Source organism: Ovis canadensis, chromosome 1 (assembly GCF_042477335.2).
Source record: "Ovis canadensis isolate MfBH-ARS-UI-01 breed Bighorn chromosome 1, ARS-UI_OviCan_v2, whole genome shotgun sequence".
Lineage (NCBI taxonomy): Eukaryota > Metazoa > Chordata > Mammalia > Artiodactyla > Bovidae > Ovis > Ovis canadensis.
Window position 1 is genome coordinate 272,882,272 of NC_091245.1, and position 144,179 is coordinate 273,026,450.

The window sequence follows — 144,179 nt, forward strand, 5'->3', positions numbered from 1 at the left end:
AGTTCAAATAGTTTTTGAATAGAGCTTTTGTCCACTGGCACCCACATTCATAAACACTTTCTGAATATCCCAAAGATACCGACTTCGACCTAAATACAACAGCAAAGGGGGGGGGGAGTAAGAAAACTTAGGGAGAGAGAAACAGGAATGTTGCTTGGAAACTTCAAAACTTAGGCTTTTAAATAAAGTCATAAATAATTTTAAAATTATAGAGTATCATGAGAAATAGACATTTCAGAGCCTTCGTTTGGTTAAACTGTTAAGAGAAAATTGTGCTTTAGAAATAGGCTGAACTTTTTAGATACAGTGGCTGGAATTAAAATATTTGGGAACATAAGATACTAAACTAAATCGATGGAACTAGAACTGGAGAATGAGGGAAACAGCAAAAGAGAGGGTTGGATGGAAGAAGGGGATGGGGAAAGAGACATTTCCTTCCCACGGACCTAGAGTGTCTATGTGTTGGACCAAACCAGGCCAGAAGCCCATGTTTTGAAGAGATTGAAAAGCAATGACCTGACCTTACAAGGATTGCAAGGGTGTTAATCCAAAAGAGTATAGTTTGCCCATGGGACATCCAGAAACATAAACAATTTTATTAGTTACATAAAACTGACATAAACAGGTGATCTTCTAGTCGGAAAGCATGTTGGGGTGGGTGGCAATGAGAATCTGAGGGTCTCAGCAGCCCTTGGGGAGGTCATGCTTCCAGCTGAGTCTCTCTTTTCTCCAGATTGGGGTCAGCTGTGGCAAGTTGTAACCCTTTCGCCTAAAGTTCTTATCTGGCTGATGATACGGCCATGCTTTTATGGGAAAGGGACTCAAATATGCCACTGGACAGATCAAAATATTAAGTTGAGGGTGATCCTCATTCATTATGAATATTGAAGGATTACAATAGGCTTATTTATTTCAATAATGCTGGATTTCCTATGGAAATAAACAAGGGACTGAGTGATCGGAGACTGGATATGGTGGAAGAGAATGCATAGAAACTGTAGAGTCATCTTTGCTGGACTGTCAATGAAAAACACCTTTCAATACTTGCTACTTAGAAAATTCAGTCTTAATGAGCTTCTTTCAGTTCCAAATCTTAACAGTTGACACAAAATACACTGTTAAACTGTGTTAGCAACAATTGTAGAAAAATAGACATGTTTGATAAGGACATTCTAATAAAAGGTTCTTCTGGAGCATCATCATTTAAAGATTCAGAGGCTCACATTACAAAAACGAGATTTGGTTTGTGTTCCGTCTCCAACTACATTGACACCAAAGACAGTGAGAAAAGGGGAAAGACCTCATACCTGGGTGTCCTGTCACAGATACAGAACTGACACGTGTCTGCCCAAAGAGTTGCTAAGGCTCTTTGCTCAATTGTGCGCAAGGGGCCCCACCCCAACCAGACAACAGTCTGTGTTTTGTCCTTCAAGCCTTAGTAAAGCGTTTGGAAAGGCCCACTGAGTCTCCAGGAGCTACGTTAGCAGACGTTTTGCAGCCCCAGCTGGCCTTGCTTTGTGCTGCCATGCCTTTCCCTGCAACTCCAGTGATGCTGCAGGGTTAGCGTCCCCAAGGCAAGAGTGCCCTTTCTAAGGCTACGTTGAGGTAAGGCCACAGTGCCTCCCTACAGCCTGGCAAGAAACACACGGGGCTCCCTCCTCCTCAACTGCAACCTCCTTTTTGGAGTGTGTGGAATGAAAAAAACTAACACATGATCAATGCAAAAAGTGAAATGTTGGCAGGGAGGCAAGAGCTACGGCCAGCAGTTTTGTTTTCCATATGATCAGTGCCAAGTCGCAACTGTCTGGATACAAGGTGTCACAAGTGGGAGAAGAGAGACACCCTCCCTCCCCCGCCACATCAAATTTAGGAGTTACTTTCCTTATCTCTGGGACATGCTTTTTAGTACATGAGGTCCCCAAACTACAGTGAAGGCCTGTGCTATCTGGTTAGGGAAGGCCAGGGCAACAGGGAAGGGCAGCTAGTTTGAGCTCTGCAATCTCCACGGTGCAAAGCCTCAAACTGAGCACAGCTGTAGGAGCTGAAAATGAACTTGGATCCAGTCAATGAATATCTGTGATGGATGGTTGTGTTAGGGAACACACAGTTTATAAATGCAAAATCAACATGAAAGATCTGTTTCAGTGCAAAATCTCCACCTGCCCTTGAGGTTTTGTCTAAGATTCTCTTCTTTCTCTTATTTTTTCATTTGAAACATTTTTCATTTTTGAAAATTAGATTTTCAGCACAAAATATTGTTCCTTCCTTCCCTCCTTCTCTCCTCTCTTCTTTCTTTCTTTTTTCATTTGCCTTTGCAGATTAAAATGAATTAAGACTGTCATTTTTTGGTCATTTTCTTTGACTGGGAGATTCTTTCAATTTATAGTTTCTAACCTGTGGCATACTCTAAAGTGATTCTTTATTAGACGATCACCAAGACTGTTGATCTAATCATTGAATACTGAGCTCTGGTAATTTCATAATAATAATAATAATAAATAACAATGCAATGAATTCTGACGGCTAAGCCCCTAGGTACAGGAAGAGTGTCAGATGGAGTCAAAGGGTATGAGAACATTGATTATAGTATACTTTGCCCACTACATGCCATCGTGAATTTCATGACTTTAGACCCAAACCATCTTTTATGAACTTACCATGTCTCATCTTTAAACTGTGATTATAGAGTGGAAACAGAGGGAGAGTCAGTGGTTTTTTAGAAGAAAAAGTTCTCAAACTACGGTTCTACAAAGGGTGAAACTCACTGGAAAAGCATCAACACATCATTGATGGGAATTCCCTGGTGGTCCTGTGGTTAGGACTTGGCACTCCTCCCCCTGCCAGCGCTCCAGGTACAATCCCTGGTCAGGGAACGAAGATTTCACAAGCTTCGCAGAGCAGTCACCCCTACCCCTCCACCCCACCCCCCCAAAAAAAAGAAGGAAGAAAAACACACACACACAAGAAACAAAAAAAGTGCACGTCATTGGTGGCATGCCAGAGCATGTTCTCCTCCTGAAATTCTGCCCCAAGCTAGTCAGTGAGGTCCTTGTTGTCTTAAAGAGGAGACCTCAGTTTTGTAAACATTTCACAGTATATCAGCATATTGGTGATGGGTTTTGCCATCTACTGGACCTCCAAACTTCCCCCAGACCTATGGCTTATTAGAGTCAACGAAGGGAACAGTGAGGTACCCAAATGGCTGCCAATCTGGGACACAGAACAAAGGCCATGCACTAAAGGGCCAGCGGTCGATGGGATCAAAGAAATCCAGAAAAGAGACATCAGAACAGAAATGCCTACTGTACTTTGGGGATCATTTTTTAAAAATCTTATTTCTAAAGTTATATATCTAAACCTACATTGATCTTACACCTATGTACAGTATTTAGCAGTTGTGTTCTACAGCACTTTTGTACATGCTGGGTTTCGTTACTAACTGCAAAAGAAGATAATTACATAAGGCATATATATGTACAGGGTTTTGTCTTCACCTCACCTGGGTCCTGTAACCGCAACGCCCACAGAGGGCAAGCACCTCGCCCCGTGGATGAAATTTATTGAGATGTGTAAAACGGAGGGCTCGACTCCATGTCTCACTGCGTGAATGAATAGGCACCAGAGACCTTCCTCGTCACATCCCAGGGAAACTCTTTGATGCACCCTTTTGAGCGATCTGCTATTTTACAACACATGCAAGGGAGTAGTGTAAATCTCTAGTCAGATGTGCTCTATCCCGGGAGGAGACCAGGCTGGGACCACAGAAGAGGGCATGTGACACCTTAACCCAATCTGCAAGCTACCTCGTCAATCTGAACTAACTGAGAGGGCAGGTAGATATTTTACACCTTGAAGATTTGTTTCCTGGTAATGCCAAACTGAAATATAAGGAAAGAACAGAGTAACAGACAGACAAGAAAGAGAATGAGAGACAAGGGACGGTTGTGGGGGTGGGGGGTGGGGGTTGGAGAGGAGAAGGGGCGGCCCCGGGCCCGGGGACTAAACTTTGGATTCGTTCTCTAGGTTTGCCACGTCACCATTTCTCTCCGTCTGCTCCTCAGGGTTCTTTTCCTCCTCCTCAGTCTCCAGTTCTGCGTGTTGGTTGAGTTTGCTGGAGACAGACCAGCTCAGGGGCAGCTCGGCCCTGCTGGCTAACTCGGCCAGCTCTTTGGCGCTGAGAGATGGGGTGCTGGTCTCGTAGGTCTCATGGAAGCTGTTGTAGTCAACTTCGTAGAACCCGTCCTCCAGCGTCAGGACAGGCGTGAATCGGTACCCCCAGAGGATCTCACTGGTAATGTAGGAGCTTCGAGCTTGGCACGTCATCCCTGCAGAGAGGAGAGTAGAAGGATTAGTGCGTGTGTGTGTGTGTGTGTGTGTGCACACGTGCGCACGTGCAGGCTTCCCACTGACCAGGGGGCTCAGGGACCTGGGCAGTACTGCTGCGTGTAATGTTGAGACTGTGACCTGTATAGGCTGTTGTAACAGGGAGGAACAGATCTGACTCCATATTTTATCTGCTTCCTTTAACCTTTGCACTCTGTTGCTTTTGCTGCAACTTACGAATGTTGCCGATAGCCTGAAATATACAGGAGACCCCATTTTCAAAGTTCTGACCTTTGAAGGTATAACATTGTCCTATTGGTACCGAGATAAAAAGCTGCAGAACAGAGAATAGCATTTGTCTTGCTGGAGTTTACAGGAAGGTCATGACCTGAACTATGTGGACAGTTGCAAGAAGGAAGGATTTCCCCTCTGAGAAGTTTGATGTTTTCGAACTGTGGTGCTGGAGAAGACTCTTGAGAGTCCCTTGGACTGCAAGGAGATCCAATCAGTCCACTCTAAAGGAAATCAGTCCTTAATATTCATTGGAAGGACAGATGCTGAAGCTGAAGCTCCAATACTTTCACCATCTGATGCAAAGAGCAGATTCATTGGAAAAGACCCCGTTGCTGGGAAGGATTGAAGGCAGGAGGAGAAAGGGATGACAGAGGATGAGATGGTTGGATGGCATCATCGGCTCAATGGACATGAGTCTGAGCAAACTCCAGGAGGTAGTGTAAGACAGGGAAGCTGGGGTTCCCTGCTGCAGTCCATGGGGTCCCAAGGAGTCAGACATAAGTGAGCAACTGAGCAATGACAACCATACATCCTCCCCTTTTAATATAAAAGGAGCCTGAATTCTAAGTCAGGTAAGATGGTTCTTTGGGACACTAGTCCACCATCTTCTTGGTTTGCTGGCTTTCCAAATAAAGACTTCTTTCTCGATTTACTGGCCTGTTGAGCAGTTCAAGCTTGGACTCGGTAACAGCGCCGCAACTAGGGAGGTGTGCTTCTCGTCACAGACGGCTAGCGTGCTACCATATGCGTGTGCTCTCTTGCGGAGTCCTAGGGAGCGAGGTGGCAGTGCTGGCCCACAGCAGGCAAAGCTTGCCTGCGAGGTCACAGGACATCATGTGTGCACACGCACACGGGTACACACTCATGTGGCTGTGCCTTGTCCACGTTTTGTTCCAGATTCACCTGAGGTCATAACCGGGATCTGACATTGCTTTCAGAGGCTTTGCCTGAGCCCCACTGGGATTTGAGTGCAGCAGCCACAGACTTAGAAAGAAAGTTGACTTATGAGCTACACTTACATGCCCTTAAGCTGGAGGCCTACGTCCCTGACACATAGGCCATGACAGTGGTTCCCCAAATAAGGCTGGAAAGGAAACCCACCGGAGTTTGTACTTTCCCTAGGACTAGTGGACATGTCTTTCAGCTCATGCAATAATATAACAAAGTCACTCCCCACCTCACCCGCTCTTCCTGCTTATAGACAAGAAAACTTTTTCTAATTTGCACAAAAATGCCATGTGAGCTACTGGCAGCCCAGGAGTTAGGAGTGGCTTCCTTTTACAAGTGAAAAGGCAGAACAAGGGAAATCCCACCTGTTACCTTAAGGAGAGAAAACAAGGCAACAGGCTTGGGGTGAAATAGAGGAATGTCATTGGTACATTTCCGCCCCCCCCCACCACAAGGTCAAAGAATTCTCTTATGAAACTTCTCAGGAACTGGAAGCATTCGCCGTCCCTTCAGGTCTGATTTTCCCTTCAACTCAGTAAGCTCAGTGCTAAAAGCCCATCCTGTTTTTAGGAGCCCATGAAAACTTTTATTTTCTTTTAAAGTCAGAAGAAAAAAAAAAAGAGATTTCAGGTAGAAGAAAATGTTAATATATTCATCTCTATATAAAATATATTACATATTCAATGGACATGGGTTTGAGCAAACTCCAGGAGATAGTGAAGGACAGGGAAGCCTGGCATGTTGCAGTTTATGGGGTCGCGATGAGTCGGACATGACTGAGGGACTGAGCAATGAACAACAACAGCAGCATATTACACAGTACGCGTGCAGGCATGCTCAGTCACTTAAGTAGAGTCTGACTCTTTGTGACCCCAGGGACTGTAGCCCGCCAGGCTCCTCTGTCCCTGGGATTCCCCAGGCAAGAGTACTGGAGTGGGTTGCCATGCCCTCCTCCAGGGGATCTTCCTGACCCAGGGAGCGAACCTGCATCTCTTGCATTGCAGGCGGATTCTTGACCACTGAGCCACCAGGGAAGCCCTCATTACATATCATATGAAGTAGGTTATATACTTTATACATATTATATCATGTAATTCTATAAAAATATAACTAAACATTTAAAAAATGGAATAAGGAGACCACAGAGGTGAAGCTCTGGAGGACTCATGATATTCCTACTGCCTCCTTGTGTTCATTCATCCAGGGGAGCAACCAGTCACTCATATATTGTCCGTCAGGACAGTGAATAACATGCATTAAGCAATTGCTTTATGCTCAATGCAGTTGGGATAAGGAGAATAGGACACAAATAGGTTTTACACAGAAGGGTTCAGATCTACAAAATATTCCCACAGCGGTGCATTGACTTCTCATGGCTAAAAGAAGAAAATGGTCCTAAGGATCGGGACTTAAGGAGGCAGGGACTAAGGGACTGGCCTGCGGCAGCTGGCAGAGTCTGAGCCCACACAGTCCTCATTTAGCCCTTTGCTCTTCCTCTGAACCTCCGAACTGAATGCTACTCTTCTTCAATATTTTCCTGACTTGCCAATGGTTTGGTCCCCTCACCCCCCATGCCTCTAAAACAAGTTTACAAGGCCACTAGGCATCGCAAAGCAAAGAACAATAGCATCTTGTTTTGATTTTTCAAAGAACGTTTCTCTTTGGAGGTAGCAAGTCTTTAGCTGTGTTTGGGAGTCATGGGGGAAGGCAAGTGATGGGAGGGTTATACGGGCTCAAAGTGAGGCGCAGACAGGAAGTCAAAAGGAAAGATGATAAAACAGTTATAACTTTTTTCCCCATAAAAGAAGCGTATGTTTATTTTAACATGACTAGAAAACAGAGACAGGCACATAAAATAATATCCACCCAGATTTTCATTTCTGGTTATGTAAATAGCCAAATTTACATAAAGACTAGTTCCAAATAGGAAAAGGAGTACATCAAGGCTGTATATTGTCACCCTGCTTATTTAAATTATATGCAGAGTACGTCATGAAAAATGCTGGGCTGGAGGAAGCACAAGCTGGAATCAAGATTTCCAGGAGAAATATCAATAACCTCAGATATGCAGATGACACCACCCTTATGGCAGAAAGTGAAGAAGAACTAAAAAGCCTCTTGATGAAAGTGAAAGAGGAGAGTGAAAAAATTGGCTTAAAGCTCAACATTCAGAAAACGAAGATCATGGCGTCGGGTCCCATCACTTCATGGGAAATAGATGGAGCAACAGTGGAAACAGTGTCAGACTTTATCTTTTTGGGCTCCAAAATCACTTCAGAAGGTGATTGCAGCCATGAAATTAAAAGACGCTTACTCCTTGGAAGGAAAGTTATAACCAGCCTAGACAGCATATTAAAAAGCAGAGAGGACTTCCCTGGTGGTCCAGTGGCTAAGACTCCACGCTCCTAATGCAAGGGGCCTGGGTTCGATCCCTGGTCAGGGAACTAGATCCACATGCTGCAACTAAAGATTCCAACAAAGGTCAAAGATCCCATCTGCCACAACTAAGACCTGACACAACCAAATAAATAAATATTAAAAAAAAAAAAAAAGCAGAGACATTACTTTGCAACAAAGGTCTGTCTCGTCAGTTCAGTTCAGTTCAGTTGCTCAGTCATGTCCGACTCTTTGCGACCCCATGAATCACAGCACACCAGGCCTCCCTGTCCATCACCATCTCCCGGAGTTCATTCAGACTCATGTCCATCGAGTCCATGATGCCATCCAGCCATCTCATCCTCTGTTGCCCCCTTCTCCTCCTGCCTCCAATCCCTCCCAGCATCAGAGTCTTTTCCAATAAGTCAACTCTTATGAGGTGGCCAAAGTACTGGAGTTTCAGCTTTAGCATCATTCCTTCCAAAGAAATCCCAGGGTTGATCTCCTTCAGAATGGACTGGTTGGATCTCCTTGCAGTCCAAGGGACTCTCAAGAGTCTTCTCCAACACCACAGTTAAAATGCATCAATTCTTCGGCGCTCAGCCTTCTTCACAGTTCAACTCTCACATCCATACATGACCACAGGAAAAACAATAGCCTTGACTAGACGGACCTTAGTCGGCAGAGTAATGTCTCTGCTTTTGAATATACTATCTAGGTTGGTCATAACTTTTCTTCCAAGGAGTAAGCGTCTTTTAATTTCATGGCTGCAATCACCATCTGCGGTGATTTTGGAGCCCAAAAAAATAAAGTCTGACACTGTTTCTACTGTTTCCCCATCTATTTCCCATGAAGTGATGGGACCCGATGCCATGATCTTCGTTTTCTGAATGTTGAGCTTTAAGCCAACTTTTTTGCTCTCCTCTTTCACTTTCATCAAGAGGCTTTTTAGCTCCTCTTCACTTTCTGCCATAAGGGTGGTGTCATCTGCATATCTGAGGTTATTGATATTTCTCCTGGCAATCTTGATTCCAGCTTGTGTTTCTTCCAGCCCAGCGTTTCTCATGATGTACTCTGCATAGAAGTTAAATAAGCAGGGTGACAATATACAGCCTTGACGGACTCCTTTTCCTATTTGGAACCAGTTTGTTGTTCCATGTCCAGTTCTAACTGTTGCTTCCTGACCTGCATACAGGTTTCTCAAGAGGCAGGTCAGGAGGTCTGGTATTCCCATCTCTTTCAGAATTTTCCACAGTTTATTGTGATCCACACAGTCAAAGGCTTTGGCATAGTCAATAAAGCAGAAATAGATGTTTTTCTGGAACTCTCTTGCTTTATCCATGATAAAGAGGAGCAGATGTTGACAATTTGATCTCTGGTTCCTCTGCCTTTTCTAAAACCAGCTTGAACATCAGGGAGTTTATGGTTCACATATTGCTGAAGCCTGGCTTGGAGAATTTTGAGCATCACTTTACTAGCATGTGAGATGAGTGCAATTGTGTGGTAGTTTGAGCATTTTTTGGCATTGCCTTTCTTTGGGATTGGAATGAAAACGGACCTTTTCCAGTCCTGTGGCCACTGCTGAGTTTTCCAAATTTGCTGGCATATTGAGTGCAGCACTTTCACAGCATCATCTTTCAGGATTTGAAACAGCTCCACTGGAATTCCATCACCTCCACTAGCTTTGTTCGTAGTGATGCTTTCTAAGGCCCACTTGACTTCACATTCCAAGATGTCTGGCTCTAGGGTTTTTCCAGTAGTCAGTATGGATGTGAGAGTTGGACCATAAAGAAAGCTGAGCACCGAAGAATAGATGCTTTTGAACTGTTGTGCTGGATAAACATCTGAGAGTCCCTTGGACTGCAAGGAGTTCCAACCAGTCCATCCTAAAGGAGATCAGTCCTGGGTGTTCATTGGAAGGACTGATGTTGAAGCTGAAGCTCCAATACTCTGGCTACCTGATGCAAAGAACTGACTCATTTGAAAAGACCCTGATGCTGGAAAAGATTGAAGGCAGGAGGAGAAGGGGATGACAGAGGGTGAGATGGTTGGATGGCATGACCAACTCAATGGACATGGGTTCGGGTGGGCTCCGGGAGTTGGTGATGGACAGGGAGGCCTGGCATGCTGCCATTCATGGGGTCGCAAAGAGTCGGACACTACTGAGAGACTGATCTGAACTGAAAATAGCCAAATGGAACTAGAAATTAAAAATACAATGATTAAAATTAAACTCTATATGTTAAATTTATGTTAAAATCAGTTGGTTTCACATCTGATTGGAATTGGCTGAACAGAGAATCGGAAACTTGAGATACAGGTGTGAAGAAACAACGCAGGATGCAGCCAAGAGGATGTCCTCAGGGAGATGGGGAAAGGACCTCTGAAAACCCTCTCCTCCATGAAGGTAACGAGGACATTGGCAGAAATTGACAATACAAACTCTTCAAAACTCTGTAAATGAACTCCAGGAGTGTTTGTTCAAGAAAAATGGAGGAATCTCAGTAAGAACCCTGAGCTTGGCAAAGTTTCAGCGTCCCCCTGCTCAGCTTATGTTAGACTTCAAAATCAATAGCTTGGGCTTCTCCTGGGGGCTCAGTGGTAAAGAATTGACCTGCCAGAGCAGGAGATGTGGGTTTGGCCCCTGGTCTGGGAGGACTCCACTTCTGAGAGGCAACTAAGCATGTGAGCCACAACTGCTGAAGTCTGTGCATTCCAGAGCCCATGATCAGCAACCAGAGAGGCCCCCACAATGAGAAGTCCATGCACGGCACCCAGAGAGTGGCCCCTGCCTGCTCCAACTAGAGAAAAAGCCCAGGCAACAGTGAAGACCCAGCACGGACAACAATAAAAAAAAAACAACACAAAAACAACAAACCCAATAGCCAGCAATTGTGGTGCAAAAGAGCAGCTAGCAACTCCTGGAGGGGTAGGAACAGAATTGGAGCTCTTTCAAAGTCTCATGTTCAGAACTGTCATTATTTGAAGTTTCTAGCAGTTCCGTAGAAAACCCCATTCACAAAACATGTGTCTTTTTTGACCAGGCACAGATCTTGCCCAATGAAAATAGCCTTTTTCCTTGGGTCATTTGTTGAAAACAATCAGTGGCTAAATTTTGTACTCCCCTTCCCCCAAATACATATGTTGTTCCAACCCCCCCAGAACCTCAGATTGTGACTGCATTTGAAGAGAGGGTCTTTAAAGAGGCAATTAAATTAAAATGAAGCCATGCAGGGGTGTCCCAATTCTCTGTTACTGGTGTCATTATGAGAAGAGATTAGTTATACGGACGAGGACAGAAGAAAGACTATTTGAAGACACAGAGAAGATCGCCACCTCTATTCACAGACTGAGCAGGGAGCAGCCGACCTTGCCAGTGCCTTCATCTTGCACGCCTAGCCTCCAGAATTATGAGACAATGAATTTCTGGTGTTTAAGCCTCCCAGTCTGTAGTGCGTTGTGATGTCAGCTCTAACAAATGAACATGCTTATTGAATTTCAGTGGAATAGTCAAACACATTTTCATAGCACCACTTTAATAAGATTATGTTGTTGTTCAGTCACTGAGTCATGTCTGACTCCTTGCAACCCCATGGACTGCAGCACGCAAAGGCCTCCCTGTCCTTCATTATCTCCCAGAATTTGCTCAAACTCATGTCCATTGAATTGGTGATGCCATCTAACCATCTCATCCTCTGTCATCCCCTTCTCCTCCTCCCTTCACTCTTCCAGCATCAAAGTTTTTTCTAATGAGTTGGTTCTTTGAATCAGGCGGCCAAAATGTTGGAGCTTCAGCATCAGTCCTTCTAATAAATATTCAGGGTTGGTTTTGTTTTGGATGGACTAGTTTGATCTCCTTGCAGTCCAAGAGACTCTGAAGAGTCTTCTCCAACACCACAGTTCAAAAGCATCAATTCTTCGGTGTTCAGCCTTCTTTATGGTCCAACTCTCACATCTGTACATGATTATGGGAAAAACCATAGCTTTGACAATATGGAGCTTTACTTTGTCGGCAAAGTGATGTCTGTGCTTTCTAATATTCTGTCTAGGTTTGTTACAGCTTTTCTTTCAAGGAGCAAACCTCATAATTTCATGGATGCAGTCACCGTTCGCAGTGATTTTGGAGCCCAAGAAAATAAAGTCTGTCGCTGTTTTCATTTTTTCCCCATCTACTTGCCATGAAGTGATGGGACCAGATGCCATGACCTTAGTTTTCTGAATGTTGAGTTTTAAGCCAGCTTTCTCAGTCTCCTCACTACTGTGTGTAAACTAGATAGCTAGTGGGAAGCTGCTGTATAGCACAGGGACCTCAGCTGTGTGCTCTGGGATGACCTGAAGGGTAGGATGGGGGTGGGGGGGAGGGAGGCTCAAAAGGAAGGGGGTATATGTAAGCACAGAGCTGATTCACGTTGTTGTATAGCAGAAACTAACACAGCAATATAAAGCAAATCCCCTCCAATTTAAAAAAATGAGTAAGTGAGATTTAAACAAATGCCCATGGATGCTTTTCCGAGTTTTAGCCATCTTTTGGTGTCCTAATTCATTGTGGAAGAGATAAAAAAAGAATATGAATATATTTGTCTAACAGTATTACAAAGTATTTCTAGTGTAAGCCGTGAATTTTCATTTCCTTCAGAAAGATCCCTGTCTTACATATTGACATTGGTCCCAGTCCATTCTTAGAAAAAATGTGATTTTTACTGTTGTTGAAAATATAACCAAATAAAACCAACTCAGATGGAGCTGCCAACATTACATCAGTGTGTGGCGATGGAGCCCTTGTGATTTCCAGAGTCACTTAACTCAGGGAAGTGTGACTGACTCGGAGAACAAGTTTTCATGGGTTTTGTTTGAGGCTTTGGAATGAGTGTGAGCAGAGGATGCAGAATTTTATTTCTTTAATAAAGAAGATGAAACATGAAAACATACAAATATTGGCAACACTGATAAAGGAACACAGGAATGAGGAAGGTATATGCACCATGCAGGCGAATGTTTAGATACCGTGTATCTATATACGTGGGCTTCCCACACGGCTCAGTGGCGGAGGATCTGCCTGCCAAGCAAGACACCCCAAGTGAGTTTGATCCCTGGGTCGGGAAGATCCCCTGGAGGAGGGTGTGACAATCTACCTTAGTATTCTTGCCTGGGAAAGGCCACGGACAAAGGAGCCTGGCGGGTACAGTCCACGGGATCACAAAAGAGTCAGGCACGACTAACAACAACAGCAAATCCATACGCACATAGAAACAATGAGACAAGAGGGGACTTTCTTGAATCCAGAAAAAAAGAAGATTCAATCCGTGTGTATGCCATTGTGTTTGCTTTTCGTATCAGAAAGATCATTACGTTGTCCCGAGGTAGGTGTCTTAAGCGAGCGTGGAAAACGAGATGCTTCTTTTGTCGAAATGAGCAAAACCTGAAAAGTCTGATCTCCAAGTTGGGGGGCAGCTGCTTTACTCCGGGCCGCCTTGCTGCTTGCATTTCTAATTCTTATGCCTGCACGTGTGCTGTCTGCTCTATCTTGAATGCCTTTTCTTCAGCGGCATCTTGCTCATCTCATCAGAGCTGATTTACTCTCTTCTTTTCTACCTCCTCTGGGACTCATGGGCTTCCCTCGTAGCTCAGCTGGTAAAGAATCCGCCTGCAATGCTGGAGACCTTGGTTGGATCCCTGGGTTGGGAAGATCCCCTGGAGAAGGGAAAAGGCTACACACTCCTGTATTCTGGCCTGATCGCAGAGTCGGACACGACTGAGCGACTTTCACTTTCCCTTTCCCTGGGACTGACCTCTCTTGAATTAGGACTAGGAACCCAGGGCTAGCAGGACAGACAGTACAGTGAAATCCCATCCCAGCCTTCTCACAGCTTCTGCAACTCAGGCTAAGCTTCTGGTTTCCTTGTCAGCTGGCGTCCTTGTAGGATGGTGAATGCCTCGAGGTTTCTTTTTTATCTCCATACCGTTTAGCAAGTGTTTCACCGTAGGAGGTTCCTCCCAGATACCTGTTGTTAAGTGAAGAGGATGGACCTAAGGAACTCTAGAGAAATGTTGATTAGAAATGTCTGACATGTATCATTAAATTAAAAGATGGCTTGTGGTCCTTAGAAAAGAAAGTGGGAGATTTCTGCTTCCTGGGTTATGTCAGATTATCTGGGAAGGACTCTCAGCTAGATGCGAACTAGATACCAGAAAATTACAAACATTTGAATTTTATCCAAAGTAAGTTCAATAAAAAGTAAGGGATGGGATTTCTGGGCTCGGTGATGATGGAGTCAGTCCAGCCTTTCCTTCCCATTGCTTATAGCCAAGACTTCTGGACAAAATACAAAACACAGCCACCTGCAGACTCTGGAATGTTACCATTAGGGGGACGATAAGGGTTTAAAATTCAACATTCAGAAAACTAAGATCATGGCATCCAGTCCCATCACTTCATGACAAATAGATGGGGAAACAATGGAAACAGTGACAGATTTTATTTTCTTGGGCTCCAAAATCACAGCACATGGTGACTGCAGCCATGAAATTAAAAGACGTTTGTTCTTTGGAAGAAAAACTATGACAAACCTAGACAGTATATTAAAAAGCAGAGACATTACTTTGCCAACAAAGGTCCATATAATCAAAGTTATGGTTTTTCCAGTAGTCATGTGTAGATGTGAGAGTTGGACCATAAAGAAAGCTGAGCACTGAAGAGTTGGTGCTTTTGAACTGTGGTGTTGGAGAAGACTCTTGAGAGTCCCTTGGACTGCAAGATCCAGCCAGTCAATCCTAAAGAAAACCAAGCCCAAATATTCATTGGAAGGAACAGATGCTGAAGCAGAAGCTCCAATACTTTGGTCACCTGATGTGAAGAACTGACTCACTGGAAAAGACCCTGATGCTGGGAAAGATTGAAGGCGGGAGGAGAAGGGGACAACAGAGGATGAGATGGTTGGATGGCATCACCGACTCAATGGACATGGGTTTGGGTGGACTCTGGGAATTGGTGATGGTACGGAGGCCTGGTGTGCTGTGGTTCATGGGGTCGCAAAGGGTTGGACACGACTGAGCAACTGAACCAGCAATACTGTGCAACATAATATGTGACTTACATTATTTTGTACTTATCAGGTATTATATTTTAAAAAGGGCTTCCCTGGTGGCTCAGATGGTAAAGTGTCTGCCTGCGATGCAGGAGACCTGGGTTCAATCAGTAATTCCATTTTTTGTTGTAGTGTTAGCCTGCGTATGTTTTGTGTAAGGGCCCTTCTTGTTCTGTGTTTTAAAAACTGTTCCCCCCCCCCTTTTTTTCCCTTGAAGAATAGTTGATTTACAATGTGTTAGTTTCAGGTATACAGCAAAGTGATTAAGTTATATGTGTATATCTTCTTTTCAAAGTATTCTCCAGTGTGGTTTATTACAAGATACTGAATAGTTCCCTGTGCTATAGAGTAGGTCCCTGTTGTTTATATGAACTTACTCTTTTTATGTAAAGAATTGGAAACAGTAGAAAAGAATTGTGACATAATCTAATCTATATTACTCTGCTTTGTACTATCATTTATGGGTTTCCCTGTAGCTCAGCTGGTGAAGAATCTGCCTGCAAAGCAAGAGACTCTGGTTCAATTCCTGGGTCAGGAAGATCTACTGGAGAAGGGATAGTATACCCATTCCAGTATTCTTGGGCTTCCCTGGTGGCTCAGATTGTAAAGAATCCACCTGCAATGCAGGAGACCTGGGTTTAATCCCTGTGTTGGAAAGATCCCCTGGAGAAGGGAACAGCTACCCTTTCCAGTATTCTGGCCTGGAGAATTCCATGCAGTGTACAGTTCATGGGGTCCCAAGGAGCTGGACTGTCATTTAAATGTTTCCAAGCATCTGTTGGCTCAAAATGGCTATAATGATTTTCTTCAAGCTATTCTGTTCTCAGAACTGCTAACCACTATTTTTTTGGGTGATATTTATTAAATGCAACCCATATGCTAAGTACTGCGTTCCTAGCCTCAAGGGACCAACAGTCCATCTTTTCATTTCTGTAGCAGTTCAGCCTTGGATATTCTGACTGGGACTTTCAGAAGTGAGGACCCTGGCCTAAAGACCAAGGACTCATCAAGACCAACATCCAATTGGATGCCTGGGGCCTTTGGAATGAATGGTGGGGATGGGGAGGGAGGTTTGGTACCTCTGGGGTCTAACCTGCATTCCTGTCTCCTTGGCTCCATGTTCTAGCTGCTGGTGTTAAACGGAAGTGCGTGATTGTGTTTGCCACCTTTCAACTAACTTTTCATGCATTTTTGTTTCCTTGACAGTGAGTCAGAAATTAGGTCTCTGTAGAGTAGAATGCCGCCTACTCAGCCTCCTTGACTGTTTTCTGTGCAAATAAGCCTGGGAGATGCCACCACTGCAAGTCAACTTAGAGGAGGGTGAGATGAAGTTGGAGACGGGGATGCGGTTGGAAGACTTGTGCTCTGAATGACAGTCTCCATTTCTCTTATTCTGCATTATCATGTCACTGTCACCTTCATGGAACACTCCTAAGTAGCTGCTCTGAGCTGGGGCTTTCCCAAGGCCTTTACTGTGTCTATTTCACTTAATCCTTACACCAGTGCTGTGAGCAGGTGCTGTTGTGCTACTCTTGTTCTACAGATGAGGAAACTGAGGAGTGGAGACCACTCATGTCCCGTCCCTGGGGAATCTGGCCTCTCCATCTCAAGAAAAACAGCTGGACACTGACATTATAAGACAGCATGGAGGCCAGTGGGGTCGGAGGAGAAAGGGCCTCTTGGCATGTTCTTGGGCCAGGCAAGCCTTTTTGACTTTGTGCTTGAGAAGGCTGCTTGATTTCTGCCAAAGCTTGTCGGGTCTAAGTTATTTCCCCAAAGCCCAAAGGGGTAGGGCTGTGTGTGTGCATGTGTGTGTGTGTGTGTTTGTGTTTGTGCTTTAAAAAATTTATTGCACTTAATTTCTCTACTGAGAACTTCTCTGGTGTGTGTTAGTCGCTCAGTCATGTCTGACTCTTTGCAACCCCATGGACTGCAGCCCTCCAGGCTTCTCTGTCCATGGCCCGAATACTGGAGTGGGTTGCCATTGCCTTCTCCAGGGAATCTTTCTGACCCAGAGATTGAACATGGGTCTCCTGCATTGCAGGCAGATTCTTTACTGTCTGAGCCAATTTCTGGTTAATCTTTCAAGAGTTTAACTCACTTGGAAGCAAATAAAAACAGCCCATCTCTTTTGGTGGTGTTCCCTTCCCTGAGTAAGATGGTGTTAGAGTAAGGAGTGGTGAAGGAGGCAAGGCTTGGTGGTGGTGTTGAACAGAAAGCCTGAAAGCCAGGAAACCAAGCTGAGGCCCAGCTGAGGGATCTGATAAGCCCTGAGCCAACACGGGTAAGGCCCTGCAAGATGGAGGTTTAACAGACAGAGTCCTATTTTTAGATTCATGGTGACAAATAATGACAAGAGACGTTTTGTGCAGAATAACAATACGATGAAAGCCATCCTCAAGAGAGACCCCTGAAAAAAGCCAGAGGTACTCTCTTAGTAGATAAAAAACGCATCACAAAGACCTGGAGAATGTGATTCCAATGAAACAAGATGAAATAAGATGGATATGAACCACCCTCACCACTTTGGAATTCTGTAAAATAAATCTAAATTGCCAATGCTCAGAAACAGAGAATTAACTGCTGACATTTTGCCTTTTTATTTCAAATACCAGGCTATATGATGCAATGTTTTCCTTGACTCTTGGTTCTCATTCTAATAAACCTGCACTGAATTAGTGCAGTGATAAAGTGTTCTGCACTAATGTTTATAGGTCTTCGTGTCGAGAAGGATGTTGGTGATTTACCAAGTCCAGGGTCAAAAAGAAGAAGAATAATCTTACCGTAATAGTGGTTTTAGTTCAGGAGGCTCAGCCAATTGCCATTCATTTAAATAACAAGTCCTGCCTTATGTTCAGGTTAAAAATACCTTCAGTAAACAGTTGTGCTTTTTCTGTTACTGAAGTACTGGATGGCCAGTGAAGTTCATCTCTAGTTACACAAAAAGATATTGAAATGTCCTTTTAAAAAAAGTGTCTAAAAAAAGACATTCTACAGGTGTACTCCTAATTCTGCTTTCACCAAGTTCAGTTCAGTTCAGTTGCTCAGTCGTGTCCAACTCTTTGCGACCCCAAGAATTGCAGCACGCCAGGCCTGCCTGTCCATCACCGACTCTTGGAGTTTACTCAAACTCATGTCCATCGAGTCAGTGATGCCATCTAGCCATCTCATCCTCTGTCATCCCCGTCTCGCCCTGCCCCCAATCTGCTTTCACCAAAGTGGCTGATAAATTCATAAATCAAGTATTGAATTAAGTAATATACATTATTTACTGAGTGTTTATCATATGCGTCCGTGTGTGTAGCTACTTAGTAATGTGTGACTCTTTGCGACCGTACGGACTGTGGCCCGCCAGCCTCCTCTGTCCATGGGATTCTCAGGCAAGGATACTGGAGTGGGTTGCCATGCTCTCCTCCAAGGGATCTTCCCAACCCAAGAACTGAACCCATTTTTTGTGTCTCCTGCATTGCAGGCAGGTTCTTTACCAGCTGAGCCATTGGGGAAACCTGTTTATTGTCTGCCAGGCACCAAATGCTTTACATTCTTCAATGAATAACATCTTATAACAGCCCTCTTAGGTGGGTGGTGCTACGATACCTATTTTACATAGAAGTGAACTAAGACAAAGAGAAGTTAAATAACTTTCTGGGTCACACAGTTTTATGGACTGAACTGTATGCTTCTGAAATTCCTGTACTGAAGCCCGAACCCTCTTACGTGACTGTGTTTGGAAATAGGAACTTTAGAGAGGGAATTGAAGTTAAACGAAGTCATCTAATGCAAAAGAAATGGCATCCTTCTGGAGGAAGAGACACCAGAGAGCTTTAGTCTCTTTCCACCTGTGCTCAGAGAGCAGGCCCTGTGAGGACACAGCCAGAGAGCGGCTGTCCCCAAGCTGAGAAAGAGGCCCCACCAGAAACCAACCCTCTCGGCTCCTCGCTTTTTATTTTTTAATTTTTTTAATTTTTACTTTATTTTACTTTACAATACTGTATTGGTTTTGCCATACATTGACATGAATCCACCACGAGTGTATACAAGCTCCCAATCCTGAATCCCCCTCCCACCTCCCACCCCATATCATCTCTCTGGATCATGCCATGCACCAGCCCCAAGCATCCTGTATCCTGTGTCGAACATAGACTGGCACTTCGTTTCTTACATGAGAGTATACATGTTTCAATGCCATTCTCCCATATCATCCCACCTTCTCCCTCTCCCTCAGAGTCCAAAAGTCCGTTCTATACATCTGTGTCTCTTTTGCTGTCTCTCATACAGGGTCATCATTATCATCTTTCTAAATTCCATATATATGTGTCAATATACTGTATTGGTGTTTTTCTTTCTGGCTTACTTCACTCTGTATAATCGGCTCCAGTTTCATCCATCTCATTAGAACGGATTCAAATCTATTTCTTTTTAATGGCTGAGTAATACTCCATTGTGTATATGTACCACAGCTTTCTTATCCATTCATCTGCTGATGGACATCTAGGTTGCTTCCATGTCCTGGCTATTATAAACAGTGCTGCGATGAACATTGGGGTACACGTGTCGGCTCCTCGCTTTTAAACATCTGGCCTCCAGAATGGTGAGAAAATAAAGTTCTGTTGGTTAAGCCATTCAATCTGCAGTATTTTGTTATGGCAGCCCTAACACCAGTGGCTAACACCAGCCCTAACACCAGTGGCTCATTAGTGGAAGCAGAGTTCTAGTTTAAGGAGTCATAGCCTCTCTAGAGCCTATATATTCAACTGCCACAGTATTGTATCTGTTTTTTAAAAGAGGGATTATGTGTTCATTGTGATGTTTATAACTCCTCCTGCATGCGAGCATGCTCAGTGGTGTCTGATTCTCTGCCACCCCATGGACGGTAGCCTGCCAGGCTCCTTGGTCCACGGGATTCTCCAGGCAAGAATACTGAAGTGAGTTGCCATTTCCTCTTCCAGTGGATCTTCCTGACCCAGCGATCGAACCTGCCTCTCTTGTGTCTCTTGAATTGGCAGGCGGGTTCTTTACAACTAGCACCACCTGGGAAGAAGCCCTTGTAACTCCTTTAAGTGCCTTATACTTAAATTTATGAAATAAAATGGAGCGTGGCTGAATCATCATGGCCAGAGGATGTTGCCATTGGGTGTTGTAACTTAGTTGCCAGCAAATAACTGCTTACCATTTATCTTTCCCACCATATCGTCCATTTTTTCCCACCAGCTCTCCTAAGCCTGTCCATCCTTGCCTTGTCTTCCACACAAATGTGCTTATTCTCTACTGAGTCTGGAGCACCGGCTACCAGCTCCAGAATGTTGCTTGGAGACATCAAGCAATCTTGATTCTTTTTAAAGAAATCATGAGATAGCCTCAAATCAAATGACAAACTGTAGAATTCTTCCTCAACCTCTCCCACTCTCTGTGTGTGTGTCTCTCACAGTTCTGGGCTCCCAACAGTCTACACATTTATCACTGGCTCTTTCCTAAAAGCACACGAAGCAGTTTAGGAATGATGACGCCAGTAAGGGGGCTTCCCAGGTGGCGCAGCGGTGAAGAATCCGCCTGCCCATGAAGGAGCCATAGGAGATGCAGGTTTGATCTCTGGATCAGAAAGATCCTCTGGAGGAGGAAATGGCATCCACTCCAGTATTCTTGCCTGGAAAATCCCGTGGACAGAGAAGCCCGATGGAATTGCAAAGAGTTGAACACGACTGAGGGACTGAGCACACACAAGTCTCCTGAGGATTTGTTTGTATAAGACTCAGACCTCAAAGCAAGAGGATCAGATATCCTTCCAGCTGAAACAGAAAAACCCCTGTGGCTTGGTGTGAAAGCCCCAACATGTACCAGTAGAGAGTTAACCAATCAAAGACTGCCAAATGCACTTGAAAGCCAATCAGAATGCTTCCCCACTTCCAAAAATTCTCTTGACATTTCTACCTTTTACTCTATAAAACCCATGAATTTCTCTGAGAAGGAAACAGATGGTAGCAAACTATTAATATCCCCTATTATCTGAATAAACTACTTTTTGTTAATAGTACAGGTGTTCTTTGTACTGTTGAAATCTATGAGGTGAAATTAAAAATTATAATTCTTTTAAACTTTAAACTATTCCCACTAGTAAAATCCAAGTACAGAGTTCCAATTTATTGAATTCATCTTCTTTTCTATGTGGCCATGTTATCTGTTAAAATTTTCTTTTCCCTACATTCTTTTTTTAAATTGAAGCATAGTTGCTTTATAAAGAAAGCTGAGGGCTGAAGAATTGATGCTTTTGAACTGTGGTGTTGGAAAAGACTCTGGAGAGTCCCTTGGACTGCAAGGAGATCCAACCAGTCCATCCTAAAGGAAATCAGTCCTGAATATTCATTGGAAGGGCTGATGCTGGGGCTGAAGCTCCAGTACTTTGGCCACCTGATTCGAAGAGCTGACTCATTTGAAAAGACTCTGATGCTGGGAAAGATTGAAGGCAGGAGGAGAAGGAGACGACAGAGGTTAAGATGGTTGGATGGCATCACTGACTCGATGGACATGAGCTTGAGTAAACTCCAGGAGTTGGTGATGGACAGGGAGGCCTGGCGTGCTGCAGTCCATGGGATCTCAAAGAGTCAGACACAACTGAGCGACTGAACCGAACTGATAGTTGTTTACAATGTTGTGTTAGTGAAAGTTGCTCAGTGGTGTCAGACTCTCTGCGACCCCATGGACTGTAGCCCGCCAGGCTCCTCTGTCCATGAGGTTCTCCAGGCAAGAATACTGGAGTGGGTTGCCATTTCCTTCTCCAGCGGATCTTCCCGAGGCAGGGATTGAACCTGGATCTCCTGCATTGGCAAGTGGGTTCTTTACTGTCTGAGCTAACTCTCTGCTGTACAATGAAGTGAATCAGCTGTAAGTATACAAATGTCCCTTTTCTCTTGCATCTCTCTCCCTCTTCCATCCTACCCCCCTTCCATTCCCCCCATCCCTTTCACCCTACTCCCACTCCATCTCATATGACACAGTGCTGAGCTCCCTGTGTTACGTAGCAGCTTCCCACTAGCTGTCTACTTTACACATATCTGTGCATTGCATTCTCAGTTGCTCAGTCTGACTCTTTGTGACCCCATGGACTGTAGTTCACCAGGCTTCTCTGTCTGTGGAATTTTCCAGGCAAGGATACTGGAGTGGGTTGCCATTTCCTCCTCCAGGAGATCTTCTCAACTTAGGGACTGAACCTGCGTCTCTTAGGTCTCCTGCATTGGCAGATGGATTCTTTACCACTGAGCCACACGTAGTTATGTGTACATGTCCATCCTAATCTCCCAGTTCATCCCACACTCCCCTTCTCCCCTGTGCCCACATGTACATTCGGTATGTGTCTCTATTCCTGCCCTGCAATAGGTCCATCAGTATCATTTTTCTAGATTCCACATAGATGCGTAAATATGATATTTGCTTTTCTCTTTCTGACTTACTTCACTCTAGATCCATCCACATCTCTATTTGTTTCTAATAGTGTTTCCTTTTAGAATTTGTTTTTGCCATCCATTTCTTAAAAGAAATCTTAAACCTCTTAAATCATTCAAAACTAAGGTCAGTATAAAAAGATATATTCAGAAAGGTCTCATTCCTCCCTCTCCTTTTATCCTGTTTCCACCTACTTCCTATACGTAGCCATGTTCATTAGTTTCTGCTTTACCTCCTGTTTCCTTTTGTCAAATAAGCCAACATAGACATGCAGACACTCATTTCTCATTTTGACCCTACGGAGGGTGTGTCAGAGAAGGCAATGGCACCCCACTCCAGTACTCTTGCCTGGAAAATCCCGTGGATGAAGGAGCCTGGTAGGCTGCAGTCCATGGGGTCGCTAAGAGTCGGACACGACTGAGCGACTTCCCTTTCACTTTTCACTTTCATGCATTGGAGAAGGAAATGGCAACCCACTTCAGTGTTCTTGCCTGGAGAATCCCAGGGACGGGGGAGCCTGGTGGGCTGCCGTCTATGGGGTTGCACAGTCGGACACGACTGAAGTGACTTAGAAGCAGCAGCAGCAGAGGGTGTGTATTTCAGGACAGGGAGCTGTATGATGATTTCCTCCTGCTAGAGAAATTTGGAATCTCTGGATGTGCTCATTGCTTCCTGTCACAAAACCCACAGTGGCACAGTGGTACAGTGAAGCCAAACAGTCGGGGCTGGAGGCAGACGGGCCCAGGCTGGTATCTGGGTTGCCCAGAGTCTCCTTGTGGCCAGGAGAGGCTACTTAGCGTCTCTTGCTCCTCATCTGTCATAGCTGAGACATTAATGACCAGAGTAGAGATACGAAGGCATCTACAAGAAATTTCAATGTGGGGGCTTCCCCAGTGGTCCAGTGGCTAAGATAGCCCACTCTCCATGCAGGGGGCCTGGGTTCCATCCTTGGCCAAGGAACTAGATCCCCCATGCCACAACCAAGAGTTCATGTAGAGCAAGAAAAGATTCTGCACGGTGAAATAAAGATCTTGTGTGCCACAGCCAAGAACCAGTGCAGCCATGTAAACAAAATAAAACAATAGAAAAGAAATTTTGACACGAAAGCCTTAACAGAGAGTTCCGCCAGGGACACCATTGGGAATCCTCTTAGGTCCCTTCCTCCCTTTGGTCAAGTATAAAAGCTGATCTTTCTTGTAGAGTTAGCAGCATCGATCAACAGCATTCGCCCCTTATGTCAGGTGTTTCGTGGCTTGTTGATTTTTTGTAAAAGTAATAAAAATCTTACAGAGCAAGATCTGAAAACATCATGTTTCATTTCCCTATGGGTTTACTTGATGCCTTATTATTCTCCGAACGTTTCCAAACAGGCTTTGATGCCTAATATCTGAAGTCACTCTTCTCTTCAAAGTGAAGAGTGTTAATGGCTCACTCGTGTTTGACTCTTTGTGACCCCATGGATTGTAGCCCACCAGGCTCCTCTATCCATGGGATTTTCCAGGCAAGGATACTGGAGTGGGTTGCCATTTCTTCCTCCAGGGGATCTTCCTGATCATGTCCCCCATTATTCTGCATTTTCCAGGCAATGGTTTTTACTTTTCAGGTCAAGGACCCTTTGGGAATCTTATGAAACTCATAGGTCCTTTCTTAACAGTTTGCACATGATCACGTGCTCTGGAACTGAAGCTGATGGGATCCTAGGTTCTGACAAAACAAAGGGCCCAAACAAAAATAAAACAAGAAAACCATTCTGGCTTTAGAGGAAGATGAAAGTGAAAGAGGAGAGTGAAAAAGTTGGCTTAAAGCTCAACATTCAGAAAACGAAGATCATGTCTGGTCCCATCACTTCATGGGAAATAGATGGGGAAACAGTAGAAACAGTGTCAGATGTTATTTTTTGGGCTCCAAAATCACTGCAGATGGTGACTGCAGCCATGAAATTAAAAGACACTTACTCCTTGGAAGAAAGGTTATGACAAACCTAGATAGTATATTCAAAAGCAGACATTACTTTGCCGACTAAGGTCCGTCTAGTCAAGGCTATGGTTTTTCCTGTGGTCATGTATGGATGTGAGAGCTGGACTGTGAAGAAGGCTGAGCAATGAAGAATTGATGCTTTTGAACTGTGGTGTTGGAGAAGACTCTTGAGAGTCCCTTGGACTGCAAGGAGATCCAACCAGTCCCTTTTGAAGGAGATCAGTCCTGGGATTTCTTTGGAAGGAATGATGCTAAAGCTGAAACTCCAGTACTTTGGCCACCTCATGCGAAGAGTTGACTTATTGGAAAAGACTCTGATGCTGGGAGCAATTGGGGGCAGGAGGAGAAGGGGACGACCCAGGATGAGATGGCTGGATGGCATCACGGACTTGATGGACGTGAATCTGAGTGAACTCCGGGAGATGGTGATGAACACAGAGGCCTGGCGTGCTGCGATTCATGGGGTCGCAAAGAGTTGGACATGACTGAGCGACTGAACTGAACTGAACTGAACTGTGTGCCTGCAGGTGAAGAGGAAGAGGTTTAATGGAAAACAGAGAAGAGAGGGCTTAGTTACACTGCACCTGGGTTGTAGGCAGCCCGCGTGCTTCCTCCGTAGCCAGTGCTCACCCTACTGGAATCTTGCTCGTGAGTGGGTGCTGAGTCACTTCAGTCATGTCTGACTCTTTGCCATCCCATGGACTATAGCCCACCAGGCTCCTCTGTCCATGGGATTCTCCAGGCAAGAATACTGGAGTGGGTTGCCATGCCCTTCTCCAGGGGATCTTCCTGACCCAGGGATCGAATCCGGGTCTCCTGCATTGCAGGTGGATTCGTTACCGTTTGAGCTACCAGGGAAGTAGATGAGAAAAACTGAGGATGAGACTAAGTCTTATGATAATGTAACATCTGAAGGTGGAGAAGGATGAGCTTGTCCAGGATGTTAGGAGAGAGGATGGTTAGAGAGATAAGGCAGAAGGGTGGAGCGGGGAGAAGCCAAGGAGAGGAACGTTTCGAGAAAGGCAGGTGGTGAACAGCGCCAAAAAAACGGATGAGAAAAACTGCCCCTCCTTTGTCAACTTCTACCCCTTTGTCCCTTATGACTGACCACTTTTCTGATTTTAAGTCTAGAGCACGAAATCTATCGGTGTTGGTAAAGAACAAACTAATGATTTTTTGTTCCGCTGAGTGGCCTGCCTTTAATGTCGGCTGGCCACGAGAGGGAACCTTCAGCCTGCCAATTATTCAAGCAGTTAGAGAGAAAGTGCTTGCTCCTGGCCCGTCTGGACACCCAGACCAAACTCACTATATTTTGGTCTGGCAGGATTTGGTAGAAAATCCACTGGCCTGGCTGAGACCTTTTATTCCCCAGCCCTTTACTTCCCCTTCCCCCACTTTGTCTATCCCACAGGTACTTGTGGAAACATCCAAAGAGGAAGAACACAAAGAGCGAATGGCCGGGTGAAGCCGGTATTGCAGGAATCCTCACTATATCCTAACCTAATTGACCTAGAAACCGATCTCTCCCACCCCGCTATGTGCATCTGCCTTTGCCCCCTCAGGTACCTCAGATTTCGTCTGGAGGAACACGAAGGGATACCAAACCTTCCGCTCCAACCCAGGAAGGGGGCCCTGCCCAGGGAACTTGAGGAAGAACTAGGGGAGTCCCCAATATGGCGGACGAAAATAACCCAGAATCCCCCACCTCCACGGTCCAGGCACTTCCTGTTCGGGCGGGGCCGAATGTACCAATACTGGTCCTTTTCCACTAGTGATTTATATAATTGGAAAACTCAAGCCCCTTCCTTCTCGGAAAAGCCTCAGGGCCTCATTGACCTTTTAGAATCCATTTTTTTCACCCATAACCCCACTTGGGATGATTGTCAGCAGCTATTACAAGTGCTTTTCACCACAGAGGAATGCGAACGGATATTGTTGGAAGCACGGAAGAATCTTCCAGGGGTAGGTGGGAGACCTACAACACAACCTAATCTGATTGATGAGGGATTCCCCCTGACGCAGCCCCGATGGGACTTCGAGCACGCTGATGGTAGGGAGTGTCTCTGAGTGTACCGCCAGACTCTTATGGCTGGACTCCGAGCAGCCGCCAGGAAACCAACGAATTTGGCAAAGGTAAATCTGGTTAGAATGAATCGGACTCTAAAAAGAAACTTTGGCAAAACTGGCAAAGAGACTGGTGGGGACTGGGTGACTCTCCTTCCCTTCGCTCTCTTCCGAGCGCGTAATACCCCCTACAAGTTAAACCTAACCCCCTTTGAAATTGTTTATGGGGGGGCCCCCTCCAGTGTGTCCTATCTTTGAAGGAAGAATCCAGCTGCCTCCTTCATTGTGGCAGTTCCAAAAAGCTCTATTGGCCTTAAGCAAGGTGCACGTGCACATCTGGAATTTACTCAAAGAAATCCATAAAGGCCAAGAGAAGGGAACAGTTCCTTCACACAACATTGGTCCAGGGGACTGGGTTTGGGTCAAACGGCATCAAGCCAAGACATTAGAGCCTAGATGGAAGGGCCCTTGTGTTGCTCTTCTTACTACCCCTACTGCCCTGAAGGTCGACGGCATTGGACCTTGGGTGCACTGTAACCACGTGTGCTGTGCCACTCCGGAAGAACAAGAAAAGGCCCAGAGAGAACGGAAGGTGACACCACATCCCTCCAACCCTTTAAAGATGAAGCTCACCCGTCAACAGGACTCAGACGAATCACCCTGACCCTCCTGCTGGTGGCCATACTCCTTGACCCAGGAGCCACCAATGGAAACCCGCACCAGTTGGCCAGGATCACCTGGAAACTTCAAAACAGACTGATGCGAGAGGTACTTAACTTAACCTCAGGAACACATCCCTGGAACACCTGGTGGCCAGATCTGTACTTTGACCTAAAAGAGGTGGTGGGTGTACCCTGGGTAAAAGGTCTCCTCTGACTTTACGGGTTCTGGGCATGTCCTGGCCACCAAAGGAGGAACCGGAAGACTTGTGGGGGGGTCTAGAGGACTACTTCTGTAAGTCCTGGAGTTGTGTAACTTCTAATGATGGAAAATGGCATTGGGAGGTAGGAAACCGAGACCTACTCAACTTCTCGCTTGCAGGGCCCTTGGCCCAAGCCCTCGGAGACCCATACCATCACTGTGTCGAGTGTGACTATTCACAAGTTAGAATAAGGTTCAATCAAGAGGCTGTGAAAAAAGAGAGGTCTTGGGTTTCTGGTCTGTCCTGGGGAATACAAACTAGTGCCCAATGGACCCATGGGTATTTTGGAGGAATTATAATTGTCAGCCAGATCATAGAGCCAACACAGGTGCATAGTATAGGTCCCAACCCGGTCGAAAAGACTGATTCATTAAAAATAGCTGAGACATACCCGACACTGAGCCTTGCTACACTGGATTCCACATCCTCTAGTTCCCTCGGTCCCCCGGTCCACATCCCCAACCTCAGGAAATCAGACCCATTATGGAAATTAGTTAGGGCAGCCTATACAACCCTAAACCAAACCAACCCAGAAGCAGCTGAATCCTGTTGGCTCTGCTACACTCTATACCCTCCCTATTATGAAGCAATAGGCTTAAATGCTTCTTATAGCCTGACTATTAGCATAGATCCACCTAAATGCCACTGGGGAGAACAAAAGGTGAGCCTCATGATGAGAGAAGTATGGGGAAAAGGACTTTGTGTAGGTAAAGTCCCACCAGAGAAATCTCCCTTGTGCACTCGATCAGCTGAGCTCACAGAGTTAGATAAGATGAAATGGATTGTGCCAGAGGCAGGGGGTTGGTGGGTCTGCTCTCATGCTGGACTGACTCCACACTTCCATGTCTCAGTTTTTAATCAAAATAGAGAGTTTTGCATATTGGTGGCTGTTGTACCCAAAATCTTATACCACCCTGAAGAAGTTATGTATAGCTATTGGACTGGAGAAATATCAAATCAGTTGGCAGGAAACAGAATTAAGAGAGAGCCCATTACGGCCATCACATTAGCAACCATGTTCAGCCTTGGGGTTGCTGGAGCGGGAACTGGGATAGCGGCCTTGTCCCTCCAAGGCCAAGGGTTTACGTCATTGCAGGCAGCTATAGATGAAGACATTACCCGCATAGAAGAGTCAATTAGTCACCTTCAAAGGTCATTGACTTCCCTGTCCGAGGTAGTCTTGCAGAACAGAAGGGGGTTAGATCTGGTTTTCTTGCAACAAGGGGGGCTCTGTGCAGCTCTGGGAGAAGAATGTGGTTTTTACACAGACCACACTGGGGTAGTGAGAGAATCTATGGCCAAAGTAAGGGAAGGACTAGCTCAACGGAAAAGAGAATGAGAAGCCCAACAGGGATGGTTTGAGCCTTGGTTCCAACAATCTCCATGGCTAACAACACTGATTTCCACCCTGGTGGGGCCTCTTATGGTGCTATTATTAATACTCACTTTAGGCCCATATATCCTAAACAAGCTTGTAACTTTTGTAAAGGAACATATTAATACAGTCCAACTACTCATACTCAGGCAACAATACCAGGACTTGGCCCAAAACAAAGAGGAAGATTCCTCTGTATGATCAAGAAACGGGGGGAATGTTGGGACCTGACCTGAGCCATGACAGGCTCAACAGGCCACACTAGGCCTAAGCCTCAGGTTCTTGTAAGCATGAATCATAATTCAGGGAAGCCCCACCAAGGTCCCCGATGACACCAAGGTCCCCGATAACACCAAGGTCCCCGATGACACCAAGGCCCCCCCCTCCTCCCGATGATGTCAAGGTTAAGTCAATCACCACGATGACCCAAGGTTGAGTCAGTCACCACACGCCAACTACACTATTGCTGAGACAAAAGACCGCCTGTATATAAGCAGCTGTGATTCAGAGCTCAGGGCTCTCGTCAAGACTCCACTGGGCTGGATGAGACTTGAGCCCTAGCTCGAGCTAGCAATAAACCCCTTTATGCTTTTGCATTGCTGTGGAGGTCTTATTCCCTCAGTTTTGGGGACTTGGACACTGGGCATAACATCCCCCTTGGCTTAAGCTTGTTAATACAAACCATTTTCTTAGCCACGGTCACTGGTTCCAGAAGGCGCATGCGGCTCATTTAGTGGTTCGTGCAGAATGAATTTAAAGACCATTGTATCAAGTGATGGACAGAAATGAGTCCACAGTCACGAACCAGTGCACATACAGCCCTGCCAAAGCGGGGGAGGGGAGCATCTGGAGTGACAGCTCAGATACAAATCATCCACGTTTAAAGTGGGAAGCGATGGTTACCTTTTAACTGGCAAATTTAAGGTTTCTTTTTTCCTTCAAGGAAACAAAAAGGGAGTTTAAGAGAAGAGTTAATTTCAGCTGCAGAGAAAAGTCAGTTCTCTCTCTGCTTCCTGAGTGTTGCGTCTATAAAATTATAAACTCTCCTTGAACGTATTTTTAACAGTTGGCTTAAAATTCTTAGGACGCCTCCTTCTCAAATAAAACAAAAACTGACATTTATAACTGAAGTGCCTTCGTCTTGGAGGGGGAAAAGCAGAGTCTGTGAGCCTGAGGATGCTTTCTGGCAAGTTTACAAAGCTTAGGAAAGCTTAGGTGATTCTAGGACTCTGCACAGTTCAACATAAGCATCTTATTTCAACTTACTTGAAGATTCTAGTAAAATCAGACTTCCAAGTTTTGAGTTTGATAATTAGAACAATATAGACATATGGAGGTGGAGTTCAGAGAAATGTAGGATCTTTTTGACTGGTAAAGGATGGATGCTTGTGTGAGTGCCCAGTTGCTTCAGCCAAGTCTGACTCTTTGAGACCCTATGAACTGTAGCCCACCAGGCTCCTCTGTCTGTGGGATTCTCTGGGCAAGAACACTGGAGTGGGTTGCCGTTTCCTCCTCCAGGGGAACTTCTTGACCCAGGGATAGAACCCGAGTGACCTGCATTGCAGGCAGATTCTTTACCCACTGAGCCACCTGGGAAGCCCAGGAGGATGTACATGTAGGCCATTTCTATGGATCTGTGGCGTCTTGTCCAGTTCATTGATTCTTTGTGTTGAAAGCAGGTGCTGTGGTTTTGAGAAGACTAAAACTTACATGAACCACTGCCAATAGTGTTTTTGTGACAATCAAGAGTTAAAAGGATGGAGGCAAGGGGCTTCCCTGATGGGCAAGTGGTTAAGAATCCACCATGCAATGCAGAGGACATGAGCTGGACCCCTGGTTGGGGAACTAAGATCCCACGTGCCACAGCGGAATGACTTAACCCGAGCGCTGCAGCTAGAGAGTCTGAGGGCAGCGAGGAAGATCCTGCAAGCTGAAATTAAGACCCGACGCAGCCCAATAAATAAACAAAATTCTGTGGCCATGCTAGATGATGACCTCACCCGCACCCCCCCCCCCCTCCCCGCGCCATCTAGCTTTTCTGTAAAGCCCCAAACTCAGGCGGAACCACTGCTGCTGGCAGGCAACAGGTGGGCAGGTGATCTTGTCCTGTGAAAATCAATTCAGGGATCCTAGAGCTCCTGCCGTGTGTGGCTCATGGGGGTGGCCCTACAGCAGCTCTGGCCAGACAGCTCCTAGGTCCTCATGGCCATCAGGAGGGTGGCCTGGGGCTTCGACATCTTCTGTCCACACTCTCTCTTGGACGGTCTCACTCACTCATGTGGTTCCACGTGCTGCTGGCTTTCACACCTCCAGCTGGCCCTCCAACTGATCTCCTGACCCAGGCATTCACCTGCCCACTGGGCATCTTCCCAGTGGTGTCTCATTCAATGTCCCTGATGGAACGCCTGCAGGAAGGATCACTTTTACTCTAAGCCTGCCCCTCATCCCAGCTTTCTGATTCCAGGCACCAGGACCATCACCTGGACAGAATTCTCTCCTCCCCTCCCCTCAGCATCCACTCCCTGAACACCTCTGGTTGATTCTATGCTTAGTCCCTCAGTCGTGTCCGACTCTTTGCGGCTCCGTGGACTGTAGCCCACCAGGCTCCTCTGTCCATGGGATTCTCCAAGCAAGAATACTGGAGTGGGTTGCCACGCCCTCCTCCAGGGGATCTTCCCGACTGAGGGACCAAACCCAGGTGGATTCTTTGCCAGCTGAGCCACCAGGGAATTGCTGGGATTCCCTGCTGCTCTGTCCCCTCCTGGCCACCATCCTGACCCAGGTCACCTCCAGCAGCAACTCTCACCTTCAGCCTCTGTCTCCTCCTGCCAACAGAGTGACCTTGGAACAAAGCAGATCTGATCATATCTGTGTCCCACTTTTGCGTGCCTATGTGCTTCACGCACTTCAGTCGTGTCCGACTCTTTGTTGACCCTGTGGATTGTCATCTGCTAGCCTCCTGGCTATGGGCTTCTCCAGGCAAGAATACTGCTTAGAGGCTGTCAGTGTCTCCCCTTCACTCCTGGAATATAATCATTTCCCAGATCCTTCCAGCAGTCTCTCCAGGTCTTTGCTCCCCTTCCCTGACCCCCATCCTCCTCTCATGTGGCTGGCTTGAGACTGATCTCAGGGGTCCTATCGCCTCCTCCAGGGAGGGCTTTCTGGACCCCTGCCTTGAGTTAGATCTCCCTGTCACTGTCACCCACCACACCCACACTTTGAGACGCTCACTGCAATTCTTGCTAAAACGGCCCATATTCCCTGATAGAACGTAAATGCGGTGACAGCAGGGACCGTTCCCGTTTTATGTTTCTGGAACCACGCCTGGAGTGGGACATGGTGAGTGTCCCATAAAGATCTGGGGAACTGAAGAAACGAGAGGAGATGACAGCCCGTACCCAGCGTTTTCTCACTGAGAACACTTCCAGCATGCTAACTTCAGCTGCAAAGGGAATGCTTTCACCTGGGGAAAACACAGCGGGTAGTCTGAGGTGCATACACTCAGAGCTAAAATGAGCAGCTCAGGGAGTGTGCCCAAGGGTTAATGGCCGAGGGACTCCCTCTGGGAAGCTTCTGGACTGGGCTGCCTGGACCTAGCTGGGCCCTGACAATCGGGCAAGGGGGATTCCAGGGCAGCAGAACCCACATGCCTTGATGTTTCTGTCACTTGCAAGCCAGCTCTGGGCTAAGGTGCTACCATCGAGAACTAGACACGTCAACAAAGGCTCGATCTGGCATCTTGTGGATGTTGTTGGCGTCCCAGTGGGTGACCTAGGTCTCTAGAGCACCCCTTGTCACATATTTGCACCTGAGTAGTTGTTTAGAAAGCTGAAAGTGAAGAGAGAAGGTGACACTGTTACTAGAGAGAGAGAATACCAACTAACTTGGATTTGATTTGGCCAAGAGCACAAAGCCAGTGGGCTTCCCAGGTGGCGCTAGTGGTAACGAACCTGCCAGTGGAGGAGACGTGGGAGAAGGGGGTTCAATCCCTGGGTCACGAAGATCCCCTGGCAAACCCATGCCAGTATTCTTTCCTGGAGAATCCCATGGACAGAGGAGCCTGGAGGTCTGCAGTCCGTAGGGTCACAGAAGAGTTGGATATGACTGAAGTGACTTAGCATGCATGCACACACTTAGCCTCCAGTGACACCTATCAAAACGACTTTCAGTTGCCCAACCTGAGGTTTGTCTCTGCCTGTGAGAGGCATGTGTACAAACCTCGATCAATTTTAGTAGTGGGACGATTCACGAGCAAGAAAGGAGCAGAACACGGTGACCTCCTGATTCTCCTTTAGCTCTGTGAATCTGTCTGATATTTCAGGAGTGCACAGAAATTGGAGCCCCTTCCCTGAAAAATTATGTGTAGCTTGAGCCTGGCCTGACCACAGTTCACTTTTATTGCCTTTTCCTAATTGTTTATGGTTTTCATTTATTTTGCACCTCAGGAGGCACATTTCATCAATTTGCAGAGATGTACCTTGCATGTTCTCAGAGGACCAGTCTGTCCTCTGCCTTGTTAATAACCTGTCAAAAGGAAATGCCTGGAGACAGAAAAACACTGCACGATCTCACTTACGTGCGGAATTAAAGGAAAAACAAGAGCCACCAAGCTCATAGAAAAAAAGAGATCAGATTTGTGGCTTTCAGAGGTGGGGGAGTGGGGAGCGGGTGGAAGATGGTACAAAGTTACAACCGTCCAGTTATGAGAAACAAGTCCTAGGGTTGTAAGGCAGGATATGATGAGGATAGTTAACGTCATCATAGGGTAGATTTCCGAATTGTTAAGAGAATATATCCTAAGAGCTCCTTTAGAAGAAAAACGTTTTCTTCCTTTTTTTTTGTATCTGTAAGAGATGATGGATGTTAACTAAACCTATTGTGGTAATATTATTTCACAAGACATGTAAGTCAGGTCATGTGCCTTAAACTTCCACAGTGCTGCGTTGTCAATCATAGCTCAACAACGTGGAAGGAAAGAAAGGAAATGCTTTGAGCATGTTTGAAATTCTTCTTAAGGTTAAGGGGATACCTGCAGAAACAATAGCCACGCTTCCTGCCCTCTCTCCTTCCCTCAAAGTCAATTTTCTGAAAGATTCAAAGGTCCCTGTCCTCCTGGGGGAAGGCAAGGGCTGGACCACAGAGGAAGTGGCGAGCGTGAGGCGTGAGAAACGCCAAGAAAGCAGGTGTTTTTCTTTAAAAATAACAGAACAGATCCTAAAGAACTTTTTTTTTTTTTTGCAACCATAAGCGACAGATTTTTAAAAACAATAACAAAAAAACACCCCTTTACAGCCTGACTTACAAATCTAGTGCTGCTCTTGGGATCTGTTGGAATTTCCTCTTTCTTTGACTGACGGTGAACCGTGAATGAACTTAGGTCACTTCTGCTTACCCGATTCCATCCTGCATGCTTTCTTCAAATTTGGATTCTTTCCCAACACATGGAAAATTTGGTTTGCTGTGTGGCACATGAGGCAAGTCTTCTAAATGAACACATCCCCATAAACATGCGTCAACTCGTTAGAAAGGAGAGGCTGCTGAGGCTAAATTCGCGTTCAAGTCTTGATTCCAAGTACGTAGATCAACTGATCTCTACATTGCTCGTTCCAAACCATTATGGCAAGGGACGTAATCCAGGAGGGTCTGATGTTGCAAATACAGGGTTTTGATGTTAAGGGAGAATCAAATATTTCTAAGGAGGGAACGGCAACTTGGTGTGGCCAGGTAAACCCTCACCACGCTCCATCCATTGGCCCTGAATCTCCGCCCAGGGTCCAAGTTCTAGCCTGCCTGAGCTCCGGGCAGTGAGAGAGCTGTCCCTCGGTTTCTATCCACCTCTTCTGGCTAATATTATCCTGGCATGATCCTGTGTTCTGGGAGCCTCAGCATTTACTTGGCTCTGCCTTTTAAGGCAAGAAGGACCCGAACAACGACACCGTGTTCCTCCTCGGGCTAATCGCTGCCATCTCATCTCACCGAGGCCGGGATGTTCTGGCCAGTGTCCCTGGGGATGCTGAGCAGAGTTTCCAGGAGTCGGGAACAGCAGGTGCTGAGATGCTGGGTCATGGTGTGTGTCTGCAGTCAGCTCCGACTCCCGGTGAGAGTGGCCCTTACCCAGCGTGGCGGAGACTGTGTGCCTGGGTCAAGATTGAAGGGAGGGGGTTCCCCTCCTCTGTCGCAGTGGGAGGAAGACAAGTCTTCTATCAGATGGGATAAGACTCGGGTCTCTAGCTCAGCGCTGAACTCTTAACGTGTTTCCAGCCGAGGGCACCGCCTATTAAGTCCAGGCTGTTATGTGATTGATGCTAGTCGTATCCTTGATGCACCGGTGATTCTTTTCAGCTCATTTCCTCGGATCCTTTGATTTTTTTTTGCACAGAGGGGTCTGCTTAAGGGGGTGTTCTGTTAGGTTTAAAGACCTGGCTGAGGGGTGTGTATGCTTTCAGGTTCAGGGCTGGCTGGAGGGGCAGAACACTGGCTGCTTCGTGGCTGGGTTCTGAGTTAATGCGTGGACTGTGTCTTTTATGTTCCACGTCCTGATTCTTCGACCTTTGGGGTCTTGGTGATTCTGGAGCGACTGTCCCTCCCAGGTTTTGCAAAGCCCTGTCCATCAATAGTGAACTGCTTGCCAGTGAGAGTGATTTTAAAATGCATACTGACCGGTTCAGAGCCCCTACCCCCGACCAGCTCCTCTATGAGACTTTCACACTCTCAGATCCTTGCTCACCAGCCCTCATCACTCCCGAGGGCCCCGTACCAGGCAATCAGGGATGGCTTCTATGCCCAGAGTCCACTGAGATTATCCAGACTGGCCCATCCGGGGCCTGCCTCGCTCCTTCTTCTATAAACAGGGATAAAGGAAGCCTCCTTCAGAATGGAGTCAGGAAGCCAGGTTTCCCTTTGACCATGCGACGCAAGCTGCCCACCGCCAGTGCCTGACCCCACACCCTCCCCAGTCTCCTCCTTTCAACCCCCCTCCTCTGTTCTCTGGACTTGCATGTGCTTCACCACAGTTTGCTCATCTCGAATTGCAATTTTCTGCTCTTCCCAAATAAAATCACTTTGCTGATAAAACACATGATTCTTTCTTTCTTTCTTTTTCTTTATTAAGGTGCACACTCCCATGGAAATCACAATAAAAGCTTTTGCTAGTTTCCCTCTCCCTGGTCAATTCTAGTGGTACCCATACCCACCCCCTCCTGACGTGGCATGCCCCCTCTTCCTGGGATATGCAGTGAGTCATCTTTGCAATCATCACTTGGTCTATTGGGCCTCCCTGGTGGCTCAGAGGTAAAGAACCTGCCTGCAGTGCAGGAGATATAGGAGGCATGGATTTGATCCCTGGGTGGGAAAGATCCCCCAGAGTGGAGAACGGCTACCCATACCAGTACGTGGACAGAGGAGTCTGGCAGGCTATGGTGCATGGGATTGCAAAGGGTTGGACACGACTGAGCGACCGAGCCACACGCCCCTGATCTGTTTGCCTGACCAGATCTCAACTTTTCTACGGATACACTCTAAAAGGAGTCTACCTCTGGAGGAAGCAGAGGACGGGGTCCGCGACTTGGCTGATGATGTAGCCGGTGAGGAAGCAACAGCACTGATCACAGTAGTTGTGTTCCCGGACCTCAGACTCGGACATGGGGTCTGAGCCAGCTCCAGGGGTCAGGGGTCGTGGCTGATAGCTCGGGCTGTTCTGATGCTGCTTGGGGCCCTCCTGGCCTGGAGTAGCCAGGACAGGGCAGTGGCCCCCGCAGGTGTTCTTGAGACAATCCTAGGGGGGATCTTGAGACAGTCCTGGGGGGGATCTTGAGATGGTCCTGGAGAGGTCTTGAGATGGTCCTGGGGGAATATTGAGATGGTCCTGGGGGGGATCTTGAGCCGGTCCTGGGGGGGATCTTGAGACGGTCCTGGGGGAATATTGAGATGGTCCTGGGGAGGATCTTGAGACGGTCCTGGGGAGGATCTTGAGACAATCCTGGGGAGGATCTTGAGACGATCCTGCGGGGGAACTTGAGACAGTCCTGGAGGGGAACTTGAGACAGTCCTGGAGGGGATCTTGAGATAGTCCTGAGGGGCATCTTGAGACAGTCCTGGGGGGTATGTCAGGCACTTGCAGGGGAGGCAGCTTTGAGCGTGACCTCTGTCATTCTCTTTCCAGAATTAAAATGCTCCCCAGAGGAGCCAGGACTCAGGGAACAAGGACTGGAAGGGCTCACAGGGGAAGAGCTCTGCTGAGAAGCTGGAGGCTGGCACGGCTGAGGCCAGGCTGCTCTGTGTACAGAGTTTGGGGCTGCAGTCTGGCAAGTAGCCGGTTCCTTGCTTAGACCTCCGTCAGCTGCTTGTGGAGCTCTTAGGGTGGTCCTCAGTGGAGGCGGAGGGCGGGAAGCAAGCCGGCCAGCCTTTCCTCTAGGAAGTGCTCATGCACACACATGGTGGGGACCTACCTGGAGAACTGCTCCGTGACCTTAAGGGGATGAATGTCATCTGGCCAGCCTTTAAAATAGGAGGCAAAACCCAGAAGAGGTTTATTTTCCTTTCTGGATACGCTAACTTCACTCCTTTAGCATTTCCTCCTAACCAGATTGTCAGTCGGTGCACATTTACCACGACTGCTCTTAGAATCGTGTCCGACTCTCTGCGACCCTATGGACGGTAGCCTGTCAGGCTCCTCTGTCCATGGGATTCTCCAGGTAAGAATACTGGAGTGGGTTGCCTCCTCCAGGGGATTGTCCTGACTCAGGGATCAAACCTGGCTCTTCTGAATCTCCTGCTTTGCAGGTGGATTCTTTACTGCTGAGCCCAGCAAACCCGATTTTAGACTAGAGGGTCTCAGTTTCATTGTGCTGAGTCTTGGACCGTAGATGTCAGGGACCATTCTCAGCCTGACAAGATGATGAAAACCAACTATCTTCCCTGTTTCTTGTAATTTCTCAGCCACATTCTATTGGATTTATTACATGGGGGTTACAAAATTTTTTTTTAAAGAACTGGGAATATTAAAACAACTGTGTCTCTCTTTTCCCTCCTCTTGACTTCTATTTAATTTTTGCAATAAAACATCCATGAGCTGCAGTGGAAGAGATCTGAGAAGTGTTGAGCCAAAGCCTCCTAGCACTTAGATTTCCAGGAGGAAGATGGGACAGCTCTTACCCTCCAGCAGCCACCTCCCTGCCTCAGCTTCCACTAATTGTTCAATCTTGCTCCACAGAATTCACCACAACTGTACAACTCAGTAGAAGATATTAAGGAAGATAGGATGAGAAATTGAAGGAGACCTAGAGAGGAATTTTTTTGTAGGTTGCAAAAGCCCTCTGTGATGATTGCATGATGAGAACAATGGGAAATGAGGGTTTCCAAGGTGGGAGGCTGTGGGATGAGTGCAGCCCTTTGCTAGGGGCTGTCTGTACCACCCGCAGAGATGCAGTTCTGAATCAGAGGTCACCGTTGGTGGGGCCGCCCCTCGCTGATGTTTCGGAAGGGGCTGTCTCCAGATGAAGCAGCCTGGATTCTGATTTACCCACATTTGTGTCCCCTGTGTTTATTCTGCGTCACTGAATAGAAGGCAGCCACGTGGCATCAGTGAGATGCAGCGAGCATCTTCTACACGCCCCTGCCAAGACCCTTGTGGGTGACACAGCCCTGCTTCACTCACGCAGCCTTGGTGGCCGTGGGTTTTGAGAGTATCTCTTGGTTCACAGAGGCCCTGTGTCTCACAGTACAACTCACCGCACTTCCTAAGGACTCCTTCACTGTGAAAATACTGATCACACGCGTATATAACAAAACATGTGAAAGGAATAACCTACGACAAGTTCTGAATTAATCAGAAAATGTATAGTGTGGTGGCTCAAGGTCTAAACAGCAAATAAAACCAAGGAGGGTCTTGGAATGCAGGAACAGAAAAACCAGACCCTGATCGTCTTCCATCCTCCACCCATGTTGGAATTATTCACAGATTTTAGGTCCTCCTGAGCAGTATAACCCGTCTCCCCTCCTACCCACAGGGAGAAGGTGTTTGCCCTGCTCTTCCCACACCCAGTGTACGTGCCTCAGCAAATGACCCGCAAGACCCCTATCCCACTCCCTCCTTGTATCCTGGGTATAAAAGTGAACTAAGAACCCCTGTTCAATGTCAGTTTTCCCTTGAGCTGTTCTAACAGCATCTCCCATTCTAAGAAACTTTATTACCTTCCCATTCTGTCTCATGTCTGGAAATTCTTTTCCAACCTGCGTCTGGACCACGACATATAGTGGAAAACCGACTTTAAAAAGCAAAGTGTTGGGCTTTCCTGGGAGCTCAGGGGCAAAGAATCTGCCTTCCAGTGCAGAAGACACAGGCTCCGTCTCTGATCCGGGAAGATCAGCACATGCTGCTGAGCAACTAAGCCCGGGGGCTACAACTATTGAGACTACGTGATGCCACTGCTGAAGGCCTGTGCCCTAGAGCCGGGGTTCCTCAACGGGAGAAGCTGCTGCCTTGAGAAGCCTGCTCACTGCAGGTAGAGAGTAGCCCCTGCTCCCCGCAACTAGACAGAAGCCCGCACAGCAACGAAGAGCCAAAAATAAATAAATAAATAAAATTATGAGGAAAAAAAAAAAAACCAACCCCAAAGCAAAATGTTTGAGTAAAACGGTGTCAGCTGGAACTTTTCAGAACTAAGAAGGGAGTGGAGACAAAGCCAAGAGGAAGAGCATGCCTAGTGACTTGTGCCAGTCAAGGCCCCGAGCACGGAAGGCTGAGCTGCGGCCCGAGCGTCCGGCCTTTCCTGTTTGAACCATACTTATTTGCATATTGGCCTCAGCCTTCCCCTGCCTGATTCGCCAGTAGGCTTTCTGTCTCACACAGTATTGACTCCGTGCCTTGCAAAGAGCAGGTGCTCAGTACATCAGTGGATGGGTGGAAGAGGGAAAGAACGTGGTGAGACTGACCATCAAGGAATGGACCCCCGGGTCTGGAGTGGAGGTGAGTTTGTGCTGATCTGCGTGCGGGCTCAAAGGATTCAGGCAGGGAATGTGGGAGAGGGCTCAGGACACGCAACTGGGGGTCCTCGTGCCCCAGCCTGGCTCCCAGCTGTGATGCACAGACGGGATGCATCCTTTCCAGGCTCCAGGGAACCCACCTGCCTGCCTCTCATTAGCTGTATTCGCTTTCTCAGCCCTTTGCTGGATGGCTTTAGTCCGTGGAGATTCTACGTGGTTTGACAGGTGTGTGTTGGACACAGTACCCCCTTTCTGCACTCACCTGCATTCCCAGCTCTGCTTTTTTTAAAAAATTTATTTATTTATTTTAATTGGAGGCTAATTACTTTGCAATATTGGGAAACAGATGACCAGCCCAAGTTTGATGCATGAAACAGGGCCCTCAAACCCGGGGCACTGGGATGACCCAGAGGGATGGGATGGGGAGGGAGGTGGGAGGGGGTTCGGGATGGGGCCACATGGACGCCCGTGGCTGATTCATGTCAGTGTATGGCAAAACCAGCTCTGCTTTTCAATGACGAGGGGGAGTAGGCTTAGGATGGCCTTACTTTTCACCTGCTTTATTGAATAAAGACGCCGCCTGCCAATGCAGGAGATGTGAGAGATGCGAGTTTGATCCCAGGGCCAGGAAGACCCCCGGGAGGAGGGCACAGCCACCCATGCCAGTGTTCTTGCCTGGAGAATCCCCATGAACAGAGGAGCACGATGAGCTGCCATCCATGGGGTTGCAGAGTCAGACACAACTGAGCGACCGGACACATAAAACCTTGGTTACATGTTTGGAAAAAAGTCAGTTCACTTTTTTAGTTAAATGGACTCTGAACTATCGCTGCATTTTTCCATTATTAGTTTGAATCTGCATTTTCACTGGCAGTTCTTCAAATACAATTTTCAGACTTTATTAACAATCTAGCCTGCACCTCACTGATTCAGTGATCTGATAAGAAGTTCGTATTTCACAAAAGTGCTTCAGTTCAGTTCAGTCGCTCAGCCGTGTCTGACTCTTTGCGACCCCATGGACCGCAGCACGCCTCCCAGTCCATTACCAGCTCCCGGAGTGGTGGTGGTACTCTAACAGAAGAAGCAGAAGGAAGACCCTCCCGGGGTCAGGGAGAAAACCCAGTAGCTTGCTTGGCTTCCTCTCTCTCTGCCCCTGGAGACTAGTTCAGCCTTGGACCTTTATAAAGGTTGAAGATCCTCAAACCTCTATGGAAAGCACAAAAATCTTACCAAGATCTGTGGCACTGCATGAGGGAGAGACATGTCTATTTATCTCTTTTTGGATGTTCCCATTTGTGAAATAACGAAGAAACGCTCATTCCCGCTCTGAAAGCAGCCTGTCCGCTGGGTCTGCATTCTGGAAAAGCAGTGCACCAAGCTGTGGCTCCCGTCCTGCCCGGCCCTCAGGGTAGCCTGGCTCCATTGGAGGCTGACCCAGAGGGCCTGGGCCAGCTCCCTGCGGTCCCCTCTGAGCAACTTGCACCGACGAGGTGGGGCTGCATGAAAGGAGGCAGCCCAGGGTCGCTGTTGGGAGTCAGCTACCTTGGTCTGCATCTTACTCGCTGTGTGGCTTGGGGAAAGTCACTGCATCCCTCTGAGCCTCCTTCTTTTACAGCTTCCTTATCTGGTACTATACAAGGTATGTCGTGGATTTTACCCCACCCGTGGTAAGCTCTCCCAAAGACAGCAACGGGGATGGGGCGGGGTGGGGGTGGGTGGGCAACCTCTACACCTTCATGCAGTCCTCCCTTCTGGAACATTCTTGCTCCTCCTCTGCCTGTCAAAGTCCCATCCAATGCCATAAGGAGGCCTTTCTGAGCACCCTGGCCAGCTTTATTCTCAGGAATTCTGATTCATTTATGGTCTGTACCACTGGCTAGGGTCTTTTCATATTCTGTCTGTTCTTTTTCCTTTGAAAAAATGAGTGCGAGAAGTTCCTCAACTAGGCATAAGCCCATGCGTTTAGTAAACATATTTTTGTACCTCCACCCTCATTCCTTAACCAGGGAACCTGACTAGAACTTCTGATCTTTTGCAAGGGCTCCATAAGTACCAGGCCTCTGCAGGCTACCCACTCCAGGATTCTTGGGCTTCCCTGGTTGCTCAGATGGTAAAGAATCTGCCTGTGATGCGGAAGACCTGGGTTCTATCTCTGGGTTGGGAAGATCCCATGGAGGAAGGCAGGCAACCCACTCCAGTATCCTTGCCTGGAGAATCTCCATGGACAGAGGGGCCTGGCGGGCTACAGTCCATGGGGTCACAAAGAGTCAGACACGGCTGAGCCATTAACACTTTTCTCTTTGAAGGGAAGAGTGACTCTTCAAATATCAGGCATCAAAGGGCATTTGGAAACATTCAGAGAATAACAAGGCATCGAGCAAACCCTGACACCAATAGGAAGATGAAGCGTGATGTTTCCAGATCTTTCTCTGGAGTGACACAACTGAGTGACTAAGTACAGAAACAGCCCCAGGACCTGCGCTGGCCTTGCTGGTCCCGGGTATCTGGGAGCTGGGAACACCCTCCCCATTCTCTTTCAAGGCCTCTAAGTCATAGAATTGGCTGTGTGGGTGCCCTGGGCCTGAGGGGCTGTGGGTAGGCTTGGGCATATCCACCGGGGTGAACCCACACAGCCCCAAGGGCCCCCTGGACGAGGGGGCTGGGGGCCACAGAGACGACACGTGCATCCTGGAGCTGTACCTGTGCTCCTGCCCGGGCCCCAGGAACCTTAGAGGTAGGCCTGGGGTGGGGCGCAGCCAGGGGGCGCCCAGAGGGGCACTTCCGATGGGGAGTGGTTCTGAGATGGGGGCACCTTGCTGCCATCCCCTGGAAAAGCCTCTCTGACCACAGTAGGAGAGCCATCCAAGCTCCGTGAGGACGTCAGGGCCTCGTCCCCTGCTCCTTCTTTTCTCTTTCCTCTAAAGGGATCCTGTCCACGGGTGACGGTTTATCAGGGGGACCACAGTGAACCAGAGGGGCTCCCCTAATTTCCTGGACTTGGCAAAAAAAAATCACACTTCTCCAGTTTTTCCAGATCATTTTTGGTGGAAAGATAGTTAAGTGAGGTCATCGTGAAAAGGCGGTTAAATAAAACGATGATTTCTCAAGAGCGACCCGTCTGGACCACCCCCTGATTCAGAAAAGTCCCTTCAACATGAAGTCCTGCGATGCTCATTCTTCTGGGGACCTGTTTCTCTGACAGCATCTTTCCTGTGGTTGTCTCATGAGCTGCTGAAGCGGTAGGTGGAGAATTAAAAAGATATGTATATATATAATAACATTTTTAATTGGAGGATAATCGCTTTGCAGTATTGTGTTAATTTCTGCCATACATCAGTATGAGTCAGCCACAGGTGAACATATGTCCCCTCCCTCCCGAGCCTCCCTCTCACCTCCCACCCTGCCCCACCCCTCTAGGTTGTCACTGAGCACCAGGTTTGAGTTCCCTGAGTCGCACAGCAAGTTCCCACTGGCTCTCTGCTTCACATGTGGTGATGCGCGTGTTTCAGTTTGGAGCGGAGGCTTTGCACTCAGGTCTGCTGGCCGTCCAAGTGGATCACACCGTGGCCAGGCTGGACTTGCGCTCTGAGTCTCATTTATCTAACTTGGGTGTTTTTATCCTAAAACAAGTTTCCTGCTTCTGTAAATATTTACTGATCACTTGGTCACACATGGAACAGAATTGCTTTGAGCGTGGTGGGGGCAGAGGACACGGCCATGTGCAGTCAGGGCCCATGCAACTGATTTCACACCAGCCACGGCCTGGTGGAGATGCTCATTTTAGAGATTAAGAGGAAAATAAAAGCAAGATCAGGGCATCACAAACATACGGTGGGAACGCACAGTGAAGTCAAGGGAGGGACGGAAGCATTTGGACCCTAAAGACATGCATGACATTGCAACTTAGTCTGGATGAGAAAGCTGAGATCCCTTGGAGATGTCTTTGCACGTGTGCAAGGGTCTCTATCAAGTTTCTGCCACTGCACAGCCATTTAACGTGGGTCCTACAATATCTGCTGCTGCTGCTGCTAAGTCGCTTCAGTTGTGTCTGACTCTGTGCGACCCCATAGATGGCAGCCTACCAGGCTCTGCCGTCCCTGGGATTCTCCAGGCAAGAACACTGGAGTGGGCTGCCATTTCCTTCTCCAATGCATGAAAGTGAAAAGTGAAGTCACTCAGTCGTGTCTGACTCTTAGCGACCCCATGGACTGCAGCCTACCAGGCTCCTCCGTCCATGGGATTTTCCAGGCAAGAGTACTGGACTGGGGTGCCATAGCCTTCTCCAAGTGCAGAACATTTGAGAAGAGCTTCTCAGTTGCTAAAATGTTGCAGCAAGTGGGGGGAAATGATGTGTGTGTGCAACTTTCTGATGGTTTGAAAAGCATTGCAGATATGGGGAGAGGAGTGGTGATAGGTTTTCTTTTTTGCCTTGTCTATAGAATGAGTGGAAAAAGAAAATGCACTCCAATACTGTGCTCATTCTCAAGGCAGTGCAGACCCCAGCAGCAGGACTCACAGGAGGGGAAGGGCTGATTTTGCTGTTGTTATTGTTCAGTCGCTCAGGCGTGTCTGACTCTCTGCGACCCCATGAATCCCAGCACACCAGGCCTCCCTGTCCATCACCAACTCCCGGAGTTTACTCAAACCCATGTCCAGTGAGTTGGTGATGCCATCCAACCATCTCATCCTCTGTCGTCCCCTTCACCTCCTGCCCTCAATCTTTCCCAGCAGCAGGGTCTTTTCAAATGAGTCAGCTCTTCACATCAGGTAGCCAAAGCATTTAGGCCAAAGGAATTCTCTGTGGCACAGAATCCTGACTCATTAGGGGTGCAAGGAGCCTCAGTGGGGCCCCCACTCCTTCTGTGTCAGGTGGGGAAACAGAGGCAGTGACCACTTGACCCCATTGATCCATCCGGGTAGTGACAGAACCTGGGCTCACCCGGACTCTCCAATCCTCAGGGCGACCCTCTTTCCATTCTGCCTCCCCTCAAACATTAAATATCTCTATAGAGATGCTGGCTCGCACAGTTTAAAACATCAAATTCCTTGTTCTCACTCAAGTGAGTAATCTGTTTCCAGTGTTTACATTAGCTGGAAATTGAGCTGGGAATACTCTGCACTCTTTTTTTTTTTCTTTTTTTCCCAAAGGAGATGTATTTTGATCCAGTTTCCCGGCCTCAAATGCGTCCCTGCTTTGTCAGGGCTAGTTGGTTAAAACTTGGTTCTTGGAGGTTCTCAGAGCCACAGGAGGAGCTTCGAGAAGAGTCCCAGGCCATCCCCGAGTGTTTTCTTTTCCCAGGCACTCCTGAAAATGGTAGCGTGGTCAAACCACACTGCTCCTCATGAGAAATGGGCTGTGAGGTCGCACTCTTGACCATGAACTTGGCCCCAAAGGTGTTGCAGAAGTGAACCCAGAAGGTGCGACAGGAGTGGGCGGATGACTCTTGAAGAGTCAGCTCTAGCTTTCAGGACCCCCTTCCTGGCAGCAGAGACCTTGTTCTAAGTGGGGATGGGGGACCAGGACCATCCCCTCACCCCTGGGGCAAATCTCCTGTGACCCCCCAGCTGCTAGAGATTCTGTAAGGGTCTAGGTCAGTCTGAGATGTAGCCGAGAAATGAGACTGGAAATAAGGCGAACCTGAGAAAGAGGAAGAATAAACCAGGGGAAGAGCAGAGAAGGATGGGAGACACTCTGGAGGGCGGGGAAGCTTGTACTCACCACGGCCCGGGACCTCCCTGGGGGCAGGTGCTAGCTAGACCCTCAGCTTCCTCACTGGGGGGCTCACAGGAGCCAGTGGTCTCCAGCCCAAGCCGGTGCTGGGACCACAGTCACCCTCGACGTACAGGGGCTGCTGGGAACAAGATGATGCTTGGGCAAGTTTGAGACTTCAGGATTCCAGCTGGTACACTCCCGGCTTCTTTAGCCTTCCTTACCCAGAAGAGATTCAAAACCTTTTGTAAAGCTATCCAAGCACTTCTGTTTCTAGCTGTGTAAACAACCAGAAAACCATCCCCCTCTGAAATACTTAAAATGCTGGATACAGGATAAAAAGGTAGGTGTAGGTACAGATGAAGTTGGAAGGAAAGGGAAGTGCCAAGAGGCAGGCAGAGGGACTCACGGGGGGAAGTGGAGATGGCTAGGGGACCCCCAGTGAGGCTCCCCTGTCCACTGGGGGTGGGGGGAGCAGCATCACTGCAGAGTCTCACAGTCCAGGTAGCCTTTCCCAAACGAATCTGCCTGGCACGCACCTGCAGTCTCTTTCCCGCTCTTCCTTTTTTTCAAGATGGATCCCCTTGCACTTGACCAAGAATGGCCACAGTTCACCAGCATCAATCAATGCCCCAGAGTGCAGGGACCTCCTGAGGCCCCGAAGGGGTGGTAAAAAGCACCAAAGCTGATGCATACACTTGTAACTGGGCACCACCCTGGGTCTGCAAGCCCTGCCCTGTGCAGGGAGCGCCGGATACTGGTGCTCCAGCTCAGCGGTGATGCTCTGCATGCAAACTCTTGCAGAGCAGCTTAGCACACAGAGCATCAGGTTCCCTTGGGTTATCTCCCCTATCATCTCCTTCTATGACCACAGCATGCACTGTCCCCTTGAGGACGAAACTAAGACTCTTGGATGGTAATGTGTCCTGTCACCCAACGAGCAAACACACAGACACACAGGAATCCACGCCTTGTCTGTTTCTCGGTGTTAGAAATAGACAGCCTTGAGAGAAGTCACGCTCCAGGGCCCATGGGCTCCGAGCACTCTCTCTGCATATGGGATGGAAGCTTCCTGATGTCGGCCAGGCACCGGGAATTCTACTCTCTCCGAATTCACCCCCTTGATCTTGGGGAGCCTTGTCTCCTGCCAGTGTCTCTGTGGACCATCTGCCTGGTTTTAAGGATGAGAAGGAAAGGATGTCTCCTTCTAGCACAGCATCGTGACGTCTTTGAGAGGTTGCACAGTCGGACACGACTGAAGCGACTTAGCAGCAGCAGCATCTATCAGAGAGGCTTCTCAGGTGGTGCTCATGGTAAAGAGCCCGCCTGCCAATGCAGGAGACATAAGAGATGTGGGTTTGATCCCTGGGTCGGGAAGATCCCCTGGAGGAGGCCATGGCAACCCACTCCAGTACTTTCGCCTGGAGACTCCCATGGACAGAGGAGCCTGGGGGGCTACTGTCCATGGGGTCGCAAAGAACTGGACACGACTGAAGCAACATAGCACACACACACATACACACACAGCATCCATCAGAGGAAAGACAGTGTTGTAGAGTTTCCTCAACATTATGCAGACTTACAGGGGAAGCATTTGCATTCAATTTTGCCAACTTTTTAATTACTGAATACCCTACTCAACTTTTTCTTTGAAAAGGTGGATTGAAATGGATAATATTTCTATTTTTCTAAAAATTTTTGGAAAATGGGCTAAAAGAGATGCTTCTAACTACAAGAGGAACTGATATAATTAATTTTGATTATTTTATTATCATATAATTAACTTGATACTAGTTAATAGCATTAGATACTGTTGGTAATAGTTTTGATAACCTCATCCATTCCAGCACCCTTGTAAAGTTCTTAGGGAATGTAGCTGACTATAGCTTAGATCCCTGGGTGGGGAAGATCCACTGGAGAAGGGCATGGCAATCTGCTCCAGTATTCTTGCCTGGAGCATTCCATGGACAGTGGAGCCTGATGGGGTTCATGGGGTCACAAAGAGTCAGACATGACTGAGCGGCGAACACTTGCATTTTCATAAGGACTAGTAATGTAGCAGAGAAGAACAAATCTGACTCCATGTTGGATTGGTTTCTTTTACTTTAACCTTTGTATTTTACTGGTTTTGCTACAAACAAAGGCCAGAAATGGTCTGGACCTAACAGAAGCAGAAGATATTAAGAAGAGGTGGCAAGAATACACAGAAGAACTGTACAAAAAAGATCTTCACGACCCAGATAATCATGATGGTGTGTTCACTCACCTAGAGCCAGACATCCTGGAATGTGAAGTCAAATGGGCCTCAGGAAGCATCACTACGAACAAAGCTAGTGGAGGTGATGGAATTCCAGTGGAGCTGTTTCAAATCCTGAAAGATGATGCTGTGAAAGTGCTGCACTCAATATGCCAGCAAATTTGGAAAACTCAGCAGTGGCCACAGGACTGGAAAAGGTCCGTTTTCATTCCAATCCCAAAGAAAGGCAATGCCAAAGAATGCTCAAACTACCACACAATTGCACTCATCTCACATGCTAGTAAAGTGATGCTCAAAATTCTCCAAGCCAGGCTTCAGCAATATGTGAACCGTGAACTCCCTGATGTTCAAGCTGGTTTTAGAAAAGGCAGAGGAACCAGAGGTCAAATTGCCAACATTTGCTGGATCATGGAAAAAGCAAGAGAGTTCCAGAAAAACATCTATTTCTGCTTTATTGACTATGCCAAAGCCTTTGACTGTGTGGATCACAATAAACTGTGGAAAATTCTGAAAGAGATGGGGATACCAGACCACCCAACCTGTCTCTTGAGAAACCTGAATGCAGGTCAGGAAACAACAGTTAGAACTGTATATGGAACAACAGACTGGTTTCAAATAGAAAAGGGAGTATGTCAAGGCTGTGTATTATCACCCTGTTTATTTAACTTATATGCAATGTACATCATGAAAAATGCTGGGCTGGAGGAAGCACAAGCTGGAATCAAGACTGCCGGGAGAAATATCAATAACCTCAGATATGCAGATGACACCATCCTTATGGCAGAAAGCTTGTCTTTTGTTTATTGGACTATTTTGTGATGAGCAGTATGAGCTCAGACTCGGTGAGAGTAACACATCTTTTTGTAAGGACCTGGTTTCTAAGGGTTTGCTTTTAGCAGAACTAAAACAAGATTTAACTCATGTCTCAGTGTATGGATCATTTAAAATATTTTTTGATGATTAATCAATGTGTAACTTTTAAAACGAGTGACTCTAAAGAAGTTCAAAGGTTTGAGTTACTATATTGATACTCACTCTACCATTGTTTATGTATTTATAAAAATAATACTTATTTTATGAGAATTCTTATAGAATTAAGAAGAATATTTTTATAGAGTAATTCTTATATATTTATGTTTCATGAAATATATTTAAATAAATTATTTAATCACTTAATAGTTATTGTCAATAGTTAGAATATGTCAAAAAAATCTTTTGCAGTTACTTAGCTTATGATAAACAAGCTAGATGTCAAATTAAAGCTATATGAGAGGTCTAATACTTTACCCACCTTTTTAAGGAGTATGTGAACAGAAAAGTTTATAAACCCCCATTAACCTCTGACCTCGAGCACTCAACTAATTCCCTAATAAAAAGACAAAGATGGTTCTACTGAGTTTTTAAAGAATTCAATGGGATCCTATTTAAAAGAGGCATTCCTTGAACAGAAGAGCACAGAAAGTTTGAAGAAAAATTATAATAGGTATATTAGGCAAATAGGATCCAAAATAACACTTGGGTAGTTATATTAATAAGTGATAAAGTGAACTAAAGCCAAAATTATTGCAAGAGATGAAAAGATCACTTCAAAATGATAAATGTTTCTACTCAGAAGATATAAACATGCTAACTTTGCATACATCTAATAACATGTTTTGGGCTTCCCAGGTGATGCTACTGGTAAAGAATCTGTCTACCAAAGCAGGAAGTTCAATCCCTGGGTCGGGAAGATCCCCCGGAGGAGGGCATGGCAACCCACTCCAGTATTCTTTCCTGGAGAATCCCATGGACAGAGGAGCCTGGCGGGCTACAGTTCATGGGGTGACAAAGAACTGGACACAGCTGGGCATCTGAGTATACAATAACATATTGCAATATAGAACAAGAAGAAGGGGACACTTTCACCAATGTAATCAAGGCTCTATCAGTAACAGATTAAACAGACAAAAACCAGTAAGAGTACATGTATCTATACAAAGAACACAATGAAAAGCTTAATTAACATCTTGAACGTGTGTCAAACACTGCATCCAAGGGCTGGGACGGTGTTCTTCTTAAGCACATACAGAGTATTTGTTAAATTGGCCATGCACAGACTCAGCAAACAAGGCTGATAAATTCCAAAGAACTGTCGTTCAGTTCACATTCTCCAGCTGTCATGAAGTTAAATTAGAAATCAATAACAAGCAAGACTAATAAGATGCTGTGCTTTTGGAAATAAAGTCATGTCTAAATAATTTGTCAGTTAATGATCCAAGATCATGGTTAGATAACTCTTAAAGTCGAACCATAATTTAAAAACGACAAATCAAACCTTGTGGGATGAAACTAAAGGGACTCTTAGAAAATTAGTTCTGAATTTATTAGAAAAGAAAAAGGAGACAGAAGCTGAATGAGAGAAACCTGCACTTTAAGGGGAGAAAGTAACAGAAATGATCCAAAGAAACAGAGGCAAAGAGACAATAAAGACGAAAGCAACAGGCAATGAGTGCGAAAACAGTAATGTAACGAAAAGGAGGAAGTGGATTTCTGGAAGATTATTGAAATGGGCCAACTGCTAATGAGATTAGCATGCTGCTGCTGCTGCTGCTCAGTCGCTTCAGTCCTGTCCGACTCCTTGCGACCCCATAGATGGCAGCCCACCAGGCTCTCCCGTCCCTGGGATTCTCCAGGCAAGAACACTGGAGCAGCCTGCCATTTCCTTCTCCAATGCAGGAAAGTGAAAAGTGAACGTGAAGTCGCTCAGTCGTGTCCGACTCTTAGTGACCCCATGGACTGCAGCCCACCAGGCTCCTCCGTCCACGGGATTTTCCAGGCAAGAGTACTGGAGTGGGTTGCCATTGCCTTCTGAGATTAGCATAGTTGAGAAGAAAGATAATTTAAATGAACAGTGTGTGTGCGTGTGTGTGTGTGTGTGTGTGTGTGCGTGCTCCGTAAGTCATGTCCGTCTCTATGTAGCCTGGCAGGCTACTTGGTCCATGGGATTCTCCAGGCAAGAATACTGGAGTGGGTTGCCATTTCTTCCTTCATAATTGTAGTATTAGGAATCAAAATGTATACATAAAGGTGTGTGGAGATATGAAAATATAATAAACATAAACAGTTTATAATATATAAATTTATACCATTAAATTAGAAAATCTAAATGAAACAGACAAATTTACTAAAAAAAAATGTAACTTTCAAAAAAAATGGCTTAACTAGAAATAGAAAATCCTGAATAGTCCTATAACTGTTAAAGAAACTAAATTAATAGTTAAAAGCCTTCATAAAAAAGAAATACTAGATGGAAAAAATGAAGTGTTTTCACTGTGTGCTTTCTTAAACATTAAAGAATAGATAATTCTAATCATACAGAGAATGGAGAAAGGAAATATTCCTTTAAAGTTTTAATTAATTTTCTAAATCATTTTAACTGAAGCATTGTCAATTTATAATGTTGTTAGTTTTAAGTATACAGGAAAATGCTTCAGTTCTTTTTCATTTTTTTCCCATTGTAGGTTATTACAAGATATTGAGTATAGTTTCCTGTGCTATGCAGTAAGTCCTCGTTGTTCATCTATTTTATATGTAGTCAGTTCAGTTCAGTCACTCAGTCATGTCCAACTCTGACCCCATGGACTGCAGCACGCCAGGCCTCCCTGTTCATCACCAACTCCTGGAGCTTACCCAAACTCATCTTCACTGAGTTGGTGATGCCATCCGACCATCTCATCTTCTGTTGTCCCCTTCTCCTGACTTCAATCTTTCCCAGCATCAGGGTCTTTTCAGCTCTTCACATCTGGTGGCCAAAGTATTGGAGCTTCAGCCTCAGCATCAGTCCTTCCAATGTATCTTCAGGACTGATTTCCTTTAGGATGGACTGGTTGGATCTCCTTGCAGTCCATGGGACTCTCAAGAGTCTTCTCCAACACCACAGTTCAAAAGCGTCAATTCTTCGGTGCTCAGCTTTCTTTATGGTCCAATTCTCACATCCATACATGACTGGTGGAAAAACCATAGTCTTGACAAGACGGACCTTTGTTGGCAAAGTAATGTCTCTGCTTTTTAATATGCTGTCTAGGTTTGTCATAGCTTTTCTTCCAAGGAGCAAGCATCTTTTAATTTCATGACTACAGTCACCATCTGTAGTAATTTTGGAGCCCAAAAAATAGTCCGTCACTGTTTCCACTATTTCCCCATCTATTTGCCATGAAGTGATGGGACTGGATGCCATAATCTTAGTTTTCTGAATGGTGAGTTTTAAACCAACTTTTTCACTCTCCTCTTTCACTTTCATTAAGAAGCTCTTTAGTTCTTCTTTGCTTTCTGCCACAAGGGTGGTGTCATCTGCATATCTGAGGTTATTGATATTTCTCCCAGCAATCTTGATTCCAGCTTGTGCTTCATCCAGTCCAGCATTTCTCATGATGTACTCTGCATATAACTTAAATAAGCAGAGTGACAATATACAGCCTTGATGTACTCCTTTCCCAATTTGGAACCAGTCTGTTGTTCCATGTCTGGTTCTAACTGCTGCTTCTTGACCTGCATACAGGTTTCTCAGGAGGCAGGTAAGGTGGTCTCATATTCCCATGTCTTTCAGAAATTCCCACAGTTTGTTAGTTTGTTAGTCACAGGATAGATGGGTACATTTAATTTTAGAGGTGTGTTCGGAGCTCGAGGGGGCAGAGAGAAGGGAGGGATTTTATGGGTGAGAGTGTTGCAAGAAAAGCCTTCAAAAAAGATAGACTGGGTGTTGAAGGAGTTTACCAGGTGGCTCAGTGAAGGCAAGAAGGGGGAAGAGGCTCTCACGGGGCTCGTCCCCGCTGTGTGTTGGAGACACCTGGGGGAGCCTTGGAGGAGAAGGTGGCTGGAGAACAGAGCTTACCTGTCCGCTTTTACTGTGTAACCCTCAGCTCTCTCCTTTAGTCACACAGCGTATTCCACTCATGAGAAGTCGGCCTCTATCTGGGTCCATAGAGCCAGTGAAGACAGGCCGCTCTGAAGCAGGGGGCAGGGAAGAACCCACAGGTGCCTGTAGAAGCCCAGGCCCACACTGTGGAGCTCCTGGGTTCTCACCTCCAACCACCCCCCCAACACTGCCTCTCACCTGGGCCCCTGCGCTGACCTCTCTCCCTCTCCTGGCTCCCTCCCCTACCAGCTCATGCAGGCCTGCCCAGATTTAGCTCTGAACGTCCTAGCACACCCTTGATTTCTCCACGTTGCCTTTTTCCTGCAAGCCCTTTGCACTCATGTCCTCTCCGCCTGGGACACTCTCCCCCTTAGATTTCCATGGCTCACGGCTTCCCTGTGCAGGCAGGTTCTAACCTCACCTTCTCAGAGAGACCCTCCCTGACTCCCCGCTTCACCTGTGCCGGCCCCTGCCCCCTCACTTCAGAACCTGCTTCCTGCTTCCTTTTTCTTCTCGCCCACCCCACCCTGACCTGGGTACTTTCTCTCTTAGCCCCCATCTCCCATTCACCCGCTTGCAAACACGTGGGAGCCAGAGCCTGCTTCACTCACTGCTGGTGCACAGCGTGAGCTCTGGAAGACTCGAGACTGTGTGCTCACTAATGATGAATGAATGAATGAACCAGTGCACCAGATCCAGCCGACGGGCCCCATTAGGGTGGCTAAGGAGGAGAAAGGGTATTGTTTCTCTCCAGACCCATCCTCTCCAGCCCTCCCAGCCTCCCACGTGGGCTCAGGGAGCCCTGCTCAGAGGGCCAGTTGCCCTGGACTTAACTCAGCAGACGTCTTGCACATCACGCTCTGAGTATCTGGCTTAGACTGAGCTCGGGAGGCCTCAAAACTTTCTGCTTTGTTTACAGTCCTATGGTCTTGGGTCAGTGCAAACCCCACAGCCCTTTCCTTTCATTATCTAAAGTTTCAGGGGTGACAGCTACACCTCGGAGATACCAACATCCACAGAATTAACTTCAGAAGGGAGGAATAGAGTTAGGGGATGTTTTCCAGTGACTGATGCCCTGGTTTTAGAGACTTGTCGATCAGCCTCCCGGCAGGGCGAAGCGCGGCCCGCTGTGTGATCACCGCACCAGCAGATGGCGCTCGTACGTCTTTCAGAGATGGTCAGAAGGACCCAGGTTGCTTTCGGTCACTGCTGTCCAGTCAAAGCTATGGTTTTTCCAGTGGTCATGTATGGATGTGAGAGTTGGACTATAAAGAAAGCTGAGCGCGGAAGAATCGACACTTTTGAACTATGGGGTTGAAGAAGACTCTTGAGAGTCCCTTGGACTGCAAGGAGATCCAACCAGTCCATCCTAAAGGAAATCAGTCCTAAATATTCACTGGATGCTGAAGCTGAAGCTCCAATACTCTGGCCACCTGATGTGAAGAACTGACTCACTGGAAAAGACCCTGATGCTGGGAAAGACTGAAGGTGGGAGGAGAAGGGGATGACAGAGGATGAGATGGTCGGATGGCATCACTAACTTGATGGACCTGAGTTTGAATAAACTCCAGGAGTTGGTGATGGACAGGGAGGCCTGGCGTGCTGAAGTCCATGGGGTTGCAAAGAGTCGGATACGACTGAACTGAGTAACTGAACTGAACTGAACTGACCTGACAGTGCTGGGCGGTCACCACGAACGTCACGTAGGGAAGGTGCTGTCGCCCAGAGACCTCGGGCTGTGCTCAGGTCCCCACCATCTCTGGGAGGAGCTGCTCCTTGACTTCTTGGACCTGGGATCAGGGGCCGTGGTGATGACTTGAGCCTCAGTGCCTCTCTAGCTCCCAGGAGAGGTTGTGTGATAAGCCAGTATGTCTTGACCTGTAGAGACAGACCCTGGAAGGTGTCACCAGAGGCCTTCTCTTTTCCTGAAAGCGATAGCAACTTGGTACTGACTCTTGGCTTTGCAGGTAGCTCAGTGGTAAAGAATCTGCCTGCAATGCAGGAGACGCGGGTTGCATCCCTGGGTCCGGAAGACTCCCTCGGAGAAGTGTTAGTTGCTCAGTCGTGTCCACCTCTTTGCAACCCCATGGACTGTCCTGTCCATGGGATTTCCCAGGCAAGAATACTGGAGTGGGTTGCCATTTCCTTCTCCAGAAAAATCTTGCCAACCCAGGGATCGAACCTGGGTCTCCTGCATTGCAGGCAGATTCTTTACCGCTTGAGCCAGCAGGGAAGGTCTTGGAGAAGGAAATGGCCTTGTGCTCCAGCATTTTTGCCTGGGCAGCTCCGAGGACAGAGAAGCCTGGTGGGTTATAGTCCATGGCGTTCCCAAAGAGTCAGATATAACTGACGCAATCAAGCTGGAACAGCAAGCTGGCTCTTAGACAATTTCTGTGTCCTGTTCCTGAATAAGTATGCCACCGTTACCCCAATCCCCAAATTCTCATTGCTAGTGTCATCTTCAGGGCAAACGCCTCTGCAGTCCCCACGGCTGCGGGCGACAGTGCACTAACCCCACCAGAGGCGTTTGTCAGATTTCCTGAGTGCGACTTGGATCTCACGTGTGGTCCCTCAGACCAGCAGCAGCAGCAGCCCTGGGAGCTGGTTGGAATGCAGAACCCAGACCCATTGCATCACCACGAGCATGTCAGCGCTTTCCCCAGCAGACTTGTGTGCACCGGAAAGCTTGAGGCCGGCTGGGGGCCCGCAGTCTGAGGGCAGTGAGCTAGGCTGGTGATGCCTGCAGCCTGGGGAACTGACAGGCTGGTCAATACTGAGAGTGTGCTACGTCGTGACCTTCCTCTAGGGGCCGGTCCTGCTGCGGGTCAGGTGTGTGTCCCATGACCCTAAGGAGCTCATGGGAGGGTGGACAGGTGGGCTTCAAGCTCCACCGCTCCTGCCCTCTGGCCCCTGTTGCCCCCTGCTGCCATCTGATGCTGGGTGCCTGATAAATCCCAGGGGAATGAAGCATGAACTCAGATGGACAATCGCAGGGCCCCGTGGAAAAGCTGTCCAGGGCTCTGAGCATGCGCCCGGGGCCCTGGGCGCCTGTTGTCTCCCGAGAGCACTGGAGGGTCTGTGAAGGGGCTCTGTCCAGGGCTGGACTGGAGGAGGTGATACGTGAGAGCACGAAACAACAGGGGCACAGAGGGGTCGGCCTTGCTGCCAGAGTAGGGGCTCTCTGTGGGCAGTGTTCTCCCACCCTCAGGGACCCCGGGTTCCTCTGATGACACTGGGTGGTTAAACTCGGGGAGCATAGCTACTCCCCTAGAGGGTAGAGGCCAGATCTGTGGCTGCAAAACACCCTCTGACGCGCCGGACGGCTGCCCAGCAGACGCCGCAGCTGGGAGCAGCGCTGCGTTGGAGGGACTGAGCGGGGACGCAGAGGGCTTCTGTCCACCCTGCCGGCGCTTGCCAGTCTTCCTGTGCATCCTCTCTACCGCCTCCACTTTGCCCAGCACTGGGGCCTGCGACCTTATGCAGAGGGCCTGCAGTTCTGGTCTCAGGGGACTGCAGGGATAGGGCTCCTGGCCAGGCCGCACCCTCATCCGTGAGCTCCCTCTGTCCAGCGGCAGAAATCCACCATTGACTCGAATCCCTTTCCCCAGAGGCCAGGACGGCGGTGCCCGCCTCCTTGCCGTCCTTGGACAATTGCTTCTGATGGCTGGACGTGTCCCTCCCGAGGCTGAAGGCAGGCTCTGAGCTGCTGTGGTGAGGGAGCGAGGGTGGGGGCGGGCTCCTGTGAACACAGCCCAGGCTGATGGCTTTTCCATGGCAACAGCTCCGCGCTGGATCCACTCCTGAGGCACACGGGGCACAGGCAGCCTGCGTCCCACCCAGACAGCAAGTTGGCTGAGAGTTTATTTTCAGTCCATTGCGGGAGAAGCAGTGATGTTGCTCAGGAGGAGCAAATCCTTGGGTTTGTGCAATGCTGGTGCTTTTAGCTGCCCTTTCATTTGGGGTCCTTCTCCTGGGCTCTCCCATCTCTCTCCCCCTCTTTTGCTATTGTTTGTATTAACATTTTATGCTTTGTTTTTCATACGGTTTTATCCTGATTAAGCTGTTTTCCATAATATCTCTCTTTGGTAGATTTCTCCAGAATACATATATTCTGTTAATCTTAATTAGACTGTTTTAAGACTGCAAGGAGATCCAGCCAGTCCTTCCTAATGGAAATCAGTCCTGAATATTCATTGGAAGGACTGATGCTGAAGCTGAAACTGCAATGCTTTGGCCACCTGATGATGTGAAGGGCTGACTCAATTGAAAGGACCCTCATGCTGGGAAAGATTGAAGGCAGGAGGAGAAGGGGACGACAGAGGATAAGATGGTTGGATGGCATCACTGACTCAATGGACATGAGTTTGAGTAAACTCTGGGTGTTGGCAATGGACAGGGAAGCTTGGCATGCTGCAGTCCATGGGGTTGCAAAGAGCTGGAAATGACTGAGCGGTTGAACTGAACTGAACTGAAGCTCCAGGAGATCAGAAGTTGTGTCTCGCCATCCATCCACTCACCCATCTACCTACCAACCTAAACATTCATTCACCTGATCATTTATCCAAGCATCATCCGTCCATTCATGCATACATGCATCTATCTGTCCACTCATTTATTTCCCAACCTACCCATCTATTTATCAACCCATTCATTTGCTCATCCATCCATCAGCTCATTCATTCAACCAGCCAACTGTTCATCCATCCATACATTCCACTGTTCCATCCACTCACTCTTTATCTCCCCATCCACCTACCTGTCTATCAGTCCATTCCTTTTGTCACCCAACCATCAGTTCATTCATCCAACCAGCCAAATGTCCAGCCAGCTATTCATCCATCCATCCGTCCACTCATTTATCTCCCAACTCACTCATCTCCAAAATCACTGCAGATGGTGACTGCAGTCATGAAATTAAAAGATGTTTGCTCCCTGGAAGAAAGGCTATGACAAACCTAGAGAGCATATTAAAAAGGAGAGACGTCACTTTGCCAACAAAAGTCTGTCTAGTCAAAGCTGTGGTTTTTCCAGGAGTCATGTATGGATGTGAGAGCAGGACCATAAAGAAAGCTGAGCACTGAAGAATTGATGCCTTTGAACTGTGGTGCTGGAGAAGACTCTTGAGAGTCTCTTGGAGACAAAACTTTTGAGTTTGAGTCCCAAAGGAGATTAAACTAGTCCATCCTAAAGGAAATCAACCCTGAACATTCATTGGAAAGGCAGATGCTGAAGCTGAAGCTCCAACATGTTGGCCACCTGATGTGAAGAGCTGACTCATTAGAAAAGACCCTGATTCTGGGAAAGATTGAGGGCAGGAGGAGAAGAGGGTGACTGAGGATGAGATGGTTGGATGGCATCAGTGACTCAATGGACTTGAGTTTGAGCAAACGCTGAGAGAGAGTGAAGGACAGGGAAGCCTGGCGTGCTGCCGTCCATGGGGTTGCAAAGAATTGGACACCACTTAGCAACTGAACAACAACAGTGTGGTCTGGACTTAGAACTCATTCCTAATGAAGAAGTAAACGTGGAAGTGATGAGATGAGGTCGTGCAAGGCACTGAGGCTGTCTGTGTCTTTTTTTTTGGGCCATGTGCTTTGGGGAAGACTATCTGCTGTTTTGTGAGGATGCTCAAGCAGCCTAGAGAGAGATCCACAAGAAAAGGAACCGAGGCCTCAGCCAACAGCCACGTGGGAGTGGACGCTCCAACCCCATCAAGCCTCTGGGCAACTGCGGTCTCCTGAGCCAGAACCACCCAGCTAAGTAGCTCCTGATTCTTGACCTACAGAAACTTAAATCTGTGAATTTAAGAAAATCGAAATCGTATCACTCATCCTCTCTGACCACAATGTAATGAGATTAGAAGTCAGTTACAGGAGACAACACGTATTTGTTGTTTCATCCCTTAAGTTTGGGGGTAAGTTGTGGTACATGGCACCCCACTCCAGTACTCTTGCTCAGAAAATCCCATGGATGGAGGAGCCTGGTGGGCTGCAGTCCATGGGGTCGCGAAGAGTCAGACACGACTGAGCAACTTCACTTTGACTTTTCACTTTCATGCATTGGAGAAGGAAATGGCAACCCATTCCAGTGTTCTTGCCTGGAGAATCCCAGGGACAGGGGAGCCTGGTGGGCTGCCGTCTATGGGGTCGCACAGAGTCGGACACGACTGACGTGACTTAGCAGCAGCAGTGTGGTACATCAGTGGATGAACAGTACAGAAGCTCTGTGCCCTCGTACAAGTGAATTAAAACTCTGGTGTCTCTGCTTCCTCAACCACATAACTAGGGTGATAATAATGGTGTTTCTGTCATAGATGATCAATAAGAGTTTTGTGAGTTAGTCCACACGAAGTACTTAGAACAGCATCTTGCATACAGTAATTGCTCAATCAGTGGTCATCAGTTTTAAGTATCATTAGTAACCATCGCATGAATTTTGGGCAAAGATGGAAGAGAGGGGAAGAAATAGAGTTCTTGCTGGATGAATGGAAGGTGGGAATCGACACTTATCCTAACCAGTTGGCAAGCCCTGCTAGCACAAGTGTGAGGACGTCCGTGGGCCGGTGAGTGAATGAAGACCATCACCGTGGAGGACCAGGATTGGGCTGAGCCTGCCCTGTTTGTCTCAGGACATTCTCCTGGTCACTGTCTGCACCGACTCAGAAATCAGGCTCTCTCACCTGCTAGGCTTGGTTGAAAGAACCCTGTCTAATATTGACCTTAAAAAGCTTTGCCAAACATCCTCATTACTCATAGTTTTGAAGCAGCTGAGTATCTGTGAGCACCAGTTCCCTGGGAAGCCCTGAGTCAGCAGAAGAGCCAGTTACCATGGTGAGAACTTTGATTAAAATTCTTTTTTGACTCTAGCTAGATATCTGTATATAAATGAATGGTCTACAGTGAATCATGTCTCCCCCCACCCCCACCTCCAAAATGAAAGCTAGATGTGTAGATTCTATTCAGCCTCTCAACTGGTTTCCCTTCCTGACTGGGAGTGTATATAAATAATGGAACATTCTTACTTGTTCTTTACTCATTTTCCCCCCCTTCTGGAGGGAAAAAAGTGAGTGAAGATAGAACTCGGTGCAGAAATTCCTGAGGAAGCAAGCCCTCTGGGGATGGATCAGAGAGAAACATTTGCCCAAGAATGATGTGCATGAAGGTAGCAAAACTCTGCTCATCACCTTGGTCCAATCAGCCAGGGCCCTGGAGAGCAACTGATGACGTGGATTTCCACGGGGCGCCCGCAGGAAGGGGAACTCAGCGTGCGTGCCGATGCTGTCACTGCCGGTCTCATTTGACTGCAGCCAAGGGCCTGCCCCTTCCGGTCCTTTAACGAGGCTGGCTGTCTGACTTGCACCTCCTGTGACCCCCTAGCATGTTTCAGCTCCTTTCCCACAACACCAGAGTTCTCAGACCTCAGGGATCTCCAAGGATGCTCACTGTCTGACCCACAGAGCAGCTCACCAGCCAGCTCCGGGCACCATGGGGCTGCCATCATCATCGATGACGGCTCATTGTATAAGTCGGTTTGGTGGGGGCCAGTCGGTGCCCAGATAATGGGGCCAAGCAGTATTCTGGGTGTGTCTGTGAAGGTGTTTCTGGATAAGGTTCATAGTTGAATGGTTGAACTAGGTATAACAGAGTGCCCTTCATGATGTGGGGAGCTCATGCAATCTATTAAAGGTCTGAACAGAACCAAAGGGTGGAGAAGGAGATCCTCTCAGACTGAAACCAGCATAGGAACTCTCCTATGATTAGTGATTGTCTTCCTGCTGGGTCACTGGTCCTCTCTCCTCGGGTCTGGACTTGGACTGAAACTACACTCTTGGCTCTCCTGGGTGTCCAGTTTGCCAACTGTAGATCCCGGGACTTTTCAGCCTCCATAGCCGTGTGAGCCAATCCCTTATAGTAAGTCTCTTCAGCTACCATCTGTTTCTGTGTATCTATCTGTGAGCTATTATCTGTCTATCTACCTACCTATGTATCATAAAGAAGGCCGAGCACCGAAGAATTGATGCTTTCGAATTACTGTGCTGCTCTTGAGAGTCCCTTGGACAGCAAGGAGATCAAACCAGTCAATCCTAAAGGAAATCTACCTTGACTATTCACTGGAAGGAGTGCTGCTGAAGCTGAAGCTCCAATACTTTGGCCACCTGATGTGAAGAGCCGACTCACTGAAAAAGACCCTGATGCTGGGAAAGACTGAAGGCAGAAGGAGAAGAGGATGACAGAGGATGAGATGGTTGGATAGCATGACCAACTCAATGGACATGAATCAAAGGAAACTCCGGGAGATAGTGGAGGACAGAGGAGCCTGGCGTGCTGCAGTCCACGGGGTAGCACAGAGCTGGACACGACTGAGCGACTGAACTGACTGATCCTATTGGTTTTGCTTCTCTGGAGGGCCCAGACTAATAACACAGGCTACACAGAACACTGCAGCCAGCATCTCCATCACCCTTCAGGGAGCTTCTTTAACCCACACCTCTGGAGCCTCAGGGCTCGCTAAAGAGTCCCTTCTCCAGAGCAGGCAGCATTTGCTGTTTCCAGCAGATCTTGTGTTTCTGCAAAACTTCCCACCAAGAGCACTCTACTGAGGATCTTGTCGGCTGTGCAGGGAGCTGTGACCCTAGAGCTGACTGCAAGATTTCCAAGTGACCTCAAGAAATCTGTCTGATGACCGTCAAGGCCTAAATAGCTTAGTCCCATGGTCAGGTCAGAAATAAGAATGCCAAGGCTGAGCTTTCCTCTTGTCTCGCTAAGTCTCCAGGGAGTGAGAGTTTTCAGTCCTTGCCTTTCCTGGCAATTTTCATCTGATGCAACGACTTGAAATTCTCAAATGAGGGGAGGAAATTCCCCAGATGTCGACAGGTATAATGTGATCTGAGTGGAGGATGATCCAGAAATAGCCAGATAGTAATTTGGTAACTTTCCAAGTGGCTCAGTAGTAAAGAATCCACCTGCCAATGCAGGAGACGCAAGAGACAAGGGTTCGATCCCTGGGTCTGGAAGATCCCTTGGAGGAGGGCATGACGACCCACTCCAGTGTTCGTGCCTGGAGAATATCATGGACAGAGGAGCTTGGCGGGCTACAGTCTATGGGGTCCCAAAGAGTCAGACACGACTTAGTGATTGAAAACAATGTGATAACCGTCCACGTTTCTCTGATTGAATCCTCTTCACTTTCTGCAGATAGTTCTTATGTTGGTTTCAGTCTGAGAGGAGAGTGACAGGTACTCATTGGTGAATTATCAGTGAACAGCACAGGATTCTGCACTGTTCTGAGCAGAATAGAAACTGTAATTTGATCGGGAGCTTCTGACAGGTGCACGCCTAAGCCTGCTGTCTTCACCCTGATCCGTCCACCAAGGGCTTGCTTTCTCAGGATTGTCTGCACTCCGTTGGATTGTTCACAACTTTTTGTGATGTCAAAAGGAAAACCAGGAGCAATGTTTTCTCATTTTGTTGGTTCAACTTTCTCGTTGTGAATGTATATGTGGCTGGTGAATTATGCTAGTGACAAAAATACAAGAAAAAAAGAAAAAAAAAAAGAGAAGGTAAAGATGGTGTTTTCTGGAAAGTCAAGGCTCCGGGCAGACACCCTGGGCAACTGAGACTAGTGTTCGTGGAGCTCCCGTGTGACCGGAGGCCAGGGCATGCCCTGCGGGTCTCGGATGGCTGTTGAAGGGCACAGGTACTGCTGTTCTTTTTCTTTATTTAGGGGAGAGAGGTCTGCTGTGCCCACATGTTGTGGGGCTGGCTGGGGCCTGGTGCTTTTCTATCTTGTTGGTTTCTTTATTCCACAAATAGTGTGTGTTTAGATGGTCTCCGAGGAGACAGCAGAATGTGAGGGATTATTTGGAGGAATGGTGTGTTCGTTTCCCACGTCTGTCATCACAAATCACCATAAACTGGATGGCTTAAAGCAACATAAATTGATTCTCTTGTAGACCCGGAGGCCAGAAGTCTGAAATCAAGGTGTCAGCAGGGCTGAACTCCCTCTGAAGGCTCTAGGGGAAGATCCTTCCTGCCGCTTCCGGCCTTGGGAGCCTCCAGAAGCCCCTTGGCTTGTTGCTGCCTCGCTCCCATCTCTGTCGCCATCTTCAAGCAGCCTTTTCCTCTGGGGCTGTGTTCTCTTCTCCTCTCTCGTAAGGACACTCGTTGTGGGATTTAGAGACCACCTGGGCAATCCAAGATGACCTCATCTTGAAATTCTTAGCTTTCTTACATCTTTGGAGACAGTTTTTCTAATAAGGTCACATCCAGAGGTACTGGGGCTTAGGGCATATAAGCATCTTTCGGGGGTGGGGTCATCATTCAACCACGCTTGGCGCCTCAAGTGGAGACCGTAGTGGTCCTCTGTTAACTCGAGGATGCTGAAAGGGCTCCATCTATCTCTGCAGCTTGCTGGGAAGGGGCTGCAACCCCAGCGGCTTTCAGGAGCTCTGAGCAGTGGGAGTAAAGGTCGGGATGCTTCTGGAAGCAGCCCTTGGGGATGGTCAAGTCAGACAGCTCACATCCAGTCTTGCCTTTGCAAGTAGATCCTGCTTGCTCCCACCCCCTGCCTCTCATCTCTGGGGAGCCTCCCTGGAAACGTGTGTCCTCTGAATCATACGGCCATCCTTTTCCCATTATCATTTCCTCAGCTGTGTGTTCCCAGAGGGAGGAAATCAGCTACAAGCCATGCCCCCACCCCCCTCCCCAGTCCACATACAAGCATGAAGCAGCAGGAAGAATAGCTGTATTTGCCCAAAACAATGGAGCCAGTGTCACAAAGGTGGCTTCCCCGGTGACAGACATGGCTGCAGAGGCCAGCCAGTGCCACGTGGTCATTGAGAAGCCCCCATTCCTGGAGGGATGTTTCATGGCTCTTGCTTTTTTTAAAAACAGCATTTACAGAGAGCAGCTTTGCATAAATCCTTCCTTCCTCAGGGTTCCCCGAAAGGATCATCCTTTTCCTCCCTTCACCTCCCCCCACTCCTTCACTCAGCCTATTGGCTTTTCTGCCGTTTCACGAGCACACTGCGGATAATACTTCTTAGCTGCGGAACCTTGGACGCACGGTCCCTGCAAGGGTGGGGATGGCCTGTTTGCCCGGCTCAGCATGTTTGCTCGTTTGTAGGAAGAGGGAAGGCAGGCTCAGAGCCTGGCGGGGTCAGAGGAGGGAGGCAGGGAGGCAGCCAAGGGCAGGGCAGGAGCAGGCAGAGCTCTGCTGGGGGCTGAGAGCGGCCGGGCTTGGGGAAGGCTGCTCAGCATAGTCAGTGGCTGGTCGGGACCTGGGATGGGGGCAGTGCTCTTTGCTGATGTGCTTCGGGGGAAGGAGCCATTGCGTGGGAGGGCAAACCGTGTGGGGCTGGCGGGGAGAGCGGGTAGGGAGAACCAGACCCCGGGGCGCAGCTTCCCGAGGGCCTGAGATGGCCAGTGACCATGTCTATGGGAGGCTGACCTGCACAGATGGGAGGTGTTCCCCATTGACGCTTCTCCCACAGTGAACCAGCTGGTCTCCAGTCTTAATAAGAAGTTAAGACCCTCCCTCTTATGGTTGTCTTGGTTTGCCGGGGCTGCCGTAAGACAGTCCTTCAGACTGGGGGCTTCAGCAGTGGAGAGCTGTGTCTCACAGGTCTGGAGTTGGACAGCGAGGTGACCTCAGCTGGGTTTCCTCTGAGGGTGGTGATGCCGGGTCTGTTCCAGGCCCCAGTTCCGGCTTCTGGGGGCTTGTTGCGAATCACTGGTGGTCCACGGCTCCGAGATGCCCCACTCCAGCCTCTGCCCTCTTCTCCCCGTGCCGTTCTTCCTGAGCCCACGTCTGTGCCCAAATGTACCTTCTTATAAGGACAGTGGGTCTGTCCTCTAGGCTCAGGGTCAGCCGTCCTTTAGGGTCAGGGTCCACCCGATTCCAGCATGACCTCATCCTAACTGATTACATCCACGATGACCTTGTTTCCAAACAAGCACGCATCCTTAGGTTCTGGGGGCCAGGATGTCACCGTCTGAATTTTGGGGGGATATAGTTTAACAGTAATAATTGTAAAGCATTGTGTTGGCATAAGCAGCTTAAGAGGCCTTAGACTGACATTTGAAACCATTACTGTAACCCACAGATTAGGAATATTTACTATTGTAAATATAGTATTTACTATTTAGTATCGTAAATATTTACTATTGTGTTTTCTTTTGCTGCAGAAGGTCAGGCAAAATCACATGGTTCAAAGCTGTGTGCGTGTGTGTGCGCGCGCGCGTGCGTGATCAATCACGTCCAGCTCTTTTGCGACCTCATGGCGTGTAGCCCGCCATGGTCCTCTGTCCATAGAATTGTCCAGGCAAGAATACTGGAGTGGGTTGCCATTTCTTTCTCCAGGGGATCTTCCGACTCAGGGACCAGGCCTGGGTCTCCTATCTCGCAGGTGGATTCTTTACCCCTGAGCCACCTGCAAAGTCGATGAGCACTCAGAGCAGCAGAGAGAAAAGTGGATTATTCAGAGGAGAGTGTTAGGACAATTAGCCGGTCATTTGGAGCAAAATGCAAGCTGGCTTTCCAGCGGAGTCCAGCCGGATCCAAGATCTCAGTCTAAAAGTGAAACTGTTAAAAGGACTGTAAGAAAGCAAAGCAGGGTTGCTTCATGTTAATAACAAAAGAACAGGGAAGGCCTATTCTTCTGTTACGCTTCCCTGGTGGCTCAGTGGCAAAGAACCTGCCTTCCAGTGCAGGAGACACGGGTTTGATCCCTGGTCGGGGAAGATCCCCTGGAGGAGGAAATGGCAACCCACTCCAGTATTCTTGCCTGGAGAATCCCATGGACAGAGGAGCCCGGTGGGCTCTAGTCCTTGAGGTCCCAAAGATTCGGACACGACTGAGCAATGAAACAACAGCAACAATTCTTATGTTACTAAACCCTAAACACACCTATGACATGAAACTGAAATCTCAAAAAGAAAAACACGGATAAGCTTTACTACATAAAATATAAATAGTATAAAAATGTTCAGGCTAAAAATACAAAAAATAAAAGTACCGTTAGCAAAGAAGTTCACGAGGCCAAGGGCAGATTGAGAAAAATGCGTATGTGCACAACACGTAACTGCAAAGGGCTAATATTCTTTATACGAAACAAGCCTTTCCAAGCCAATAAGAAAGAGCTAAAAATGCATTTCGAAAACTCGGCAGAGGGCAGAAAAATCAGCAGCAGTAAATATGTTAAGATGTGCTCAACACCCCTCTAAGAAACACAGATGACACTTGGTTTCCACCTATTCTGCTGGTAAAGATCAGTGAGTTCTTATATCCGGCGAGGGTGAAGGTACCTTTCCAAAGGCACCCGCCCCTCTGGAAGAAGGTTTGTAGTCGACACAACCTCCAGGGGGCAATTTGGCGGCATCTTTAAAAGCAAAATACGCATACCCTCTTTTCTCCCATCAATCTCACTTCTAATGATCTATTTTATGGAAGTCAAAGAGTTTCCTAGCAGTGCTTTTCGTAACAGAAAAAATGTCGGATGCTCCCTAAATATTCATCAACAGAGGACTAGCTCTATAAATGATCGCACATCCATAAAACGGACTCTTATTTTGTCGTTTAAAACAACAGGTGAATGCACACATAGATTACATTTTGAAAAAGCAACTAACCGGGGGCAAAACCCGTATGCTTCCATCTGTGTAACAAGGTATAAATATGTATTAACGCACGTGGACGTGTGCTTGGATAAGTATGGAACATTTCTGGAAGGCGTACAAGTGGCTGAGTATGCCTGGCTCTTGGCAGAGGCAACAGAAAGGAGAGGGGGGATTGTCCTGTTCATCATATATTCTTTGATGCTATTAGAACTTCTTACCATGTGCCACTGTGACTTGTAATGTAAAAAGATTGAAATTAAAATGAAAAAACAAAACAAAACAAAACAAAATGAGGAATGAGACACTGATTCTTCCCTGACAATAAAATGATTTTGCTCTGGGGAACTCTTACGTGCACACAGCTGGGGACACTGACAGGCAACATTTAATTGCTTTAGATGGAAGCAAACAAAGAAAGAGATTCATCAGCTTAATCAAACTGGCAGTGTAGGCGGGGGATTAGGGTGTCTGTGGTCTGGCAGGGCAAGAGTTCCTGTGATTTAACAAACAGGCCCTGAATCAGGCGTTTCGACCTCCGCACACCCTCCCCGTCTCAATGCTCCCGGGACCCAAGGGGCCTCCCTGATGGCTCATTGGTAAAGAATCCGCCTGCCAAGGCAGGAGACACGGGAGACTCGGGTTCCATCCCTGGGTGGGGAAGGTCCCCTGGAGGAGGACATGGCAACCTGCTCCAGAATTCCTTCCTGGGAAATCCCACGGACAGAGGAGTCTGGAGGGCTACAGTCCCTGAGGTCGCGAAGGGTCAGGCATGACTGAGAGACAGCACACGTGGGGAAACAGGATTAGACAGGAGCCTCCGTCTTGGGTCTCAGGCCCCCGACTCCTGGGCACCCAGATGCTGGGACACAGCTGCTGTGGGGAGGGAGGGGTGAGCGTGGAAATGAATGGGGGGGAGCAGTGGCAGAACCCTGGCAGAACCCAGAGCACATGTCCTTCTGAGAGGCTGGCAAAGCCATGCTCCTGAGAACACTCGGCCGGACGAAAGAGGAGAAGGAGACCCCAGCAGGTTGGTCCCCTGGTCCACGCTGTTTTCTTCCAGGAAGTACTTAACACCGCCAGAGGGCAGGCTACCTTCTAGGACATGGCGGGGAGGTGGGTGGTGCGTGGGGCAGAGGGCATTGTCCAGGCCCTTGGAAGTGCTTCAGGGGCTGGCTTGCATGAGAGCGGTGTGCATCCTCCTGGGGACAGGCTCGGGTGGGGCCCTGGAAGGCTAGGGTACCAGCTGCTGCCTCCTCCCCACGGGATTATGCCCTATGGGGTGGATATTCCAGGGTGACTGAGGTTTTCCCGTGTAAGCGGCGATGGAAATGAACAAACGCTTTTCGGTTGAAGCCACACATCATTGGCCAGTGTGGCCAACACTGCCCTTTGTTTTCAAGCAAGACGAAGCTGGGCATCATCCCAGCGTGTTCTCGTGTCTCTGGGGCCATGCGACGGAAACCTCAACTCCTGAACGGCTCTTCAGTGCAGACCTGACCTTGGGAGACTGGAAGCCGGAGGAACGTGGGCTTCTTTCCCAAATAGCTCCCTATGGTTGCACGCTGGGCTCTTTTTCTTTGATGAGTGGATCCGGGCTTCCCTCACTCACTGCTTTCCGTCAGCCAGCTGTTTTGCAAACCCGTGTCCTGCCTTTATTTACTGCTTCTGTTTCTGGCCTGGGAACCCAGTCAACCCGCCTTCTTAGGATTTCTGATTAGAAAAAAGAAACAGGCTCTTGTGTATCTTCATGTCAGCCTTAGTGCCTGTGCTAAAATGCGTGCCTGCATGATCAGTTATTTCTGTCTCTGTTGGACCCCATGGACTGTAGCCCACCAGGCTCCAGGCAGGAATGCTGCAGTGGGTTGCCATTTCCTACTTCCGGGGATCTTCCTGACCTAGAGATCAAGCCTGCGTCTCCCGCGTCTCCTGTGCTGGCAGGTGGATTCTTTACCACTGCACCCTGCCATGGGAAGCCCTCTGTGCTAAAATGCCCCAGGTTTAATCAGCGGACACCCTGACCTCTTTTGTGGTTGCATTTCTACCTCACTTTTGGGTTCTTAGTTGGATTCTGGAATCTAGATGGATCAAGTTGCCAGATGAATAAGTGTCAGATGATTAAAACTTTTTTTTTTTTTTAGTGCTACTTTGACCTTATTAATTCTGGATGATTTAAATTCTGTGGTTCTTTTTCATTGAGTCCTACTATCTAAGATGGAAGGCAGTCCTCTTGTCTGACCTGGTTCAGGTATGGAACCCCTGATGAGAAACAGACAGCTCTCCATCTTTAGTTTAGCTCATAATTTTAGTGAAGGCTTGGCAGACAGGGTTTTTTCTTTTCCCTCTATAAAGATAGTTTTAGAACTAATGTGTTCTAAAATTACCTGGATTATATGTGATGGAATTCCCAGCTCATTTGGCTAAGATTCATCCTAAGAAAGAATCACCAGCTAATAAGGAGGAGGCATGCTTTTTCTAACTTGACATTTTCAGGAGTTTGAACCATCTGTCATTTTACAGGTGAGGAGAACCTCCGAGCACTAGAGAGATGCCAAGATTTAAAAAAAGCAGACTTTTTTTTTCTCTATTGTCTGCAATATTTCAGATTCTATGCTAAGTGCTTTTATGGAATCTCAGTTTGCAATCATCAGAATCAAGCTAAGCAGGTTATTCTCCTCTCTCATCAGATACAGGAACTGGGGGTCTGTCTGAATCAGGTATCTTGGTCGAGGACAGGGCAGGGTCAAGACGCGAACACATTTTCTGATCGCAAGAGACCACGGCTCTGCCTGGTGTAGTTCACCCTCTTGGTCAGCCGAATGCAGGGTTAAACATAACCCACTGATGGTGCCAAAGGCTCTCCCTGACCTGACTTTAGGCGGGCTCCCCCAAATCCTCTCTCCAGTGAGGCTTGACCCTTGGACTTCTGTCTCTATATTGCCCAATGTTAGCCAAACGTCCTCCTAAGCTGGGTTAGCCAGACACCCATCCTCCTCCATATCTGATCGCCTCTGGCACGGAGCTGGTTCTCGGTCCTCACCACTCCCTAGCTGACCTTTGATCGCCCTGGCCTGCCTTCAGTGAGCGTCCTCTTGGGTTGGATTCGTTGGCACGCTCCCTTACCCAGGTTGTTCCCTCTCGGTACTTTTCCACCCGCTGACACCTTCCTTCTCTGCCACCTTGGCTGAAAGTCGCTACCTGGCCGCACTGTGTTTGGAATGGAGCTTCCAAACTGTGTTCTATGCGGAGCTTTCTTCCCCTAATGTGATCGTTCCTGATCAGAATCTGCTTTGACTGCTCGCACTCCTGTCAGGCGCTAGTTTTTCCTGAACGCTGGCAAGGCTGGTTCCGGGACATCGAATTCTACTGGCCGAACTGGTGGGGGAGAGGGCTGCAGGTCGTTAGATAAGATACCTGAGGTTGCTCTTTAATGGAACCCGTCTGTACCCATACTTGGCTGGAAACCAGACTTGATTGCTTAGTATTTTTCTCTTAGCCCTACAGTCTTAGAAAAGGCATTTAATAGACACAGTGACATTAGGGGTGGAAGTATTGGCTAAAATATTAGATCCGAAGCGAGAGTGCCATAGGTCAAATAGAGAAATCTTTGAGTATATACTGAGCTAATGTAATTCATTTGTAGTCAAGATATTAAATATATGCATATTCAGTTCAGTTCAGTCGCTCAGTTGTGTCCGACTCTTTGTGATCCCATGAATCACAGCACGCCAGGCCTCCCTGTCCATTACCATCTCCCGGAGTTCACTCAGACTCATGTCCATCGAGTCCATGATGCCATCCAGCCATCTCATCCTCTGTCATCCCCTTCTCCTCCTGTCCCCAATCCCTCCCAGCACCAGAGTCTTTTCCAATGAGTCGACTGTTCGCATGAGGTGGCCAAAGTACTGGAGCTTCAGCTTTAGCATCATTCCTTCCAAAGAAATGCCAGGGTTTATCTCCTTCAGAATGGACTGGTTGGATCTCCTTGCAGTCCAAGGGACTCTCAAGAGTCTTCTCCAACAGTTCAAAAGCATCAATTCTTTGGTGCTCAGCCTTCTTCACAGTTCAACTCTCACATCCATACATGACCACAGGAAAAACCATAGCCTTGACTAGACGGACCTTAGTCGGCAAAGTAATGTCTCTGCTTTTGAATATACTATCTAGGTTGGTCATAACTTTTCTTCCAAGGAGTAAGCGTCTTTTAATTTCATGGCTGCAGTCACCATCTGCAGTGATTTGGGACCCCCCCAAAATAAAGTCTGACACTGTTTCTACTGTTTCCCCATCTATTTCCCATGAAGTGATGGGACCGGTTGCCATGATCTTCGTTTTCTGAATGTTGAGCTTTAAGCCAAATGTGTATATACGTTTATATATATATTTATGTACATATAATGAGTATATGTGGGCTTCCCAGGTGTTGCTAGTGGTAAAGAAGCTGCCTGCCAATGCAGGGGGGCATATGAGATGCAGGTTTGATCCCTGGATTGGAAAGATCTCCTGGAGGAGGGCATGGCAACCCACTCCAGTATTTTTGCCTGGAGAATCCCATGGAAAGAGGAGCCTTGTGGGCTACAGTCCATGCGGTCACAGAGTCGAACATGACTGAGTGACTTAGCACGCATGCATGTATGCATATGTATAATATACAGCGTTATATGTTTCATTATGGTATGTTATATATTATGTATTATCGTATACACATGGCTTCCCTGGTGGCTCTGCTGGTAAAGAATCTGCCTGCAATGTGGGAGACCTGGGTTTGATCCCTGGGTTGGGAAGATCTCCTGGAGAAGGGAAAGGCTACCGACTCCAGTATTCTGGCCTGGAGAATTCCATGGACTGTATAGTCCAAGGGGTTGTGAAGAGTGAGCGACTGTTACTCTCACCATCGTGTACATATATCCTTTTTTTCCTGGCTGCTCTGCTTGGCATGAGGAATCTTAGTTACCTGACCACGGATTTAACTTGTGGCCCCTGCAGTTGAAGCACACAGTCTTAACCACTGGACCGCCGGGAAGGTCCCATATAATATACATATATTCTTTCTGTTTTAATTAATTTATTTTTAATTGGAGGACAATTGCTTTACAACGTTGCGTCGGCTTCTGCTGTATAACAACATGAATCAGCCATCGGTATATGTACGTCTCCTCCCTCCTGAACTTCCCTCGCACCCCCCCACCCCCATCCCAGCCCTCTAGGTTGTCACTAGAGCACTGAGTTGAGCTATACACATATTTTTGAAAGGACAGTTAAACTGAGTGAGACGTCCTGCTTGGGGAAGAAGTGTCAGGGTCCCCAGCTTTTAAAAAGTGACCCCTTTCTAGTGGACAGAGCCCAAGTGAGGAAGGTAATCATCTCTCCTACCCTCCACTGCCCTTCGTGAGATGATATCTTGATGAATTTCCTGCCCTGGAGTCACGTCAAAATCACAAAACTTCGAGAGTCTGGTGGGTTAGAAGGGAGCAGGGAGAGAGAGCCGGTAGGCAGGGTGTGCTTGCCTTGGCTCCTCCCTCCCCCTTCCAAGGGGCTCCACCTTGTTCTCTGCCCTTTCAGAGGCTCAGTGTCCTCATCCTGTTTCTTTGTTATCGAAGCCTCCCAAGAAGGCGGTGTTCAGACGCCAGGCAGAGTTTTTCAGATAGCTTCTTATCTATCACCTACCCAACCACAGCCCCCGGCTCTTAGTGCCCAGGAAGCAGTCTCCCTTCCTCCCTTTAAAGAATTAAGTCTGTTGGTAACACAAGAAAACAGCTGTCGCTCAGTGTCAGAACAAGCAACACGTCGTGCTGGGCTATTTGTGTTTTGAACCTCGTGTTTGATTGTGAAAGATGAGGTTTAATCTCTTGCTTATTTAATCTCTGGCATTAGGAGTTGGTGGGAAGCTTGGGTGACCTGAGAATCCTTCCTCACACCATTGGTTCACACTGGGGAAGTACTTGCTCTTCTCCACCATTGAAGCCGCTTGGGGTCCCAAACCAAGAATCAAAGGTTAAATCTCATCAATGGGCCCAAGCTGCTGTATCCACAGGGAGATTAATTTTGGATTGAGGGTTTAGAAAGATGAAAGAAACCCACTGCAATCAACTAGAGAAACTGTCCTTGTAAACACCCTTGTCTTCTCTGTGTAGCATTATGTAATTAAAATCAACAACTAATCAACACATGATATAATTAGTTAAAAATATCCACATATATGAAAATTACCGATTGCTATATTTTTATCATCTTTATGAACTATGTCCAGAGGTTTATCATTTTTCATTTAATTTTTTTTTCACATTTAGATGCTTGCACATTGGTTTCTCAGTGACAGCGGAAAAGAATCCTCCTGCCAACGCAGGAGACGTCAATTCGATCCCTGGGTCAGGAAGATCCCCTGGAGAAGGGAATGGCAACCCGCTGCAGTATTCTGCCTGGAGAACCCCATGGACAGAGGAGCCTGGGGGGCTACAGTCCACGGGGTTACAAAGAGCAGGGCACGACTGAGCATGCGTGCTCGCACACCTCCACTCTGTAGCATATACTTGACAGTAAAATTTCCCGCCTTGAATCTGGTTTAAATTTATAAAATTCAAAGACTACTGACTACAAGACTTTTAATAAATATCTGTGCTCCATGGGGTTAAATTTTTGACTTCAGCCAAAGTGTGCTGGGCAGCTATGCAACTTTGCATCTCTAACAGGTGTTGGTAGAATACAAGGTCGTGGTTATGGGAAACTCCAATAATACCCTATGGATATTTTCCTCAATTCTGGGGACCTGATTACCAAGGATGGCACCTGACTCAGATAATAGCCTATGGCCACAATCCAGGCACAAAGATGAATTAAAAGAGTAAAATCCAAAAAAAAAAAAAAAAAAAAAAAGTAAAATCCATTAAGCCCTTCCATTTCCAAACCGAAGATGTGTAAGAAGCAGGCATAGATCAGAGGAACACATTCCTGGTGAAGTCTCAGCTGACTTTGCAATGTCAAGCCAAGCATCCTTAAGCTGCCTCTTTGAGGAGGAAGGATGGGGATGGAGGCTGAGAGCCCAGGCTTCCTAGCCCAGGAGACTGCTGCTGGGGGGCTGCTGGCCAGGTAAGGGGGCTGGGCAGGCAGCGTGGTCTCACCGTGCTCTCTAATTCTACACTTCCGACTGTTTACCTTCAACGTAAGTGAAGCATTGGGCTTCCCTGGTGGCTCAGTGGTAAAGCATCCACCTGCCAATGCAGGAGACATGGGTTTGATCCTTGGGTCAGGAAGATCCCCAGGAGGAGGAAATGGCAACCCACTAGAGTATTCTTGCCTGGAGAATCCCATGGACAGAGGAGCCTGGCAGGCTACAATCTGTGGGGTCGCAAAGATTCCGACACAATCAAGCGACTAAACGGCAACAATAAGGAAGAGCTGGGCCAATGACCTGGGTTCTGACAGCTCACTTTGCGGGCCTTCAAGGAGCCCGGCAGCGCTTGCTGGAAGCCTGAAAGTCTTGGCCCCCACTGGGTGAAAGCGCCAGCTGAGCCTGAGGTCTGCAGAACTCTTGGCGGTCCTATCCTGCGCCTGATTCACAATTCTGCCCCTGGCTGGGATGGCCTCCAGGCATCGTTTCAGACTCCTGTGCTTTGCTCAGTTTTAGGCACAAGTTGAAATCAGCGGTAATAGCGTGTGATCAGACCTGGCTGGAGCCGCCTGGCAGGGGCAGAATCGGGAGCATGACTAGTACACCTGTGCGTGCCTGGGTAGCAGAGCCATTAGAACTCCATGGACCCTGCAGGACCTGTTAAAACAAGGGCAGACACATGCGTTTGTTCATCCAACACGCTTTTGCCGTGATCCATCACCGTGGACCAAAGGCAGCTCTCTTCTGAGATGCTTTGCTATCTGATAGTTCCCTCTTATTCTAAGCAATTCCTGACTTGGATGGATTCTAATGTGCTTTGCTGGTCACTCAGGGTTGGTGGCAATGGAACCTGGTACATGCGTCCACTTTCTGAAAGTCGAGAGACACCCACCTTCCCATGGAACTTTTGTATTTCAACTTCCTCTCCCTTTGAGAAATAAACCAATGCTTTTCCCCCGCCTCTGTTTCAGAATAATTTCCAAGGAGCTGCATAAGGGGTTCAAACTGTGTTTAAAGCTCATTGGTTTATAGGAGACAAAAACAAGTATAATCTCTTCAGCTGTACGAATACCAGTTACTTACCGATTATAAGAATAATGCCTCATCCCTAGCTCCCATTTCTGTAGAAGATTCAGGAAAATGGTGGGGCTGTGGGGGCCAATATGAGCCTTGTCTTGGCTGGACAGACTATGTTCTCCTGGTTCGGGCAGGACTTTGGGGCTTAGGGGATGAGCACTTCTCTCTCCCTGAAGTAGAGTTTAGACCCTGGCTTTGGAGTGAAGCAGGAAGACAGGACAGCACTTACAATTCACTTTCAAAGAGACAGAGGATTGGCAATTTGACATTCTCTAAGACACAGATCTCCCACTGAGACCCACAATTAGCTGGTGACCTGTCAAGGAAGTATCTATTTAGTGCAAACTTCTAAAGTCACTTCCCTCAATGAAATGTTTATTTAGTTAAAGTTAGAATAAAAAGGCTGGATTAGATATGTTAAGTTTTAATATAGGTGCCGAGAAGGGGTAGCTTTTTATATATCTCTATTTGTGTTGTAAATCATCACAACAAAAGTGATTCAGTGAGCAACCTTGTAAGAACGGTCTCATTAGGGACTAGCTACACTCTTGATGTTCTGGCTTGTTTTTTATTAAAGGACTAATGGTCGACAGATGAATGGATGAAGAAGATGTGGTGTTCTGCTCGGCCATAAAAAGAGTGAAATAATGCCATTTGCAGCAACACGGATGCAACTAGAGATTGTTGTACAAAGGGAAGTAAGTCAGAAGGAGAAACAAGTGTCCTGTGGGAACATTTGCACGTGGAATCTAAAGTATAACACAAATGAGTGCACCTGTGGAACAGAAACAGGCTCACTGGACGTAAGAGAACAGCCTTATGGTTGCCAAGGGGGAAGGGGGTTGGCAGAGGGATGGAGTGGGAGGTTGGCGTTAGCAGATGTTAACCAGTATATGCAGAATGAATAAACAAAAAGTCTTACTGTATAGCACAGGCGCCGATAGTCAGTATCCTGTGATAAACTATGATGGAAAAGAATACATGAGAAAAGAATGCGTATATGCATGTATGCATTACTATAACTGACTCACTTTGCTGCACAGCAGAAATCAACGCAAAATTGTAAATCGACTACATGCCAATTTAAAAAAGGATTGATGGGTAGGGAGAAACGTGCCTGTGATACTCTCTCTGGCGGCAGCAGAAAATAACACTAATCCAGTTTGGAAATCTGTCAGATCAGCTATTGAAATGTGATAATATCTCCTTCTGGCGTTGATGCCGCCAAGTGCTATGTCACAGGCCTTCTCAGGCAGCATTCCAGCAACGACTAGCTCAGTAACTTCTAAGCAGAGGTATACACCCTGTGGTCTCTTGACGAATGTCACTGGTTGGGGGATGGTGTGTCAGATGCCTCTTCTACAAGGAGGTGGCCCCGGGGGTGTGCCTGAGCTGGGTCTGGGTTGTGATTCATGAGTAAGCAAGACTGCATCCTGGGTGACGGCTTGGAACTGACAGCTACGTCCACACAGCCAGATCCAGTGGGCAGGAAGAGGGTGTGAGTCCAGGTGGGCTGAGCAGTTCTGTGGCAGAACAGGAGAGGCCGGGGCAGCCCCCTGCAGGGGCCAGGAGGTGTGCATGGGTCCATGGGTGTCCCTGCTGGGCAGACCCTCTTGCCCTGAGAACCCGAGCTGCTCTGTCAGTAGAAGCGATCAGGAGAGGGCGGACCACAGAGTCCAGCTGATCATTCCAGACAGATGGATGACTTGGGAGGAAAAGCAGAAACCTCACTGCATGAACTGAAACAGAGCTCCTGAAGATACAGATGAACCCAGCTGCAGCGCCAGCGGCACCTTCCTGGGAGAGGGGCTTGGAAGATGGAGAGAAGTTCGGAAGGGAGGACGCTCCAAGCTAGGATGCGGATGTGATGTGCCCAGGACCCCAGCCACGTACCCTCAGGCTTCCCCTTCTAAGAAGAGGCCATCCGTCCCGCTGTGTGTTTACACTGGCGGTTCTCACCTGGGCAGGTGACAGCATCTTCGCTCAGACCCAGGACCTCCCCACACCCACGGCCCTTTCAACAACAATGAGCTCACATTCCAACAGAGAAAGAAGGGGTGTGGGCAGCTCTGGGCAAGGGAGAGTGGGGCGCTTTAGGAATTTTCTCCACTGTTTGGTTGTAGAATAATGAGCCAAGTTTTAGTGGAGTGTTGTTTATATAATTTTAGATAGAGGGGGCTTCCCAGGTGGAACAGTGGTAAAAGAATCCACCTGCCAGTGCAGGAGACGCAGGAGACTTGGGGTTCGATCCCTGGGTTGGGAAGAACCCCTGGAGGAGGGCATGACAGCCCCCTCCAGTATTCTTGCCTGGAGAATCCCATGGACAGAGGAGCCTGGCGGGCTACAGTCCATGGGCTCGCAAGAGTTGGGCATAACAGAGCACCATTTCAGAAGGAGCACAGGTCATTGAGTCACAGGTGAGGCAGGCCTGTGCGCTAGGTGTCAGAGCTGGGAAGGCTGCAGACTCCTAGCGAGGATGCACAAACTGTCCTTGTGGTTCACAAGGACAGACGTGGTTTACGTGGAGTTACAGTCAGCTCTGTCCCCTCCCTCCAAGTTCATGTTGAAGCCCCAGCGTGGAGGGGCCTGCTGTCGGAGGTAGGGCCTATTCGGAGGTGCCCGTGTGCTCATTCGCTTCAGTCGTGTCTGACTCTTCGCAACCCCATGACCGTAGCCCACTGGGCTCCTCCATCCATGGGATTCTCCAGGCAAGAATACTGGAGGGGGTTGCCATGCCCTTCTCCAGGGCATCTTCCCGACCCAGGGATCGAACCTGGGTCTCCCACAAGGCAGGCGGGCTCTTTACTGTCTGAGCTGCCAGGGAAGCCTGTAGAATTGGTGTCTTTTTAGAAGACGAAGTGTGGTCTGTCTTCCAGCATGAAGGAGAAAGGCCTTGTGAAGACACCAGGAGAAGGTGGCCATCTGCAAATCTGGAAGAGCGTGGCCAACAGAAACCGCATCCACCACCCCCGCCTCCTCCATCTGGGGCTCCCAGCCTCCGTGACTGAGAGGAAATAGGCGTCTGTTGTGCAAGCTGTGTATCCTGTGTGATTTCTAATGGCAGCCCCCACACGACTAATACAAGTAGCCTAGATATCCATAGCAACCGCCATGACGTGGGGCGGTGGGGGAGGGGAGCCAATGCTAGGGAGAGAGCTCGCTAGGATCAGGTCATAAAAAGCACCAGGAGTGAGGCCCTGTGTGAACACACATCCCAAGGAGGTGCAGCCTTGCTACAGATGCTGCAGATTTGCTTCCAGGCACTATTGTGGCCACAGGGAGGCCTGGCTACAGACTATACACACCACACAGAGTTCAGAGCATCCATCACGTGCAAGGAAATCAACTTTTAGGCAAAAGTCCAACTATTAGCACTGTGATGTGAAGAAACGTCTCCTGAGTTTGTAACAAGCTGGTGGGGCTGTGACCCTGTAGTCAACACTGTTTTCTAGGAGACACAAGGTCCCTTTCACTGGGCTGGTTTTACTTCTTGCAGCTCAGTAAAAACCTTCAGCAGTGGGCTTCTAAGTCCAGTAATTCTCTTTTAAGTCTTGCAGTGAGCCTCTAAGTCTTCTCTGAGCTTCTCATGCTCAGCCGTGTTTGGCTCTTTGTGACCCCATGGACTGTAGCCCACCAGGCTCCTCTGTCCATGCAATTCTCCAGGCAAGAATACTGGAGTGGGTATCCATCCCCTTCTCCAGGGGATCTTCCCAACTCAGGGACTGAACCCAAGTCTCCTGCATTGCAGGCAGATTCTTTACTGTCTGAGCTTTTCTGGTAGGTGCAAAAACTGGCTTGTAGACCTTCTGGAAGGATGTGGAGTCTGCGTGAGGCAGGTAGGCCTTCCCAGATGGATCACTCCAGACCAACTTTCTGATAAGTAATGGAGGAGATGAGCTTGAGATTTCTCCTTGCAGAGTTTTGAGGGCAGTGCTTCTGGACTTGTGGTTTAATTCAGATACATACAACGAGCAGTCAATGGCACTGGGATAGAACGGACCTTCTCCTTTGTAATAGGAGGAGGCTAATATGGATATCAGCCATGAAAGTAAAAGACACTTACTCTTTGGAAGGAAAGTTGTGACCAACCTAGACAGTGTATTCAAAATCAGAGACGTTACTTTGCCAACAAAGGTCTGTCTAGTTAAGGCTATGGTTTTTCCAGTGGTCATGTATGGATGTGAGAGTTGGACTGTGAAGAAAGCTGAGTGCCGAAGAATCGATGCTTTTGAACTGTGGTGTTGGAGAAGACTCTTGAGAGTCCCTTGGACTGCAAGGAGATCCAACCAGTCCATTCTGAAGGAGATCAGCCCTGGGATTTCTTTGGAAGGAATGATGCTGAAGCTGAAACTCCAATACTTTGGCCACCTCATGCAAAGAGTTGACTCATTGGAAAAGACCCTGATGCTGGGAGGGATTGGGGGCAGGAGGAGAAGGGGATGACAGAGGATGAGATGGCTGGATGGCATCACCAACTCGATGCATGTGAGTTTGAGTAAATTCTGGGGGTTGGTGATGGACAGTTAGGCCTGGTGTGCTGCGATTCATGGGGTCGCAGAGTTGGACACAATTGACTGACTGAACTGAACTCAACTGAATATGGATATCATTTTCACACCTAGTGCACAAGTCTTGGTTGCTAAAGACCATTCTCTACTAAAAGGAGTGAAAAAAATCTTTCAATAAATGTCTGATTGTATAGTAGGGACTGGAAAATTACAGTGTGAGTCTGGAACATCTGTTTTGTGCTGTAAAGGGATGGGGAGATGTTTAAAGGGTAAGAGGCCTGCCTGTAGGTCCCACTGATCAAATCCCTAATACTTGGAGCATCACAAGTAACTGTAGAAGCAGATAAAAGTCCATTGGATAAAATAAGACTCAGTGAGTCTATACTGATATAGATGATAAGTAAGTAATACAGACTTTATTTTTTGGGCTCCAATATCACTGCAGATGGTGATTGCAGCCATGAAATTAAAAGACGCTTACTCCTTGGAAGGAGAGTTATGGCCAACCTAGATAGCATATTCAAAAGCAGAGACATTACTTTGCCAACAAAGGTCCATCTAGTCAAGGCTATGGTTTTTCCAGTGGTCATGTATGGATGTGAGACTTGGACTATGAAGAAAGCTGAGTGCCAAAGAATTGATGCTTTTGAACTGTGGTGTTGGAGAAGACTCTTGAGAGTCCCTTGGACAGCAAGGAGATCCAACCAGTCCATTCTGAAAGAGATCAGCCCTGGGATTTCTTTGGAAGGAATGATGCTAAAGCTGAAACTCCAGTACTTTGGCCACCTCATGCGAAGAGTTGACTCATTGGAAAAGACTCTGATGCTGGGAGGGATTGGGGGCAGGAGAAGAAGGGGATTACAGAGGATGAGATGGCTGGATGGCAATCACCAACTGGATGGACGTGAGTCTGAGTGAACTCCCGGAGTTGGTGATGGACAGGGAGGCCTGGTGTGCTGCAGTTCATGGGGTCACAAAGAGTCGGACACTACTGAGCAACTGAACTGAACTGAAGTAATACAGGGAGAAAAGCTCTTTCTCACTGAAAGTCAACATCTAAATGTAGAAAGAATCATAGAGTTAGAAAACCGCAATTTGGTAACCGTCTTAGTGGGCTTCCCAGGTGGCCCAGTGGTAAAGAATCTGCCTGCCAAGCAGATGTCAGTTCAATCCCTGACCGGGGATGATCCCTGGAGAAGAAAATAACAACCCATTCTAGTACCCTTGCCTGGGAAATCCCTTGGACACAAGAGTCTGGTGGGGTACACTGCATAGAGTTGCAAAAGAGCTGGACATGACTTCGTGTCTGAACAACAACAACAGCCCTTCTAGTAATAGTTGTTTCAAGTAAGAATCATCCATGGATACTAAAATGACAGTTTGCGGGAAGAACAGGATATTTACTTGGTCTCAAAGTGTCTGTCTACAAGATACTTTTTGCAGTGTAACATCACCTGAGTTGGGGAAAACCAGCATCAGGCACCTCCCTCCATGATGTACAGAGAAGCACACAGCTTCATTTCTGCTGTATTCTTGTCAGAAATGCAAAACCCGAGTCCAACCGTGGGAAAAATCCATACGGAGGGAGGGGCATTCTACAAAAGTAAGTGGCCTCTGCTCTTCAAAAATGTCAACGTCCTGAGAGTTAAAGACACAAAAGAGCTCCGCTGGGTCATAGGCGATTAAGGGACGTGGCAGCAAAGTATGACCTGGGATTTTCTTTGACAATAAGAGAAATTATTTGGAAAATTGGCAACATCTGAATCAAGCCTTTAGATAATAACTTTATATCAGTATCGATTTTCTGATTTTGATGGTTATACGGTGGTTCTGTAAGACTGTCTTCACATTTACAAAATATGGGGTAAAGTGGTACTATGTCTACCGTTCACTCGCAAGTGATTTAAAAATCACAAATGCATATACATGTATACACACGCGTACCTATGTTGACCCCTGTATGTGGATCTAGAGAGGATGGTCCAGCAAACGTGGTGCAATGCGGAAGATGGTTCAACTGCCCCTGACTCGTGATCGGCTAAGAGGACCCATATAAAGATCTGAACCAGGTGAGCGATGTTGAACATCTGAAACTGAACTGAACCGGCTCTGGTCCCGACACTGTCAAATTGTTAACAAAGAACCCTTGGCACATTTGGGATCCGTAGGGGGGCTCAGGAGGTCCCTGAGCTTCCCCCACTGTGTGCTCTGGTTTCTTGCGCTCAGCATGGCCAAGGGGACCAGGGAGAGAGAAGACCAGAGGGTTAGGGTCCTACCACTATGCGGCTTAGAGTCCCCTTGACAACGACACTTGGAAAGGTAGGAGACAGTAGCCGTGTCTGACTTTTCGACACCATGGACTGTAGCCCACCAGGCTATTCTGTTCATGGGCTTCTCCAGGCAAAGAATACTGGAGTACATGGCCGTGTCCTTCTCCAGGGCATCTTCCTGATCCAGGGATCGAACCCACATCTCCTACACTGGAGGCAGATTCCTTACCACCGAGCCACCTGGGAAGCCTAGGGAAGAGTACTGTCCTCGTTAGCAGCGGCAAGCTGCATCACTCAAGGGCCTCACGGAGGAGGGCACTTATCTGATCTTGCAGGGTGTGGAGGACTCAGGTTAGTGGGGAAAGGAAGCCAGGGAAAGACAGGGAGAGACAGGGAATGGAAGTGAACCAGGAGAGACCACGAGGCTTCTGCCTGTGTGTGTTCAGGTGAAAACTCATCCTAGGGAGAACGATTTTTGTTAAGGCAAGTTCCAGTGTGCTACTGGTTTTCAAGAGTTTGTTACGATTATTCTGATCCAAGATCCTGCGATTAGATAGAAATACAGCCAAATGTAACTCTGTGGGTCTTGGTGAAGTCTTCCCACCGACCATGTTTGGTTGCATTGCTAGGGCTGCGTTGACAGCAAGTTGTGTAGTGAAAGGCATTTCTGATAAAGTTGTTAAGGACTAAGCCCCGTGGTTGCCTGACAGGAGACAGAGTTGGTCTCTGTGGATGCGTAATTCATAGCAAAGGTCGAGTGTCTTGATGGCTAATCTTCTTGATGGCTAATCATTGTACGATCCACTCAGCCTCCTAAGAAACCAGGGGTGAGGTAGGCAGGGGCAGCGGGAAGTTTGGGCCAAGAAAGGTTCTTTCTGGGTGGAAGGGAGTGTAGGACCCTCAACCTCCAAATGAACTGATGCGAAGAATAAATGTGGGACTTCCCTGGTGACCCAGTGGTTAAGAATCTGCCTGCCACTGCAGGGGACACAGATTCGATCCCTGTTCCAGGAAGATTCCATGTGCCGTGGAGCAACAAATCCTGTGTGCCCAAGCTACTGACATCCGTGTGCCTAGAGCCTGCGGCCTCCAGGAGAAGCCGCCGCAATGAGGAGCCACGCACCGTGGTGAAGAGGAGCCCCCGCTGACCACAACGAGGTGAGACGGAATGTCTTCTGCCGCGTCAATAGACAAGGATGTAATAGCCATCAGCCATTTCTGGCCTCCGAGTGTGAATGAGGGGCTCCCAAAAGGGAACGCAAAGCCTGTGGTCCAACGGATGCTGCCACCCTCTGCAGTGATGGCTGAGGGGCTTGGGGGCCGGGGAGACTGTGAGAAATCAAAAAGACAGGAGGCTGGCCCCAGAGAGCCGAGATGCCTATGAAAGAGACGACCGCAATAATCCGGGTCTGATGCATCTTCCCATACCTACAGGAGCACTAAATTCCTTAATGTGATATCCGTGAAAGTGAAAGTTGCTCAGTTGTGTTCAACTCTTTGCAACCCTATTAACTATACAATCCATGGGGTTCTCCAGGCCAGAACACTGGAGTGGGTAGCCTTTCCCTTCTCCAGGGATCTTCCCAACCCAGGGATTGAACCCAGGTCTCCCACATTGTGGGTGGATTCTTTACCAGCTGAGCCATGAGGGAAGCCCAAGAATACCGGAGTGGGTGGCCTATTCCTTCTCCAGGGGATCTTCCCAATCCAGGAATCGAACCGGGGTCTCCTGCACTGCAGGCGGATCCTTTACCAGCTGAGCTATCAGGGAAACAAAAACTTGATATCTGGCTTTCCTTATTTAATAATAATCTTTGACGTTCCAACTGCGTGCTCCCTTTGTTGCAAACTTTTATATAGCCTGACTTGCTCTTCTGCCTCCTTGGAGCAGTTTTCTCAGAGCTTCATGAAATGCAAATAAAACAACTCTCTACTTTCAGGTTGTGACTAAGTTTTTAGTTGTCAGCTAGAAAGCCCGAACACAGCAAAGACTCAATGCAGCCCAAAATAAAGAAATACATAAAAATAAAGAAATTTAAAAAAGGATAAAGGTTACATAGAAAACAGACTTATGGTTACCAAAGCGGGAAGGTAGGGGAGGGATGAATTAGGAGTTTGGGATTAACAGAGTCATACTACTATATATGAAATAGATCTAGGATCTATTTCAAGGATCTACTATATAGCACAAGGAACTATATTCAGTAAGTTGTAACCTGAAATGGAAAAGGATCTGAAAAGTAACTTATATATCTGAATCACTTTGCTGTACACCAAAAACATTGTATATTGACTATATGTCACTAAAATAAATAAATAAATAAATATTTTAACTTATTAAAAAGAATAAATGTTGCTGGGAGAACAGCAGTACAACTTTAAGGCAAGAATACTGGAGTGGGTTGCAGTTTCCTTCTCCGGGTATCTTCCTGACCCAGGGATCGAACCTGTGTCTCCTGCATTCTTCACTGACTAAGCCGCTGGGGAAGCCAAATTTAAGTAAGCGGAGTGATTTGCAGTCAAAGAGAAACAGAGCAGGCACAAAAGGGAGCGTCAGTGCAAACCCTCATGAAACAAAGACACTCACATTTAAAAAATTTTTTCCCCTTCAAACCATTATGTTGATAATAGTACTGTTTACTGATGAATCTCGGCTTTTGAGCAGAAGTTCAGTTTTTCGCCTGTTCTCCAGGGTCAGGGGCCCTCTGCTCCCTGTTATCGTCTAATTCTGGGGCAATGCTGATGCAGGCAGAAAATGTGTGTGATTTCTTCTCTCCTGGATGGTGGCTGCTCCTCGTCCTCCACGGAGGTGCCAGGCTTGCTGCGGCTAGCACTTGTTAGGTGGCACACACTTGAAGTGGGATTCTGGCTGGCAGTACAAGAGCAGAGCCCATCTACCTGCTGGTCCACCTCCCCATAAGAAAAAGTGCTCTCTTAATATGCATTATTCCATTTTGCATTGTAATTTGTTTTTATGTCCAATCCCATGGCCTAGAGCTGAAAGCGGTTTTGACATTTTTAAATGGTTGGAAAACACCCCAGAGGAGAGTAATATTTTATGACACATGAAAATTGTGTGTCCATAAATAAAATCTTACTGGGACGTGGCCACGCTTCTCTGAAAATGTATTGCCCATGGCTGCTTGTATGCTACAGCAGCAGAGTTGAGGCATTGTGACAGAGAAATCACAGAGGCTGAAATATTTACGACCTAGCCCTTTCCAGAAAGCATTCTGCCCACCTCTTCTCTAAAATGTGAGTTCCCTGAGGGCAGGACTGTGCTCGTCTAACTTTGCACAAGTCTTAGCGCATGGAAAGTTCTGGAAAATCCTCGCCTGCAGACTGGGTATTCCTCAGCTTTTGACACTGTGCCTGTTGAGTTTTTACCTCCAGAAAGCCTTCCTGGGAGGCTTCAGAGGTGGGCTGGTGGGTCCTGACTCAGCACCTACCCTAGTCTTTCATCAATGGAGTGTTGTTTTTGTCTAGTTGCTCAGTCGTGTCCAGCTCTTTGAGACCCCAAGGAGTGCAGTACACTAGCTTCCGTGTCTTTCACTCTCTCCCGGAGTTGGCTCAGACTCATGTCCATTGAGTCGGTGATGCCATCCAACCATCTCATCCTCTGTCGCCCCCTTCTCTTCCTGCCCTCAATCTTTCCCAAAGCATCAGGGTCTTTTCCAATGGAGTTGGCTCTTTGTATCAGGTGGCCAACGTATTGGAGCTTCACTGCTGTGAGTGTGGTTCATATGGAGAGACTCCTTATTTATTTTTGGATTAGCAGTTTGGGTAAAAGGATCTTCTCTTCCCACATACTGCTCTTCTGAAGTATCTGCTTGATTCTTGGCAGAGGGGAGGAGATCAGCGAGCAGAACCAGATAGCATGGAAGGGAAATATCCATGTGTGGGATGAAGGGGAATGAAAGCCGCGAGGAGGTCCTACCTGTTGTCCCCGCTGAGCCTCTGGTGGACTAGACCTGCTTAGAGAAGGAGAACAGGGATATATCTACCTGGCAGAGCCTGCTGTGTGGTTTGAGATCAAATTCTGCAACAAGGTTGCCTTTTGGATCTCTGCTTTAAACTATCTGTGTATACATATTGGATGGACTTTATTAGGTTCTTGGTGAATATTGGCTGGTGGAAGGATCTTGTAGAATAAACAGACTCTTTTAATAAAATGTGTCTTTAATTTTTTAATTAAATGATGTAACAGCCTCACAGGGAAAGCAGATATAGCCCTTGGCTCTCAGTAGAGGTGAGAGAGCATGGTGCCAGGTGGAAAGGAAATGCTTTAGAGAGTTTAAGGCACATTTAGAAAGGGCAGACGTTGCTTTGACAAAGCCACTGGTGCATTTGCTCTTTCTGCTGAGCACCTACCACATGGCAGATTGTGCTAGTTGTTGGGGATAGGGGAAAAAAGGGCATAATATTTATTCTCAAAAATGTAGAGTCTGCTGGGGACACCTAGCCATGTGATCAGTCACCCAGAATGCAGTCAGACATGATGGAAGTTTGTAGAAATACAGGGGAAGCAGAGATGGGGGATGCCTGAGTTTGCGAAGCAGTCAGGAAGGTTTCACAGAAGGCAATGTTTGCAGGGACTTTCAGCGGGTAGGTAAGGGATGACTGGGGAGGTAAATGGAGGAGGATATTCCAGGCAGAGATAATGTCATTGTGCAGAGACAAAATAACCCCTGGTGTATTCAGGAATTTTAGTAGCTCACGTGGGCTCTGGGGCAAGTGACAGGTCTCCTGGACAGAAGGCACGACTGTGACAATAAGAAGATTGGACTTGATTCTTTAGCTACTCAGGAGCTACTGAGAATGTTTGAGCTTGGAGTGGGGGAAGGTGGGATTTGTAAGTTACAACGTGTATTCTGCTAATTATAAAGAGTGAGATTGCTGACATGACAGTCTACACTTAGAGAAGCTGGCTAAGATGCTGGAGAGGAGAGGACCTTTGGATACTAGACGCAGGTCAAAGATGGAATGGATGAATTCAGCCAGGGCTGCCACATATGGTTGTGCAGGTTGCACACTGCACAACTCACGCCACCTAAGGGACAGAGACACATTGACATATTTATGACATGCATCTCCCAGCAGATGGCAGTAGAGTTGAGGACGGAATGTGTTTTCCTCATTTGCACGAAGGAGTCCAGTCATCCAGAGTTAGGGGAAATGGACGGGAGTGAGAAGGTTGTAGCTCCCCAGGCGGGGAGGGGTGGGGAGAGCACAAGATGACAGCCAGACTTCTGACCTGGGCAACTTGGAGACCAGAGGCTCCAGTCGTCGAAGGGTGGATACAGGAGAGGGAGCCGGTTTGAGTTTAGGACAAGTTGTACTGAAGAGACCTGAGACCACTTAGATGGATCAGTTAGCAGTCTGGGTCTAAGACTGTCCCGAGGGCGGGACATACTGCATTTTTTTGTCTGACATCTTCTCTGTCTCTTGTCCACTGAGCACCACCCCCCCCCCCCCCCCAGGTTACAGATACTCCTTACTCATGAGATGCCTGCTTCTACCTGGTGGGCGTGTGTCAAAGTGCACTCCAGGGAAGAGGTGCCAGGCCATCGTTCCAGCCTTCTGCCTGGCCCTGAAGGAAACCTTGCAATGCTGATCTGGGCATCCAGGGCATGACAGCTTGTCTCTTCAGTGTCAGAAACGAGCATTTCCAGCCACACGCGGGGCTTTCCTAAGTCATCCACCAAGCCCAGATGTGACTCTGGGCCAGGTCCCCAGAGTCGCGGAAGCTGTGAGGCTGGACTGGGAACGTCCCTGCCCTGCCTTGCTCTTGGCCTGGCTTGCTGATGGCCAGTCAAGCTGCCCGCTCTCCCCCATTCAGTCATGACCCATCCGCTGTCGGCTTAGTGAACGCGACCTCTTTCTTCCGCCCATCTTGGGGGCTGAAATAGGGTCTGCAAGCCAAGCTGAACAGGCTGAGGTCCCTCAGCGAACCCCATAGACTCATGCTGGAGAGATCCAGGGAGGAGTTTGGAAATCTTTTTTTGCATTCCCTGTAGATTCATAAGAGCTTTTGCAAGAATCATAGACCGGCATCATTTTTCTCCCCTTTTAGGTTTTTCTGTTTGATTGGTTTTTAATTGGAGTATAGTTGCTTTTTTGGCTCAGCTGGCTAAGAATCTGCCTGCAATGCAGGAGACCTGGGTTTGATCCCTGGGTTGGGAAGCTTCCCTGGAGGAGGGAACAGCTACCCACTCCAGAATTCTGGCCTAGAGAATTCCATGGACTGTATAGTCCATGGGGGTCACAAAAAGCTGGACACGACTGAGCGACTTTGACTTTGCAATTGGTTTCTTGGTTATATAGTTGCTTTACAATGTTGTGCTAGTTTCTGCTGCATAACAGTGGCTGGATCGGCTATATGTTTACTTTATCCCCTCATTTTTGGATTTCCTTCCCCTTATGGTCACACAGAGCATCGAGTAGAGTTCCCTGTGCTACACAGTAGGGTCTCATTAGTTATCTGTTTTATTATTAGTCTCTTAGTCATATCCGACTCTTTGTGACCCCAGGCTCTGTAGCCTGCCAGGCTCCTCTGTCCATGGAATTCTCCCTGGAGTGGGTTGCTGTTCCCTTCTCCAGGGGATCTTCCCGACCTAGGGATTAAACCTGGGTCTACTGCATTGCAGGCAGATTCTTTACCATCTGAGCCACCAGGGAAGCCCTATCTATTTTATATATAGTATCGACAGTGTATATATGTCAATCCCAACCTCCCAATTCATCCAGCTGCCCCCCTTTCCCCCTTGCTCTTACATCTTTTCCAACTTTGAGGAGACAGACTATATATGACCTAGTATCTAAAGCAAACACTTTATTACTACTTTAGCTCTCTGAGTTGTTTTAAACATACTTAATTTGGGGCAAAAGTCCATATAGTCAAAGCTGTGGTTTTTCCAGTATTCATGTATGGATGAGAGACTTGGACCATAAACAGGGGTGAGCACCGAAGAACTGATGCTTTCTAATTGTGATGCTGGAGAAGACTCTTGAGAGTCCTTTGGGCTGCAAGGAGATCAAACCAGTCAATCTTAAAGGAAATCAACCCTGAATATTCATTGGATGGACTGATGCTAAAGCTCCAAAGCTTTGGCCACCTGATGCAAAGACCTGACTTACTGGAAAAGACCATGATTCTGGGAAAGATTGAAGGCAAGAGGAGAAGGGGATGACAGAGGATGAGATGGTTGGATGTCAGCACTGACTCAGTGGACTTGAGTTTGAGCAAACTCAGGGAGACAGTGAAGAACAGGGAAGCCTGGCGTGCTGCAGTCCATGGGGCTGCAAAGCCTCAGACATGACTCACTGACTGAACACCGGCTGTCTGGGGCTAATGTGAACAAAGCATTTGTCCAACTCAGGTTCAGCCGTCAGCCTTGCCCCTTTGCTGCTCTATGCTCTTCTCTAATGTCATTACCTGACGGCCCCTCCTTTATCTATCAACTCTCAGATTTCTTTTAACATTCACCCATAGAAACTATGCTTGAGAAAATGTAAAAGAAAATGTATTTACTTAGCAAATGTTTAATTAAAATCTCCCAAGAATGGCCTCAGTGACTAGAGAAGACTGATCATCACCCCCCTCAAACTCCAAAAACCATCTTGTCGGATGTTTTGCGGTGAAATGGAAACCCCAACAGGGTTTACTTAGGCTACTCAGAGCCTAAATCTTTTTATTATCGTGCTTTCTGGCAGGAAGCTCAGAGTCTAAAGTGATTCCTCTCTTTCAGTGTTAAACTCCTCCCCTAAGGGTTTTTTGAGCTGGCTCTGTGGTTGCACTTTGGGTTATGCTTGATGCAGAACAAAACTGCTTTGGATTGGGTTGCCCCGAAGTGTCGACTGGCGTGGTTGCTTGATAACGTTGAACTGGGTGCAATCTGAGGGTACGAACAAGTAGGTTTCCTTTCAAGAGACTCAGTGCCAACTGTTATGTAAGAGCAGATGCCCCTGCCTGCCTCCTGCAGTCAGGTGAGGTGAGCCTGATTAGGGAAGCCGGTAATCAAAAGAAATCGCTGCAGCCACTACAGAGAGCAGTACGGAGATTCCTCAAACAACTAGAAACAGAGCTACATGGTGTATAACTATCTAACCGTGTAGTCTCACTCCTGGGCATATATTTGGGGGGGAAAAATAGTTGGAAAGTCTATTGCTGTTCGGTGTTCACTGCAGCACTGCTTATAATTGAGCTGTGAGCACGAAGTGGACGCAACCGGAACGGCCACGGACAGAGGAATAGATAAAGAGGGTGTGGTAAGTATACACGATGGAATATTACTCAGCCATTAAAAAGAGGGAAAGGATGCCATGTGCAGCACCGTGGACGGACCGAGAGACGATCACACTGAGCGAGTAAGTCAGACAGAGAAGCAGAAACGCCTAGGATGTCCCTTATACGTGGAATCAAAAAGAAATGGTACAAATGAACTTCCTTACAAAACAGAAGGAGACACACAGTCTTAGAGAACAGACTCTTGGTTGCCTGTGCACACTGCTATATTTAAAGTGGGCAACCAACAGGGACCCATTGTAGAGCACGGGGAACTCTGCTCCTTGTCATGTGGCAGCCTGGGTGGGAGGGGAGTTTGGGGGAGAAGGGATACATGTATATGTATGGCTGAGTTCCCTTGCTGTCCATCTGAGACTATCACAACACTGTTAATCAGCTATCCTCTGATACAAAGTAAAAAGTTTAAAAACAGAATATATCATCAAACCACCATAGTCTACGTCCTACGAACTTTAATCAACATCCACGGCTTCCAGTGTGCCTCTGTGTGCTGTGCCTTCCCTGGAGGGGCACGAAGCAGACAGGCTGGAAGGTGGGCATCCCTGAGATGGAATCCCAGCTTTGCCAGTTCACCATTTGGGTGATCTCCGGCAAGTTACTCTCCCCCAAGCCCCACTCGAGAACCAACCTCCTCATTTGTTAAATGAGAATATAGTACCTCCCTTCCGTTCAGTTCAGTCGCTCAGTTGTGTCCGACTCTTTGCGACGCCATGAATCGCAGCACACCAGGCCTCCCTGTCCATCACCAACTCCTGGAGTTCACTCAGACTCATGTCCATCGAGACCATGATGCCATCCAGCCATCTCATCCTGGGTCTCCCCTTCTCTTCCTGCCCCCAACCCCTCCCAGCATCAGAGTCTTTTCCAGTGAGTCAACTCTTCGCATGAGGTGGCCAAAGTACTGGAGCTTCAGCTTTAGCATCATTCCTTCCAAAGAAATCCCAGGGCTGATCTCCTTCAGAATGGACTGGTTGGATCTCCTTGTAGTCCAAGGGACTCTCAAGAGTCTTCTCCAACACCACATCTCAGAAGCATCAGTTCTTTGGCACTCAGCTTTCTTCACAGTCCAACTCTCACATCCATACATGACCACAGGAAAAACCATAGCCTTGACTAGATGGACCTTTGTTGGCAAAGTAATGTCTGCTTTTCAATATGCTATCTAGGTTGGTCATAACTTTCCTTCCAAGGAGTAAGTGTCCTTTAATTTCGTGGCTGCAATCACCATCAGCAGTGATTTTGCAGCCCAGAAAAATAAAGTCTGACACTGTTTCCACTGTTTCCCCATCTATTTCCCATGAAGTGATGGGACCGGATGCCATTATCTTAGTTTTCTGAATGTTGAGCCTCAAGCCAACTTTTTCACTCTCCTCTTTCACTTTCATCGAGAGGCTTTTTAGTTCCTCTTCACTTTCTGCCATAAGGGTGGTGTCATCTGCATATCTGAGGTTATTGATATTTCTCCTGGCAATCTTGATTCCAGCTTGTGTTTCTTCCAGTCCAGCATTTCTCATGATGTACTCTGCACAGAAGTTAAATAAGCAGGGTGACAATATACAGCCTTGACGTACTCCTTTTCCTATTTGGAACCAGTCTGTTGTTCCATATCCAGTTCTAACTGTTGCTTCCTGACCTGCATGTAGGTTTCTCAAGAGGCAGGTCAGGTGGTCTGGTATCCCCATTTCTTTCAGAATTTTCCACAGTTTATTGTGATCCATGCAGTCAAAGGCTTTGGCATAGTCAAGAAAGCAGAAATAGATGTTTTTTTGGAACTCTCTTGCTTTTTCATGATCCAGCAGATGTTGGCAATTTGATCTCTGGTTCCTCTACCTTTTCTAAAACCAGCTGGGACATCTGGAAGTTCACGGTTCACATATTGCTGAAGCCTGGCTTGGAGAATTTTGAGCATTACTTTACTAGCGTGTGAGATGAGTGCAATTGTGCAGTAGTTTGAGCATTCTTTGGCACTGGAATGAAAACTGAGCTTTTCCAGTCCTGTGGCCACTGCTGAGTTTTCCAAATTTGCTGGCATATTGAGTGCAGCACTTTCACAGCATCATCTTTCAGGATTTGAAATAGCTCAACTGGAATTCCATCAAAGATCAGTATAGTCAAAGCTAAGGTTTTCCCAGTGGTCACATAAAGTTGTGAGAGCTGGACTGTAAAGAAGATGGAGCGCTGAAGAACTGATGTTCTTGAACTGTGGTTTTGGAGAAGACTCCTGAGAGTCCCTTGGACTGCAAGGAGACCCGACCAGTCAATCTTAAGGGAAATCAACCCTAAGTACTCAATGGAAGGACTGAAGATGCTGAAGCTGAAACTCCTGTATTTTGGACATCCAATGTAAACACCTGACTCATTGGAAAAGTCGATGCTAGAAAAGACTGAGGGCAGAAGAAGGGCATCAGAGGATGACACGGCTGGATGGCGTCACTGAGGCAATGGACATGAACTTGGGCAAGCTTTGGGAGTTGGTGATGGACAGAGAGGCCTGGTGAGCTGCAGTCCGTGGGGTCACAAAGAGTCAAACACAACTGGGTGCCCGAACAACAATAAACAACCCAGATTGCAGTGTCTTAGCACACATTAGGTTATTCCCCAGTCATGTAATAGGTCCCAAGTGACTTGGCAAAGCTATACTCTTCAAAGCCAGTCAAAGGTCCAGAATGACAGACACTTCACTGTGGCCTGTGCGTCCATGAGAACTGTGGAGCTAGGAGGGGCATTATCATATGTTGACCTGGAAGGTTTCCACCAGAATGATTCTCACGACGTGTGCTTATACTGTTGTGAAGGTCGCTCAGTTGTCTCCGACTCTTTGTGACCCCATGGAATTCTCTAGGCAGAATCCTGGAGTGGGTAGCCTTTCCCTCCTCCAGGGGATATTCCCAACCCAGGGATCAAACCCAGGTCTCTTGCATCGCAGGCGGATTCTTTACCAGCTGAGCCCCTAGGGGAGCCAAAGGGATGCTTACTCACCTTGCGGTACAAGAACAGGAAACCTGAGGATTTGCCCCTAAAGAGCCACGGACTTGCCACGTGCAGGCCCTGCTCGAGGGTGGGTATTGTTTGAGTACTGTCACGACAGCAGTGAAAGAGGCCAGTGGCTTTATGAGACGCACACAGCCTGTGAATGACTGATTCTTGCACAGAGCTGGCAACTGCCTTCCAGGACCCTGAGAATTTACCACATGCGGACATCACAAGTGACCAAGGACGAGGCAGGATGGAGAGGGGTGAGGAAGGAGGGCTGCCTCCGGAGCTCAGTCTTCAGGTCCAGGGGTCAGGGATAGGGACCCCCACCCCAACCCCCAGTTCTCATGCCCCAAATGGCTGGGACGAATGTAAGTCACATGACCACATTCAACAGCAACAGAAATGGAAGCCTGGTGTGTGCGTGTTAAGTTACTCAGTCTTGTCTGACTCTGTGACCCCATAGACTGCAGTCCACCAGGCTCCCCTGTCCGTGGGATTCTCCAGGCAAGAACACTGGAGTGGGTTGCCATTCCCTTCTCCAGGGGATCTTCCTGACCCAGGGGCCGAGCTTGCATCTCTTATGTCTGCTGCACTGGCAGAGGGGTTCTTTACCACTAGTGTCACCTGGGAAACCTGTAGGATTCTAACGTGTCTAGAAGGATGAAAGCTGGACATATCCCACGAACAACGCTAACGACTACTGCATATTTTAAGCCCTAACTTGCAAAAACTTTAAAACTCACTCTGCGGGTTTTCAGAATCACCTGGGTATCTGTGGTAGATGGCATTATTTTGTTCTGAATTATTCACTCCACGTTCCTGGGAGAGAATCACATTCCCCATTCCGTGGACGTCGGGCGCTGCCGTATGACTCGCTATGACTAGTGAGTGGCAGACAGAAGCGAGGCGCTCCGTCATTTCTCTTTTTCTCTCTGCCATTAGAATGGCACGTCCTATGTGAGGCTGCTCCTTCCGTCTGCATCTTGGAGCCAGCAGGACAGGAACCAGGGCTGCAGGTGGCGTTTAATATGAGTGTGAAATGAACCTCCGTGTTCAGCAAACTTGGAGTTGCTCATTACTGCAGCACGAATGAGCCAAAGCTGACTGCTATGATGCTTACCATTCTCAGTAAAGAGAGAGCAATGGAATTGGCTCTATAGAAATTTACATTTACCGTCTGCTTTGTGGAAGTACACCTGTACTATAAAGAAGAATTTTCTCTCAGGACTTATTATGTAAATAAGTATTATTCAGTTGAGTTTACAGCCCAAAAATACATTCTCCAAATTGGGGCATCAACTGATAAGAGTTCTTATGAAGGGCCTGGGAGGGGCGTTGGGAACACAGACATCCTCTTTCTATGCAGTCTTGTTTCAGTGCAGAGTTGTCCTGTTTGAAATTTGTGTTGTTTCAATGTCTTAAAAAAGAAAGAAAGAAAGAAACTTGTTTCAGTTGCAACTTGAATCTTGTTTCGATGCAGACTCTTGGTCCTGTCCTCCCTGAGGAGTGGCCTTGGAAGCTCTGAGCATAATTGATATTCATGTCCAATTTGGGCAGACATTATAATGATAAAATGTTGCTATCTATAGGCGTGCAAAGTCTCTTCTGAGTCCAGTGAGCCTCATTAATTCAGAGTGCATCAATCTCTGATTCACGGTGGGTAAGTGAGACGAGGCCCAGCTGGCATTTACTCTCGCACGGTGAGTGGGCGTTTCTTGCACTGGCTATCACAGGTTGGCGTTTGCTGTTTGACTTCTTCAGCGTACCTTCCAGGGGGGAGTCATCTCATCCTGGGGCACGGGTCCCTGGAGACAATGGAGTCCGTGCCTGGGGCTGGCTCGCCCGAATGCCTGGCTTCCTTCCTCTCTACCGACATTCACCTGTGCTGTCTACAGGGGAAGGAACGATCTAACAGAATCGGTGATGCTGAAAAGTCACCGATGAGGTAGGTTCCATTACTGTTCCCATTCTGCGATGTGCGTGCGTGCTCAGTCAAGTCCGACTCTTTGCGACCCTGTGGACTGTAGCCCGCCAGGCTCCTCTGTCAATGGGATTTTCTAAGCAAGAATACTGCAGTGGGTTGCCATTTCCCCATCCAGGGGATCTTCCTGACCCAGGGGATTGAACTCATGTCTCCTGTGTCTCCTGCGTTGGCAGGCAGATACTTTACCACTGAACCACCAGGGAAGCCCGTTCCCATTTTAAAGAGGGCAAAACTGAGGCCTCAGAGAGGTTAAATGGGCCAGTGGACGCGACAACTGTGGTTTCAACCCAGGATTGCCCGACACTATAAATGACACAGAAAAGTGCAGATAAGCTGAGCTATGGCCTAGAGAGATTACTTCCAAAAAAAAAAAAAAAAGAGGAGAACTGAATAATTAATCCAACAAATAAGATTTGTAGGGGGGTTGGTATAAAACAGAGGAGCAAGGGCATGCTTAACTGGGGAGGAAGCCTCTCTGCATGTTTAGGTATTTAGCAGAGGTGTGTGTGTGTATTTGCATATGTGAGTAATTTACACAGTTTTCCCCAGTGATCCGCTTCTGGTCATTAGAAATTGCTGGGTAGGACTGCTTCACTGGCACCACGCTGTCAGCACTCATATTACTGAATGCCCTAGGAAATAATAAAGCTCAATTTAGTTAAGGATGCCCTAATTAGAGGGCATCTCACTCTTTGATACTCATCTCTTAATTTGAATGGTGTAATATCTTCCCAACATGGGTATTGACTTCAGAGTTTGAAAAAGAAAAAATTAGCTAAAAAGCAAACTTTCAGGTGCTAGTCTATTTTTCTCTTGGGCTTGAACTTTAAATGGTATATATTGTGTGACCATCCCTGCCTTGTCCTGAACATCTAGTTTATGAGCTCCTCAAGGCTCTTCTGGAGAAGGAAGAACAATGGGTTTTCTTGTGTGTGTGTGTGTGGTCAGTCACTCAATCACGTCCAACTCTTTGTGACCCCATGGACTGCAGCCTGCCAGGCTCCTCTGTCCATGGAGATTCTCCAGGCAAGAATACCGGGGTGAGTTGCCATTTCCTCCTCCAGGGGATCTTCCCGACCCAGGGATCAAACCCGTGTCTCTCGAGGCTCCTCATTGGCAGGTGAGTTCTTTACCTCTGAGCCGCCCGGGGAGCCCCAGAGTTTCGGGTACTGGTGTTTTAATAATGAAAAGTTTTATAGCTACCCAGTACTTTTGCTTTTTCAATCACAATAATATATGCTGACCTTGATACACTGCTGTTGTCTAAGTTGTGAGATTCTAAGTGCCTTCTAAATTATGAGAAATATTTAACAGTGTTATAACGTTTAACAGAGTGCCAGCATTGTTTTTTTTTTTTTTTTTTAGAAGGGGTGGTGGAAGAGGTTAAAATTCTATGTGTGTTCCATCGGATCCAACTTCCGTTTGTTAGGATCAGAACAGTGTTCCCAAACTGCTTAGGGTTACAAAATGTTTACCATGTTTGCAGAGCAGCTATTATCAGGTTTTATACAGCCAATGACACTACCTGGGTATATTATATTGAGGTGGATGTTTGAGAGGAAGCTCTGAAGAAATCACCTGATATTAATGCTGGAAGAAGAGGGGTGGTTGAATTTCTTGATGTCGGATTTCTACTGGGAAAAATAAATTCATATACCTTTGAATCTTTTTTTTTTTTAATTGCACCTTATAGAGATTTACCGGGAGATTTTCACCCAAGATCTAAGCATTCCAGATCTTATCAATGAACTCTTTTCCCAGGCTAGGTAGTTGGGGTTACAACTCAAAAGAAAAATGGCAAATCTGGAGACAATGAATGGCCAGTGGAGGGATTAGCAGTAACTTATCTAAAGAAGAAAATAAGATTTGAGAAATACAAAGGCTGTGAAGTATTATTAGTAGAAACAGCTTAAAAGTACTGTAGCACTAACCCGCAGCCGTCTTAGCTGAGAAACGCCACCTTTTCAAACTCTGTGAGCACCTCTGTTACAGTGAAGCGGCATTTTGATTACGGCAAACAAAAATGGTCCTTGGGAATCAGACTTGACAGAACATTATGTTCTTCCAGGAGTATTTTTGTAGGTGGTGCTTACTTAACTTCAATTTCAGAACGGCTTTGTGGCACATCTGATTTTAATATACAGTTGTTAAAAATTCATGTGAATGTAATAGAGAATTTTAAAATAAGCTGATAACATTGGAGCCCAACAGAGAAACCTTAGTGAAAAAGAACTGATGGTGGGAGAGAAGAGATCCTGTCCTCACATTAAATACCAGTTGTCCTTCTGGGTGCTCCACAGAATCTTCACGGACCGACAGCATTCAGCGCTGCCCCTGGGGGCTGGACAACATCATCCATGGCTTTTGGGCTTCAAATTCTTGCTCTGCCCCTGATGAGCTGACCTTAGCCAGCTCACTAGTCTTGCTGGGACTCAATTTCCTCACCAGTAAAGTAAGAGTAGGGTGAAGACTTGCAACTCAAAAATCCTGCTGTCTGTTGCGTGACTTATACGACTAAGCTCGCTTAGTGTGAAATCAAGTGACTCTGGAAATGGAACTGAGCTCTGCTATGGGAGAAGGAGGGTTTGCCTTCAGAATCTGCTTCTGGTTTGCCCTCTCCTCCTGGGTAACCCCCAAATACTGACTTCTGGACAGTCAGCCCTCTTTGTCATCCACAAAATGTTATCTAGGATAACCTCACTAAGTTGGCAGCTTCCCACCCTCCACCATCCCGAGTTTTCTATGTAGTATATAAATGTTTCAGAAATTCTCTCCCTTGAGAAAAACTTGAAAGGAAAAAAAATCCCACAGAGACAGAAGAAGAGCTCACAGACTAAGGCTTGGAAGAGATTTCAGCCAGCCACAGTGTGTTAACCTCGTTTGGATTCGAACAAGCAGATTAAAAAAAAAATTAAAAAGACATTTGTAAGACAATTGGCACTTGGCCCATTTAATAGATATTGAATCTCAAGAAATGATCATTAATACGTGTTAAAAAGAGTCCTTATCTTTTAGAGACAGATTTTGAAATATTTGCAGATAGAATAATATGATGCTGGAGGGGCAGTTAGTGAGTAGATAATACAAATGAAACAAGCTTGGTGATGAATTGACAGTTATAGAAATTGACTGGTTGGGTACATGGGAGTTGATTACATGTATGGTCTACTTTTGTAGAAGTCTCATAGCTTCTATCAATTAAAAAAAATAAAAAGGTTAAAATAGATAACACTACTCTCTGTACAGCACAGGAAATTTGACTCAATATTCTGTAATAACCTATGTGAGAAAAGAATCCAAAGAAGAGGAGAAATGCAGATACATATAACCAAATCACTTTGCTGTATACCTGAAACTAATACAATGTTGTAAATTAACTGTACTCCAGTATAAAATGAAAAAAAAAAAAAAGCTTAACAGGGATTCATCCTAAAGGAGACATATTTGCTGAGGTGTTGGAAAGGGCCGCCTGTCACTGTTGCATAATCGTTGGGGGTAAATTTGGAAGTTCATCAATCAGAAAGCCTATAGTGAGGAGGCGCTGGCTGGAACGGGGCCCAGTTCTGTGTGGCTGTCATCTAGCCTCCAGGCCAATTTGCCCTCTATAAATATCAGTCTATATGAATGCTTTACTATTTTAACGCACGCTTGCCGCAGCTGCTCGGCGTGTTTGTTTACGTAGCTGTGAACCCTCTGTAAACATCACTATCTCCAAATTGCCCATGTGCCAGGCACACAAAGGGCCCCCTTTAAAAATACATTTGCGCGACGAGCCGTGGCCAGTGCCCAGATGTCTGGGTGGCTGGTGTCAGAATTTTCCAGGGTTGGATTCGTTTTCAAAAATAGAATCACATGACTGGAAGGTTCTTGAGAGGTGACAAATTCCCCCTGATCTGGGCAGGGCCAGATCCAAGCCATCCACCAGGAGCGTGGGTCTGTCTTTTGTGGGTGTGAGTCTTAGGGCCAGGACCCGCAGGCCCTCAGAGGCGGGCAAGACTCAGCCGCTGCCTTCCAGGAGCTGACCTGCCGTTTCTAAAGATGAGCCTGACCCTGAGTGATGTGATGAAGCAGGCTGGGGCAGCGAGCTCGGGGATAGGATATTTACTGTGTGTCACTGGGTGACCTGTGCTGAGCCTGAGCCCCCCGCCGTCTGAAGGACTGGTCCTCTCAGCCTACTGCTCAGTAGCTTGGGTCTCCAGAAGATACCACGTCGTGACACAGTGCGCCCACCCCGTGCAAGACAGGAAGAGGGCATTGCTTCGAGGCTGCAGAGGTGTTGCTGATGAGGCTCGTCCTTGAAACGGGCCTCAGTGAGAGGCCTCCTAACGGAGGTCACGGACAGTAGTTTAAGGTCAACTGAGACTTGAAACAAAGCTGGAGTCAAGCAGAGGCTGTTTTGTGTCAGCTTGGGTTTCCATGGCTCCTAATTTCCCATCTAGCCCTCCAGTGAATAATGAGATCTTTGTGAATTTGTTTTCCTCAGTGTGCATTTGGTCCACATTAATTTTTTTCCTGCGGCTTTGGTTCACTGAAGCATCGTTCCTTCCCCAAAGTGAAAGTGAAGTCGTTCAGTCCAGTCGGACTCTTTGAGATCCCATGGAATGTAGCCTACCAGACTCCTCCATCCATGGGGTTTTCCAGGCAAGAGTACTGGAGTGGGTTGCCATTTCCTTCTCCAGGGGATCTTCCCGACCCAGGGATCGAACCCAGGTCTCCTGCATTGCAGGCAGATGCTTTACCGTCTGAGCCACCAGGGAGTCCTTCCCAAAACCCTGTTTCATACCCATAAATCCCAATTGTGCTTTTCATTCACAAAGAAAAAAGTGTCTCCCTGAAGTTTAAGAGATCAGACGTGCTGGAAAGACTGAACTGTGAAAATCCTGTCAAGAAAAAAATCAAGAGGTGTCCAGCTTCTAGAAAAACCCAGAACTTTCTAGAGCACTCCTCCTGCCTCTATTTTTGAGAAATTAGAAAATTATTGTTATTATTTTTAGAAAGTTGATAGCAGTTGCCTTTCCCCAGGAACAGGGGTGTGTTGATTCCTTTTTGCTGGTAACCACCCAGTTTTCTCTAAAGCGGCAGCAGAAAGGCCACCGGATGCTCAGAGGCAACTGTCACTATGAATTACCAACAAAGGGACGGTCCTCTGGCTGGAAAGGCTCACTCATCACAAGCTGTCATCAGAAGGACACGGCGTGCCCTGGGGAGGATTCAGACTCAGGGACAACACAAAGATAAGTTCCTTACTCCGCATTTGTTTATCTTTCGAGATTGGGCTTTGATCTGAGGAAACACAGCTCCTGCAATTTGAAGTTTGAGTTAACACCAGTAACCAGATGGTACCTCTCCACTGGATTTTGCTTCTGGGGCTCAGAGATGGGAGGAGAACTAAGCTTGCCCATTTTCCTCCCTCCTGTCCTTTTGGGAGAGTTTATAGCGAGAAATCAAATATTAAAACTGCATCCCCAGGGGTCAGTTTGTGCTGCCAGAGGCTGTATCTCAATGGCTACCACTAGGGGGACCCAGAGTCCCTGTGCTTGGCCTGGGAGGAAGTTTCTGGTCTGTGGGAACTGATGGAGCTCCCTGTTTGAGTTGGTTTCCCCTCCCCTCTCCCTGATCCAGGCTCTTCCCCGCTCTCCTCCTCCCCCTTCTCCCTTCCTCCCACACAACTGTTGCCTCACCAGTGTGCCCCAAAGTCAGGCTCAGGGTACAGAGAGCCCTGTGCACCTGCATAGCACTTATTTAGCATTATTTTGTTTTTAGACATTCCTTTTGTCTCATGCAAAGGAGCACAGTTTATGCAACGCCTTTTACTCACCGTTTTATTGCTTGAAGCATTTAAAAAAATCTACTGCCAAAGGCTTTACCACCTTATAAGAGAAATTTGTTAGAGATAATGACCTTGCCTGTTGGGTCCAGGGAGGCAGAGACATGGCACCAGTGACTTGCCCTGGATGGATGACTGAGCTCAAGTCATGGGTAGATGAAGAGTCTGGAGTCCGGCCAGTGGCCACGCATTTTCAGATTGTGTAAACCCACCCTGAGCCTCAAGTTGAACACCTCAAAGCACAGAAGGGCTGATTGTACAACTAAAGAGCATCCCAAGGCTAAAATGGATAACTCAGAAGACAGTAAAGCAAAGTGTGGATTAGTGTTCTACTTTATGCCTATCCTATGGGACACTATTGTTACCTTAAGTCAGCGGTTATGACTCTATTTCATAGAACGTTACAGATAAATATGGAAGGACCTCCTTTGCGGCTGGGATGTGTAAGACATATGAAAAGATTTGAGTGAAGACTTCAATAAAAACAGACCATTTCTCTATTTTTAGAAGAGATTGGCTCCCAAAGAAGGGGAAAAATTACATTTTTACTAAAGCAATTTGTCAGGTTTTCCTTTGAAAGGCTTAACTTCTTCCCGTCTTGGCAATAAATAGCCTCAAGTTATACAAACTAAACAATGCTTTAAAACCACCTAAAATTGCTTTAGAGGGAGATCAAATTTTCATTTAAGTAAATGAAAATTTAAAATATATTAAGAGGTGTTTTTAAAAATTATTAATGTATTTTCCCAAGGTGTTTTTTTTTTTTTTTTAAGCTAAATGGTTAGACTTCTTGGTGGACATCCTTAAGGTAAGAGGCTATATACTATTTCATGAATAAAGAGGTGACGTCTAATAGTGAGGGAGGTTCGGTTTTCCACATCTTGTCGTGAGTAAGGATTTGAAGTCCGGCTTAAGATGAACATCCATCCCCAGACACCCCAGAGTGGGCACGCCTTACCTGTAGCTTCCACCATTCCTTCCAGGATGACCACAATTTCCAGTTCCTCTTTGGGCAGCTGGGCTTTGGAGATCTCCCAGAAAGGACTCTGCTGGTTAATTTCGTGGCTGATGATGAGCGGAGACACCAGAAACAGACGGTCATCCCCCGTGTAATACCCGACATTGATGTCCGTCTGGTTCAGAGGGATGAACTCCCCTTCCGAAGTCTGTTTGGATTTAATCAGCTTGGCTCTGATGGAAGCCTCCACGATGTGGGAATTCCTCAGGTCCCCCACCCGAAACATCAGGCACAGTTTCCCATCCCGCATGGAGATCACTGCGTGCGTGGAAAAAACCAGGGTCTCCGCCCTCTTCTTGGGCTGCGATATTTTAACAAACATGCACCCCACCATGAAAGCGTTGACAATGGACCCCAACACCGACTGGATGAGGAGGAGGATGATACCCTCCGGGCACTTGTCCGTGATGACCCGGTAGCCATAACCGATGGTGGTTTCTGTCTCTATGGAGAATAAAAAAGCAGAGACGAACCCATTGAGGTTGGTGACGCACGGAGTCCACGACGGGTCCTCTATGTGGTCCATATCTCCGCGGATGTATGCGATTAGCCACCAAATCATCCCGAAAAAGAGCCACGTCACGGTGTAGACCATGACGAAGATGAGCAGGTTGAATCTCCACTTGAGGTCCACTAAGGTGGTGAAGATGTCGGTCAGGTAGCGGTAGGTCTCCCTCACGTTGCCGTGGTGAACATTGCACTTTCCGTCTTTCCGCACGTACCTCTGGATTTTCCTTTTGGTCCGGTCCCGGCTGACGTGTCTCGGCAGGTCGTCCCTGGCCTGCTTAGGCAACTTTGGCTGGTGAATGGCCACGGGGCTCTCAACGTCCTGGTCCATGGAGTCACCCTCTAGGACGTTAGCTGGTGGTTTGGGGAAAAGAAAAGAGAAACCGAATGAACCGCTGGCTCTCTGAGGGTCCTGGAAACCCCCTTGGTGGTTGGCAGTGCGGTAGACGACCGAGCATCATTGGCCCATTTGCGCAGCTCCTATCAGAGCAGATGAAGCCTCTTTTGGGAGGAGCGTCATCTGCCTGTGCCCTGTGATCTAGCTTGTGTAAGGACTTTACCACACTTCCCACCGGATCAAGGCTCACTGCTGTGAAAGTGTCTCCCTGCCAGCAAGTTCTAAGAGTCGGCTCTGGCAGCAGGGTGTCTCCTGGCTCTCTCTGAGATGCTGTGGTATGTGAGAAGCAGCACACTCCGGATACAGAAATGTTTCGATCCAGACAGCCTTGGTTCTACCACTCAGCGGCTGTGGCTCCTGGTCGTGCTGTTACGGATGGTATTCTCCTAAATCCATATGTTGAAGCCCTGACACCCAGTGTGACTCTGTCTGGAGATGAGTCCTCTGAGGACATAATTAAGGTGAAATGAGTGCAAAAGGGTGAAGCCTGAATCCAAAAGGACGTGTGCTCTTTTAAGGAAAGGAAGAGACACCGGGGCTGAGTTTGCGGAGAAAGGCCATGTGAGGACACAGAGAGGAGGCCGGAAGAAAGGTCTTCCAAACCGATGGAGGGCACCAGAAACCAACCCTGCTGGCACCTTGGTCTTAAACTTCCAGCCCCCAGAACTGCGAGAAAACAAATTGCTGCTGTTTAAGCCCTCCAGTCTGTAGGGTTCTGTTAGGGCAGCCTGAGTAGACCAACAGACTATTCGAATTCATTGACTGAGCCACAGTTTTCACATTTACAAAACGGTCATCACGATAGCCAATTCATAGGGTTATTATAAAGTTAAACAAGACCACGTGCATGATATCTGCCTGTGTGGAACAGACATGTGCCTGCGTGGAACAGACATGTGCCTGCGTGGAACAGACATGTAATAAACACTCCTTTGTAATTGATCCTTTGCTACTCTCTTTGGTTTTAGGGGCAAGAATTTTGAGTGAAGTCTTTAATTCAGTCAAATTTCAGAGTTGAAAAATTTCTGGTTTTTATTGGTAAGTATGAGCTTCCATGATAGCTCAGCTGGTAAAGAATCTGCCTGTGATGCAGGAGACCCTGGTTTGATTCCTGGGTCGGGAAGATCCCCTGGAGAAGGGATAGGCTACCCACTCCAGTATTCTTGGGCTTCCCTGGTGGCTCAGCTGGTGAAGAATCTGCCTGCAATGCAGAAGACCTGGGTTCTATCCCTGGGTTGGGAAGATCCCCTGAAAGAGGGCATGGCAACCCACTCCAGTATTCTGTGGAATTCCATGGACTGTAACAGTCCATGGGGTGGCAAAGAGTTGAACATGACTGAGTGACTTTCATATGCATGCATTTTACCCTAAGGTGATGCCAAGGTTAAAAGCAGTGTGGGGCATGTCTTTCTCTTTCTATATATTTACATATTTGGTTTGGTTTCTGCCTCAACACTTAACATCTGCAGTTTTGGCTCGCGGTTGTATTCTTTCTGCCGGCCATCATGATTAAAGCATTGGTGCGATCATTTGATGACGAAGCATTAGGAAGACTCTCCCGGAATCCGATTGCAAGGGGACGTTTAGAACCGATGTTGCTATGAAACACATATAAACCACTGTGCGAAATTTCTTGTTCAGCCAATAATTTTAAAGCTTTCTGAAAGTTTTATAAGCAGTTTCTTCCCTCAGGCTTGTGCTCTGTGTCCTTTGACTCTGGGGTGCCTTTTCTCCCCTTGGTTAAAGGAGAAAAACAGTCTGTTGAGAACACGTTTATCTGAATAAGCAAGCAGCTGGGGATGGGACTCGAGTGGCACCAACTTATCTTATGGATTAACCTTGCTCATGGTTGGATAGTTCCCTTAATAATCAATCCCATGGATCTGCTTCTATCTTTCAGCACAAGGAAGAAGCAGCATCTGGTCTGAGTCCAATGTTTGGCGAGATAGCTTTGATGTTTAGATAACTGCCCTCAGCAACTCTTCATTTGTAGAGGAGGAACCTTGTCTTTTTTCCTCTTAGAACAGAACAGATACCAGGACAAGAGTCAAAGGAAGCAGCTGAGACTGGGACAGGGTGGATGGGGTTGGGGGATCTGGATGGGAGTCATGGGCAATGTCCCTGCTCACTGCTAGCACCCCATGCAAGGTGGGGTGGGGTGTCTGATGCAGCCGTTGTCATGTCTGAGCTCTCATTGCTAATTTTGCCCTGAGACGGAATCTCTACGTCTGACTTCAGGTGGGCTGAACTCGGTTCAAAATCAGACCTGGAGTGTGGTCTGATCTTGGCCTCAGGTGAGGAGCTCTCTGCCTACACAGAGTCACCCTGGGGTCTTGTTTCCCTGAGTGTTGAGGTGGAAGAGGGCGGCTTTGTCAGATTAGCTGACTCTTAGCAGGTTTCTGGGCTTCCCTCGTGGCTCTGATGGTAAAGAAGCCACCTGTCAATGCAGGAGACGTGGGTTTGATCCCTGGGTTGGGAAGATCCCCTGGAGAAGGAAACGGCAAAACTCATTGCAGTATCCTTGCCTGGGAAATCCTACAGACAAGAGGAGCCTGGTGGGCTATAGTCCATGGGGTCACGAAAGAGTTGGGCATGACTTGGCAACTCAACAACAACAGCAACAGTTTTCTGCAATCTTTCCACACGTTCATATGTCATGGAGGGAACCTACACTCATCTCAGCCCCCAGTTTGAAGCTGTTTTCTCCATCTTCTGGCTCATTTGTAACCTTCCTGTTTGAATGGTCAGTGAGTTTATGGACCTACACGAACAGAGGTAACTGCTCTGGGCAGTCCTGGGAACCTGCCAGTTGATCCTACAAAGCCACTTTCCCCCCTTTCTTAGCTCAGGACTGGATCACATTTCCCAGCTTCCTTTGCATGGAGGGGCAGCCATGCTCCCAGACCTGGCCCATTAGGACTGGGTGTGCCCTGCTGGGCCAAGGTCTTAAATAATGGGTATGCCCCCTCCTCTGGCCTTGCCCCTTGTAGGATGGATGATGGAATCCTGAGATGGAGGGGCCTGGGTCCCCAGCTGGTGGCAGAAAGCTGCCATCTAACCAGAAACAAAAATAATTGTGTTTAAACAGGTACTAATTTTGACTCTAGCCTTCTCTCTAATGCTGTGGGCATCAGTACTGACATGGATAAGCAGATACAAGAGTTCTCAGAGGGCTGATGTGGAAAAAAGCTGGGAGAGAGGAAGAGAGTGAAGATGGGGTGTGTGTGGGTTTGATGATGGATGTTGAAAAGAAACAAAGTTCTCCCCACATGGAGTCCCCTGTGCTAAGCTCTGTATCAGCCAAGGCAGACTGATTACCTATCCTAACCTCAGGTTCAGTCCCTCCAGAAATGTAACCTTTTATAGTCAGTCTGGAATTTCCCAGGCTACAGATGAGGTAATCTCTCACAGAGACCCCAACTTTCCCCGTAAAGCAGGTGATCTTGCCTGACATAATCCTTTATTGTTTACGACACTCTGTCCCATCCCTTTTAGACCTTTAAAAATCATCCAGTTTGTACAGCACCCCTAGTGTCTATCTGCTAAATAGGATGCTGCCTAGTTCATGCATTGTTGAATAAAGCCAATTTGATCTTCAAAGGTACTCAGTTGAGTTTTATTTTTTAACAGTGAAAGTGAAAGTGAAGTCGCTCAGTCGTGTCCGACTCTTCGCGACCCCGTGGACTGTAGCCTACCAAGCTCCTCCATCTATGGGATTCTCCAGGCAAGAATACTGGAGTGGGCTGCCATGTCCTTCTCCAGAGGATCTTCCCGATCCAGGGATTGAACCCTGGTCTCCCGCATTGTGGGCAGACACTTGAACCTCTGACAGTATCTAGCGAGAAATAAAATATTGCCTGCCATGTCAGTAAACAAAGAATGTCACGGTCATGAGCAATTGCAGCCCTCCAACGGTGAGCCCTGAGGGATCTCAGGAAGGAAATAAAGAATACTTGTCACCTAGCAGCCCTCAGATTGTGACCGCTCCCCACAGGGAGCCCTGCGGAAACTCAGGCTGTGAAAACGCAGGCTGCTGGCCCCAGACAGCTGAGGAGCATGTCAGAGGAATGATTTCAGGAAGCTCAGGTGCTTGCATTTTCCCATTCCTAGAGAAGCACTCAGTTCCTTAGCTTGAGATATCTAGCTTTCTTTTATTAACTGTCACCTTTTTCCCCCCTATTATATGCCCTTTGTTGCAAAACTTTAACCTGTTCTAGCTCTCCCTCCTCGCCTCCTTGGAGCAGTTGTCTCAGGGTTACTTGAAATACTGCCTCCTGGGCTTGAATTTCTCGGTCGGTCCTCTGAATAAAACACAACTCTCAACCTTAAGGTTGTGCTGGTTTTTGTTTTTTTTTCAGTTGACACTGTAATGAACTAGCATGTGGTTAATCGAATGTCTGTGTCATGTGTCAGGGAAAAAAGTGTCAATGCGCATGCTACTTAAGTGCCTTTTAAAACGAACAAAAATGGGAGCAAAGAAAGCTAAAGGTCTCAGGGAGTGGGATAGAATGGTGGCCTTAAAGAAGGGAAGAGCAAACCTGACTCCACGTTGCACTGGTTTCTTGTACTTTAACCTTTGGATTCAATTGCTTTTGCTACAAGCTAAGAACGTTGCCTATAGCCTGAAACACACAAGGTAGCCCATTCTCAAAGCTCTGAGCTTTAAAAGTGTAATGCTCATTGATACAGAGATCAAAAGTTGTAGAATTGAGAATAACCTTTGTCTTGTTGGAGGTTTCCAGGATCATCATGACTGGACCTATACAAACAGCGGCAACAGCAAAGGATTCCGACACCAAGACTTTTGCAACAACCAACCCTGCTGCCACCGCTTTCCGTCTGAAAGAAATCTGAACTCTGACTTGGGTAAGATGGTGCTTTAGGACACTAGTCCATCATCTTCTCAGTCTGCTGGTTTTCCAAATAAAGTCACTATTCCTTGCCCCCACAACTCATCTCCTGACTTACTGGCCTGTAGTGGGTGGAGCCGTATGAGCCTGGACTATGTGACAGCCTCAGCCAGGTGAGGCTGTGCGTGCGGGTGAGATCCATCCCAGGGAAGATGGGATGGGAAGCTTAACAGCGCCCGGTGGGGAATAGGAACACAGTTGAGAAACCAGAGAAAGCCAATAAAATGTGAGAGTACCTGGAACATAGAGGAGACTGATCTGGAGTGTCAAGTAAGAAGTGATGCCAGGAGGAGTCGGAGTCAGGTGTGGAGCGGCCCAGCCTTAGGCCCTGTCTGGAGCAAACGCAGGCCGCCCTGGACTGGGGAGGTGTGTTCAGTCCTGTCCGACTCTTTGAGACCCTATGGACTAGCCCGCCAGGCTCCTCAGTCTATGGAATTCTCCAGGCAAGAATACTGGAGCGGGTTGCTCTGCCTGGGGAGGAGACAGGGCCATGGCAGGTCTGAGCTGTGAGCATTGCTTCAGCACCTGTGGGCACGAATGCAAATACGCACGGGGGTGGGGTGCGGTGGGGGCGGGGAATACAGAAAGGAATGGTAATGATCGCTCTTAACATTTCTTTCTTTCTTGGAATCCCAGGTGTGAATTTGAGGGGGTGATGTGAATTGCATTGGCAAGAGCATTTGAGTTGCTCAGCGGGGATAGCTGCAGCTGTGGCTGGTAGAACAGACCATCCTTCCTGTTCCTGCACAGCCTGGGACGCAAAGGACCTCCCACCAACCTCTCAGCCCGACCACCGCCCTGCCGGCACTTGCTCTGGGCCCCAGTCAAGCTCATGCGCATCAGACTGCCAGTCAGAACCACTTTCCCGGCCCTTCCGCATCCGGCTCGTGGCTTGCCCGGAGATAACGTAGTGCAACTCTCTGCAAACTGTGAAGTGCTGTACAGCATGCAAAAGGATGACCCGAGCGGGGCCCGGGATTTTGATGGTTTCCCTGACCCGAGTTGCTTTTCTGTCTTTTGTTTCAGAGTAAATGTGGGTCTGTGTGAAAAAGCCAACCCCTTCTCCCTGCTCTTTCTCTCTCTCCTTATTAGAAGACGGGCTTCCCAGGTGGTGCTTGTAGTAAAGAATCTGCCTGCAATGCAGGAAACGCGAGAGATGGGGATTGGGTCCCTGTGTTGGGAAGATCCCCTGAAGTAGGAAATGGCCACCCACTCCAGTATTCTTGCCTGGAGAGTCCCATGGACAGAGGAGCCTGGTGGGCTATAGTTCATAGGGTCACAGAGTCAGATAAGACTGAGTGACTTAGCTCAGAAAGACATTAGAAAGATGATTAATTAACGTTAAACTAGCTAAGGTGCAAAACAATCCGATGGTGAACTTTAACCTCAAAGAAACAACACGACTGAGTTACAAGCTGGAAAGTAGCTGGTCAAAGAACCATTAGAATCACCTCGAGTTTTGGGGGCTTCACTTGTGGACCGAGGCTGCCGTGATGCTCCAGGTCAGTAGAAATGTTCTTCTGATGAGCAATTCTACATGGCGAATTATAGACTAATTCAATGGGGGGAAATGTGTCTAAGAGAGTGTTCAAGGAGCCCTTTGAGAATTTCTAGTATCATGCGGGAAAACCCCACAGAAAAACAGGGTGGATCTCAAAGGCACAGACCAAATCAAAGACTGGAAGGAAATGCACACAGATATTAATAGGGAACTTCTGAGACGGGGGCTAAGGGGGCTTCTAATTTTCCTTTTAAATATTCTATGGTCTTCCCTGGTGGTCCAGTGGTAAAGAATCCTCCTTCCAGCGCAGGGGATGCAGGTTTCATCCCTGGTTGGGGAATTAAGGTCCCACTGAAGGAGGAAACAGAACAGGCAGAACAGGCTCCATCTTGAAAGCAGAACTCCATCTTGGGCCAGACTGTGGACTTTGAGCTATATGCCCAGTATCTATGGAAACGACACACCAACTACCAAAACCAGATCCCCCCCTTCCCCCCGCCAAAGGAAGAGCCCCAGCGCTGGTACCTAGACCCTCTGTCACCTGGAAGAGTACCCTAATTGTCTGCATAACCGAATAGAATCATACATTCTATTATGCTTATTGGGATATGCCCACAGGCCTATTGATATTTGTCCACTTTTAACTACCTAGGCTTCAGGCTTACGAATCACAGGTTAACTTTGTATCTTTCTTTTCCTTTGTTCAGACTAGTTTCAGGGAATTTAGGGATGTACACTTAGGGTATATAAGGTTTTCACAAAAACTGATAGGGCTTCTTGGCTAAGAGGAGACTCTGCCTTGGGCCTGCCAGTGTAAGAAACTGCACCCCACCATCTGCATTGTCCTTCTGAGTGAGTTTGTTTCCCAGAACGCGTGGCTACGACACCACATGCCCTGGGGCAATTAAGTGAACACACCACAACTACTGAGCCTGTGCCCCAACTAGAGAGAGCCGGAGCTCTGCAGACCACAGAGGGAACACCCACACGACAGGACCAGAGGGAGGCCTGCACACCACAGCAAAGACCCTGTGTGCTGCAGCGAAGACCTAGGCAGCAAATAAATATTAAAAGAGTTTTGACTTTTTTCAAATTTTCTAGGATGACTTTATGTTTCTTTTACCATCAGAAGGGGAAAAAAAGAGGTATTTTTCAAACAAAGTGTTGAGACTCTCCTGGCATATGACTGATGGAATTTAGCACAAAGGAGCTAAGGAATGATCAAGTACTTGATCTGAAGGTGTCCCATCCCAAGTGTCTGGTGGCCTAGAAATGAGGACATTTGCTCACCCGACTCTAAGGAAATCGTGAGTGAATCCCATGGGATGCTTGTGCTGGGAGGAGCAGTGGGGATACGGAATGTGTGTGGGTCTGAGACTGTTAGGGCGAGCACGATGACTGAAACTGCCCACCCCAGCCAGGCGCCATCATGACCATTTGCATGAGTTGTTTTACAATAGGAGGTCCTGGTAAGGAGCACGGAACTAATAAGCTGCCACCACCAACCGGAAGAGTCTGGGAAAGGTCAAAAGGTGATACCACGTGTCCAAACACCTCCCAGAATCCTTCCTGCTGGCGTCCATCTTGGCTGAACAAGGCATGCACCACCAGGAAGGACTCTGGGTCAGAATGATTGGCCAAAGACAACCTGGAAACTAATCCCATCACCATAAAACCCGAGATTGTGAGTCACATGGCAGAGCTGTTCTGCTGGGTTCCCTTAACCCACTGATCTCTGCCTGGGTGCCCCTTCCCAATAAAATCTCTTGCTTTCTCAGCACATGTGTCTCCTTGGACAATTCATTTCTGAGTGTTAAACAAGAGCTCACTGTTGGGCCATGAAAGGGGTTCCCCTTCCTGCAACAAGACCACTGGAGGGGTGGATATGAAGTATAGATTGGAGGCAAAGGCCTGTGAGTATTTTCTGTAAAGGGTCAATGGTAAATACTTTAGATTTTGCAAACAACATAGGCCTTTGTTGCATACTCTTTTTTTTCCCCCTCCCCCTGGCAATCCAGTGGTTAAGACGTCACCTTCCAATGCAGGGAGTGCAGGTTTGATCCCTGGTTGGGGAGCTAGATTCCCACATGCCTTGATGCCAAAAAACCAAAACGTAAAACAGAAGCAATATTGGAACAAATTCAATAAAGACTTTAAAAATAGTCCACATCAAAAAAAAGTTTAAAAAATTGTTTACACTGTTTTAAAAATATAAAATTATCTTTAGCTCATGGGCAGTGCAGAGGGAGGCTGCAGGCTGGATTTGACTCACTGGGTTATGGTTGACTGACCTCTGGGTTAACCGGATGCTGGTTAAGAAAGAAAGATGGTTTGCTGCTGGATTAAGGGAGCAGCCATGAGGGTGAAGATGGGGCAATGGATCTGGGCTGAATAAGAAGCAAAACTCAAATAATCTGGAGATTAGTGGCCACAGAGGGGAACAGCCAGGAGGATGGGGGATGGCAGGATGGTTGAAACCTGGAGGCAGAGGATGACGTTTCAGGTGAAAGTGTCTGCTCACTTCTGTGCCTGGGTGGCTCAGTGGTAGAGAATCCGCCTGCCAATGCAGGAGACTCAGGTTCGATCCCTGGGCTGGGAAGATCCCCAGGAGGAGGGCATGGCAACCCACTCCAGTATTCTTGCCTGGAGAATCCCCATGGACAGAGGAGCCTGGCGGGCTACAGGTGGGGTCACAAAGAGTCAGACACGACTGAGCATGTCTGCACGTGCTTGCGCCTGTGGGAAATCAGGCGTGTGGGGATGAGGCTTATCAGCGGCCGGACCAAGATCTGGATTTGGAGGTGGTCAGCACATACTCATGGAAGTGTAACTATGGTCTGGTGAGCGCCTCTCTCTTCCCTGGGAGACTGTAGTGTGAGTAGGGGATACAGAAGACAAGAGTCTGGAAAACAAGGACAGTGTGAAGACAGAAGGAGAGGAGCCAGGGAGGGTCCTGAGGAAGGGGCGGATGGGAGGCGCGAGGGGCAGAGGGCTGCCCAGGTGGCAAGTGGGACACACACATTGTGGGGACAGCCGGAAGGAAAGTGACGCGTCCTTTCCCTCTTTCGTGGACTTCCCAGGTGGCTCGGTGGTAGAGCATCCACCTGCCAATGCGAGAGACATGGGTTTGACCCCCTGGGTCAGGATGACCCCCCAGGAGGAGTAAATGGCAACCCATTCAAATATTTTCACCTGAAAAATGCCTCAGACAGAGAAGCCTGGTGGGCTACAGTCCATGGGGGTCTCAAAAACTATCTTGGGACGCTGATTTTGTGTCAGTATAAAAATTGTAAGTGTTTGAAAGATAAAGCAAGAAGATAAACCACGAAAAATATTTTCACACATAATGTTTCTAATTTACAAAAACAATGAATACCCCCACAGGAAAAAAATGATCAAAGGAAGTGAATGAGGAACTTATAAGCAAAGAAATACACAGAGCTGAGGAGCATATGTTCCACCATGGCAAAGTAAAAGCACTGCAAATATAATAACATTTTTTAAACTCTAAAGTTAGTATCATTAAAAATAGACCACAAATACAGTATGTGGAGTTTGTGTGCATGGTAGGTCAGTAGAACTGTGAATTTGCATATATTATCAGATGTGCAAACTGGCAAAGTCTTCCTGGAGGACAGGGTGACAGTAGGTCTCAAAATTTAGAAACGATGTCTTAGCCATTCTGGGTCTAGACATTTATCCTAAGAAAATAATTTTACAACATCTATCTGTCGTAGGCATGGGCTTCCCTTGTGGCTCAGCTGGTAAAGAATCCGCCTGCAATGAGGGAGACCTGGGTTTGATCCCTGGGTTGGGAAGATCCCCTGGAGAAGGGAAAGGCTACCCACTCCAGTATTCTGGCCTGGAGAATTCCATGGACTGTATAGTCCACGGGGTCGCAAAGAGTTGGACACGACTGAGTGACTTCCACCTTTCACTTCCAGGCAGGGGATATTGCAGGGATATTTACACTAGTTAAAAAAAATAGAGACAATTTAAATATCTATCCATGGAGCAGCAGTTAAATAAATATACTGTTGCAGGTGTAACCAATGGAATACGATGCAGTCATTGAAAATGATTTTCCAGTGTTTTGGGGTCTTCAGCTGTGTGTAGAAGTCACCTTCTTAATGAGGCACTTACCTCCTCTTTCAAAAGTCACAGTCAATACCACTCCTCACACTGCTCTTCCTTATCTTACTGTTTCCTTTCCCTGTAGCACTTTTCATCTTCAAGGCGGTTATTTATTATGTTAATAATCTTATGTTGGTTGTCCCTGTCCGAAAGGAAGTTTCTGAGCAAAGATCTATGCGTGTTTTTTTTTCACCATTAGATCTCAGGCTCTGGAAAATGTGTCTGATGCATAGCAAGCGTCTGCGTCTATTTATTGGATGAATGAGTATGTGTTTATCAATCTGGCATGTTGTCCATGCTACAGTTTAAGTGAAAAAACATAATAAAATATGCAGTTTTCCTCTTGCATATATTGTCTTATATTAATGAGTGTGGAAGAATGTCATCCAAAATGTTAATTTAGGTAAATCTCTAAGAGCTGTAAGTTTGTGGGTGTTTTTGCTTTCTTTCAATTTTTCTACATCGAAACTTTCCCTTAATGACTATAATCTGAAAAATCTGTAGGAAATATAAGGCTATTTCTGTTTTAAATAATCAAAACAATTGCTGCAGACAGCCACTGAGCCATGTCCATTGTTCTTGGCAGTTGGGATTTACTAGCTTTTGCACAGAGTCGAACATGACTGAAGCGGCTTATCAGCAGCAGCAGCAGCTTTGAATGGTGTTGCTCTCAACTTCACACACGCTTGAACCTCAGACTACGACTTTGTAAGTAGAGTCTAATTTCAGCCCACTCCAGTATTCTTACCTAGGAAATCCCATGGACAGAGGAGCCTGGTAGGCTATAGTCTTTTGGGTCACAAAAGAGTTGGACATAACTCAGTGACTAAGCAACAGGGGTCCAGTTTGGAGCTGCAATTCAGATAACGATTAAGATGGAATCATTCTGGAATAGGGTGTGCTCCAAAGCCAATTAGAATATCCTTATAGGAGACAGAAGAGGACAGGCAGAGAAGGCTGTGTGATGGGAAAGCTGGGGAGTGGCGTGATGTGGCCACAAGCCAAGGGACACCTGGAGCCCCTGGAAGCTGATGGGTGACGTGGGATTCTCCCCTAGAGTGTCTGGAGGGAGGGCAGCCCTGCTGACACCTTAATTTCAAACTCTGGCCTCCAGAAATTAAAGAGGAGATTTTCTGTTGTTTCAAGCCACCTACTTTGTGTGCTGGCCACTGGAAACTCATGCAGTTGGTGACTTTGAACTGGGGGAGTTTGGGCATGTTTTTATCCTGAGAAGAAGCCGAAGGGGAGAGGTTGACTCTACAGGGATGGAGGCTGTGGAGGAGTGAGGTGTCTGATGGACTGTAAATCAAGACAAAGTACTGTTGAGAGCAAAGGTGGAGGGGGCGGAGGGCGGTGCATGCGAGCTCCGTCCTGTTTGTGACCCATGGACTGTAGCCCGCCAGGCTCCTCTGCCCATGGGATTTCCCAGGCAAGAATATTGGAGTGGGTTGCCATTTCCTTTTCCAGGGGATCTTCCTGGCCCAGGGATCAAACCGGTGTCTCCTGCCTTGCAGGCGGATTCTTGACCCGCTGAGCCATGGGCATGTCTGTTTCCTCCCAAGAGGCAGGTGTGGAATGGAGAGGAAGCGAGAAGGATGGGGAGGGAATCTTGGCAACATCTCTCTCAGGCTTCGTGTCCTGGAGGAGCTTCAGATGGGCTCATTTTCCAGTGTGAATTTAAACAACAGTCTGCACTTCAGTAGACTTGTTGAATTGCATGTACATCTCACAATGCAAATAACTGAACTCTGCATAATCAGAGATCAGCCTAAGCTTTCCTCATCCTCACTGCTCAAGAAAGCCACATGTAAACAGAGACTTGTATCCTCCTGTTCATAGCAGCACTGTTCACAACAACCAGAAGGTGGAAGCAACCCAAGAATCCATCAGCAGATGAATGGATAAGCCTTAAAAGGGAGGGAATTTGGACACATGGGACAACATGGGTGAACCTTGAGGGTATTATGGTTTAAGTGAGATAAAGCCACAGAGAGCAAATGTTTGAGTTCACTTCTAGGAGCTTCCTGGAATAGTCAAGTCCTTAGAGACAGAAAGCACCGAGGGCTGGGGGAGGAAGGAAGGGGGAGTCAGGGTTTAATAGGTACAGAGCTTCAGTTTGGGCAGAGGAAGAATTCTGTAGTTGAATGATGGTATGGCTGCATAACAACATGGATGTGCTTAATGCCACAAAAATGTCGATTCTATAGAATGACTGAAACGGTAAATTTTATGTTATATATACTTTACCACAATAAAGAAGTAAATTGTGTAAACAACAAGACAAGCATATCTATTTCCTAAACGGGAAGAGCTGCTCAGTTGTGTCCTACTCTTTGTGACCCCATGGACCAGAGCCACCCAGGCTCCTCTCTCTATGGAATTCTCCAGGCAAGAACATTGGAGTGGGTTGCCATTCTCTTCTCCAGAAGGTTTACAAACAGCAATAAATAATTGCAGGTGATGATGCTGCAGAGATAGGACAGGGTGGGGATTTCCTGTTAGAGTCATTCTTGCATTTTTCCATTTATGCTCCCATTGATGACTGGAAGACATCTGAGAAACAATCAGAGCTATAGTTACAAGTGGTGCTTAAAGTTCAAAATCAACAGTTGGCCTTGGTCCTCTTGCCATGATGCTTGTCTTTCTGCATAAGTCCTTATGTGACAATTCTTCTTCGCTGGTCACCGACAGCTGATGTGCCATGGGGAGGTGAAGTCATGTTTACTTGTCCTGTATCTTGAGGTGTTGTAACAATGGGAGACTATTATAATGATCAGAAATCCAGACCACTGGAAAGTTTAAGTCACAGGTGTGTGTGTGTGTGTGTGTGTGTGTGTGTGTGTGTGGCAGAACAGCTACTGTGTTCCACTGGGAAGATGTGATGAAAACTAAAGGGTAGAGGGCGCCTTTTAAAATCCTAACTCGGGGGCTCCACACATGAACCTAAATTGAGAACATCTAGTGCCCTCTGCAAGGTCAGAGGACTGGCCCTGTCTGCTTTGCACGTGGATATGACTTTGGACGAGAAGGGAAATGACAGTCCACTTTGGACAGGACAAAGGAGACCAACATTCAATACTGTGATTTCTTTTCTCATTGGATTTCAAGAATCAGAACCTTGGATAGTTACAACTGTTACTGAAAGTGGAGGGTTCAATTGCTCACAGCTGAAAAGCTAATGAAGGAGCCAGGTTGATGGAAAGGAAAGGTTGCTTGATTTTGGATGCCGGCCACCAGGGCGTTGGGGGCAGGGAAGGCAGATGTCTCTCTAAAGGCAGACTCTCCCCTCCCACCCCCTGGAAAAGCAGGAAGCAAGAGCTTTTATAGACAGACAGAAGGGGCTACATGCAGAAATGGCAGAGTCATCTCTGACAGACGTCTTGAAACTGGTCATGGTGGTCTGATGATGTCATCTTGATTGTTTCAAGTACAGTTCAGTCTTGTCCACCTCTTTGAGACCCCATGGACTGTAGTCCCCCAGCTCCTCTGTCCACGGAATTCTCCAGGCAGGAATCCTGGAGTAGGTAGCCACACTTTTCTCCAGGGGATCTTCCCAAGCCAGGGATCGAAACTGGGTCTCCTGCATTGCAGGCAGATTCTTTACAGTCTGAGCCACCAGGGAAGCCCCAGTCTTTAGTTCCAGGGTCTATCTGTTTCCATTTCCCTGAGGCCAACCCTCAGGATCATGGCAGCTTATGTTGCGGCTACAGTCTGGTTACCATGTAGTTAACATCTTTCATCTGGTGGGGGTTTCAGTATCTATATGACAGCTCACAGGATATGGCTCAGAATTATCTATAGTCCTTGAGAAGGAACTGAAGGCTTTGACTATGCTTGATGGCTATTATTACTTGATCATCCTTGACTATTTTCCTTTGTTTCTGCATGTTCTCATTACTCTAATTAAACTTATTTTTGGGCTAAAGTTTTTCCCTGGAAAAAGGCAGGCTGAGGACATGGGGGCTGGGGTAGGGGAAAGGACTGCAGGGTCCTGCTTTGTTTCAGGACCCTTAAGAACCTCTCAGGACCACACAGCTGTGAAGTTGTGCACTGCATAGGGAGCCCAGAGGAGGGGGGCAAGAGGCTGAGGTCCAGCCTGTGCTTTGCCTGCCTTGTCAAACTGTGGGTATCATTTATTTCATCCTCCTCCTTTCTAAATTCAAATTTCTTAATTGAAGTATCGTTGATGTACAAGATTAGATTAGTTACAGGTGCCTGCTATAGTGATTCATAGTTTTTTTAAGATTACACTCTATTTATAGTTATTGTAAAATGTTGGCTATATTCCTCTTGTACAAGATATGCTGGTAACGAATTTTATACCTAATAGTTTGCACCTGTTAATCCTCTACCCCCGTGCTGCCCTTCCCTCCTCCCCTCTCCCCACTGGTTTGTTCTCTTTATCTGTGATTCTACTTCATTTTCGTAGTGTTCCCTAGTTTGTTGCATTTTTAGTTTAATTATTGGAATATAGGTGCTTCATACTGCTGTGTCAGTGTGAATCAAAGTGAATTGATTAATATTCAAAGTATGAAGCAAGGTGAATCAGCCATGTGTATGCTAGTCGCTCAGTCATGTCCAACTCTCTGTGGCTCCACGGACTGTACATATACATATATCCCCTCTTTTTTGAATTTCCTTCCCGTTTAGGTCATCACAGAGTAAGGCAGAGTTCCCTGTGCTGTGCGTTAGTCTTATTAGTCATCTCTTTAAACCTGCATGCTGTTCGGAGAGCAAGAGACTTGGAATGTTCCAGCATGTCAGAGACAGGGGTGGGCTGTGGTTGGACTAAGCAACAAAGTGAAAGTGAAGTCGCTCAGTCATGCGTGACTCTTCGCAGCTCCATAGACTGCAGCACACCAGGCCTCCCTGTCCATCACCAACCCCCGGAGATTACTCAAACTCATGTCCATCGAGTCGGTGATGTCATCCCACCATCTCATCCAATGTCATCCCCTTCTCCTTCCACCTTCAATCTTTCCCAGCATCAGGGTCTTTTCTAATGAGTTGGCTCTTTGCATCAGGTGGCCAAAGTATTGGAGTTTCAGCTTTAGCATCAGTCCTTCCAATGAAAATTCAGGGTTGATTTCCTTTAGGATTTTATTAGAATATAGTAAAGCAACTGTACTCCAATAAAAATTAAAAAAGAATAAAAAGAAGGAGAAAGGTCCTGGTAGTTCACTCTGAGCAGTGACCAGGTAAATGGAAACTTCAGGAAAACTTGGTCCCCGCAGTGAAACCCTTGTTGTGAGACTCCAACTGTTACCTGTGGGAGTGACTTGGAGACCAGGATTCAGGGTATTTTCTCTAATAAGGTATATTTAATTTTATAAGAAAACAGTCATTTCCCTGTATCATTTCCCCTCATCTTCACCTTTACTGCACCATCTATAGGGATCCTGTCATTTAACTTGGTACTCAAAGTTTGTTAGCATTTTGATCAGATTAAACCTGATGTTCCCCCTTCCTCTGGAGGCTTGTATCCTCTGAATGGATTGCAGTGATTACACTAATTTCTGCAACAATGAAACAGCATCGCTTTTATCGAGATGAGGTTTAAATTCCTGGTGAAGCTCTGGCTGGAACGCAAAAGGCCTACATTTTGTGTTTCATTAAATCTGTGTTGTCCTGGAGAAATTTGCTGTTGGCGTTTCAGAGTCTTTTGAAGAGAAGCCTGCTCCCTTCAGTCATTGCCTTAGTCCTCAGAAAGGGGCAGGTCTTTAGTCAGGGCTTTGTGGAGGGAAAATGCACTGGGTTTGGGGCCTCAAGTCCTCAGATAACCACTTGGTCCCCTATCTTGGTCCACAGGCCTTACTTCCCCACCTCCCGGTGGCGTTTCCCCAAGGACTGCTGGCAGACAACCTACCCCACCAGCTTTGATCCTGAAAAATAATTTCCATCTACAGTTGTTTTTAGGATGAAATAAGAAATTTCTTTTAAAAGGAAGCTCAAAAAGAATGAAATAATGCCATTTGTAGAAACATGGATGGACCAGAGATTATCATACTAATGAAATAAGCCAAAGATAAATATCATATGATATCGCTTATATGTGGACTCTAAAATACGATGCAAATGAACCTGCTTACAAAACAGAGACAGACTCACAGATGTGGAAAACAAATTTATGGTTTCGAAAGAGGAAAGCAGGGGATAAACAAAGATCTGAGGATTAACAGATGCACAACGCTGTATGTAAAATAAACAAGGACCAACTGCAGAGCTCAGGGAACTATATTCAACATCCTGTGATAAAGCATACTGGAAAAAATATAAAACTCAGTGTATGCATATGTGTGCTCAGTAGCTCAGTTATGTCCGACTCTTTGCGGCCCCATGGACTATATATATGAATCACTTTGAAACTACATTAGAAGCTAACGCACCACTGTAAATCAACTATACTTTGGTGTTCCCACTTGGAAGAGTGGAGTGGAAACTACCACCCCCTTCCAGTCTGTGGAGAAGGGAACCCTCAAAAGTTCCCCAAAGGGGACCTTCGTTTAAGAATCGTACAGAGCAAAAAGCAGGACATGGGGAATCTTCAGAGCCCCCGACATGCCCCCAAGTCCATGAGACACTGTAAGCTGGGCTAGGAGCCCTCTTATGCTGGTAAAGCAGCTCCACTGGGGGAGGGGAGAAGAGCAGCCTTGATTGGAGAGTCTGCCAATTCCTATGTCGCAAAAACTCCCGAGGAGATCCAACCAGTCCATCCTAAAGGAAATCAGTTTTGAATATTCACTGGAAGGACTGATGCTGAAGCTGAAACTCCAATACTTTGGCCACCTGATGCGAAGAGCTGACTCACTGAAAAAGACCCTGATGCTGGGGAAGATTGAAGGCAGGAGAAGGGGATGACAGAGGATAAGACGGTTGGATGGCATCACTGACTCAATTGACGTGAGTTTGAGTAAACTCTGGGAGATGGTGAAGGACAGGGAAGCTGCGTGTTGCGGTCCATGGGGTTGCAAAGAGTGGGACACGGCTTAGCGACTGAACAACAAATAATGTTATATATATTATAAATTACACATGTTTTATTATAATATGTTATATTCTGTTATATATGAGAGAGAAAAGTGAAAGTGAAAGTCACTCAGTCATGCCCGACTCTTTGTGACCCCATGGACTATACAATCCATGGAATTCTCCAGGCCAGAATACTGGAGTGGGTAGCCATTCCCTTCTCCAGGGGATCTTCCCAACCCAGGGATGGAACCCAAGTCTCCCTCATTGCAGGCGATTCTTTACCAGCTGAGCCACCAGGGAAGCCCAAGAATACTGGAGTGGGAATATAAGAATATATCATGTATGTAATTTGTAGTTGCTTGAATGTGTTCCCCTGCCACCCACCCCCCACAAATTCCCCAAGCTCATTTCAGCTCAGGACAACCTGTGCACATCTCAGGTCTGGGGACCGTGTATCTGAAATGCAGGTTTGCTGGTTCCTGGGGTGCAGTGGGGTCTGGGGACGGTCGGGTCCACACGTGGCCCTCTTTACTGTTTGCTCAGGGCTGGCCCCTCTCGCCCTCTGCTTGGCTGACACGGCTGGTGCTGCAGGCTTCCCTGACTCTCAGGATCCCCATTGTTCTCGGAGTTTCTCCTCCCACGCTCCTCCTCCCTCCCCTTGGCTCGAGAAAGAAAGATGTGACTCAGTCCCTCAGTGACGAGCCAAGATGAGAGTGACATATTATCCCAATAAAAGGAAGACTCTCTAACGCAAATGGGAGGTTACCTGTGTCTCTGTTGCTAGACTCAGAGGGTAGATGGAAGTCAAGGTTCTAAAATAGAATCACTTCACCAGGAACGGGTGCCGCCCAGGGCTGGGAATCTCCTACAGATGCATCGCGCTGCTTTTTCTGTTTTCACCCAGTGCGTCTTGCCCTGTGGGTTTGAAAGTTCAATCTTTCCATGTTCAAGCATGGTCCTACCCCTTAGAGGAGCAGGGAGCCCCAGACCTCAGCACCCAGGCTCTGGGCATTTTCGTGTGTTTATCTCACTCCAGTCCTTTTCCCCAAAGCTCGCCCCTCTGGGGGAAGCTGGTGCCAGGCCAGTGCAGTATCCAGACCAGTGTGTGTGCATGTCCATCACTGTCACGTCCGTCTCTGCAACCCCATGGACTGTAGCCTCCCAGGCTCCTCTGTCCATGGAATCTTCGAGGCAAGAACACTTGAGCAGGTTGCTGTTTCCTCCTCCAGGGGATCTTGCCCACCCTGGGATTGACCCCGAGTCTCCTGCATTGAAAGGCAGATACTTCACTGCTGAGCCATCCGGGAAGCCCCATCCAGACCTGAACCCGCTCCAAAAGGTCAGGGCAAGTCCCGAACCCTCCCCCAGAGACGTAGTGTGGGGCCACGGGGCAGAAGAGGTGCTTAAAGGGACAAAGCCCTTGTTTGGTGCAGACCCACAGCTGCAGACAGATGAGAAAAACACATCTGCTCTGAAAGGCCTGCAGCAGGTGGGGGTTGAGGTTGAAGCCCCAACCCTAGAGCAGCAGGTGCAGCTATTATTGGAGCCAGATGGAATTCTTAGGGGACAGTTTGCCACAGTCAAATGTCTGTCCCTGAAAAGTGCGTGCTGTTCTGTGCTGTGATGTATCGTGTTCCAGCATCCCATGGACTGCCCGTGACTGAGTTTCCGGCGGGGAGAGGGGACGCTGACATGGAGCCCATCTGCGGATGTGCCATTTGGGACGCCCTTGGGGTCCGGACACCACGAAGGAAGGAGGGTTCTCACTCCTGGCTTTCCCTGGCTTCCCTGGTAGCTTAGGCCTTGGGTGAGCTTGCCATAGAGTCTAGGGTGAAGTGCACCTCCAGAGGAGCTGAAATTTGCATTCCTGATTATCTTAAGCGCAGGCTCAACATCCTGTTTTTACCATTTTGCTCCCACAGCTTCAACCGGGAGCCATACCCTGTGCTAAGGCCCTGGGGATGTAAGGATGAATAAAACCTAACCCCCTGCCTGAGGACACCATGCTCTTTTGTGGCTAGATGCTGGGCTGAGGTCAAGGAGGGAGTGAGAGGAGACAGTGTTTGGGAATTAAACAGGATGTTCTTTCTTGAAAATTTTATTTATTTTTAACTGGAAGATAATTGCTTTAATATCGTGTTGGTTTCTGCCATACATCAACATGGATCAGCAATAGGTAGGCGTATGTCCCCTCCCTCTTGAACCTCCCTCCCACCTCCCACCCCATCCCACCCCTCTAGGCTGTCAGAGAGAACCAGGTTTGACCTCCCTGTGACATACAGCTCCTCTTGGCCGCCGCCCCTGACCTCGAACGTAGGGTAGCTCCTCTGGCCACTCCTGTGCCGATGCAGCCTGGCACTCTCAGTTGCTGCCCCTGACCTTGCACGAGGGTATCTCCTCTTGGCCACGCTTCTGCATGGTCCATCACAGTCGGTGCGCTTCTGCATTGTGGAGATACCCCACACCCGAGGTCAGGGGAGGCGGCCGAGAGGAGCAACGCCATGTCCAAGGAGAGGCAGCTGTGCGGGGAAAGGCCGAGAGGAGCTACTCCACGTTCAAGGTCAGGAGGGGCGGCGGTGAGGAGATATCCCTTGTCCAAGGTAAGGAGCAGTGGCTGCGCTTTGGTGAAACAGCTGTGAAGAGATACCCCATGCCCAAGGTAAGAACAAAACCCAAGTACGATGGTAGGTGTTGCGAGAGGGCATCAGAGGGCAGACACACTGAAACCATAATCACAGAAAACTAGCCAATCTGTTCACACGGATCACAACCTCGTCTAATTCAATGAAACTAAGCCATGCCATGTGGGGCCCCGCAAGACGGATGGGTCATGGTGGAGAGGTCTGACAAAATGTGGTCCATTGGAGAAGGGAATGGCAAACCACTTCAGTATTCTTGCCTTGAGAACCCCATGAACAGTATGAAAAGGCAAAATGATAGGATACTGAAAGGGGAACTCCCTGGGTCAGTAGGTGCCCAATATGCTACTGGAGATCAGTGGAGAAATAACTCCAGAAAGAATGAAGGGATGGAGCCAAAGCAAAAACAATACCCAGCTGTGGATGTGACTGGTGATAGAAGCGGGGTCCAATGCTGTAAACAGCAATATTGCATAGGAACCTGGAATGTCAGGTCCATGAATCAAGGCAAATTGGAAGTGGTCAAACAGGAGATGGCAAGAGTGAACGTTAACAGTCTAGGAATCAGCGAACTAAAATGGACTGGAATGGGTGAATTTAACTCAAATGACCATTATATCTACTACTGCGGGCAGGAATCCCTTAGTAGAAATGGAGTAGCCATCATGGTCAGCAAGATAGTCCGAAATGCAGTACTTGGATGCAATCTCAAAAACAACAGAATGATCTCTCTTTGTTTCCAAGGCAAACAATTCAGTATCACAATAATCCAAGTCTATGCCCCAACCAGTAATGCTGAAGAAGCTGAAGTTGAATGGTTGTATGAAGACCTACAAGACCTTTTAGAACTAATACCCAAAAAAGATGTCCTTTTCATTATAGGGGACTGGAATGCAAAACTAGGAAGTCAAGAAGCATCTGGGGTAACAGGCAAATTTGGCCTTGGAATACAGAGTGAAGCAGGGCAAAGGCTAATAGAGTTTTGCCAAGAGAATGCACTGGTCATATCAAACCCCCTCTTCCAACAACACAAGAGAAGACTCTACACGTGAACATCACCAGATGGTCAACACCAAAATCAGATTGATTACATTCTCTGCAGCCAAAGATGGAGAAGCTCTATACAGTCAGCAAAAACAAGACCAGGAGCTGATTGTGGCTCAGATCATGAACTCCTTATTGCCAAATTCCGACTTAAATTGAAGAAAGTAGGGAAATTCACAAGACCATTCAGGTATGACCTAAATCAAATCCCTTATGATTATACAGTGGAAGTGAGAAATAGATTTAAGGGACTAGAACTGATAGATAGAGTGCCTGATGAACTATGGAATGAGGTTTGTGACATTTTCCAGGAGACAGGGATCAAGATAATACCCACGGAAAAGAAATGCAAAAAAGGAAAATGGCTGTCTGGGGAGGCCTTACAAATAGCTGTGAAAAGAAGAGAGGTGAAAAGCAAAGGAGAAAAGGAAAGATATCTGAATGCAGAGTTCTAAAGAATAGCAAGGAGAGATAAGAAAGCCTTCCTCAGCGATCAATGCAAAGAAATAGAGGAAAAGAACAGAATGGGAAAGACTAGAGATCTCTTCAAGAAAATCAGAGATACCAAGGGAACATTTCATGCAAAGATGGGCTCGATAAAGGACAGAAATGGTGTGGACCTAACAGAAGCAGAAGATATTAAGGAGAGGTGGCAAGAATACACAGAAGAACTGTACAAAAAATCTTTATGACCAAGATAATCACGATGGTGTGATCACTCACCTAGAGCCAGACATCCTGGAATATGAAGTCAAGTGGGCCTTAGAAAGCATCACTACGAACAAAGCTAGTGGAGGTGATGGAATTCCAGTAGAGTTATTTCAAATCCTGAAAGATGATGCTGTGAAGGTGTTGCACTCAATATGCCAGCAAATTTGGAAGACTCAGCAATAGCCACAGGACTGGAAAAGGTCAGTTTTCATTCCAATTCCAAAGAAAGGCAATGCCAAAGAATGCTCAAACTACCACACAATTGCACTCATCTCACATGCTGGTAAAGTAATGCTCAAATTTCTCCAAGCCAGGCTTCAGCAATATGTGAATGGTGAACTTCCAGATGTTCAAGCTGGTTTTAGAAAAGGCAGAGGAACCAGAGATCAAATTGCCAACATCCGCTGGATCATGGAAAAAGCAAGAGAGTTCCAGAAAAACATCTATTTCTGCTTTATTGACTATGCCAAAGCTTTTGACTGTGTGGATCACAATAAACTGTGGAAAATTCTGAAAGAGATAGGAATATCAGACCACCTGACCTGCCTCCTGAGAAACCTGAATGCAGGCCAGGAAGCAACAGTTAGAACTAGACATGGAACAACAGACTGGTTCCAAATAGGAAAAGGAGTACGTCAAGGCTGTATATTGTCACCCTGCTTATTTAACTTATATGTGAAGTGCATCATGAGAAACGCTGGGAATGCACAAGCTGGAATCAAGATTGCCAGGAGAAATATCAATAACCTCAGATATGCAGATGACACCACCCTTATGGCAGAAAGTGAAGAGGAACTAAAAAGCCTCTTGATGAAAGTGAAAGAGGAGAGTGAAAAAGTTGGCTTGAAGCTCAACATTCAGAACACTAAGATCATGGCATCTGATCCCATCACTTCATGGGAAATAGATGGGGAAACAGTGGAAACAGTGTCAGACTATTTTTTGGGGCTGCAAAATCACTGCAGATGGTGATTGCAGCCATGAAATTAAAAGATGCTTACTTGTTGGAAGGAAAGTTATGACCAACCTAGACAGCATATTCAAAAGCAGAGACATTACTTTGCCAACAAAGGTCTGTCTAGTCAAGGCTATGGTTTTTCCAGTGGTCATGTATGGATGTGAGAGTTGGACTGTGAAGAAAGCTGAGCACCGAAGAATTGATGGTTTTGAACTGTGGTGTTTTGGAGAAGACTCTTGAGAGTTCCCTGGACTTTGAGATCCAACCAGTCCATTCTAAAGGAGATCAGTCCTGGGTGTTCCTTGGAAGGACTGATGCTGAAGCTGAAACTCCAATACTTTGGCCACCTCATGTGAAGAGTCGACTCATTGGAAAAGACTCTGATGCTGGGAGGGATTGGGGTCAGGAGGAGAAGGGGATGACAGAGAATGAGATGGCTGGACGGCACCACCGACTCGATGGACGTGAGTTTGAGTGAACTCTGGGAGCTGGTGATCGACAGGGAGGCCTGGTGTGCTGTGATTCATGGGTTCGCAAAGAGTCGGAAACGACTGAGCGATTGAACTGAATTGACATACAGCAAATTCCCACCGGCTCTCTGTTCTACTCACGGGAATGTATGGATTTCAGTGCTACTCTCTCGATTCTTCTCACCCTCTCCTCCCACTGTGTCCACACGTCAGTTTTCCATGTTTGCGTCTCTATTCCTGCTCTGCAAATAGGATCATCAGTACCATCTTTCTAGATTCCATTACATATGCGTTAATATACGATATTTGTTTTTCTCTTTCTTACTTCACTCTGTATAATAGGCTCTAGGTTCACTTACCTCATTAGAACTGACTCAAATGTGTTCCTTTTTATGGCTGAGTAATATTCCATTGTGTATATGTACCACAAGGAGAAGATGTTCTTTTAAATGTTGTGTTGGAATGGGGGAGGGTGTCAACTTAATAGGCAAGGGGTTTTCTTTTGGGGGGTGGATGAGAAGGTTTTGGAACTTGATAGAGATGCTGGTTGCACGGCTTTGCCAATGGACTAAATGCTATTGAAAACTGCTTCAAAAAAATTAGGTTTTTGGATCCCTGGGTGTCCAGTGGTTAAAACTCCGACCTTACACTGTAGGGGGCCTGGGTTTGATCCCTTGTTGGGGAACTAATATCTCACATGCAGAGTGGCGCAGCAAAAAAAAAAAAAGAAGAAGAAGAAGAAGAAAAGAAAAGATTAGCTTTCATGTTATGTGCATTTCACCTAAAAAAATAGTCACATTGCACGGTAAAAATCCAGAAGGTCATGACTCCCCGTCTGCCGAAGCCTGAGAATCACACAGGCAGTTGGGAGACCTGCCCAGGGAGGTCTCGTGGAGAGGAGGACAGAGGTGAGGACTGTCCGCCCAACTCCCTGTTCACGTACCATTCACTGCTACGTCTCCAGTGCCCACCACTGTGCCGAAGCCAGCTTAGGACCTCTGGCTACTCCTTCATAACCAGTGACTGTAATGAAAGCCCGTGAGCTCCAACCAGTGTTAGCCTTTCACAGTCCCTGGGTGGGAGATGCCGTCTTAATCGGGTCCTTATGCAAAGTAGACACGAGTTGCCGCCACGGGCAGTTGCAGTTGACTGGCTGACAGCAAGCGTTTCTTCTGAGGTCAGTTTCCCAATGGATCCCTTGGGGAGAGCCGTCTTTTTCCTTTTGTGATGTTAGCATTCCTGGGTTGGCACTGATGTCGTGAGGTGCACAGCAGTTTCCTTAGAAAGCACGACTTGCTCCTTCCTTGAGGCCCCCACTCCATCCAGGCCCAATGCCAAGTGAAGACCTATTTCATCTTGCCTCACTTTGCATGAGTTTTCTGGAAGAGAAGGTCTCCTTTGGGGTTAGAGTGGCCAGAAGTGGACTGGACCGGTACCTACTGTTCATTTACTCCTGGAGGACGACTCCCCACTTGAGCCCGCAGTACTGTGTGAATTTTCATCAGCCACTGGAAATATTTGCATTTCCCTCCTTCTTCCAGCTCAGACTGCGCGTGTTTCTTGCAAAATCAAGTGCCTTTTTAAAGCGAAGCAGAAGGCACGTCAAGAGGACGATTTCTCTGCAGTTTTTTGCCAGTTTTGTTTGTTTTCTGGTGTCGTTTTGCTAAAAGGAAGACACGGTTTTCCCAAGCAGCAACCTTGCATTTTGGAACAACTTCAGGCAGCGCTGACCATAACAGGTCTTGAATTGAGTCTTCTGTCCCGGGAGGGAAAGAGGTCTGGAAAGCGGACTGTCAACTCCCTCTAGTCGTCTCACAGCTAGTGAGGGTGGGGCCTGAGTGGGTTCTGGGGAAGAGGTTGGGACACCAGCTGAGGCTCTCTGTCCATTAAGCCACAGCTCTGGGCTGTTTTCTGTATGTGTTAGTCACTCAGTCATGCCTGGCTCTTGGTGACCCCATGGACTGTAGCCTGCCAGGCTCCTCTGTCCATGGGATTTCCCAGGCAATAATACTGGAGTAGTGCCTTCTCCAGAGGATCTTCCTAACTCAGGGATGGAACCCAGGTCTCCTGCATTGCAGGCAGATTCTTTGTCATCGGAGCCACGAGGGAAGCCCTGCCACCAGCTGCAAACGACTGCACAGTAGAACTGGTGAAGCCCTGCATGGCTCCGACTGCGGACGGGGGGCCAGTCTGCTCCTAGGGTTTCAAGTCTGCATTTGGACGGGTTTGGAGGTCTCTGTGGCTGAGATGTGCTTCTCAAGGAAGTTGCCTTTGGCCGAAAGGGAGGAAATGTTCTCCCTGACGTGACTCTGCACCTGGTCAGCTCTCAGGGAAGCTGTGTGGAGGGAGGGGTTTGGGACAGTGGCTTCAGAGGTTTCCTGACGCTGTGTGCACTCAATGTCCACACCGTGCCCTTTTTATTTTCTTTCTTTATTTTGGCTGCGCTGTGTGGCATGTGGGATCTTAGCTTCTGGACCAGGGGTTGAACCCATGTCCGCTGCAGAGGCAGCGTGGAGACTTAACCACTAGACCTCCAGGGAAGTCCATCAGGCTCTTTTTAAACAGTAAGCTCTTTCTGATTCTCTGCTGCCGCAGAAGCTGGCATGGGCCATGGTTTCAGGCAGCCCTTGGGGGCAACTATGATGCCCCATTTGGCATTGTGTATCTCCCGAGGCTGACTTATTAACAGCCCATAGACTGCAAATGGTCTCGCGCTTCCCTGCCGCTGTGGTCTGTCTGCTGCAATGCTGTTTGGGTTTCATGCTCTTGGGATATGGTCCTTTTAAAATTACATTTTCTCCTGCTTCTGTGCTCCTCCCCTGGGGCCCATCAGCAGTGCTGTGCTCTCAGTTCAGCCTCCCACTGAATCATTCTTGCTTTTCAGTTCTCCAGCCAAGGTTTATTTGATTTCTTTAAAGTCACTTGATTGAATTCTCCACGCAAATACCTACACTGAAGTAATTACATCTGCTCTTCTTAAAAGGAAAAGTAGAAATCTGTGTTCTTCTCTCGACTTTGCCTTGCCTATGGAAGTCAACAGTTGCAAATGATGTGTCCTTGAGAAGTTATGTTTTATCCAGCTTTGCAAACTTCTGGCTTTTATCATAAATTCAGAGATGCTGGTGCTCCTAACTATAAATGTAATATTCCTATTTATCTCCATTCCCCCGAGTCCTAAGAAATGCTTTCCAACGGAATGCTCAGGTGCACCAGGAGAGATTTTGCTTGTGTGTTTGCTTTAGCGGCTCCTGTGTTGGTTTAGAGAATGCTGTTAAATACATAATCAGGCTCAATGGGTTACGTGTCAGTCTCCTTCTGTACCAGCCCTAAAAATGAATAGCTTCCTTTTCTAGATTTTTCTTTTCCAATTTTCAAACATTGAAATATAGATGATTTACAAAGCTGCATTAGTTTCAGGTGTATAGCAACGTGAGCTCAGATGGTAAAGAGTCTGTTGGCAATGCAGGAGACCTGGGTTCGATCTCTGGGTCGGGAAGATCCCCTGGAGAAGGAAATGGCAACCCACTCCAGTATCCTTGTCTGGAAAATCCTTGCGGTCAGAAGAGCCTGGTGGGCTACAGTCCATGGGGTTGCAAAGAGTCGGACACAACTGAGCGATCAACACTGCACGGATCAGCTGGTAAAGAATCCGCCTGCAACTTGGAAGATCTGGGTTCAATCCCTGGGTTGGGAAGATTCCCTGGAGAAGGAAAAGGCTACCCACTTCAGTATTCTGGCCTGGAGAATTCCATGGACTGTAGTCCCTGGGGTTGCAAAGAGTCGGACACTACTGAGTGACTTTCACACTATATATATATATTCTTTTTTAGATATATATTCTTTTATCTATATATTCTTCTTTTAGATATATATGTTTTTTTATATCTACAAGAATAGGTATATATCCTTTTTTAGATCCTTTTCCATTATATATATTTTTAAAGATTTTTTTTTGACATAGATCATTTTTAAAGTCTTTATTGAATTTATTACAATCTTGCTTCTGATGTTTTTATGTTTTGATTTTCCGGCTGTGCGGCATGTGGGCTCTTAGCTTCCTAACCAAGGATTGAAACTGCACTCCCCACACTGGAAGTTGAAGTCTCAATTCCCAGACCACCAGGGAAGTCCCTCCCTTATATGTTATTGTAGAATATGGTTCTTTGTGCTAAACTCTATAATTAGTTGTGTGTATATGTTTATCCCAAACTCCTAATTTATCCCTTTCCCCTTTGGTAACCATGTTTGTTTTCTAGGTCTGTGGGTCTGTTTCTGTTTTATAAATAAATTTATTTGTATCTTTTTTTTTTATAGATTCCACATATAAGCAACGCCATATACTTGTCTTCGACTTGTGTGCTCACTCAGCTGTGTCCGACTCTGCAGACTTACTTAATACGATAACTTCTAAAAACTTCTTGCTACATGCAAAACAAAGAGATCCTTTTTAGTCCACAAGCTCCACTTGGATGGACTGATGGGCTCATTTCATCTGGGAAGAATGACTGACTTTTTCTGGAGAGAACACTGTGGTGGTGGTTCCCAGAGGGTGGGCCAGGAAGTTCCCTGGTCTCTTGGGGTCTCACAGATCTGCACTCACACGGCAGCTGCCTGCCACGTGTCCCTGCTGGGCATTTGAAATGGGTCTGAGCCAAACTGAGATGCGCTGTAGGTGAAACTAAGCAGGGGATTTTGAAGCCGTCGCGTGAAAAGTAATAATGCAGTAATGTAAAATGTATCATCAATGGTTCTATTGATCACGCTAGAATGATAATACTCTATTATTATACTGGGTTAAATACAATATATCACTATTTCATGCATTTAATTAATTTCACCCATTTAATTTTCCTTTTAAATTTGCCTGCTAGACAATGTAAGTTAACGTGAGTGGCTGGCAATATGTTTCCACTGGACAGGGTTGTCACGGGAACTTAGCAACACTTATTCCTTCTAGCCTGTTGTGAATGAAATTGATTCCAAAGAGCAGCCAAATTGCTGGCCTAAGTGAGAAAAGGTGCCTCCCAGGTGGCTCAGTGGTACAGAATCTACCTGCCAAGGCAGTGGGTTGGGAAGTTCCCCTGGAGAAGGAAATGGCTACCCACTCCAGTATTCTTGCCTGGAGAATTCCATGGACAGAGGAGCCTGGCGGACTACAGTCCACGGGATTGCAAGAGTCAGACACGACTTTTTGCTCTTTCTTTCATACCAGCACAGTCCCATTCAGTGGTCCTCTCTCCCAGAGTTCTACCTTGCTTCCTCCTTTGGCACTTCGGGTGGGGAGGGCTCCAGTTATTCCCAGCCCTGTTGCCTCCCCATCCATGACTATTTCCCCCTAGCTTTCCACACATCACCATGGGATCTGTCTTCTGAGCCTCCACACCCCCTCCACCACGTGTGTCTTCTATGTCCTGTAGACCCTGACCCATACATCTCCCACGTGTCCCTTCCCTTCCCCTGACTCCACGGCTGGCAGTGGCATCCGTTCAGACCTGCAAGCCAGGAGCCAGGGCATCCTTGCTCCTGTCTGCTTCACCCCATGGCCACTAAGATGGCCAACTCCCAGGGCTTCTTCTTCCTGAAAGCTTTTCCTAGGCCTCACTTTATGACCTCCCTGTACCAGAACTGCTTGGGTTGTGGAATAAATGAAGGCCAACCACACGAGAAAAGCAGAGGCTATTAGGGCTTGCTGCAGCAGGAGAGTCAGCCACGAGACTTGCATTTTGGCAGCGACTCAAAGGCAGGCAGAGGAGTGGGAAAGCTTCATAATGGAGACAGAGGAGGCTGCAGGTGGGCCCTGATTGGAGGCTGAAGGTGAAACTATTGGAGAAGCTGTAGGTGGCCAAACTAGTCAGGGAGGCATCCCACGGGATTGCTTAGGGCTATGTAGTTAGCTTTCTTTAATTTGTACTAAGTTGGAAGCGGAGACAAAGGTTAGGAAAGCTGTCCGTTATTACTCAAGGCCTGGCCATTCTGAGCTGATTGTTATGGGAGTCAATATTTAGCTTCCTGGGTTTTACTAGAGATGAAAGTCTGGGTTTCTACCCCTCTGACTTAACAGCAGGCTAGCTTCCTGGGTTGTTTATTGTACATAAGGGGTTGGTTTCCCAGGAAAATAGCTGCTGGATGTGGGTCAATGTTCTATTTTTATATATCGTCTGGCTATTGCCTATTTATATATTCAGTCTCTCAGGTCACTGGCAGTTCAAAAAATTTTTTTATTTTGTTTTGGCCACAGAGTGCGGCATGTGGGATCTTAGTTCCCTGACCTGGGGTCGAACCTGAGCTCCCTGCATTGGGAGCATAGACCACTGGACAGACAGAAGGACCTCATTGTCAGTTTTTAATAAGCAACAACAACGAAACTTTTTTTTTCTGTTTTTGATTATAAAGATCATATAGCCTCATGAAGAAAGTTTTGAGGAGCCAAGGAAAGAATAAAGAAGCAAAGCTAAGCTGTCAGCCACCTTGGGTCCTGCCGCCAGAGGAAACCACCATTAACATTTTAGTGGACATCTTTCTCTATGTCACAACACAGATTCACACCCAAGTGGTCAGCCCATGCGTGCTCTTTTGCAGCCCTCTCATCAGTTTGCATCTGGATTCCTGCAGGGGTCTCCAAGTTTAGGTTACAGCTCCAGTCTTTCCTACTCCACTTCCTTTTTACTTAAAACATTGAAGTATAGTTGATTTACAATGTCGTGTTAGTTTCCGGTGTAACACAGATAAAGACTCCATTTCCTTTTTCACAGAGCTTCCAGCTGGGCTCTTTCTAGCTCAGATCCCACCATATTCCTAGCCTGCTTTCCGTCGTTCAGTGGGCCAACCGATGCTGTGACCTTGGCTTTCCCTCTGCCTGAACCTAAAGATCTCAGGGTTATCTAAGGCATGGTGGGCTTTCACGCACGTGTCTTTTCACTTCCTTCATCTTCCATGCTCTTCCTCGCCTCCCACAACTCTCCCGAGTCCTCAGGACTCAGCTCAAGCTTCCCCTCCCCAGGGAGCTCCCAAGATGGTTGGTTGGCATCCTCACCACCCAAAACCTGCAAAGGACAGCACTCAGCCTGCCATGTGACAGAGGCTGTCTTCTCCTGGCAGACCCTGAACTCTCAGGGGTGAGCAGCGACGGATCACCCGCTTTCTCTGCACGCCTGACCCCCGTGCCTCTGATGATGTGGGAAACACAGTGGAGGCTCTGTAGACACTGTCTGAATGAGTAAGTTGGTGGATGGATGAAATTATATGAATGTGTGTATGTGTGTTTCCACACACGTATTGATCTGTAGACGAACTCGCTGCACATCAGGGTTGATTTTGAGTATCAGTAGAAAATGCCACTGGGCTGGAGGAAGCACAAGCCGGAATCAAGATTGCTGGGAGAAATAGCAATAACCTCAGATATGCAGATGACACCACCCTTAAGAACTAAAAAGCTTCTTGATGAAAGTGAAAGAGGAGAGTGAAAAAGTTGCCTTAAAGCTCAACACTCAGAAAACTAAGATCATAGCATCTGGTCCATAGATTGTAGCCTACCAGGCTCCTCTGTCCATGGGATTTTCCAGGCAATAGTCCTGGAGTGGATTGCCATTTCCTTCTCCAGGAGATATTCCCAAAGCAGGGATCGAACCTGAGTCTACCGCATTGTAGACAGACGCTTTACCATCTGAGCCACCAGGGAAGCTTCTGGTCCCATCACTTTATGGCAAATAGATGGGGAAACAGTAGAAACAGTGGCTGACTTTATTTTTTTGGACTCCACAATCACTGCAAATGGTTTGCAGCCGTGAAATCAAAAGATGCTTACTCCTTGGAAGGAAAGTTATGATCAACCCAGATAGCATATTAAAAAGCAGAGACATTACTTTGTCAACAAAGGTCCATCTAGTCAAGGCTATGGTTTTTCCAGTAGTCATTTATGGATGTGAGAGTTGGACTGTAAAGAAAGCTGAGTGCAGAAGAATCGATGCTTTTGAACTGTGGTGTTGGAGAAGACTCTTGAGAGTCCCTTGGACTGCAAGGAGATCCAACCAGTCCTAGGATGGATCCAACCAGATTCATCCTAAAGAAGATCAGTCCTAGGTGTTCACTGGAAGGTCTGATGTTGAAGCTGAAACTCCAACACTTTGGCCAGCTGATGCAAAGAGCTGACTCACTGGAAAAGAGCCTGATGCTGGGAAGGATTGAGGGCAGGAGGAGAAGGAGATGACAGATGATGAGATAGTTGGATGGCATCAGTGACTCAACAGACATGAGTTTTGCTGAACTCTGGGAGTTGGTGATGGACAGGAAGGCCTGACATGGGGTTGAAAAAAGTTGGACACAACTGAGTGACTGAACTGAACTGAACTGAGAAAATGCCAACACCTGCCTTCTATGGGGAGGCCACTTAAACCACTTAAAAAAAAATCTCGGTTATTGCCATTAAATGTGGTCAGTACCACTTCTATATTGGTTGCCTCCATTTTGATTTCTCCTGTCTATAATTCTATAAAGATCTCATGGGACGTGAAATGTTATATTCATAAAAATGCTTTGAATTTTTTTGCAGGAAAATTCACTTTTCCCCAAATCAATAAGGGAGCGGCACTACCGTATGAATAGTGGATAGCATGGATTTCATTTTCCCAGATGACAGGACTTCAGGAGAGATGATGGGGGAAGCAATGCAGATGATCTATGACTTGCTAGAAACAAAGAATTCGAGACACGCTGATCAGGGGCGAGGCTCATCTAGGGTTTCCTAGTCACCAGCCAGTGTCCCCTTGGGAAGGTGCAGGGGGAAACAAAAGTGGCAGAACCCCCTTGCAAAACCTTCCCCAGAAGCCCATTGTGCACTTACAGAAATAATTCAAGTGAGAAAAGTGAAGATTAAATGGTTATTGGACTAAAGGCAAAAAAAAACCCCAAAAAAACCCCAACCAAAAACCTCAAGCATCATGGGATGGGTAATGTATCTCTTAAGCAATGCTTTCCAGAATAGGTTTCTGAGATATTCAAGACTAGAGACCCTGCTTATTGGGGGTGAGTGTCATGAGGATTGCAACAGGGCCGTGGGGCTAGGGTTTTGCTGAGTTTCAGTTATCACGCATTAGGATCCAGGCTTATTTGATGTATCCTTCCGTGGCATGTAGTGGGCAAGACCATGCCCTGTGATGTCCACATCCTAGTCCCTGGAACCTGTGAATATTGATGCGTGCATGCTTGGTAGTTCAGTCATGTCCGACTCTTTGAGACCCTTTGGACTGCAGCCTGCCAGGCTCCTCTGTCCATGGGACTTTTTCAGTCAAGAATACTGGAGCAAGTTGCCATTTCCTGCTGCAGGGGATCATTCCAACCCAGGGATCGAACCTGGGTCTCCTATGTCTTCTGCATTGCAGACTAATTCTTTACCTACTGAGCCATTGTGAACATGTATGTATATTACACAGCAAATGGAAATTGAAGTTTAAGATGGAAGTGAAGTTTTACTCCATGGGAATTACCTTGGGTCCTTAAAAGTGGAAGAGGGAAGACCAGAGAGACGGCAGCATAATATCAAACATGATGGAGTGAAGCCGTGAGTCTAGGAATGCAAGTGGCCTCCAGAAGCTGGTGGGGGAAGGGAGCAGATCCTCACCTAGAGCCTCCCGAAAAGATGCAGCCCTGCCCTTAGTCCAGCGAGACTCGTGTCAGCCTTCTGACCTCCAGAGCTGTAAGGTAATACATCTGCATTAGCAGAGTGGCGAATCTGTGATGACGTCTTATAGCAGTGACAGGCTTCAGGATAGCAGATCCCACGCTAAGTGCTCAGGGGTCATGGTGAATAAGGACACAGCCCCACCCGTGTGGAGTCTCAGCTTCGAAGGGAAGATCTGTGCACACAGCCACTAGTCAGCCTTGGGGATCCCAGGACTCGGGTCTTAGTCAGCTCAGGATGCTTCACTAGACTAGCAGAATGTGAGGCTTCAGGAACAGAAATTTGTTTTTTACCATCCGGGAGGCCGAGTTCTAGGTCAAGGCACTGGTTGATTCGGTTCCTGGTGGGGACTCTTGGTGGATTGCAGATGGTCTCCTTCTTCTTGTGGCCTTATAAGATGGAGGTGGTGGGGGGAGACAGCGAGACAGAGAGAGGGAGAGCGCTGTCTGGGGTTTGTTCTTACGAGACACTAATTCCATCAATGGGCTCCAACTTCGCATTCTAACCACCCCCCAGAGGCACCACCTCCAGATCCCATCACACTGAAGGTTAGGGCTTTGACATACAAATTTTGGGAAGACATAATGAGAGTCCTTTGGACTGCAAGGAGATCCAACAAGTCCATCCTAAAGGAGATCAGTCCTGGGTGTTCACTGGAAGGACTGATGTTGAGCCTGAAACTCCAATACTTTGGCCACCTGTTGCAAAGAGCTGATTCATTTGAAAAGACCCTGATGTTGGGAAAGATTGAGGGCAGGAGGAGAAGGGGACGACAGAGGATGAGATGGTTGGATGGCATCACTGACTTGATGGACATGGGTTTGGGTGTGCTCTGGGAGTTGGTGATGGGCAGGGAGGCCTGGCGTGCTGAGGTTCATGGGGTCACAGAGAGTTGGACATGACTGAGCGACTGAACTGAACTGAATTTGGTCCAGGACTTCCCTGGTGGCTCAGTGGTAAAGAATCTGCCTACAATGTGGGAGACCTGGGTTTGATCCCTGGGCCGGGAGGATCCCTGGGAGAAGGGAATGGCTACTCACTCCAGTATTCTTGCCTGGGAAATCCCATGGAGAGAGGAGCCTGGAGGGCTACAGTCCACGGGGCTGGAAAGAGCTGGACACGACTGAGTGATTCACGTGCACACACACAGTGTATAGAGATGTAGTGAAGGTGGACTAACGGTCTGGGATCAGGAGGAAAGCAGGGAGTTCTTAGGTGGAAAAGGAGAGGCTTAGAAACATCCCGAATGTGGAGAAGAGCTTAAACAAAGCATGGGATTGCAAGAAAGCCACTTCCTTCTTTCCACCCAGAAGTCTAGCAATGTGGCATGGTTCTAAGTGTGACCTCCCAGATGAGAGGGGGACGAGAGGGACATTTATCAAGTTCACTCTATGTGTGCAATTCTCTCTTTCCCCAAATGCTGTGAGCAGATATCATCTGTACAGTGTTACCATTGGCAAGGTACAGGAAGAGGAGGTTCTGAAACATTTCATAGCTTAGCCAGGACGTCTGACTTCCTATCTTACGTCAAAGCCTTCCTCCTTGCAATTCCCTGGTGGCCCAGTAGGAAAGAATCCACTTGACAGTGCAGAGGTCTATGAGTTCGATCCCCGGCCCAGGAGAAGCCCACAGGCCACCAAACCCACGTGTCACAACACTCTAGAGCCTGCCCTTCAGAGCAAGAGAAGCCACTGCAATGAGAGGCCCGTGCACCGCTAGAAAGTAGCCTCCACTCACCGCAACTAGAGAGAACTTGAACACAGCAACGAAGGCCCAGTGTAGCCCAAAATCAATTTATTAGAGACAAACCCCACATCCTTCATCATACTCACTCTACTCGGAGTAACTCCCCTCTGATTAAACCATGGAGGAACAAGCAAGCACACAGGGCTTCCTTTGACCATAAACTTGACACTTAAAATGAGACCTTGCACCTAATAGGAACTCAATGTTTCTTGAATGAATGCCTCATTTCCTCTTCTTAAGACTAAATGTTTGGAATGGTATTCTGCAGCTTTTTCATTTTCCATGCTCCCTAAATGGTACTTCATTCTCTGGTTGCTCTGTGGCTTTTTTTCCCCAAATGTCCTAGCACAGTATCCAAACAGATCCTCAGTAAAGATTTTAAGCTTTTCAATGACAGGATTTTTTGGCTATGAAGTTTGGTGGCAAAGCCCGATATTCTTCTATAATTTTGATGTTGAAGCCCTGCCTAGATAAAGCTAAAATCTCTCCTGCTGCATGTATTGGTGTGAAATCATTGACTGATTGAACATGTGTGCAGACACTGTGTAAGTCCTGGTGGAAGGTTCCAGAATATAGGATGTGTTCCCAGATGCAAAGAGGCATAATGAGATGAAGAGACACACCATGAGTGTTCAGCAGACATAAGGCCATTGCAGGAAAAACAGCTGAGAAACTGGCTGTCTTTTCTCTTTTCCGGAAAGGAGCAGGTATTTTCTCCTTTTGGAGAGGCCAGAGGAATTTGTGCCTTGCCTTTGAGGAGTTCTTTAAAATTCTTTTGTTTTGCAAAGTAGGAAGCAAAGAGCTGGGTTGTTCTCAGGGATGAAGCATTGAGGTTTAATCAGAAAAAGCTGGCAGAGGCCTTGCTAGGGGCAGGGTTGATGTTCAGTCACTCAGTTGTGTCCAAATCTTTGCGACCCCATGGACTGCAGCACACTAGGCTTCCCTGTCCTTCACTATCTTCCCAAGTTTGCTCAAACTCATGTCCATCCCGTTGATGATGCCTTCCAATCATCTCATCCTCTGTCATCCCTTTCTCATGCCTTCAATCTTTCCCAGCATCAGGGTCTTTTTCAATGTGTCAGTTCTTTGCATCAGGTGGCCAAAGTATTGGAGCTTCAGCTTCAGCATCAGTCCTTCCAATGAGTATTCAGGACTGATCTCCTTTAGGATGGAATGGTTTGATCTCCTTGCAGTCCAAGGGACTTTCAGGAGTCTCCTCCAGCACCACAGTTTAAAAGCATCAATTTCTCAGTGCTTAGCCTTCTTTATGGTCCAACTCTCACATCCATACGTGACTACTGGAAAAGCCACAGCCTTGACTATACAGACCTTTGTTGGTGAAGTGATGTCTCTGCTTTTCAATACTCTGTCTAGGTTTGTCATAGCTTTTCTTCCAAGGAGCAAGTGTCTTTTAATTTCATGGCTGCAGTCACCATCTGCAGTGATTTTGGAGGCCAGGAAAATAAAATCTATTACTGTTTCCACTTTTCCCCCATCTATTTGCCATGAAGTGATGGGACCAGATGCCAGGATCTTAGATTTTTGAATGTTGAGCTTTAAATCAGCTTTTTCACGCTCCTCTTTCATCCTCATCAGGAAGCTCTTTAGTTCCTCTTTGCTTTCTGCTGTTAGAATGATATCATCTGCATACTTGAGGTTGTTGTTATTTCTCTGAGCAATCTTGATTCCAGCTTGTGATTCATTTGGTATTTTTCATGGTGTACTCTGGATTCAAGTTAAAGAAGCAAGGTGACAATAGACAGCCTTGACATACTCCTTTCCCAATTTTGAACCAGTCCATTGTTCCATGTCTGGTTCTAATGGTTGCTTCTTGACGTGCATGTAGATTTCTCAGGGGGCAGGTAGTTGGCTTTGCAGTTGAGGGGGCACTTAAGCACATGATGCAAGAAAGTGGCAGGATGTTGATGGAGTGTGTGGCAGGCAGGATCATGTCCCCCTGAAGATGTCCATGTCTTAATCTCTGGAGCCTGTGAATATGTTAAGTTGCATGGCAAGGGGGAATTAAGGCTGCAGATGGTATTATGGCTGTTAATCAGATGACTTTGATTTAGAGAGATTATCCTAGATTATCCATGTGGTCCAGTGTAATTAAAAGGGCCCTTGTGAGTGGTAGAGGGAGACAGAAGGGGGAGAACCGAGAGATGGCAGCAGAAGAAGGACTTGGCCCCATGGGGCTGGTGTTGCAGATGGAGAAAGGGAATCCAGAGTCACATGGGCAGCCTCCAGCAGATGGAAACGTCAAACAAATGGATTTTCCCCTAGAACTTACAAAAGTGACACAGTTCAGTTCAGTTCAGTCGCTCAGTCGTGTCCGACTCTTTGCGACCCCATGAATTGCAGCACGCCAGGCCTCCTTGTCCATCACCATCTCCGGAGTTCACTCAGATTCACGTCCAAGGAGTCGGTGATGCCATCCAGCCATCTCATCCTCTGTCGTCCCCTTCTCCTCCTGCCCACAATCCTTCCCAGCATCAGAGTCTTTTCCAGTGAGTCAACTCTTAGCATGAGGTGGCCAAAGTACTGGAGCTTCAGCTTTAGCATCATTCCTTCCAAAGAAATCCCAGGGTTGATCTCCTTCAGAATGGACTGGTTGGATCTCCTTGCAGTCCAAGGGACTCTCCAGAGTCTTCTCCAACACCACAGTTCAAAAGCATCAGTTCTTCAGTGCGCAGCCTTCTTCACAGTCCAACTCTCACATCCATACATGACCACTGGAAAAACCATAGCCTTGACTAGACGGACCTTAGTCGGCAAAGTAATGTCTCTGCTTTTGAATATGCTAAATAGGTTGGTCATAACTTTTCTTCCAAGGAGTAAGCGTCTTTTAATTTCATGGCTGCAATCACCATCTGCACTGATTTTGGAGCCCCCAAAAATAAAGTCTGACACTGTTTCCACTGTTTCCCCATCTATTTCCCGTGAAGTGATGGGACCGGATGCCATAATCTTCGTTTTCTGAATGTTGAGCTTTAAGCCAACTTTTTTGCTCTCCTCTTTCACTTGCATCAAGAGGCTTTTTAGCTCATCTTCTGCCATAAGGGTGGTGTCATCTGCATATCTGAGGTTATTGATATTTCTCACGGCAATCTTGATTCCAGCTTGTGTTTCTTCCAGTCCAACGTTTCTCATGATGTACTCTGCATAGAAGTTAAATAAGCAGGGTGACAATATACAGCCTTGACGGACTCCTTTTCCTATTTGGAACCAGTCTGTTGTTCCATGTCCAGTTCTAACTGTTGCTTCCTGACCTGCATACAGATTTCTCAAGAGGCAGATCAGGTGGTCTGGTATTCCCATCTGTTTCAGAATTTTCCACAGTTTATTGTGATCCACACAGTCAAAGGCTTTGGCATAGTCAATCAAGCAGAAATAGATGTGTTTCTGGAACTGTCTTGCTTTTTCCATGATCCAGCAAATGTTGGCAATTTGATCTCTGGTTCCTCTGCCTTTTCTAAAACCAGCTTGAACATTGGGAAGTTCACAGTTCACGTATTGCTGAAGCCTGTCTTGGAGAATTTTGAGCATTACTTTACTAGCATGTGAGATGAGTGCAATTGTGCCATAGTTTAAGCATTCTTTGGCATTGCCTTTCTTTGGGATTGGAATGAAAACTGACCTTTTCCAGTCCTGTGGCCACTGCTGAGTTTTCCAAATGTGCTGGCATATTGAGTGCAGCACTTTCACACCATCATCTTTCAGGATTTGAAACAGCTCAACTGGAATTCCATCACCTCCACTAGCTTTGTTCGTAGAATATTTGATTTTAGCCCAGTAAGACCTATGTCAGACTTCCCTCAAAATTGTCAGATAATAAATTCGTGTTCTTTGAGCCACAGGTTTTGCGGTGGCAACATTTGGAAACTGACACAGGCTGACATGGAAATGCCCGGAGGCTAAGCCCCAGTGCTGAGCCTGTGCGAGGCAGAGGTCTTGGGGGCTTCCGTGGACCTAGAGGCATGAATTCATGCTCATAAGATCTTGTTCCTTTGAATGGATCATGTGAATGTGTAGATGTCTGCACAGTCCAGGACGGGAAACCCTTCCCAGAACCTCTCGAGCTACTTGTTCAGCCAGCCCCAGGAAGAGCTGTTGTCCATCAGGAAAGACAGAGATGGGGTGGCTTCCCTATCCTTGGTGGCAGGAGCTCAGAACCAGGAAAATCTGGGATTATAATGATTGTGCCCCTGAGGGTTGTGAGTAGGTTCATAATTGACTTGTGAATGGAAACTTTTCTGAAAGAATATGTTAATTGTTGCAGGATTGTCCTTGTCAGAGCAAGCTCATAAAAGAGATGAGTTTTCAGTAGTGTTTTGGCCAGGATGGGAGTGGTGGCAGGGGAGGAGGGAATTGGACCCCAGGGCATCAAGGATTGGAGGAAAGAAGCCTATTAGAGATGGACGTCGGGAGTCCATCTCTAGATTCTCAACAGAGTTTCAGGTTTTCTCAGAGTTTTTTCTTTTTAATTGGAGAATAATTGCTTTACAATGTTGTGTTAGTTTCTGCTGCACACCAATGTGAATCAGCCATGTGTATACATACGTTCCCTTCCTCGAGCCTCCCTTTCAGCTTCATCCCCCACTCGAGGTCATCACGGAGCACAGAGCTGTGCTCCCTGTGCTCGACAGCAGCTTCCCGCTCGCTGCCTAGTTTGCACTTGGTAGTGTGTAAATGTCAAACTAATGTCCCGCTTCATCTCAGCCTCCCCTTCCCACTGTGTATCCATTCTCTACGTCTGCATCTCTATTGCTGCCCTGGAAGTAGATTCACCTTTATCATTTTTCTAGATTCTCCATATATTAATTAATATACAATATTTGTTTCCCCTTTTCTGACTTTCTTCACTCTGTGTGTCAGACCTTAAGTCCATCAACATCTCTAGAGAGGACCCAATTCTGTTTCTTTTACGGCTGAGAATGTTCCACTGTGTGTCTCCCACATCTTCTTTATCCATTTGTCTGTTGTTGGACATTTAAATTGTTTCCAAAACACACATGTACCCCGATGTTCATTACTATTCATTAATATTATAGCCAGAATGTGGAAACAGCCTAAACATCAGAGCTTGGGTTTATCTTGGGGAAACTATTGACAAAATGAGTTCACTGGTGATAGAGGATGGAAGAATTCATAAATAATCAAGAGGGTCAAGCCTCAGCAGAAATATTCAAAAACCCAGTCTCTCTCTGTAATAGATGGAATCTTTTGCTTCTCCCACTGTCTGTCCATTATGTTCCGACACTCTAGGTTGAGGTTTGACAGCTGCTCCAGGATCTTGCAATTTAATTTGTTTTAAGTTCACTTTACGCAAATTCATCCTTGACTTTGTAGTACAAAGGACAAACCCATGGGTCTGAGTGTCTCCACTGGGGTCTCACTGACCTGAAAATTGGGAGCCCCATGAAACTGCAATGAGAAGAAAAAGGTCCAGGGACAAATCTGTGGAAAAGACCTAGACATTAAAGATTCCAAGGTGATCTTTGTCTTGTGATGTTTTGCTAGGTAAAGAGCAATTAACCTGGAGTAGGCAAAGGATATTTAACCCTCAGGTTGTATGTATCTCTCACCTCTACGCATCTAGAGGTACACTTGTTGATGGGAGGCATTCTTTTAGAAATGTACAGATTGGGGCTTTCCCTGTGGTCCAGTGGTTAAGAATCTGCCTTGCACTGCAGGGGACATGGGTTTGACCCCTGGTCAGGGAACTAAGATCCCACATGCTGTGGACCCTGCAACTAGAGGGCCCACCCACCATAACGAAAAATCCTGCAAAGTGCAGTGAAGATTCTGTGTGCTGCAACTAAGACCCAAGTTAGCCAAATAAATAAATATTGAAAACAGAAATGTATAGATTAGTTTCTATAATTCCTAGTTCTTGAGTGGCAATATAGGTAGTCTTGGTGATAGGTAGGAAGTGGGTGGGGTGGGTTGATGTCTACATACAACAGCAGATATGTAGACATCAAAGGGCTGGTCAGAGGGAGAGGTGGGTGGCAGCAGGTTTGGACATCACTTCAAGGAACTTGGGTTTGAGCCAGGAGCAACTTTGCTCAGGAAAGAGTTGAGCAGAGGATGAATATGTGTGTGTGAAGCTGGGCAGACACCAGCACAACCTGAAGAAATATCCTCAGCTGGGAGATAACATGGCATCATGCTGGGGACCCCTCAGGAGCCACTTCATAAATACACTTGGACCTGATGGATCACTGGGCTGTATGAGATGGAATGTTCATGGCACCCATGCTTGGAACCCAGCTGTAACTCTATGTGTTGTGGAGACAGAGTGGTTTGCCAGGGCTGTCCTGGAGGCCTTCCAAGAGGATTTAGACTCCAGTGTAAAGAGAGGCTTTGTGCTTAAGCTCATCATATTGCAAGAGACAAGGAAGTTGTGTTTGTGGGTTGTGATCCTGGAAATGTCTACTCTATTAGCTTAAGGATAGACTCTAAGGGATGCCAGAGGTTGAAAAATGGTCTTAAGCAAGTCCTCCTGCTTGCTGTGAGGACATAACCCACTGAGGCAGCATGGGGTGTAGGGCAAACCAATCTTTGGTGAATAAATGACAATGTCAAAGGGCAATGGTCCCTCACATGGCAGTCCTTGTTGTTGTTCAGTCACTAAGCGATGATGGTTTGGAGTCTTCTCACATTGATGACCATCAGTAGGACATTATCTTATGCAAGGAAGGGGCTGGGCTACAAAGTCATAGAGCTGAACTGTTATCTGTGGGATAAAGTATTTGGATTGATGTGTTTTTAAAAAGCTTGCTGTTTTACTGGCAACAGAGCACAGAAGCCTACATCAGCGCAGTAGTTTTATTAGAAATTACAGTTGATAAGAACCAGGAACTTGCCTGAAGCTGCAATCTTGCTACACACTCACAAAAGCCCTTGTTATGGGTTTAGGATTAATAACTTTTTTTTTCCCAGAGCAAAAAATAAAATTGTTTTATTTTGGACATAACCACAAATTCAGTAATAAATAACCACCTTTCCCCTACCATTTGCAATATGATGAATTTCTAAATTCCCATTTCTTTTCTTTTAATGTTTTTATATTACACAAAATGCATTGCATTTTAAGTCTTCCTTATATTTTGAAGTTGGAGTGAAAGAAGTCAGGTGAAATAATGTTACATGCTGAGTTTTTTGAAGATTAGTCCTGACCATG

At 47.1% G+C, this 144,179-nt stretch overlaps 1 protein-coding gene across 1 annotated transcript; it reads right to left on the reverse strand.

Moving 5' to 3' along the window:
• Positions 1–3,999: 3,999 nt before the first annotated feature.
• On the reverse strand, positions 4,000–107,979 carry KCNJ6 (potassium inwardly rectifying channel subfamily J member 6). Its single transcript, XM_069598698.1, has 3 exons — positions 107,913–107,979; positions 101,272–102,192; positions 4,000–4,325 (listed from the first exon to the last, which is right to left on the reverse strand). Exons 1-3 carry the CDS (start codon positions 107,977–107,979, stop codon positions 4,000–4,002), a joined length of 1,314 nt encoding a protein of 437 aa, XP_069454799.1.
• Between the last annotated feature and the right edge of the window lie 36,200 nt (positions 107,980–144,179).

Excerpts from the sequence above, each read along its gene's own strand:
- KCNJ6 (XM_069598698.1), bottom strand. The coding sequence starts at position 107,979 with ATGAGCTTGACTGGGGCCCAGAGCAAGTGCCGGCAGGGCGGTGGTCGG. Across the intron at positions 102,193-107,912 it reads GGCTGAGAGGTTGGTGGGAG|CTAACGTCCTAGAGGGTGAC; the intron begins GTCCTTTGCGTC and ends CCAAACCACCAG. Across the intron at positions 4,326-101,271 it reads AGGAATGGTGGAAGCTACAG|GGATGACGTGCCAAGCTCGA; the intron begins GTAAGGCGTGCC and ends TCCTCTCTGCAG.